This window comes from Pseudopodoces humilis, chromosome 9 (assembly GCF_049639895.1).
Source record: "Pseudopodoces humilis isolate 2021_Gansu_Grassland_sample_001 chromosome 9, ASM4963989v1, whole genome shotgun sequence".
Taxonomy (NCBI): Eukaryota; Metazoa; Chordata; class Aves; order Passeriformes; family Paridae; genus Pseudopodoces; species Pseudopodoces humilis.
Genome location: NC_142208.1, coordinates 32148435 through 32279823, shown reverse-complemented (window position 1 = coordinate 32279823; position 131389 = coordinate 32148435). Strand labels below are relative to the sequence as shown.

Genomic DNA, 131389 nt, shown 5'->3' with positions numbered 1-131389 from the left:
TCACTTTTGTCCAAGTGAAAATAAAGGCTGGAGCATTTGCAGGGTTAATTGTAAAATTCCTTTCAGGAAAACATCTGTGAATGTCTCTTTCATCCAAGAGTGGCAGTCAGACATCCTCAGACAGATCCAGGGGGAGGAAGGAAGCAAGGAGGGGCAGAAGCTGACTGCAGAGGATCAGAATTATCCAGAAAATAGGGTGGAAGTGCCACTGGGACATGTGTTCCCATTTCCAGGGGCAGACCCTGCTCACTCCACCAGCAGCCTCATGCTTTGGATCGTGGTCACAGCCACAGCTTCTGCCTCAAATCCCATCTGGGATGGATGGGCTCACCACAAGAGCAGGTGACAAAGCAGAATGGCAAAAACTGAAGTGGGGGCATTTTCCAGGGCATTGCACAGCAAGCAAACATTCCTGCCATTTGAAACCTTGATTATTGTGCTAACTTTCAAAAAGAAACAAACCCACCTAAGGTCTGCTCTTCCCACTGCTCAGTCCTACCCACCTGTTCTGTTCCAGGGTCATCAAGGATCACCAGGAAATCTTCTGAAATTCCTCAGCTGCAGTCAAAATTTTGGAGGAGCCTTCCTAAAATGTCCCAGGAATCTTATAAGGAAGCAAAGACGTGCTGCAAGAGAGAGGCTGCAAGAGAGAGCCTGAAAAGCATCCTTTTTATAATTCCCACAGCCTCGACTCCAGCTTTGCTGAACAGAATCCCATCACCAAACAACACAACTTTCTTCTTCCTTAAAGCTCCAGAGATGGTGAAATTGCTCACCCTCCTCTAGCTGGCAGCAGATTTGGGGACTTGCTGGCTGTGGAGACCCTGCAGCTCCTGGGTTTGGTGGCCAGGCCCCCAGGCTGTCCTGTGCTCCCAGTGAGCCTTGCTGGTGGCCTGGTGAGCCCATGGGGCACAGAGCAGGATCCCCTGTGTCAGTTTTTGGCCAGCTCAGTCCCAGGATGGATGGGGATGGTGACAGAAGGATTTCTGCCTCCTCTCCAATCTGTCATTCAGATCTACTCCACAACTGGCTGCAAGCCACTATTCCCCCAACTGTTGCTGCTTTCTAAGCCCTACAGCTGCTTTGTGCCATCCTAACCACCTCTCTGATTGCTCATTAGAGACCTGCAATACTCTTGGTTTATTCCATTTACACCTGGATTTAACTAACAGTGGTTTTGTGCCCCATCACTTCTTCGTTACGGGGCTGAATCGCTTCCTGAGGACCAAACCATGCAGAGTCTCAGGCACCTTCTCTTCCCATCCATTTCACTTAGGCACCTGATCTCTGTGGAAACTGATGCCAGCTCGGGCTGGGTGAGTCCTGAGCTCGGGTTCTGCACTCAGAATCTTCATTTGCAGCTAACAATGCTGCACGTGGCTGTGTGGGATGCGAGGCAACGCGTGCGTGGCCATCGAGGACCGAAGGGTTAATCAAGGATCAATAATTGCAATGATTGAGGTGACTGCTCTGGAATATTTAATTGGGGCAACAATTAAGGTTCTTTTAGATGTTGCAGATTCAAAGCCTTGAATCCAAGTCAAGTGTTTACCCTTAAGGATTGCACAAATTTCCCCAAATGATGCCTCTTCCTGCCCAAGCTCAGCTCAGCCGCCTGCAGAGCCAGCACAGAAGCAAAGATCACATGAAATTGAAATGTACTTTTTCTCCTCTGCCAGTTCCTCATCACTTTTAAATAATTCCCAGCTAAGGATAAAATTTATAATTTAACTGGCATGATAGCCAGGCATGAAGCGCGTCCCAAGGAAATTTTGGGATTTTATAAAGCATAAAGATCTTCCAGAATTCCTCAGCTGAAGTGCTATTGGGTTTTTTGGCTTTATTTCTCTAAATGATATTCAGAGTTTGGAAGTGAAGAAGAATATTTGCTTCCTGGTAGCCTGAATTCCACCAAGATACAAATCTCTGTCTCTTTGAGAATGATAAAAGAAGTCAGGCAGGGTATTGTATACCATCCTGCATTAAGAAAAACTCGGAGGTTTAAGGCCATCTGTATTTAGATCCAAGGACAGATGAGACATTTAAATTTTAGTAGCACTCAGTTATACACCTGACATAGAGAAATGGCTGCAATCCTTTTTATCAGGCTGGAGAATAGGCATTAAATGACAAAATATTAGTCAGGCCATAGATCCCCGAGATGTATAAGATCTGCAGTGGCTTCATTAAATCTGTTTTTTATCAGAGAGGAGAGAAGGGTCTGCTACAACATTGCCAGCATTTGAGGCATTGGGCTTTTAGAGAATCACCACCAGATACTTCATCCATCTGTCTATTTTCATATTTATTGTTTTACCAATCACTTTATTCATCCATCTGTTCATCTGTGTAAACCCATTTTTTTAAATTTTAATTTTTATTTATGGACTGACCTTAATAAACTCCCCTCAAGTACCGCGTGTTTATCACTGTCACGGATGAAAACGTTATTAATGACAGCAGGGCCGCGCGGGGAGGACGGGCGCCCTTTAAATTCCTTTTCAGCTGACTGGGCTGCAGCCACTCAGCTGGGAGGGGGTGGCTGGATCGATAAGGTCAGAGTTCAGGCTCTGGTCCCATCTCCTCCATCATCCCCATCACCGCCAGCTGACGATGCCTGCAGGTGGAGCGGGGGCACCGCGGCAGCAAAGGCTTTCCCGCCCCGTAGGAAAAGCTGGGATGGTTATTTTGGAATGTGTGCAAGGGGACACGTGGATGTCAAGGCCAGGGAGCAGCCCAGGGTGTTTGGAGGCCGAGGGGTTCAGCTCTTGCAGGGAAATTCCGGCTGAGCGTAAATTAGGGGTGCGCCGGTGTCCTGGGTCATTAAACGCTTTCCACAGCCCGCGAAGGAACGGGAGCTGAGCTGGTTTTCAGCAGTCACCAGGGCTGTACTTTCATTCCAGCCACTCAAAACTTCCTCACAACCAGGGCTGATCACCACCACAGAGGCACCTGCAGCAGCCGGGGCTCTGGCACCACACCTGGTTTGGGCAGCGAGCCACGCGCTCCTCTTCACAGCGCCGTTCAGAAAGTGCTGCTTGTTACCACTAATCGTGCCCATCCCTAATTTCCCCCAGCAATGGGGGAGATAATTACATGAAAGGTGCTGAGAGTGCCTCGAGTGCCTCGAAATTACACACCTATGGATTAAGAGCGTTTCAAATTTATGACAGGCAATAGTCACGAGGTGGCTATAAATGCTTTACGGGTTCACTTGGTTGACATAAAGCCTAACCTTGCCACAAAAATACATTTTTATTCCTCTGGCTTAAAGCAGGTTTGACAAATACTCTCCAGGATAACTCAACCCTCGCGTTTTATCTTTGCTTGGCCCAGGCGCCGGCTCCGACAGAGTTTTGTCATGAAAGATAGAGCTCTGAGGCTGGGGACATTCCCCTCATGGCTTCATCTCACCTCCCAGCTCATTAGAAACCTTGGGCTCCTGCCTGGCATTTTATTTTGACATCAGAGGTGTAAATCAAGTCGTAAACATATTTAAACTAATGTTGTCGAAAATCCGTAATTCTGACAGCGAAATGAGCGGCAAAAAGTGCATATAATATTTGGTGACATGTAATTTTAACTTCATCCCGTCCCTTTGCTTTTGAGACATTGTTACCTGCAGGATAAGGCAATAAAATAAGGATGTACAAGAATGTGTCAAATGTAGGGCTTCCCTAAATTACACTCTCAGGCACAGATTAATACATTTAATACATTCCAGTCATGAGTGAAGTACTTATAGCAGAACAACTGCTCCTTCAGTGATATCATTCACTGGAATGAACTACAGCTAACAGTGACAAGCTGGAAAAATGCCCCCACTTTTCAAACTGTACAAATGGCATTTGGACACAGTAACTCAAAACTGGACACTTCATTTCAAGTTTAAAGCTAGTGGTCCAGTCAAAAGCTATTACTCCATCTTCTTTATTTGTAGTCCATGCTTTTGTGCTCTTTAAGAATCAAATAAATACTGGTGTAATGGTTAGCAACTGCCAGTTCAACGAAAAATACTGCTAAATTCGCCAATAAGTCTTTTTTTCTACACACACAAATTTATGACATAAGAACTGAACCCATTCCTGTTACAATGTCTGGATAGTTTTTTAATGTAGAGGGGGACTCACTTTAGTGATAAGAGTTTAAACCTCAACTCCTTTTTCCTTCTCTCTGGATCATACATCTGGATAGAGAAGAGCCTGAGACAAACACTGCCTGTGTGCCAGCTGAGGTGCACTGAGCTGGCCTGTGCTCAGCTCCAGCACAGCTGAGGAAAGAGCTCCCCGTGGCTCTACACTGACTCTTTCCCTTTTGCACCTCCACTGGGATTATTTAAAAGCAATGAGATCGTTTGCACTGAGATTATTTAATTACAGATTTAATTTAAATCTGCCCCCTGTTCCATGTTATTTTAGGAACTGGATGGAGAAGGGAAGGAGACTGAGGAGGGTAAAAGCCCACTAGAGCCTTCTCCTTTTCAGTTCTTTATCATCCTCTTTGGTCCACTGTTGACTCTTCCCACCCTGCCCCACCACTGGCTGATGACAATTAGATCCCAGTTTGTGATCAGCACCAGTGTCCTGTTTCTGTGCAAGGGGAGGGAGCAGCACTTCCCTGGGACCGAGGAGGGCTCTGCACAGAAACCAGAGCTTGCCCAGGCACTGGGGCTGCTCCTTTCCATTCACTGTAGCACCATGTGCAGCAGATTTTTCGTTTTTGGTTGATGTACCTATGCAAAACAAGCAATCCTCTGCAGGGATCAGGGGCATCACACATCCAGAGAAATCTCTGCTGCGTCCCCACACAGCCCCTGCACCAGGGGTCATGGGGGGCTGGTGAATTAATGCTTATTCCAGACTATGGCTGTGATAAAAAAATGCATTATTAGGTGCTACATCACACCTAGAAAAGCACTTATAGACTTGGGGGTTACACAGGAACTGTGCTAAACTTCTGCATTTAGCTAACGTGAGACCTAAGTGGGGACAGTGTGATGAAGGGATAAATATTCCAAGTGCCACTGGGATGGTTCCAAGCTCCCCAGCCAGCTTTCTTTACAGTGTGTGGCAGTAAATGCTACATTAGAACAAGAGATGAACAATGGATTTGTCTCTTAAAAGAGAAAAACTCACACCCTGGCACTTTCTCAGAAAAGTACACAAAGGTGCTGCCCCAGACTCATGAGATTACTTTCAACTTGAAGGGAGACGAGGAACTAAACCACAAGTTGCTCTGGATTTTGTGAGTCTTCTCCAGCTTCCCCAGGTAGTAATTACAGGCCTGCTCTGTTTTGTCACAGATGTTTGCAGCCAGAGCCCTCAAAAACGTGGGGCTGTTCTCATGGCATTTTTCCTCCAGTGCAGGCTCTGTGGTGTCCCATCACTCAAGAAAAACTGTCTAGAAACAGAAATTATTTTCATTTCTAAGAAATGTCTTACATTGTCTTTTATTCAGTTTCTTAAAGATGGTGAAGAAGGATTTTATGTTCCAAGTAATTTCATTTAGTGTCATAATTACATCTTGATTAATTGTATCCACACTTAAAATTAGGAGGGGTTTTGGTTTTATTTTTCTGATCTGCAGTGTAGATTTTAAAGATTTTATATGACCACAAGTAATGTGAACTGGGAAGAACTGTGATAACCTGCAAACAAAGCACCTTTTGAGACTGAGAGGGGTAAGTGACAGGTGTGACATGGGCAGGATTGTCCCTGGGATCTCTCCAGTGACTTTTTGAGGACACAAAGGCTCTGGCAGTTCTCTCATGCTTGAGAAAAGCATGCTGCTGTTACACACACCTCACTTTGCCACTGCTGGCACCAAAACCACCATGCCTGCTATTATTTCCTTCTAGGAGAGAAGCTCACCAATTTTCCTTAAAAAATAATCTAGACCCTGGTTTGCATTAGTTCACGCCCAGTCCTAACCCAGCTTGGAAACACCTTGGAGCAAAATTCTTTAATTTTTTGGCTTTTACCCACCTGATGGTGGTTTATATGCATCCTGTACCACAGCTAGGGATCCTGGATCAATACAAGTAGGAATGAAAAATAACACTGTGTTCTAAGCTGCTGTGACTAATTCCTTGTATTAGAAATATCAAAAAACAATTCAATCCATATTGCAGGATTTTATCTGAGGCCAAGTACTAATTCAAAATTTTACCTGCTTTTCCATGGAATAATAGCAAAATGTATCCCCAAATCTGGTTTTGATTCATTAAACCCTGTTGACAAAATGATTTGTTTTGAGAATTAAATGAAAGCCTTTTCAGAAGAACTCTCCTCAAATGGAAACAAGGAAATCAGCCCTCAAATGTGTCACCCTTGGAAAAACCAACAGGACATTGGGAGACCTGGTTCTCCTGCTGCAGTGCCTGTGCAGAACACGGAGCACAGAGTAAACTGACAAAATAATTGGATTATACATGCACAATTCAGACTTTCAGTTACTGGGTGCTTTCTTGCTCCTGGTTTCCACAGAAAAGTCAGGTTTTTGTTCCTTAAGTCCTTGTGCTGCTTATTTACATATGAAAAGGTAAGTTTATAAAAGAGCTTTCCTATTTTACTACACCTAATAGTTAATAATTTAAATCTGTAGCCATTATCATCATATAGATTGACACAAATGGCATATGGATCATTCTGGGGATGAGGGTTAGTTTCTTTTAAGAGAGAATTGTTTTAGTTTTTGCAGGAAATTAATCAGGGGAATGGGCTTTGTGGAGCATGGAGCAAATCTAATCTGTTCTTTGTTCAAATTTGCCTTGCTCCAATTCCTAGCAATTGTAGACAACATGCTCTTTTGTTCAGGAGCCACTTGTTACATGCATAATTAGAGACTGCAGTAGCTGTGTTTAAAGAAAAACTGTTTTCCAATGTAATGTGTGATCTTGATAATAGTATTTTCATCAAAGGTAGCAATTACATTCATTAAGCTGGGACTGGCAAGGCAGCAAGGAAATTAAGTGGAAGGTGAATAAAAAGCTCCCCGTTTCTTTTTAAAATCTCTGCCTCTTTATAAGTTGAAATGCACCACGTTGAGCTGGAAACTGGAAAATACATACTGAATATAAGGGGGGAAAAGAAAGAAAGAATGAAAGGAAAAAATAAAGTCCTCCTTAACCTTTCTAAATAATGATCCAGAAGATATCCTAGGGACACCTACTATAGATGCACTTTTCAAATTAAAGGGCTTTATTCTACATTAATTTCTTATGCAAGTTTTAAACGAGCTCAACATATGATTCAGGTCTTTAAAGGCTCCAGGGCTCTCTAGGATTAATTCACTGTTCTTTTCACACATGAATTAATTGTTTTGTGTTCTCAAAAACAGCAAACAGCACATAAATCAACCAGTTTGCAAAAAGGCACAAGGCTGGTGCCTTTTGCAAATCACTGAAGTTTACTCTTTACACTCCATTATTATAATATGCAACTTTTAAAGGAAAAGCTGGAAAAGTAGGACATATGTTCTTAATTCTAAGTGGATTTCTTGAATGCATAACTCATTTCAGCAGTCTGATTCCTTGAAAGACCAAAGTTGTGGGGCACTGAAAAGCAGTTCTTCCTGCACGCTAATTGTATTTTTCCCAATTAATAAATCAATTACATGTCACTAATATATTTGCAAACCTTCCCACATAAAAAGAGCTAGTTGTGATGGGTTTATTTTACACTCTTTTTGCCTTAAGCTTTGGAAGAGTGAAATTTTCAGATGGAAAAAGGTGAAAATCTAAAGATGCGAGCGTGGAGCCCTGCGAGGGCCGTGCCCAGCCCGTGGGCTCCCCCAGACACTCCTGCTGAGCGCACACACACAGCAAGCTCATTTTTAACCTCCAAAATCCAATCCTGAGTTTATTCCAGGCACTGTGGGGCTATCCAGTTTTTATCCCAGGTTATTTATCCCAGGCTAAGTGGGAGAAGTGTCTGTCCCCTCATAGCATTGCCCTGTGTTGACAGTAAGGGCAGGGCACTGAGGCACGATTTTGCAGGAAAATCCCCCAATTCAGGGTCTCAGCCAGCAAACCAAAGCAGGTGACACCTGCAGCAAGGTCAAGTTTAATTTGCCAGCACTCAGGACAGGTAGTGAGGAGGGTGGGGGCAGGAGCTGTGCTCCCTCCTCAGCAGGGATGTCCCAGCCCACTCCCAGCTCAAGGTAAGGGAGAAAACCACAGCCAGAACCCAGCTGCCCATGACTCCAAAAATAACTGTTTCTCCTTCTGCCCTTCCCAGAAATAGAATCTGAAACCACAGCATCTTGGCCAAATTGGAATTTGCATAGTTCTGCGAAGCATTTCCTTCAGTTAGGAATGATTTAATTATTCTTCACTTCCTCTTCTAGAAATCATTCCTGGATAATGAGGTTAGCATAGAGCAGATATGTTTCAGTCAAGGGATAGATGTAATTTAGTGCCAGAAGGCTTTTACAGTTGAAAAAAAAAAGAAGAAAAAAAAAAGATTTTTGGACACTTCTAAATAGAAGCAGCAGGATAAAGAAGGTTTGCTATTAAATTAGAACAGTCTGAGACACCAGACCATCGGGTGCTTTAACCCAGTGCTGTGTCAGCCCCTGAAGAATCAGAGCACAAGCAGCACGCCCCTGCAGCCCAGATTCTTACACAAGGGTAACAAGGCACATTTTAAATAATTATTAAATAATGGCAAGCTGCATTACTGCCAGAGAATTGTTTATCTCTGCAAATTGGATTGCTGAAGTCAAGGCACAGTAGAGCTAAAATTCTTCCAGCATTAAATGGAAGATTCGTTGCTGCACCTTCCTTTGGTCCTTGGAAACTGAATCCTCCGTGGCACTAAAATGTGTTTCATGACAAATATCCTGCTGAATCCAGCTTTTATTATTCAAGCAACAGTCAAAATATGACCTGCCTTATCAATCAAATGTTGGCACTGCTGCAATTAAACCCAGAAAATTATTTTCCTTCTGAAGCCTGGTTGGACAGACATTGAGAGAACCAACTCTATCTTCAGCAGCTCCATTGACCAAACAAGTTCTCTGAAGCTTTTCACTATTTAACTATGCTTCCAGAACCTTAACTTTTACTTGTTAATTATTCCTGGATTATTTTTATGTCAGTTTAGCATATTTCTTCTACAGAAAACCAAGAAGTATCCAGAGAAGCTAATGTCAAATATGTAATTATCATGTCTTTGGTTATGAGCTAAACAAAAGCAGAAAACCTCAGCAAAACAGTATTAAATTAAACTTGCTCTGCTTATACTGAAAAAAAATGCATTTAATTTGCATATTTACAATGCAAATTAGGGAACAGAAGAATTTTACAGGGTGTCCTTGAAAACAATTCGGCCAAAAACATCCAAGACAATTGAAGCAAACTCAATGTGATGAGAAGGCGGATCAGAAAATGATCCTGTCATTGCTTGAGACTTGGCTGAATATTCCTGACTGAAGGCATCAAACAGCCCCTCTTTATCCTCACTAAAAAAGTCACTAAAAACTTGTTTTTAGTTTGTCTAAGTCCTTCAATGTTAGCAGCTCTACAGTTACTGAGAGAGAATAGTTTCAGAAAGATGTAAATCCAAATGATCTCGAAAGACAAAATATATAAAAATGCTATTACTGTCTAGTGAGACTGCACATATTTTTGATTTATATTTCTAAATATTTCACCAGAAAAAAAATGTTACAGCATACAATGCATGTTCCTATGAACATTAAACAAGCTATTAGGAAACACACTGGTTATTTCTAGTTACCGTGAATACATTCTGGGGGCTGAGGAAAAGCATTTCTTCAGCTTTTTGTGTATCCAGCACCAGCTCAGGGAAGTCAGACAGCTGCTTTCAAAGCAGACTGGGCTTCCAAGTGAGCTTAGCTTGGTAGAAGAACTTGAAATGTGTCTCTCACCAGAAGATTTTCAAGTGGAAATGCAATAACATGTTAATTAGAAAAGTCTTTACACAGCAAAAGGCTCCTAAAGAACAATAACTCTGTAGTTCATGTAAGCCTTTTCTAACACAATCTTTACATGGGGAAAAGAAAATATGAAAGAAAGAACAACAGCATAGAAAAGATGATATAAAACGTTGTATTTGAGTATTTCCCAAGTAGTGATGAAACCCTTCAGTGGAAATCTGCTTTGATCACCAACCAGAACAGAACTAGAGACACCTGACATTGACAGTGTCATTCTCCCCTGGTAGAAAACCTGCAAGATCTGGTATCAATTTTAAATGACAGATTATTAGAGAACCATGAACTGATACACAAGATTAGCATATGATCAAGTCAAAAATTAAATTCAGGCACTTTTTAATACATTCTCAATATATGTCTTTTCTTCAGGAAAGCTCATATGCAACATTTGATACTGAAGTTGTTGTTCCAGAACAGACTGGATGGACTAAGAGCATAAAAAGGTAAAAAACACTTAAAAATACATATTGAGTACATAAAGCAGCTTAAAAGCTCAGAAAGCCTCATACTGAGGCTTTGAGCATTGCCCACACCAGCTCTGCAGCCTGTGCCCACAGTGCCCAACGCAGAATTGCCATTTATGACCTCCCACAAATGCCTGTCCCAAACCAGAACAAGGGCTGGGGAGCACAGGCAACTCTGAACAGCTCCTGGACAACAGCACAGCACTTCTCATTCCTAACCAAACATCTGAGCTCAGAGCAGCAATGGAATCAGGCTTGAGGGGAGGAAATAATGCAAGGCTGGATGGGGCTTGGAGCAGCCAGGGACAGGGGAAGGTGTCCCTATCCATGGCAGGGGTGGCACTGGATGGGCTTTAAGGTCCCTTCCATCCCAAACCATCCTGTGACTCTCTAAGTTAACTCTCCACAGAATCAGTATCCAGAGTAGGCAATGATCCCCACACAGGTACCTGTCCTCTTAAAACAACAAGGAAAGTTACTCAGGGGTTGTAATTGATTTGCGCACATATTCCTCCACAGAATTTTGTATACAAATACAATACATGATTTATTTCTTTCAAAACTCTGTACAAAATACAGCATAAATAACAAAGACGTTAAATATTTACAGCTGTAACATTAGTTAAAGGCTTGACCTTTCTTTATTGAGAAAAAAGGCTCGTCAGCTCCTGTTGAATAGCTGATGAGGATGTTCAGGTTGTTTCCTGGACTCAGGCATCCCATATCAGACTGTGAGGAATCACATTCATCTCATTTTCTCCTGGTTATTTTTTCAAATTGATACCTGACACGATTCTACACAAAGAGAGAGTCTTTTTACATAATCCTGGATATCCAGCCCTTAACAGTCCTTCAAAGAGCTCTGCACTTTCCTCCACAAAGGGTTTGCTTCTGGCACTGTATTGAATCAGTTAAGTATTGCCAGTCCTCAGCCTCACACAAAACTGCAGATGCCAAGCTGAGAGTGTCTCAAACCAGGAGATCATAAAACCAAAACTAAACCCTGTTTTCTGTGGACACTCACGTGAGCAAAGCAGATTAAAACTCAGCAGCCAAGGACACGGTGATCAGTATTAACTCAAGCATTTTGCAGTGTGGTTATGATTATTTTAGATTCACAAATAGACTGTGTTGAGCGGAATAACTGTAGTTAAATGTTGTGGTCTGTAGTTTTAATTCTAATCTAAATTTCCCCAGCTGCTTTAATTCAGCTGAAAGAAAGCCTGCAAGCAAATCTGAAATGTATTAATAATGATAATAATTAATAATAATATTGCTAGAAGAAAACTTCAGAAACCATCTAGTCTACCTTCCTACTCTTGTATTTTTGAAAATCTCAAAGCTCTTGCTCAAACTGATATGGGAGGGGCTTTTTTACTGGCATAAGGATAATCACCACAATAATTCTTTGCCCATTAACAGGCAAAGCGTGTATACAGAGGGATTAATTCACTAAAGCAGTTACTTCCCTTTGAAGTCAGAGAACTTTTTAATAGTGCTTTTCATCCTTGCTTGTTTCTTTGTCTAAGGCACTGCTTGTTTTACAAATCCCACTTGTTAAGTGTCACTTGCCCTGGTTTTGCTAGGAAATCCTCTGGGAGTCTCAGCCTATAACATTCTAAGCTCCACTCAGAGTGAATCATCAGTGAAAGGCAAGCTTTAAAAATGAGATTCTTCCAAGTCAGCCAAAACCAGAAAACCAATCCTTCCCTCCCCAAAACACTTGAAACAGATTGCCAATTACAGCAATTAGGATGATTTTTCATATATTAAGCTTCCTGTCTCTTGATTATTAGTTAATTAGCTCTCCAGCACTGAAGAGGTTTCTGCTGTAAATAAAATGTCTAATTTTAGAGTAAACAGAGACAAATAAAAAAAACCAAATACTTCCCAACCCCCTGCCCCTTTTTTCTCTCTTAAAAAAGGAAAATACTGTGCTAGAGAACCACTAAGTTCCAGAAGCAAGGAATTCTAGGCTTTAACAGTTGTAACAGTTTAACAGTACCTCCCTTTAAAGTTTGTGAAATGCATTGAATGTGGAAAGGCCACTGTGAGGTAGTATCACACACTCCCATTATCCAGCTTCTATCTGTCCTTTTGCAGAACTACTAGAGCTTTTTTAACCCCATTTCAGAAAGATTTCAACTCAACCTTTTATGAAAGGAGAACTATAAATAGGCTCTTAGATTAAAACCCTTAACAGCTGAGAAGGGAGGTGGATATTATCCGCCTTTCAGGAGTACAAATTGGGGCTGCAAGGGCTTAATTACAAAGATATCCTTAAGAACACACTGAAGGCTGCTATAAAAATGACTCCAATTACAGCAGCTCCACAGACATCACTCCACCTGGGAGAGAGGAAACCACCACTTCCCTCTCTTTGCACCCCATGCTAATGCAGGCAGCACATCCCAACTGCAGCTCCACGCCACACATCAGCTCTGCTGCACGTGGAGAGTTCCCTTCTCCCAGGTGGATTATCAGGAATGCCAGGGATTTGGATTCCTTTGTTTTTAACTTCGAAGTCTCCAAGTGGAGATGAACTGCTGGCATGACCTAAGGGAGCTAAATCCACTGCTGGGAAGTCTCTCAGGCAGAAAGAAGTTTGGATTTGAATGTGGAATTCATGGTTTCACATGAATTACTCACTCTCCTGAAATGGGGAATTCGTGGTTTTCCCTATGAATTCACTGTGATGATGTATTCTTATTTATGATGTCATCAATGCCTTCTGCAATTATAAATAAATTCACAATCAGTGTTCAGGGAAATAATTTTCATATACCGTCAAGAAAGTCCTTATGGTTTCAGTACTCCTGTGCTAAGAATTTTGCAATTGTGCTCAACTGGATATTTGAAGTTCCTTCATATATCGTACCTAAAATCAGAAGAAAATAAAAAAAAACCAAAAGAACACAGTGAATTTATGAAGAGAGACCAAAATATCATCCTAAAGTCCAGTTAGAACCCTTACAATTATGAAATGAAGCTTTACTGTGTGAGTGCTAGCACACCACTGTAATTAGTTATATAGTATTATAAGCGTTCATATTTTATTGCCTGTAACAATTAAAGCACTTTTCTGGCTGGCACCACATAATGCAAAGACATTTTCCTGAAAAGCAATTCCTAAATAGCCAACAAAAATGAGGAAGTTCAAAATGCTATTATAAATGAAAACCAAAGGAGAATATTGTTAAAAATATCAAACTGTTGTGTCCAAGGATTATCCTGATAAACAAGAAATCCTTGAAAAGAAAACTCCATATGGATTCAGATCTTAAAGACAATTGAGGTATTTTCAATTATTTTATTTCTTTTTACAGAAATTTTCTTAACAGAATGGGACACAGCATTTGTGTCTGCATTTTGTTGGTATCTAATGAAATATTTTAACTAGCCTTGCATGTACATACATTTATACCTAAAGTTTTATATCTGAGCCTTTGAATTAGTGTTGATACAAGTCTCAGGCAAAAAACATCCTGAGAAAAAAAGCCAGCCCTTCTCCCTCAAACTTTAACAGCACTAAAGCTCCAAGAGATACTTGGTAAGAAAGTGTCACTCACCTATCTTGCAGTCACGGTAGTACTTCTCTATTGGGTAATTTTTGGTGAATCCAACACCTCCCATCCATTCAATGCATTTACTGGTTGTCAGTGTTGCAACCTACGGAGAGAGTTTCAGAGTTACAGCATTCAACTTCATGGCAATGGTGGTGAAACTTAAACTTTGTACCTAATTATTAGCAAAACAGGGAATAAAGCAGTGACTAGAACAAGAAGAAAGAAGGATGCGTGTTTTGGTATTCACCTTCAGCAAGCCATTTTAGAATAAAAACAACAAATCAGAGGACATCAGGAGTTTACTAATTGTTACAGCAACAGTTTCTATGCTGCCCTGTACAAAAGTCCAGCAGTGGTATCCAACACAGCAATTACAAAGAGGGAGAAGTCATCTAGTTTTGAGTCATTTTAAGACTCACAGATGTGACCAGCAGAGCTGAAATGGTCACAAATGAACTCTTTACAGTGCCATTTCTCATGCCACAATAAGATTTCTGAGAAAATTAAATCTTTCTAGATAAGTGAAAATATTAATTCACTTTCCTCTTTTAGTGTTGCTGGTTGGTTTTAAAAATTTTATTTAGGGGCATGAGCAGCTTATTCATTGGTGACTTACTTTAGATTCTGTGCGTTGGACTGAGAAACACAGAATGTTTGGGCTGGAGGGGATCTTAAAACTCATCTCATTCCAACCCTGCTGCAATGGGCAGGGACACCCTCCCCTAGCCCAGGTTGCTCCAAGCCCCATCTGACTTGGCCTTGAACACCTCTAAGGATGTGGCATACGAGATAAAAGTACATGCAGAGATTTCACAGCAAAGATGAATTAGGAGTTACAGAGTGGGTAACAGAAGCAGCTTCAGCAGCTTCAGCAGTGGAATGAAGAAGTGAGGGAGCTGCAGGTACCTCAGCAGTGAAGTATTTGGCCATGCTGGCCTCCTTGATGGCCGGCCTGCCTGTCTCTGCCAGCCGTGCCGCGTTGTAGGTCAGCAGCCTGGCCGCCTCCAGCTGCGTGGCCACCTGGGCAATCTGGTGCTGCATCCCCTGCAACAGCACCACAGCACTCAGACAGAGCCACAGCCCCACTGGAGCAACCAGCAACAGCCACTCTGCTCACCACGGAACGGACCTGCACTCTAAAATAAAAATGTGAAATCCAGGTGGGAAGTAATTCCCTGTTCCTTCTGTGTTTATCGCCAGAGGCTGGGAAAACTCCTGGGACACTCAAGTGCTTCCAGGAACTGCAGTCCCATTTTCCCCTTTTCTGTCCTTGGATTCAGGAGCCCTGGGGTTCCTTTTGCCTGACTGGCTGGAGAGAGGGTTACCTATTCAAACCCAGGAATATAAAGGAAAATTTTATCTCCATCTTAGCATCCTCCTCAGGATTACAAAGGCATGAGGAAGTCAGAGCTGCGTTTGCATTTGCAGCTGTTCACTGAGACAAAATCAGGTTTGACTCCCTAATGAGCTTAACCAAGGAAGACTTGTAAACAAATATTTCTTGAATAAAGTGGAGAACTAGCAAGGTGACAACTCCTTTCTTTGTCCCAGAGGCACAAGACAAGATTAAGAAGCAGCTTAAAGGTACAGAGGACACAACTGAGGAATGGATTCAAGGGGAAGGAAAGAGGTGATGGAGCTCATATCTGAATGGTATTACAGAAGAATGGGTTTATTTAAGAACACCCAAATATTATGATCATTGAAAATGAACATTTAGTAGTCTAAAACACAATGAAATCTTTCATCTTATTAGAACATTAACACCATTCCCTCAGATCTGCAGAAATATATAGGCAGGTCAAAAATACCAAAATGATTTGGCAATTATAAATTCCATTTCCCATTCAAAAGACGTAGTTCCAATCATTTCCTAGGTATCTATGAGTGCTTCCTAAAATTTGCATAAATTATGAGTAGTGCTAATGTTCCTTCTCTTCAGCTGAGATGTAGGTTTCTTTTAACAAGAAAATTACTATAGTAATTACAATTATGTAGCTCCCTTATTAAACTATACATCATTTTTGCAACAAAGAGTCCTTTTTGCTGTAAGAAACAGATATTATAATGAAAACTAAATGTCTTTGTACAACACAGGAAATCTAATAATTCAATCAGTTTTCCTCATCTTTTTATCATTTCTAGTGTCTCCAGAAAAAGCCCTTCCCCTACACCTCATGAAAGGGTATAAAAACCTGAGCACATTCAGTATAATGTGATATTAAAACCAGAAGGGAGTTCCATGTGGATTATTTTCAAAGATGAGTTATCAAGCAAAAGGACTATGTTAATATTTTTCATTTTTCAGTTATTTGTGTGGCACTTGCATAGGCACACAGCACTGAATTGATGGATCTTAAGTGGCAGATGAACGTTCATCCAGAATTTTTTTTTTAAATTCTTCTCAAATATTGAGGAAGAAAGACAAGACATGAAGTGGAACGTGAATTATGCAAATCATAATACTAATTTTACTCTTTTTTTGTGGTCACTATTCTTTCCTGGAGGAAACATCCCATGTGCCCATTAACAAGTACCTGGAAATCAAACACGCTTTTCCCAAACTGGACTCTCTCCTTTGTGTAGGGAACTGTACGGTCAAAACACCCCTGGGCCAGTCCCAACATCTGCGAGGAAAAATAAGGATATGGTCAGAAAAAATGGATTCTTTGAATGCACCTAATGGAGATGATAATAATTGGTCATTTTCTGGTCAGGCAGATTGATATCCAAGAGAAAAGTTGTTTTCTTCCTACCTAGATATTGCTAAAACTTCTATAGAGAATTCTAGGAGCCAGAATTTTACAGCTATCTGACAAACTGAGGTGAGTTATAATAAAGAAAAGTTTGAGGAAAAAAAAATCTATTACATGCCCATTTTTTACCATAGGCAAGTATTTGTGAATACACTACCACTCATTTTTTGAGCAAAACTTATGGGTCAACTGCAATTGCAAAAATATTAAGTAGTTTTCTTTTGGAAAATTCATAATTGCATAAGAAAATGACCGTAAACTGAAGATCTATAGATCTACATTACCCTATTAAAGGAAAAATAATCTGAATTATTAATCAAAACTATTTTCATAATCAAAATAATTTCTCATTTTCTAGAGGACACCAGACTGCCAGAATTAGCAATTTATTTCAGAAGTTAGAAACTTAGTGGAGTGGAAGCAGAGATAACAGTTCTTGCACTATCTTCCAACTCTGCAGAACAATTGTACAAGAATTTAGATCAATTTTGTCTTTCCACAAAGGCACAAGCAGTAGAATGTCACATCAGGCAGCTGAGAAAAACTGCCTTTAATGATGTAGAACAGCAAAAAACTGATACATAGGAAAACAATAAAAGAAAATATTGCAGTCTGCTGCTAATCAGCCCCATTACCAGATTTGTCATCTCCTTATAGAAATTATAAGGACGAAGCACATCAACTTCAGCACCTGTAATAATATTGCAGCTGCCTTGCACTAAAACCATCTGAAACTGTTTTCAAAGCCACAATTACATTTTATAAGATCTTCATTATCTTTTAAAACGATTACTGCTGCAAAACTAAACTCAATACCACAGGGCTTTAGAGCTGCTGTTCTTGTCAAGTCCATTTCTCTTAATTTGAAGGTGCCAAGAAAGCAGTAACTAAGATATAACAACTACCTGACCTTAACTTTTAATTAAGGTGTAACTTGGAGTAATTAAGAGTAAAATCCAGACCATGTATTTTACTGCCAGAGCCTTTATATTATTTATATCTCTGGGAACAATGGGGCCCACAGCCCTTTTTAAATGCCATATCAGACCAAGTTTAATCAGAGGTAATCTTTAGAAATGACTGAAAAGCCAGCCCAATTATCAGCACAGTGTACTGCCATGTGGAAAATCTCAGCTTCATGAAGATCATTTCTTCTGCTCTGTATGCAAACCAAGGCAAAAGATAAAGAAGACTGGTAGTACAGAAATACGGCACAATAAACAAAGAAAAGATGACTTTCAAAAGTAAATTAAAAATATAAAAACTTTTCACAAGTTATTTTATTCTGCAGCTGAACCTGATTTCCACTGAGATCAGCAGCATTCTGACATCCAAACTGACTACAGCAAAATATAATATTTTGAAATAATTTCAAGGTCAGTAAATATTTTCCCTTAAGATGCCATACAGTGCAATTTTCAAACACAACAATGAACTGGATCTGCTAGAGAAAACATTAATTTTAAAAATAAGTTGATTTTTAAAAATAAGTTGTTGGGAAAACATCAGTTAACACTAGGTTACATTTGCACGCCCCATACAATCCCAGCTGGAAGCATTAATATTATACATTTCAGTGTGTTCACTGAATTTCCAAAGTTAGTTTTCTTTGTAAAATAAATTTTCATAGTGGAAAACAAGAATGTGGACATGATTCAGTATCAAAAAGTTAACGACCAAAGATGAGCTAATTGCCATTTAATGTTTTTTTAAGTCTGTTACTTATGTCACTCCAGGAGAATTTTCCCACTGGCAGATGTTCCCATCTTCACCGTGACTTTGCTACAGGAACAGTGACATCTAGTGGCAATTGAGCTTTTAATAAAGTATTTTCTAAACTGCTTTAAATATTCCACAAATTTCAGTCCAAACTCAAATTATATCCTGGCTGTGCTCAGTAATAAAGCAAATCACCCACCTGGGCAGCAATCCCTATCCTGCCAGTATTGAGCATTCCAATGGCGTATTTATAGCCTTGTCCAACTTGTCCCAGGATATTGCTCTCAGGAACCTAAAAAATAAAACCACCCAATTATTCCTGCTCTATTCTGCTTTGCAAGTACTGAAAGGGTTCACAAGTTTTATCAATTGCTCCTCAAAAGTGAAGGCATTAGACATAAACCACAATTTGATTCCTAGGATAACTGAATAGAGCATTCCCAGATTCACATGGCTATAAACTGACAATTGAGAAAAACATCAAAATTTAAGAAATCCAACCCCTCTCTAGACTTGTGTGGGAGGAAAACGTTAAAATATGCCCAACAATCAGTGTGTCTAAGGGAAAAAAATAGGGAATTTAGTTAATATTCCTTCCTTATGTGTAATCAGGTTGCAGTTGTGCACAAATTATGCTTCAATAGCTGAACTTACAATACCTTCACGTTGTCAAAGGTGACTGGGCAGGTGGAAGATGCTCGGATTCCCAGCTTGTCCTCCTTTTTCCCCACGTGAAGCCCCTCTGTGTTGCGATCCACTATGAAGCATGTAATTCCTCTGTATCCCTGGGGGGAATTAAAAACAAACAAAAACTGGTTTTCATACTAATATCCCTCAAAATCTACAGATTAGGGACAAACCTGATACTTGCCTATTCAGCTGTGCCATTTTTTCCTGGACATACTTTACTATAGAATACTTTCTAGTTTTCCATTTTGCCTTTTAGCAGCAGGAACTTGCCAGCTAACTCAGAAAGGTTGGAAAAATCTAGTCCTGTTACTCAGAACACCACCAGTGCTCTGCTCTCCATCTAAGCAACCATGACCCTGACATTTTTATTTGCCCTGGTTGGAGGAATTTATTAAATTGCTCACCAAGTTCTCAAGTTTTGTTGGGAAATATTTTTAAAGGTTTGCAGTCAGCTAGGAGAAGGTGCACAGAGTATTAACCTCTACCATCAGATTATTAATATAAAATCCAGTTTCATGTATCAGCAACTGTCACTGAAATGCAAGAATTCTGTAGCAACTTACTAAGGATGGGTCTGTATTTGCCATGACAAAGAAAACTCCTGCATCTTCTGCTAAGCTAATCCACGTCTTTGAGCCATTGATAATGTAGTAGTCTCCTTTCTTTTCAGCTCGAGTCTTCAAGGAAAAAGCATCACTGCCAGACCCAGCCTCCGAAAGACAGAAACTCCCTAGCTGTCAAGGGAAGGGAAAAAGCCAATATAATTTTCACAAATATAAATAAATCCTACAAGGAAAATACTTATAATCCAGCACAAGTCTCTTAAATTCAAACATTTTAACCTATTGCATTAAAGTAACTGAGCTTCAGCTGTGGAGATTAAGAATAGAAACACTGTGTAATTACACATCTCTCAAAGTCAACTGCTTTACAGTTCTTTTCCACAGTAAATTAAATTTTAATGAAACTAATAAGTGCCCTTCCACTTTTACCTCTCAGCTACTGATGACAGGATGTATCTATATCACCACAGATCTCAGCTCTAACCAGAAAGTTCAACACATATTTTCCAGAGCTGCAGACACACATTAGTCACTGAAAAAAAAATCCCTCTAACATTACTGAAAAAAAATATAGTTTTAATAGTTAAGTAAGACTTTGACTCACTGTGTCTTTAGATACCCTGGGCAGGTAAGTCCTCTTTTGTTCTTCTGTTCCATAGGTGGTAAACAACTTATTTGTTAGAGTGTTTTGGAGTTCACACACAAGAGCCACAGCTGGATCAACTTTGGCCAATTCTTCCACTGCCAATATGATTGAAAAAAATGAAGCTCCAGTTCCTCCATATTCTTCCCCAAGCTCAATACTCATCAGCTGAAATGGAAAAGGTGCAAATATATAAATTTGCTGGTCCTGATAGCTGGAAAGGCTAAAACTGAATCAAGGAATGAACACCAGCATGTTGGCAATGTAAGTCCTCAAGGCACAGAGGACTCCTGATTCTCTCCTCCATCAGCACCTGAAGTCATGACCTTTCCAGCATCCAATTATGCTTATCCAACTAAAAAAAAAAAGTGAGGGAGGGAAGACAAGGAACTAAAAGATAAGGTGAAGTATGTGGTATGGGGGAGATGGAAAAAAAATTACAGTAAAAGATGAATAGTGATAATGTTGTAAAGAAAGTTGTCATGTGATCGACAACTCCAAAATTTTTAATGATTCATTAGGTCATTTGAATTATATCCCTCAATCTTTTCATCTAAAAATATGAACAAGGCACAGATAGAGATTCATAAAATGATATTACTTTCCAAATAAAAGATTAGGTAAAAGAGTGCAGACCCCTTGCTCAAACAATCCCTGTACAACGGAGTCTTCCATTTTTGCATTCTCGTCCATTTTTTGCACAAAAGGCGCAACTCGTTCCTGGGCAAATTTGGTCACTGTAATGAAGAGAAGAAAGAAAATGTGTAAATATTCCAACAGTCTCCTTGGGGATCAGTATAACAGGAATGTGGTGTTTATGACAGGTTGTGCACGTGTTCTGGCTCTCCCAGAAAAGTAAGCAGCCCAAGTAATGCGAGGTGTAAAGCACAACTCCCCAAAAAAATCTCAATATTTGACTAGAAATAATTAAAACAAAATTTTAAGCGAAAATATCCCTTCTACTTAAAACATTTCTGAATTTTAACAACAGAGATAATAGCTACCCATGTCTTTGAGCATGGCCTCCTCTTCGGTGAATGTTTGAAGTGGAGCACAGACAAGACCATCACTGGCTATGTTTGGCTTAAGTTCTGATTTGGAAGATCTAAAAACACAGGGAGAAACCCTCCAAGGAGCCAAGTGTGTTGGCATGTGTCTTCTCAGCTGTTAGCAACAAACACAGAACATGCAAACAGTTAGATCTGTATGCAGACAGCAACATACAACTTCATATCATATACAGTGCTTTTATTTAGTAAACGATGAGGAGATAAAACTTGCATCTAATGTTCAGCTTGAAAGCTTTGGAGAAAATATAACCTCCCCCTCCCCTGTGTCCTAAAAGAAACGTCTTTTAATTACTTCCAGTTTTCTTTCTGGAAGTTTACTAACACAAGGTAATCCTATAAAGTATAAACAACCTTTTTTTTTAGTCAATTCTAATGTTTGCAGCACTCTCTGCAACTCTGCTGACAGTATTTATTTTTATAATGATTTTTTGTTGATAGTGTAACTAATAATTAATGTGTCTTATTTGGTTGATTTATTTTAAAAGCATGGGAAGGAACAAAGTGATTTATGCTTATGCTCCCCATTTATCCACAATATACAACAATGATTTCAAGAAGCACTGGCTATCCAATCAAAAGAGCAGAGGCTGAGCATTTTACTATGGGGAACAGTATTAAGCATATGTGGCAAAAGTCACAAAAATAAACAGAACAGTGGCTTTTGGGAAGAAGCTATACACAATGATTATCAGGACATACATAATGTGACAGCTTTGTCTCCCAGGGACCTAAAATCTTTTGTGTTCAAAGACTTAATTATCTCCTAGCAGGGTTTAGAAAGGTAAGTTTGGTATGAAGGCAAATATGCTTTCCAAACACAGAATAATTTCTTAGTTTTTTAAAGGAAGCTGACATAAAGGATCTGGCTCAAAAAGTAATGGGCCAGCAGTAGCTAAAATGTATTCCTGAAAAGCAGCAGTTTGACTCAAAATCAGCAGGACAGAACAATGGTTCTGCTCTCACAGCTCCCCAAATCCAGCCCACTCTGGGGCTGATGTCCACAGATCTGATCTTCGCTACAGATTTCTGTCACTTTTGCTATGCCAGTCTCAAGTGTGGAGACACAAATATCTCACCATGACAACTGCTGACAGAAACCCCCAGGAGAGATACAGCTGTGCCATAAAGTATATGAAAACACATGTCTGCCGACACACATTTTTGGCAGCATTCACTCTTAACCCCAGAGTGAGGAACAGACTGGCTGTTCCCTAAGCAGGCGCCTGTTTAGCTCCCAGAACACAGGGCAATTCCACAACACACATTGTGATGGCAGCATTCCTCAAAAAACAGCAGAAACTCTGGGGTCAGGAAGTAAAAATTCCTTTGATCCTTCTAATAATTCCCCCTCTTTCATGTTGGCTTTCAACACTTGTCATCTCCCTGGCTGAAGAACTGATGTAAAACACATCGATGAACTCTTGGAGACAACAAGCAAAAGTCTACTGTGATAAGGAAACTCTGATTTTGGCACAAACAGCTGTGTATAAAATAAAAACCAACAACAACAAACAGCCAGAAGTGGTAACAGAGAAGATAAATATTGCTGTGAACATTCAGTGTTTATTCACATTCAATACCCCTGGTGACATAAAACAACTACTGGTGAGCTGGGCTAAATTCTGAATTTTTTTGGATGGTCAGCAATAGCTTCAACACTTTCAAATGATGATGGAGTTAATGGAGTCACTATGGTTCTTCACAGAATAAAGAAAACATTGTTTGAATAGAGATTAAACCCCAGGCAACCATGTTCTGGAAGCAGTCAGCCAGGAATGGATTATTTGCAGAACACGTAGCCATGCTGGGATCACCTGACACCCAGGTGTGCAAACATCCACCTGCGCAAGTCTGTCCTTGGCAAGGTGTGGGAAGGAAAAACCTAAGTATAATCATGCACATTTCTATTTAACTCCATGCTGCTTTCTGAGCAGTGACAGGGCTACAAACCACACAGGCTTCCTGCTCCTTCCACTACTTCATTTCTGAGTACAAAGAAAAGAGGTTTTCCTCCATGGTGGCATAAATAAGGTGAATCAATGGGAATATAAAGCATAAAATCATAGAGTAGTCTGGGTTGGAAGAGACCTTAAAGCCCATCTAGTGCCACCCCCTGCCATGGGCAGGGACACCTTCCACTATCCCAGGCTGCTCCAAACCCCATCCAGCCTGGCCTTGGACACTTCCAGGGATGGGGTGGTCAGAGATTGAGTCCCTGGGAAATCTGTGCCAGGGCCTCCCCACCCTCACAGCAATCTGGGATTACCCCTCCTGAAATCATCCCAGGCTTTCCCTCCTTCCCATCACTTTCCCTGAGAGTGGCAGGGAAAAGTATTCTACCCCAGCAGAGGAAACAAAGGTTCAGACATTGATCAACCATGCTTTGGCACATATTTGTTTGAGACATGGCTGAAACAGTGCTGCAGGAGCAAAGGAATATTCCTAAAAAGGTCCTTGGAAAGTTTTAGAACCAGTGGGATGCATCCAAAGGATGGGATTAAAGCTGGTAACAGCCACACGAAGAGTAGCAACTCATAGGGGAATAATAGCCCAGTGTAGAAATTGTTTTAGCTCAACATTTAGATTTAAAAACTAAATAAATAATCAATGTCACTACAATATTGTGGACTTTTTTTTTTCTTAGAGGCCATGTAGTATCACTAATTTCAAGCAGTTATTTAAAGAGAATGTGCATTACTTAAATCCTTGGATGCTGCTTCCCTGCTTTTTTTTCCTGCTTTTCCTCTGTAGGTAGTGATTTATGCTCCTACCTGATTTGGACTGCTTGCCCTACTCAAAACTTGTTTTTGAGATTTGGTTGCTGATAACATTGATTTTTCTGTTTATCTCAATTCTTACTTCCACCTCATCTCTTTAAAAGATCGGTTCTCTTGGCTTCCTCCTGTTTGTTTTACAATCTTAAACAAGGTTTTAATGCTGTACCTGGCAGGAGCATTAAGATACAAACAGAAAAAAAAAAAACCAAACCCAAAGCAATGTTTTCCTCAGCTCACTTTGCTTGCCTTGGTGAATTCTGTACGTATATGGATGTATACTCCAGTATACATCCCAGCTGGTTTCCACACAGCTCTTATTTCCCAGCAGAGCAGCTTCCCAATGGGAAGCTTGCTTTCATTTCTGGGGTTGCTTTTCTTTATTTCAATTTATTTCCAGAACCACAACACACCCATGAGCTGCATGAGAAGGTCCCGTGCACAGCCAAGGCACGTGTGGCAAAAACACGGGGTCTCTGCATGTCTTGATCACACCTCCAGTGCCACAAGCGTGTCGAGAAAAACAAAGAATATTCCGAATTTAAAGGGACTCACAGGATCCTCCAGTGCAGCTCCTGGCCCCAACAATCCCACCTGGGCATCCCTGGAAGTGTTACCCGAACTCCCGGAGCTCCGACAGCCTCGGGGCCGTGCCCATTCCCTGGGGAGCCTGGGCAGTGCCAGCCCCCTGTGGGCTGAGATCAGCTTTGATCAGCTTTGATCGGCTTTGATCAGCTTTGATCAGCTTTGATCGGCTTTGCCTGATACAGAACTGAAGGAGACCTCAAAGCGCCTCTGTTGCCAGGACGGTGCTGCCTCCCCGCAACCATTTCTAAGACTCGCAAGAACTTTTCTTAGTACGGACTTGCCCAACACCGCCCCTCCACACACACATTCACAGGGCAGAAAGAGAAAAGGACTTTCCCCCATCACCCCCCAGGGCCTCGCAGAGCTGCCCCTGCAGCCCGACAGCTCGCGGCCCCACCGCTGGCACCCGCACCCGACACCAGCAGGCTCGGGAGCGCAGCAGAACTCGGTGTAGCTCTGCCGTGCCCCCATTCACCCCGTCCCGCCCTGAAGCGTCACCTTCGCACAGCCCCTGAGCCAAGCTCCCGCTGCCGCCGCCATTTTAGTGCCCGCCCCGTGACGTCAGGACCACCGCCCACGTGACGTCAGAATCTCCGTCCAGGTGACGTCAGAGACAACACCCCCCCCTCCAGCGCTCCCGCCGGCGCACGCGGGTCTCGCGAGACTGCGATGGGCGGGGCCGGGCCGGGCTAGGCCGGGGGGGAGGCACAACAAATATGGCGGCGGCGGGAGGCGGGAGCGGCGCGGGGCGGCGGCGGTGAGTGCTGCCTGTCCTCCCCTTCCCTTTTCTCTTCTCCCCTTCCGTCTGTTTCCCTCTCCCTTTCGCTCCTTCCCTCTCCTTCTGGGGCTTCCATGTGCCGTGACGGAGCCGGGCGGCGGGGGCGCGGGGCAGCGCTTGGGGAGGGCCGCGCTGCCCCGCCGGCAGCGGGGCCGGGTCAGCGGCGCAGCACCGAGGCTGCTCCCGTGATATGAAGCCGGGGGACCCAGACATCAGAGGAAACACAGAAATTACAGAATCACAGAAGTCACAGAATTAGTGAAGTCGCAGGATCACTGTAATCATAGAATCACAGAGTGGGTGAGGTTGGAAGGAATCAATCCGGTCCCACCTCCCTGCTCAGGCAGGGCCGCCTCAGAACATATGGCACAGGTTCTGGGGTATCTCCAGTGAGAGAGAGACTCCTTCTCTGGGCAGTCTGTTCCAGCGCTGTCACCCGCAGTGTAAAGAAGTTCTTCCTCATGTTCAGGTGGAACTTGTGCAACAGTCCCTGCCCGTTGCTCTGGTGCCCTGCCTGTTGCTGGGCCCCGGAGCAGAGCCCGGACCCTGCTCTGCCCCTCCCGGCACCCAGGGCTGAGGGCCCATCTCAGCTGAGGCTCCTCTCGAGGCTGAACAGCTCCCTCAGCCTTTCCTGGGCACCGAGATGCACCAGTCCCTTCAGCATCTTTGCTGCCCTTCACTGGATGCTCTCCAGAAGCTCCGTGTCTCTTGTCCCGAGGAGCCCAGAATGGGACCCGCGGGTTGCTCGGAGGTTTCCCGTGGCCGTGTCGCTTCCCACTCTGCCGTGGGCCGGAGGAGGAGGTGTGGGATCCACCGGGGTTGTTTGGGGCTCATGGCAGATCACGGGTGGCCACCGACGCTGTGCTTCACTCCCCATTCCCACCGTCAAACCTCCTTCAGGAGCACCGGGAAGGGCTTGGATGGAGTTTGGAATCCTTCCTGCTTTAATTTATTTGCTACGGAAAAGATGGAACAGAGAACATCCCCCTTTTTTCCCCTGGATTCCTTAAAAGAAGGTGGGATGCATACAAATGCTCAGTTATATGCATACATGTCCTTATGGATATTTTGTTTTCTTATAATTACTGCAGGATTAGTTCTGACTGTGTGTGTCAAACTGCTGGCTGTACTCTATGAACTGCTTTCTTTAGCAGCATTATTTAGGCAGAAAAATTCATTCTGGCACATTCTTTGACAGCAAACTTAGCTCACCTCAGTGCTGTGACCACTGTTCAGTCCAGCAGTTGTGCCTGGGTAGAAAATGAGTAACCGGTGCTCTGCTCCTGATTGTGTGAAGCTGGAGAAGGTGTGGTTGTGTCAGCAGAGCTCGGGTAACACCCGGTGTGATCAGCCCATCCCTGGTGTGTGAAACACGAGCTGGGCTGCTCAGTTTCTGATAATTGCATTTTCTGGTTTGCAGGAGTGACACAGCAAAGGATCAGATGTGCATTGTTCTCCCCTGAGAAGGAGCACTGCTGGCTGTATAGCTCTAAAAAATACCACATAAAATCACAGAAGTGTTTGAGCACACAAATGGGAGCTCTGGGTCATGTTTAAATTGTGGTGGCATCCCTACACTGGTGTAAAGAAAAGGATGAGTTTTTTCATGATAGATCAATGAGGTAGAGAAAGGAAGTTTTATGCAGTTGATCCCTAACCTGTTTATGAAATTTTATGTAATTTTCTTTCAAAATTAAATGCTTTTTTAAAAGCAATCATTGCAATCAAGTAAGTCTGAGAGAATTGGGATTGTTCAGCCTGGAGCAGGGAAGGCTTTGAGGTGACCTAATTGTGGCCTTTCAGTACATGAAAGGACACAAAAGAAGGAGAGGGAGAGAGACTATTTACAAGAGCCTGGAGTGACAGGACAAGAGGAAATTGCTTTAAACTCAGAGAGCAGGGTTAGATGGGACATTGGGAAGGAATTCCTCCCTGTGAGGGTGAGGAGGCCCTGGCAGAGGGTGCCCAGAGCAGCTGTGGCTGCCCCTGGATCCCTGGAAATGTCCAAGCCCAGGCTGGATGGGGCTTGGAGCAGCCTGGGACAGGGGAAAGTGGCCCTGCCCAAGGCAGGGGGTGGCACTGGATGGGATTTAAGGTCCCTTCCAATCCAAACTATTCTGTGATTCTATGAAATAAGTTTTAGTGCCTTACCCAAAGGCACACACAGATTCCCTGATAACACAAACCTTTGATGTTGTTTCAAATGGTTTAATTTCAAATTGTTATTCCTTATTATAATTCATGGAAAGTTAGTGTGGTCAGGACTCTGTGTTACATTGTCCTGTTTTTCTCTTCATATCTTCAATATTAGAGATATCTTTAATATTATAATTCATATCTCGATGTCTTTGTTTTATTGCAGAAGACACCAACAAATGGAACACAAATTAACTTAAGCCTACAGGAGGCTGGAAGAGGGTAGGTAGGTAGATACATAAAGATGTGTTCCAAACTAACTGCATGGTGATAATTAATGCTGGGAGTTGAGCACACTCAGGTAAGCTGTGAAAGAACATCCTCATCTGGATGCCAAAAATGAACAAACATCTGTAAGTAGCTTTGGATATGCAGGAGAAGGTATTTAAATGTGGTCTGTAACTCAGAAATTGAGTTTCTGTAGGTCGCCTAAGTACCTATTAAAAATAAAGAATATTCTTATTGAAATGGTAGCATTGTAGATTATTTCTGATTATAATCTGCAGAAATAATGTGGCAGACTTGTCTCCTGTCAAATGTATCCCAAGCTCTGTCTTCCCAAATTTATAGAGTTTTGTTATTTATACTCCCCAAAACAAGCCTGACCACTGTTTTCTGAGGAATATTTTAATCATTTCAGTGCAAAATAATGGATGGGATTAAGACTTTTACTCAGGATAGGAAAGTAAAATTTTGGGAGAACTCCCCACTGTGAAACAGTCTAAGGCTTCTTTCTAGCTTTGCTAATCACCAACATTCATTTGTTTCCCAACATTGCAGTTCCCATAATTGACTGACCCAAATCTGGGGTTTTTTGGAGCCAGATGTTTATTGGGAAACGGTCAATGAGTCAGAAGTGCCCTTCATGTGACATCCAGGAAACAGAGGATGCAGTCTTTGAAAAACTTTTACTGGAAGTGTGATTGTTTTAATAGAATTTAGAGCAGCAGAGTGTTAGAGCCCTGTCTTTCAAACACAAATATTTTTCAGGTTCTTTCTTATAACTCATGAGGGTTGGGAAGAGTAATGAACTCACGTTTCTTTTTTATTCCTTCTAGGGAAAGTGGAGAAGCTGTGCTCTGCTTTATATCTGATGTGTTGGGGTACATTTTGGAGCATGTTTGCTACTTAGCAGGGAACTAAAATTCAGGTATTATCCTTTTTTTTTTTTAAGGCAGGCTGATTTTTATTATTATGTATTTTTCTATTTTAAAATTTTATATACTGTTTTATTATTATGATATTGACCTGTTGCTGAAAACGATTTCCTCATAAATTGTATTCAGTGATCTTTAATGAGTTAAAAAACCAAAAACCAACCTTTGACTCATGCTGTGTGATAAAATTCTTCACTTAGAAAAATCCAAATGAAAACCTGAATTTGTGTTAATTAATGCAGCCAAATTAAATGACACTTGTTTTCTGAAAACATTTTCCCTTCTAGGCACTAGAGGTTTTAAATGAAAGATTCAATATGGGGGAAAAGAAGGCAGAACCGTTGGATTTTGTGAAGGATTTTCAGGAATATCTGACCCAGCAGACTCACCATGTCAATATGATTTCTGGATCAGTTACTGGTGACAAGGAAGTAGAGACTCTCCAGGGAGGTGAGCTGATTCCGATACCGTAAATTTGATTATTTTGAGAGTGACTTCAGTGTTCACAGTCCAGGTAATGCTGCAGCTGTTTGGAAGCATTTCTGCTAGTCTTTTTCAGGTCACAAAGGATGTGTATGTACTTTTGTTTTAATCAGGGTATGTTTTTATAATCCTCTATATTTAAAGACCAAGGGCAGAGAGAAGCAAAAGCTGTTTGGTAATTGCTCACAGTGTGATAGATGGTGTCCCACAGATTGTTCATTAAAATCTGTGTTGCATTGTTCACAGCTGGGACAGAAGGTGATCAGAATGGTCTGGATCATCCTTCTGTCGAAGTTTCACTGGATGAAAACTCAGGAATGTTGGTGGATGGGTTTGAAAGGACTTTTGATGGAAAGTTAAAGTGTCGATACTGCAACTACGCCAGCAAAGGAACAGCACGGCTCATAGAGCACATCAGGATTCACACAGGTATGGGATGTTCTGCTCTGCCTGGCTGGGAGGCCTTGGGCTGTTTACTCAGTGTTGGGATTTGCATGTCAGGAGTTGGCAAGCTCAAGCAGTGTGAGAGTTCTTAACAATAACTGGATATTGGTGGGATTTTATAGCCCGTTTTTGTAAAGGTGTGCCATGTACCTATTTAAATTTAATGGAAATCCCTACTGACATTTATTATTATAAGTAAGTGTATGAGAGTAAAGGTAAGCATGAAGCTTCAATGTAAATTCAAGGGCTCTAAAAATGTATTTTAGTTTTTCTGTGCTGGTGAGAAAAGTGACAAATGTACATGTTTTTACACAGAGATTTATAGGGCCTTTTCTTCCTCTGTCATTTAGCCGTGAAAATATTCTTGTTCTGCACAGCATTCTAGATGTGGAAGTAGAAAGCATAGTAATAAGAATAAAGTTGCTGGTAGAACACTCAAATGTGAGGACATACCGTCAAGTAAGTGACTGTTAGCAGTAGTAAACAGAAAAATTATCAGCTGTGGCTTGTTAAGGAACATTTTCCAGTGTTGGATGTATAAACCTGAAAAGCAAAACTCATAAAGGTTAGAATATCCTAAACTGTTCTGACAGTTCCAACTTCATGGCAAATGAGAGAAAACAAAAAAAAAAATAGGTGCTTGTGAAGTCTGTCAAGTGTATCACACCAATACAGAAGACTTCAGGGTGTTAAGCACAGCAGAAAAAAATTGTGTCCTGCAAAGAATGAAAGTTTTTACAGGTTTTTCAGTCTGGACTGTCCCAAAACTTCCAAGTGTCTCTTCCAGTGATTTTGGGTAGGTGGTGTTTTGGGACTCACCTGTTGTAACTGGGATGTAATTGTAGCTCTCCTCAGGTACAGTTAGTCAGATTCTCACCTTGCTGGGAGCCATTCCTTCTACACAGCAGCTCCCTGTCTGGATTTTGGGGAAGGTGGCGCTCCTTGCACTGGCCCTGCAGTGTTGGTTTGTTTCAACAGGGCATAATGGGGTAGGAAATGGCAACCAGCCAGAAATCAGAGAGTTCTGAGGTTCAGATTCTAAAGACCTGGTAAAATCTTCTCTTGTGTCTTCCATAACAAGAAAAGTTATGGTTTAGTTTTCCTGGTTTCGTTGGTTTTTTCATTCAAGAAAAGAAGATCCAAGGCCTGAGTGTTGTTTTGCTTGGAAGGCTGGCAGAGGGCCAGGTGATGGACTGCTTGTTCTGTGAAGGCTGGGATGAGTCAGCATTGAAATAGGGCAGTGGCAGCTGACTCATAGCCTCAGAGCAGTGTAAATGAACAGGTACAGCATCCTGGACATCTGCCAAAGGAATTGTGACCCAGGCACGAGCATCCAATCATCATCATCATCATCATTATTATTGTTGTTATTATTATTATTATATGTAGTCTACTGCAGGATTGATTTCATGCTGAGTCTGACAGTAGGTAACACAGCTCACCAGCTGTGTTGTGCTACATGTGATGCAAAACTTTTATCTCTGTGTAATGAGTTTAGAATGAGATCACATTGACAAGTTCTCTGTGAATGCAGGGAGTTTGTCAATCTTCTCATACCGTTTTACCAAGTCTCCAGATCTTTACCCATCCTTGTGTGTATATCTATGAGTACAGGGAGGTGCTCATGGAGAAATCGTGGTTTTACTTGGTGCAAAGAAGGTACTTAGTGGTAGCACAAAAATTGATTTCTTTCCTCTTGGAGAGCCAGTGACGTTGGAGGAATAAAATAAATCTATTTGGTATCCCAGACTGTGATTCCAAACTGTGGAGTGCTCATCAGTCACATGACAGGGATTAGAAACTGAGCTGACACTCTAGATAGGAAGGGTAAGATGATCTTCCATTTCAGCACCTGAGCACACATCAGATCCTTTAGGCACTTCTGACATTGCAGACCTGTGTCTGTAGCTCATGGAAGATCAGTCTTTCAACAGAAAATCAGAAGTCCTGAAGTGCTGTGTTGCAAATGTGTTGGCCTGTTATTACGTTACAAAGTTTTCTGAGTATTTTTAAAGAAGTTAATATGAGTATCTATAAATTTCATTTAATAGAAGAGCAAAGTTCTACATGTGCAAAGGAGATGATGGTCTCGCTGATCATCAGCCCGTTCCCCATCTGGAAGAGCACACAGCTCTCCAGGGAATACCTGGCTTTTGTTTTCCTTTAGAACTCTTCAGCCACAAGATCCTTTTTCAAAGCTCAGTTCTTGAGTGGCTGCCTGTGTGCGTGGGTTATTCAGATGGTAGTTCCAGGATGTTTGGGAGTGGGGATGTTTGGGAGGTCCCAGAAGATCCCCTCCCTCAGTGTTGAAACAGAGTTACCATGAGGAATAGCAACATTTTGGTGGTACAGACATTCCCCTGTTCCCCTGTGCACTGCTTGGATGAGGGGGAGGTTGGATCCGGTTCAGGGCACCGCACAAACATCACTGCATTCAGTCCTTGGCATTGTTGCTGCAATTCCCAGGCAGGTTGTGCGTTGTGCCGATTCCACTCAGGATTTTTCCATGTGCTGATGGTCCCTTGGGTGAGGCAGAGCTGTCCCAGTGTTCTCCACTCTCCCAGGATACGCAGCTGAGCTCGAGGCTGGCTGAAGTTTGACGAGCAGCTCACAAAGAGCCCCTCTGTGCTCCACAAGAAGCCTTTTCCAGGCATCCCGAGGTGCTGTGGGCTAATCTGTTCTGATTTTCTAGGGGAGAAACCGCACAGGTGCCACCTGTGTCCCTTTGCCTCAGCCTACGAGCGTCACCTGGAGGCTCACATGCGGTCCCACACCGGGGAGAAGCCCTACAAGTGTGAGCTGTGCTCCTTCCGCTGCAGCGACCGCAGCAACCTGTCCCACCACCGCCGCCGCAAGCACAAGATGGTGCCCATCAAGGGGACGAGGTCTTCCCTGAGCAGCAAGAAGATGTGGGGGGTTCTGCAGAAGAAGACCAGCAATTTGGGGTACAGCAGAAGAGCATTAATTAATCTGAGTCCGCCTTCCATGGTGGTACAGAAACCAGACTACCTTAATGATTTCACCCATGAAATCCCCAATATCCAGACTGAGGCGTACGAGAGCATGACAAAAACGACTCAGAGCGGTGGCTTGCCAAGGGATCCACAGGACCTCATGGTGGATAATCCTTTAAACCAGCTCTCCACGTTAGCAGGACAGTTGTCCAGCTTGCCACCCGAAAACCAAACTCCAGGCTCTCCTGACGTTGTTTCCTGTCAAGACGAAAAGCCTTTCATGATACAGCAGCCTGCTGCACCTGCAGTAGTTTCAGCTGTATCAGCAAATATTCCTCAGAATTCCTCTCCGACCAGCCCTGATTCCCGGCCCACACACAATCAAAGGAACTACAGTCCCGTGGCGGGGCCCAGCAGTGACCGCAGTGCCCACACCAGCACGCCCAGTATCAGCAACAGCCAGCCAAGTACCCCGGCTCCAGCCCTGCCGGTGCAGGACCCTCAGCTGCTGCACCACTGCCCACACTGTGACATGTACTTTGCGGACAATATCCTTTACACCATCCACATGGGATGCCACGGATTTGAAAATCCTTTCCAGTGTAACATTTGTGGGTGTAAGTGTAAAAACAAGTACGACTTTGCTTGCCACTTTGCAAGAGGCCAACATAATCAACATTGACTGAGAACACGCTTTCGTTTAGTTTTTTAACATATTACAGTCTATTTTTCATACTTGCTGATGGAAAGCTTGCACATTCCCATAAGGAATCTTCACATTAATCGGTTCGACAGAGGAGGCAAATTGATTTCTGTGTTCTTGTAAAACTTGCCAGGGAAGTTTTGTATCTGACTCAGTTGCTGTTTTATATGTAGCCTTTCAAGAAAAGCCAAGAGTGCTATAAGAGTTGGAATGCATTTACATGCTGTGGTTGCTAAATTTAAGTTGCTTGCACTTAATCCCAATAAACATTCTGCAAGTGGAGAAGCAGAGCGTGTGTCCTGATCCATAGGATGTCATTCCCAGATCATTTAGTTGGCAAGACAAGATATATTATCCATAAAATACGAAAGGTCAATGCAATGACACATTGTGTAGAGATAGGACAAGGAGGAATGGCTTCATGGTGACAGAGGGCAAGGTTAGATAGGACATTGGGCAGGAATTGTTCCCTGTGAGGGTGGGCAGGCCCTGGCACAGGTGCCCAGAGAAGCTGGGGCTGCCCCTGGATCCCTGGCAGTGCCCAAGGCCAGGCTGGACATTGGGGCTTGGAAGCACCCTGGGACAGTGGAAGGTATCCCTCCTTTAAGATCCTTTCCAACCCCAACCATTCTGTGACTTTGGAGAAATCCTTAAAAACCTGGCTACTCAAACAAACAGACGCAATTTTCACATACAAATTCATTTTGATGTAAAAGTTGCTTTAATCTGATGAAGGTTAATAATAGGTTTTTGTGTAGTATAGTCTAAACTCTTGATGCTAGGACTTACAATTTAACTATTAGCACAAAACTAGAAGATAACAGGTTATTGTGAATAAAACTAAGGTAGGGAAAAAAAAAGCTAAAAGCCTGTCATTCATGAATTATAGAAACAAAAAAAGTAAGATACCTTATTTTACCTACACTCTACAAAATTTTACATTGTTTTTCAGAGGAGGCAATTTTTAGAGACATAATGTAGAGCCTGTAGAACTAATATATATTCTGTGAGATTTCTAACTGCCTTAAACCGAGCTGTACAGATATTTAAAATTTGCACAATTTGACTTCTGTCCTGCTGATAGAAGTTCTGATAGAAACAAACAAGAAGTTTACAAATTAAAACTCCTTTGTTCAGTTTTATGTTGGGCCAGGCTTCAGCTGCGAGGTTGCCTGTATTTTTGAGAGTTGTATAATCCAGTTTATTGGTACCTCTTGCTTTTTCTGGGCTCCAGGCAGGATGCAAAGGAAAACTGGCTGACTACACTGAAGTTGTGTTTAGGAATTGTAGATGCAAATGGTAACTGAAGTTGTTTATTTTGTTTCATAATGTACACTCATCTTTAGAAGCCCTCAGGCTAAAGGACAGGCACTTTAACATAAACCTGAATAAAACATCTAATTAAAATTAATAATAACTTTATGTGCTAGATAAGAATTTGAGACATTAAAAATAAAGGAAGAACTGTTACTTTTCCCATATTTAGACATGCACTTTTACCTTGGTTTGTCCTACTTAAGACAAATTAAAGCTTCCCTTATATATTCTCCTTTTCCTATTAACATACCATGTTTTCTTAAAAGCAAGGATATTTGATTAATGTTCCACAAGTCAGAGGTTGGACTCTGAATAGCAAATGTTTGGTTTATTCAAATTTATATTGTTATGGGAACTAAAACTTCCTGAAACCAATGGAAAAACGGTGGTCAAGATGAGCTCAATGGAGGAAAGCCACCTGTGTAAGAATTTTAGCTGTAGAAGTAATTTTGACTTTAATTAAACAGAAATTTGATTACCAGACATGTTTCTGTCTACCTGACTGACCTACTGTTGAATTTCTGTGCTTGAGAGACAGGGTTCTTGGCTGTGCAGACTTATAGTAATGAGGTTGAAAATCTGCCAATGAAGTGGTTCCAGTGTAGTGAAGATGAACAATAACACTGCCACTCTTAAAATTTGTTTAGTTTTCAGGCCTGGTTCAGAATTCATTTTGCTGGATTTGTAAGACAGAATGTTTCCATTTTACATTGTGACACTCTATAATTCCAAAATATTTCATTGTTGCTTTATACGTTTTAGATTTATAAGTAAAACTGCAAGTCTGTGTGTGTAAACATCCTTTATTTTAAGGAGTAGAAGCTGATTGAACTGGAATCCAGTTAGAAGTTACTGCTCCTGGACAGGTTTTGGAATCAAATTTTTTTCCAGTCAGAGGGCAGAAGCTGCAGCTCTCTTTGGATTGCACATTGAACAATTCTACAATTTAAATTTGGCTCAAATATAATGTTAGAATAAGAGACATTCCTCTTGAAGACTTTACGATTAGAAATGTATGGAAGTGGTTTTCCTTGCCTTTTTGATAGATGATGCCATCTCCTATGATGACTCCTGAACCACCATGGCCTTGAGCAAAACTAAAGATAGGTTACTAATGGAGGAGTTGGGAGCAGGAGGAAGCCTGTGAGATCTCATGGAAAAGGGACCCTTGTTCAGGAGGGGATCCTGATGTGGGGAAATGTATGTTCTTAATAACAGAACTCAGTATGAAAAAATCTATCCCCAAGCCTTGCAAATTGTTGTTTGGAAGGATTTTCCTGCTGCTGCCTGGATACCATTGGTTCTGCTCATGAGGAAGTAAGGGAAAGATTAATTGGGATATCTGTGAACGGTTGAGGAATGAAAAACCTCTTTTCCCTGTTTCCTTGGGCAAACTCCTCAGTGCAGAGGTTGTTCTTGGGCAGCAGCAGCTTTGGTGCTCATCCCTTTGCTCTGCAGCAGATCCCTGGGGTGGATCCCTGTGTCCTTCCCAGGACTAGGATTGTTCCCTGATCACACCCTGTGCTCAGTAGTGCCAAACAATGCCCTGACATCATTGTCCCCTTCTATCAACTGAGGAGCTTTGGAAGGTGTATTTTCCTATTTTTCATGATTTATACATACTATTGACTATAATTGAAAGACCAGAGTTGGTACTGGCAAATTCTTTCCAAGTATGATCCCAGAGTCAGTGAGAGAGACTTGTCCAGGATTCTGGGATTGAGCCCTTAGTTAAAAGAACTTTTCATATTGAGTACTCCATGTGCTACACTGCAATTACTTGGTTTGTTTTTCTTTGTTTTTGTTTGTTTGGTTTGGTTTTTTTTTAACCCAAATCCTTATATTCTAAGGTAATAGGTGATTAGCATTTTAACTGTTATTAATGGAAGTTTGGGAAGGAGATGGAATTTTTCCATAGCTCGGTTCTGTTAAGTTCTGTAGTTGCAAAACATGAACTTTGTGGGTTTTTTTTTTTTTATTGTCATAGCTTATTTTATAGTTTTGTGGACATTTCTAACATGCACTATTTATAGGACTCAATACACATTTACTGTTTTGAGACTGAATATTCCAATGGATATTTGAATATTTGAACATCTTCATTATCTCAGTTAATACTTAAACTGTGAGGGAGGCAATAGAAAAAATAGTTGTTTTTTCACAGACACATTTTTAGATGAAGAGGATTTAGATATAAAGTGTTGATTGGCATTTCAATATAAAACTCAGTGCTGGGAGACACTTTCCAGCAGTGTTTTCCAACTAAATAATCTGTTACTGTTTGTTTTGTTCCAGAATGTTTTGGGGGTTTATTTTTGTTTCTTTTTGACAAAGGGAATGTAATTTAGAAGTCTTCACTGGCAAGTTTTCTACTAATTTTAAGCATCTTTGAAAATCTAGAGCAAATGGATGTTCTGCTGCAGGAAATCTCTCTCCTGCTAAAGCATTTTTCATTGAGCAATCTTTGTGTATGTTCTTCTAAGTACCTACTTTGTTAATAATATCTATTTCACTGTAAAGAGCAGACTTTATGCAAAAATGAAACCTGTTAAGAGTTGTAAAATAAATTTTAATGTTAGTGAACGTTTTTGAGATGACAAGGTTAATTCTGAAATAACTCCATCTCGTGTAGTTCATGTTGTGAAGCTTTGCTTTTGTAAGATATGAATAAAATAACACTTTCTAATTAGGTCTCATGTCAATTCTTAATTGCATGTCCTTCCATAGGTGGAGCTGGTGATTTCCCAAGTGCTTGTCCTGGGTTAACTCTCTGATTCTGTGAAATTTAAATCTCAGGATGGTTTGCTCTTGGCTTTATCTCCACAGCCCAAAACAGCTTGGTGAGACTTGATTAAACTGTTTCTCTTCCATATCCTGGGGAGAAGAGGCATAGGAGCTCCAGAGGAGGGAGATGTACCTCAGATCTCTCAGCAGCAGTGCTTAGAGTACTGCATTTGAAATACTTTGGACTCCTAAACACCCAACATTCTCTATGTCATTATTTTAAAATATATTTATTTACTAGACTGGTTGCCTCATGTTGGAATGAAGAAATAACACTTGTATCAGGGTCAGAATGTTGGGTTTTCAAACTCTTTCCTTGCCTCAAGTCTTCCAAAAATCCTGCTTTCAGTTTGTTGAGTTCCTCTGCCAAGCTCTTCATCTCACTTGGGAGAATGTTTTTACCTAAAAGAAAATTGAAGCTGAACTTTTGACTTCATGCTTACAGAAAAAATCACAGAACCACAGAATATCCTGAGTTGGAAGGGACCCACAAGGATCCAGTCCAGCTCCTGGCCCTGCCCAGACACCCCAACAATCCCACCTGGGCATCCCTGGGAGTGTTATCCAAACTCCTGGAGCTCTGGCAGCCTCGGGGCCTTGCCCATTCTCTGGGGAGCCTGGGCAGTGCCAGCCCCCTCTGGGGAGAACCTTTCCTGAAATCCAACCTAAACCCCCTGACACAGCTCCAGCTGTCCCCTCCTGTCCCTGGTCACAGAGAGAAGCCTGAACACAGGCACAGAGCTGAGCTCTACAGTTAAGCACACTGAGTTCCTCCTCATATAAATCATAGGACAGTGCAGACTGCAAAACCCCTGTCCTTACTGACGTGTCCCAAAACAGTATTAAAATCCCCTAAAATGCTGCTTTGTACTAAATGGGTTTATTAAACCTGTACTTAATACAGTTAATAAATATACTGGTTTTTAAATCTACAAACTTCTACAAATAACACTGATCAGAGTTGTGAAGGTGTTGCTGGGAGAGGATTCCTGAACAGTTTACCCCGAGGGAATTTCAGGGACTGTTTCCCACTGCCAGTTAGCACCTAGGATAGGTAGGAGAGGTACCTTTGGCATCCTGCATTGCCTGAGAGATGATTCTCCTGCACGCCTGGTCAGCCTGATGGACAGCACTGGCTGCACAGATGGCTCGAGCTGCTTCCTGGCCAGGGCCACCAGGAAGGAAGAAAACAAGCAAACACTTTGAATTTATTTGACTTTTGAAGTGCTATTTGAAAACAACCCATTAGCAGCACCTCAGTCAGCACCCAAAGCTATGCCCTGAAGCCCAGCAGTGCTACCTTTTGCTCCGTGTCCTCCTCGTTTGGCCTCTCCGGATTTTCCAAAGCAGTGGTCAGCAAGTTCATGATCTGCTCACTAAGAAAACAAACAAAGAGTAAACCATGGCAATCAAACAGATACACTTTTTTCTTTTCTAATGATGCCACAGAAAACAAAACAAGTTTTCAGTTAAATTTTTTAGGCTGTCAGCGAAATAATCTGCAATGAAAAACAGTTACAACTCAAATGATTTCCAGCCTTAGCATTTCAGACAATTTACACAGATTTTCAGTGACAGGATAGGAATGCTGTGAGTTTTAACTTTGCAGAGGATGGTGGCTGTGAGCCCCCTGGATTCTGTGTAACTGCCTGGCTTCCAAAAATCACCACTGGAATATTTTTTACAGATTGTGTAGATACAATAAGAAGCTTCTACCACTGAAAATAGCACTTAGGGAAAACTCTAGGATCAATCCAGTAACGTACTTGTCCTCTGAGATGCAATCAGAACTACTCAGAATGAGGCTGTGCTTCTCCCAAGTGTTTTTCCTGAGATCTGGCATTTCTGTTTTCCTTGCCATTAATTGTATTGTCTGCTCAGGCACAGGATCACTTCTGAGGCGATTCCTCTGCAGGCAGCATTCCAGAGGACACTCTAAAAATAACTGGCAGAAGCCCAGGGAATCTAAAAAGAACAGAACCAGACAGTTTTATCTTTAAACAGTTCAAGTAACAATTTCTGAGAGCAACATGCAGGAGACAGGCTCTGCATGAATGAGGAGCTTCTGCACTGGTTCTGAGCCTGACATGAAAACAAATCTAGACAGGGAACATAATTTTATCTTCAGACAAGTAATGTCTGAGATCAGCACAGAGAATCATGGAATGGTTTGGGTTGGAAGGGACCTTAAAGCCCATCTCATTCCACCCTCTGCCATGGGCAGGGACACCTTCCCCTGTCCCAGGCTGCTCCAAGCCCTGTCCAACCTGGCCTCGGACACTTCCAGTGAGCCAGGGGCTACCCACCCTTACAGCCAGGAATTCCTTCCCAATATCCCATCCAGCCCTGCCCTCTGGCACTGGGAAGACATTTCCCTTGCCCTGTCATTCCATGCCCTTGTCCAAAGTCCCTCTCCAGCTCTGAGAGCCTCCTTACGAACTGGAAGGTGCTTCAAGGCTGCTCCAGGAAGGGGTCTACAGGACCCACCAATTTACAATAGGACAGTAACAAAGTTACATTGATTGCTACTCTATTACAGGTATCCAGCAATCAGAATAACCAACGTTCCAAGAGAGCACTTGAAAGACGGCAGCTGAAGTGCACTGAATTTCCTACAAACACCCTCATGCCGAAGATCAAGGAATAATTACATTTGCGGGCCAGCTGGTACACCTCGTAGCGCATGCTCTGGTAATAGAAGTTGTCATCCAGCAGGAGGAGAAGCGGCCGGGAGGCGGCTCCGGCGTCACCCTCCGCGGCGGGCAGCAGCCCCTCCCGGCGGCAGCAGCCCAGGAAGCGCTCCCAGCCCGGCTGCGCGGGGCCGGGCAGCGGCGCCCCGGTGAGCAGCGCCCGCAGGAATCCCTCCAGGCACTGCAGCAGCTCGCGGCGGCTCTGCTTCCAACCGGGCAGCTGTGGCGAGAGAAAGGCGAGCGATCACGGCCCCGCATCGCCGCTGCTGAGCGCTCCCGCCCTCCCCGGGCCCCGCCGTGAGGGGACCCGGCCCGGCCGCGTCCCGTTGCCCGGCAACTGCGGTCGCACGCAGTGACGTAAAAGGCGCGCCCGACCGGCCAATGAGCGCAGCCGCACTGACCAATGGGGACGGCTCTGGCGGGCCCGCCCCCGGCGCGCGCGGCCGGAAGGCCTCCGGCGGGATGAGCTCGTCGTATTCAAACAGAGCGCAGGCCCAGCCCCGGCGCTGCGGCAGCCGGCGGCTCAGGGCGCGGGCCAGGGTGGACTTGCCGGCGGCGGGCAGCCCGCACAGCAGGCACAGCCCCACCCGGGCGCCGCCGCCGCTGATCCCCCTCTGGTGCTGCTGCTCCGCCGCCAGCGCTGCCGCTCCCGCCGCTTCCGCCGGCGCTGTGCGCATGCGCCGGGCTCGCGCCGCGGGGCGCCCCCTGGCGGGCTCGGCGCAGCGACAGAGGCAGGAGCGGGCCCTTGTACCCGGGTCTGGTTTGAGGCATTTTTTACTCAGTTCTGGTTTGAGGCATTTTTTACCCAATTCTGGTGTCTCAGTCAGCTCGAGAATTCTCTTTAGTGACCCCCGGAGCGTCAAAGGCTGAGCCATCCCCGCGTGCCCAGCGACGCCTCTTGTAGTGATCACAAAACAAAGATGCAACCAAGCATGCTGCCCCTGAGGATTTATTTGAAATTGCAATGTAATAAATAAAATCAATGCCATATTATACTCGAGGACTAAATGATAACGATATTTAAAAACAAAAGTCTGAGATCCTGAGGGATTAAGGAAGAAGATGCTTCTTTGGAAGACTTTTTGCCAGCAATCTCTTTTGGGTTCTTTTGTCCAGCTCCTCCGTGATGTGGCCATCTGACAGGTTGTAAATACTTTCTCAATGAGGCAATCCTCCAATTTATTATTCACTGTTTTCCCAGTCTGTTCTCCCAAATCTGCCTGAATGCAGCCTGTGTGTCCCCATGGACGGGTGGATCCATATCCACAGCTCTGTTCCTGGCAGAGTTGGTCTCTGCACTGCAGCTGCTTCTCCGTCCTGCTGGAGACTTTTCCCTGGATTTCCTGGATCCATCTCCTACATCGAGGCATTTGATGGAGGCCTATTTGGACAAACTATGTCACTCCATACATCTTTTAAAGCAGTGCTGGTTTCTAACTGTCCCATTTAGAATGACAAAAGTTTATCTGTTGCTTTTGTAGTAGAATCAATTTCTAGGAAAAATGCCAAGCTGCAAAACCCAGTAAACACTGAACCACTGTGGAGCTGCAGAGGTATTTCCCAAAAGCCCGTATTTTCTGTAACAACAGGGTTCTTTCAGACTCAGGGACATGACCTACAGAGTTGCTGGTGTCCCCAGTTGAGGTTACTTCTATAAACTACCTGAAATGGAAGCTGACACGGCCAGTGCGGTGTGAGAGGTGGGCTCTGGGGCACAGCTTTGGTAGGGCTGATGGCAGGCAGGTGTCAGAGCAGGGCCCAGGGACTGTCCCCAGACCTGGCTCTGCAGGCCCTCAGAGCTCCTGGCAGCATCCTGAGGAGAGGACAGCCCAGGAGGAAAAGTGCAGATCTCCCATCTTTGAATTGTCTGTGGATAACTGAATTCACTTCTCTGTGGCCTGAGCACGAGGCAGCAGCATGGACAAGTCCTGTTCTCTGACACTCACAGGTTCAAACCTGTGCAAGTTGAACTTCAGGTTCTGATTTATAAAACAAAAAATGAGGTAGAGGAGGCACAAACACAGCCAGCAGCAAGGAGAAAAACATTGGGGTATCACCAAATCTGTGTTCAGCGCCTCTTGGCACCCAGTCCTTCCAGGAGGGACATGCTTTCCAAAGGTATTTTGGCTGCACAAGGACAGCACTGGAGCATTGAAATCCTTTAATTTGTTTTTCAGGCCAGTTACTTGTGAGAATTGATTGAGGGTTCCCAAGAAACATTTCAGACAACTGGTCTAGGTGGGACTGGGGGTCGTTGAGGTCCTGAGGAAGCTGCAGGAAGCTGGGTTTGGACTGGCTGCCTGAAGGGTGGAGAACACATTATGTTTAATGTTTCATGGCTTGAGACACCTGACATTCCTAAACCGGTTCTTTACCATTTCTAAACAGTTTCCAGCATTTACACCTAACTTCCTCTCCCTTGCTTAATTTACCTGTGTTTATGCCAACATTTTTCCTTCAAGCCTTTAATCTATTACAGCTCATGATGCTGCATGAAAAATCCCCTTAAGCAGGACACAAGACATCAATAACTTCACTTACAGCAACATAAACGTGGGAAAGATGAAGTGAAGAAGGTTTTAAATACTACAAACCTTGTACCAGGAAAATGCAATATGGTAAAAATATTGCGACTCGATGCAGCAGGCTGGAAAAAACATTGCAGAAAATCAGGTTAGCAGAAAACACAAAGTGTAGATAATTATTCAGTATTAAACTAACATCATTTTAGAACTAGTTCTCATTTGCTGGGACTTTCTTCATATTCTCTTGCAACATTTTGTTTTGATATTTTTTATTCAGTTTTATCAGAACTAGACCCACAGCCTGGCTAAGCAGCATCTCCAGTGTTTGGCCTAAGAAATAATACAGGTGGTTTCAATGTATCAAAAAGTCACAAAATCATGATGGACTGACTGTGTTGGAGGAAAAGCACTGTGCAGTTTGGATTACCCAACATGAAATAATCTAAGTCTGCATCCATTTTACCTGATTATTTCCCGTTTCATGACTTGCTCTGTTGCCTTGCTTTGGTTCCTGCCCACTGTTACTCCTGAAACAGAAAGCACATCATCAGGAAATCCTTCAGGGATGTAGCATTTTCCAAGGACAAAGCTACAACTCAGAGGTCTCGATTCTGCTTTGAGTCCATCCTGTTCTGGACTTGAGAAGCAATTTCAATATGCTTTGCCCCTGCATCCATAAAATATAATTATCAACAAAAATTAGGAAAGTGCAGTGGATTTGGGAGAAAATGCTTGAGAACAGACAACTGGAGTGTCTGGATTGCACTTCCAAGGAGCAGGGGATGGAGCTGTTAAACTCCCCAGCCCTGCTTTTAGCAGGGCAGTATGATATTTTAGGAGGTGTGGAATTTTTTGTGTAGATAAAGCATCCACGTGCCTCGCTGCACTGACGTGGAGCACACTCTCATGTTGGAATGGCACCTGTAAGAAGGGAAATACCTGTGCTGTCCTCTGCTTTTCCTGCAAAGTTTTCTCCTTATTGCATCACGTTTAAACACTGCTACTGCAGTGAGGATGGCTACAGGCAGCACAAGGAAGAAGAAAATCAGGAGCCCATCCCGGAGTGATGTATCTAGGGAAAAAGAATTGGAATAATGGAATTTAAAACATTAAAGATTTTTTTTTTGTTTTAAAAAATACAGCCTTCAAATTGTTGTAGAATCAAATTAATAACTTCACTGAAATTTATGACATGTTACAATCACAAAAGTAGGATTTGGCCTTATGGTATTACAAGTTCTCTCTGCCTTACTCACCCTATGTATATACAACATTTTTCCTTTTCCATAATTTTTTTCAATAATTCTAAAGCAGACAAACTCATTTTGTATTTGCTTACCACAACTGCTCTGCATGTTTGCTTCCCCTTCCTAAACTTTTAATAAATACAAAACATGTTTTCCCTTTCCCAAAGTACAAATTTAGTAAAATTCAATAGAGTTCCACAGAAAGTAACACAGATTTTCCTCAGAAAGCTATGGGTTATGAACTTAGACAAATCTTAGACAATCTCTTAGACATAAAGATTTTGTGTGTAAAGGCCAGGAAAAGCTACTTCAATATCAAATAATAATTTTTGTTCAAGTTAGTCCGTGATTTGTGTCTCATGCAATAGAAAAACAGTTAAAAGAAGCTGTCCTTAGTATTTTCTCAGTCCCTGGGGCAGACTGAGGGCCAGTTTCAGTGTCCTACCTGTGTGAGCTGGACCACTGTCAACACTGCCACCGTAGCCAGACTGGTTACAGAATGGAGGGGCCCATCCTGGATTGCAGTGGCAATTCCCGTTGTTGTTACACACCTACAGCCCAAACAAGAGGGAGTCATGAGTCAGGCAGGGACAGTTCCCATTGTTGTCACACCCCTTCAGCCCAAACACAGGGATTAGTCAGACAACACCTCCCTGAGAGTGGCCATGCAAACCTTTGGTGTGGATTTGGGGTTCCAGGCATGGAATTGCATGTGGAAACAAGAAATACTGTATAGTAATGCATAGAAATACATGAAATATTAACTGGGAATAAGCTTTGCCCCTCCATAAAATCCCAAAGCACTGAGGGATTCTGGTGCTCCGTGGTAATTCTCTCTACGTTAACATTTGTGTTATTTGCCTGCAATAAATCCCAGTCCAGAAACCTTCTTAGTTTTACAACCTTTGGACTCTGTTTTGATTTTTCAGAGAGACATACATAAATTAGGAATTACCAGACTGTCATCCTCAAAGGAATATTTTCCTTTTACAATTCACCAGCTCAGTAATAAAAAAATTCCTTTGGGAAATTCAGACAAAATACCTCTCAGTGTTAGTGCTAAGGGGTTTGTAGTGTTCTGGCAACAGGTAAAATAAGTGGATTTAACTTTTAATACAGATCAGGAAAAAGCAAAGCCACCTGCTTGGTTACTGCTTAAATCCAGGGAATTTGCACTGTCTAGAAACAGAGCACAAAGCACCATCTACTCACCCCATTATTATTACACTTCTGCTTTACATCACAGCTGTAGCCCAGATATCTTGCATCAACACATTCAAAACCTACACAGGCCTGGAACAAGTGATTAGTGTCTTGAAAACACAAAACTTTAAAAATCCCATCCTTTTATAAATATAAATGTAAATACAATAAGTGTAAATATAATATAAGTGTATATGTTTAAAAGTCTGCAGCTTTCACTTACATGTTACAAAAAAGGACTGATAAAACATTCAGAATGCCAGAATTTTTAACTTTATTTGTCTCAGGTTTGCTTAACTCTGTGGATGCACTTTGATGGAGTAATTTGGATGACTGAAAATATAGCACCCCAGCTTTTGAAGAGCTAATTAATTGTTTGTATGTATTGAATTCCAAAGATTTTTATTGTGTTATGGAATATGAACAAAAGAGACAGGTAATGTTTTTGGAAGTTCAGAACTTTCCACCTGGAATATATTCTGCCATGCTGCTGTGATTCCTCTTACCTTGTTCTCTCCACAGGCTGTCCCATCATGAACTTGAGCAGGATCAGGGATATCTGATCCTAAGTCAAAGTCAGAGGACCAGCATAAAACCCCGGACGCGTTATTGACAACGCTCCAGGCTGGAAGGTTTTGAAGGCTGACAGATGTGCACTGGAGCTTCCCACACAGACTGTGCCTGTATGGGATGAAGGACACTCAGAGACAAGGTGAACAGCATCAGTGCAAATCCATTCCAGCTTTTAAGCTTGCATTTAAAAAAAATATTCTTTTAAATCTCTCACTTTAAGGCTTTGTAACAAATATATATTTTTTTACATTGAAGATTTTAGGGTTAGCTTTGATTTGGTGGTGACTTACTGGACAGGGCATTTCTTGTACACTCCACCTTTCATTCCACAGTTTCCAAACCTATCTCCTTTAATATTTGCTTTTTCAAAGCATATATCAGGTGCTTTTCGTGCCCCTGTACAAAAAAATAAAAAAATACTGAATCTCAGTAAGGTGTCTGAAAAATACCAGGAAGAAAAATTGGAAATGTCTATCAGGAGCCTACAAATTAAATGTTAACCATACCTTTCCCATAGATAGATTCACACTGTGAATCAAAGCTCTGGCACACCCCATAGTAGCAATAAGCCTTGCTGTTGCTGCATGGGTGACCATTCATGATGTAAACATCATCTGGGCAGTAGGCAGTGCTTCCATTGCAGTACTCAGGGAGATCACAGACATCTTGTTTTGCTCTGCACTCTGCTCCTGCCACTCTGAACTAGCACCAGAGAGGGAGAACGCTTTTAATATTGCAACAGAGAAAGGGCTAGAGTGAAACAAAGACAGCTGGGAACGTTTAGTGATTTTAAGGAAGACAAATTCTCTTCTTACATACTCTCTTACCGGTGAATGTCATTGGAAAATATGTCAAGAGGAGCAGGATGGCTCTTTTCAGACATTAAAAAATCTCAGTGAATAGTAGCAATTTAGTTTAATAAAGCACTGCCTACCTTGCAGTTTTTGCAGCACAGTCCTTGGGCACATTGTGAGCCAGGTGTGAGTTTGCAGGTTGCAGCATCACAGCAGGGGTTGGAACATTCCTGAGAACATTGAAAGGGGACACCTTTATTTATTTCTGTATTTATTTATGTATTTATTTATTTCTATATAAAAATTATATATATAAAATATATAAATATATATATATAAATATATATTATTGTGGTAGTTTGGCACCACACAACCTCCACAATTATATATATTTTATATATTTATACATATTAATATATTTCTATATTAATAATACTATATAATATATACTATATAATATATACTATATAATATATACTATATAATATATAATATGATTTATATAATATATAATATCATTTATATAGATTATATTATATTATATATTTAATATATTATTATTTAATCTTTATAACTATTTATTTTTATTTATTCCTAGCCAGGAAAGTCTTCATCAGTCCACGTGGATGAACAAGCCAAACTTTAAATAACTATATGTGTCAGATTCTCACATTCTCCTGCTTTAAAAAGAACCAGCAGACCCTGTTGCTGTGTTTTATTTGTACAAGTCAGCAGAAAACACCTGTTTTGATGTGTTGTGGCACAGGGATGCCAACAGAACCAGGATTTGCTGGCAGCATTTTGATTTGCTGATACTTTTTTTGAGACACTTTTACCTTCTGAAGAATGAGAATTACCTTCTGTCCATCCTGTTATTGGAGGGACATTTTGACAGTGCAAATGTGACTCTTAAAAGTCATTTTGTATAGGCAAAGTTTAAGGGTTACAGTTAACAAACCTGTACAGTCTCTGTCATGGAACAGAAATATCCACAATGCTAAAACCAGCACAAAACCCAGTGGTGTTCCCACACACTCTGCTCTGAATTTCACTTCTTTCTCAGCAGTGCCTCAATGTTCTGTGAAGTCCAATAGCCCTTAACTGAGTCCACATCAAAATCAAAGCATGATTTTAAACTTCTACTAAAATTTATTTTGATAATCCTTGCAAAAATGCAAAATTACAAGGCAAACTCCTCAGACAGTAATGTAATTAGGCCATTATATCATTAGAATAATGATAAAATATAATAATGATAAAATATAATAATGATATAATATTCAACAAGTATCCAGCTCAATTTCATGCATTACCTGTGGTTTGCCACAGTCACATTCTTCATTGTTATCGACCACATTATTACCACAGACAGGTTCTTTGTACACATTACTCGTTTTGGGAGGATTTCTAAGGCAGTTTCCTCCTCCATTCAGAATAAAGGCCTCAAAATCATCAGCGCTACAGGTGCTGAAATTCCTGGATCCACTGGAAAGGATAATACTTTATTATTATAAATATTTTGCTTAGAGGAAAACATACAACTCCAACTCTTAAAATATTGTTGTTCCATAATAAATATTGTATGTCATAATGCTAGGAGAGCATGAAACAGTTAATTTTTATTTTACTTTGCATTAAAGTGAAGTACTAGAAGTTTAAAATACTATAGTAGTAATATATTATTAATTAAATAATTCCTATTATAATTGGAATGCTTTTAGAAGCCACAGACCATCAGATTATCTATTCTGGTGTCCTGTATGAAATGGACATTAGAAATTCTATACTGAGTCCCAAAATGTTTGATTAAAAAATATTCTCAGGAAAACATTCATCTTAACTTGGAGTCCCTAAGAACTGAGGAATGCACCTTCCCTTCCTAGAGTGGTTTTGTCCAGTGTACAGTTACCCTGATTTATTAATACAGCTGGGGATAAATAAAATATTATGATCTTTTTCTCTTAAGGGGAAGGCAAAGAACAAATGAGCTGAAGGAAATATAAACCAATAAGTTGGGGTTTTTTTTTTAATTATCTGTTAAACAATTTGTTGCATATTTGCACAAACCCAAATGTAAAGCATTCTCAAGAGGGTGAAAAAAACTCAGCAACACACTATTATTAAAAAAAATAATTAAGTCCAAATAGGACTTATTAGGGATGTTACAAATAAAGAAAGATTGGGTCAGAAAGCAGATAAAATTTCATATAAATTAAAATTATGTCAAATCCTAAGTCAGTGAATCCACCTCTGCGATTACATTTTTCAAACAACTCCCCATCCACTAAAGTTCTTCTAGATTCACAGGAGTTTCACAGCTTGCAAGGCATAGTGACTGCAAACAAAAGAAATTATTAAAGTAAATTAACTGGAAATCGTACTTATCTGTGCTGTGCATGATATAGGATGCAGGACACCTCTTATCATCATGTTTCATCCCAAGATTGTGCCCCAGTTCATGTGCAACTACTGTGGCGTGACGTAACATTTTGTTATGATTCAGCTAATAAAGAGAATCAAGTTCAAAAAAGTGAAACTAATGAAAATACTGATTCACTCTCACCACAAAGCTCTCAGGACTGGGAAGGCAGAATACCAAATTGTATTGTAAGGTGAAAGCAGCAAGGACTGACAATTTATTACTTTATTTTCAGGTAGGGCCAGATTCTGCCACTCCTTCCCTGTGGATCATATTCTAGATAATAAATTGGCAGCTGCTCTGGATCACCCCTGCACGTTTTATTCTGTGTGATTCTATTCTACTCTAACACTGTTAGACACTGATTTCAAAGGAGTCTTCAAAAACAAATGTACTGTGAAAGAACAGAATCTGCTTCTGAGATTGTCCACAATGTTGTGGCATCCATACTTTAAGGACAGGAACCTCTGGAATTACTGGTTCTGCCCCAAAGGTGGAGAAAAAGATAGTTTTGTACTAATTATTTAAAATTTTTTGCCTGTTTACAGCCCTATTGTGAGGAATTCTAGACACTCGAGACTACAGTGCATTATGTTCACTTTCTATTTATTTAAAGCGTAAAAAAACCCACCATTATTTTGTAGCTGCATTCCCATCCCAAAACCTCTGTGGTTATGAACTTTAATGGTATAAGGATTAGATTATGCAATACTGAGTTTGATGAATCAAAAAAAATTACCAAAAGAATTTGCTGAAGATTAAATGAGCCAAGTGGGCTGGAATTTGACAAAGAAATTGGGAAGTACTTAAAAAAAAAAAAAGGTGTAAAATATACCCAAGTCCTTACAAAAGAAACCCCATGAATGAAATCAGCCAACTCCAAGACCAGGGTGATTTGACCAAGTAGGTGAAGGACCAATTTCTTCCACACCCAAATTTTGATGTACTTACAGTGCTGATTGACCCTCCCTGGACATGTGAGCACACAGTACCCACAAAAGCCATTCCAATGGATCCACTGAAAGAGTTTCTCCCTCTGCAACAAAAACAGTTTGGAGGTGGTGGTAAAGATGGGTTGGAAGTTCATGATTTCTACTAAAAGACACTGACAAGTTGGAAAGAAATATTGCAAGGCAAAATTTGGTCTTCCTGAAGTCAAGAAGGAATTTATCACCACAGCAGGGTTTCATTCTAATTAATAATGAATATCTGAATAAGAGCTTGAAAATAATGATCAGTCACCTAAATCTGCTGTGTCAGTGCACTCAATTACAGAATGGCTAAGGTGGGAAGGGACCTCTGGAGGTCACCTTGTCCCTGGAGTTGATGAACTCTTAAGAATCCATTACAGTTTCTTGTCTTTTTTCCAGGTTAAACCATTTTGGAAGTGCAGAGAATTTTACTCTAGGTATATCTTAATTAATATACAAGCCCCAAATCATATACATTAACACTGGCAGCGTGGGTGGTTTTCCCACTGAATGCAAACTTACATTATGAGGTGACCAACGTCATTTCTTGAGCGCTTCAGAAGATCTTTCTGTCTCCAAGAAACAAACCTACTCAGCACATCTCCAGCTGAACCATCCATTACAGATATGTGGTTGGCATCTGTCCAAATCTCTAATCCAACCAAAACAATCTGGATGTTTAATGCTCTATACATCTGAAAAAAAAATTATAATTAATGTCCCTCAACTGTTCTGATGGAATTCTGAAAGATGACTTCATTACTATTGAGTAAACAATAAGCTGAACATAGTGATCGAGTCATAATTGCAGTTTCTTTGAAACTCAATACATGATATTTGTAATTATAAATGAAATATAAAGTATTTATAAATTGTAAACTGAAGAAAAAATATTTAGAATATAAAATGAAGTATAACTGAAAACAATCTACTTTGTGAAAGTACCTAAGCATATATTTTGGAAAGAAAGCTGCTCTTCTGAACACTATGATAAAATAGAAACTACGGAATCCAGGCAATTTATCTGACCTACCCCATCAACATAATTAATCAGCTCCACTGTTTCCTTTTGCACTGCAGCAGGATCAGAATTCTTCATCAAAAACTGTAAAATACCATAACAATGTCAGAGGATAAAAATTAGTAAAACAATAAAATGTATTTAGTATTGGATGATATAATTACCCTGTTGTGATCCACAACCACAAATAATTCTACATAACTTTTCTGGGGCAGGACAGCTCGCTTCTCCTGCAAATGAGAAAGCACAGGAAGTTAAGATAACGAGTTTGCAATGTTGCATTTTGTAATGTGGCCTCAATTTGTGTTAGATTACCACAGAAACCTCTCTGTGCCAGTAATTCACACCAGGTCAGACACTGGGATGCACGAGCTGAAAGGCAGCTTGTGCATTTCATGTCCTACCCACGGCTGTCCTGGGCAGCCTCTGCTCGTCCACTACAGGGTTGCTTCAAGCTACGTGAGATCCCCATTGTGCTGATCTTCTGTTCCAGGATTTCCTCAGCAGGGCTCCCACCAGCTCGGTGTCCAGAAAATGAAGGCCACAAGGAAATGTCCTGCCAGGTCAATCCCAGCTGCAGTGATGCTGTGCCAGAGCAGGAGCCCTGCAGATGCCTTGGACTGCAGCTCAAGGGAGAAACAGAAATGTATTTACCCTGAGGAGCCTGTCCCTGCTGGAGGTGCTGTTTGATGAAAATGTGTATTTCACAGACTGCTTCTCATGCTCCAGGCTGCCATTCAGCACCCCACAGTGGAAGGGGATACCCTGCACATCTTCCAGTTCGTAAAGCACATGTTCAAATGTGCTGGATGTGTTGAGGGGCTCCATTCCGTACCATCTGCCTCCAATGTAGAGAATTCCCCTAACAATCATAATAGAATGAAACATTATTTCATCATTTTTCCCTCGTGGTTATGACTAGATTAATGAATAACAGCTGGATGCTTAGACACTATGTTGAAATAAATTATTATTTTAAATTATATTAATAGGGGGGTAAGTTCAAGTGCCCAATAAAAGACAAACCAGAATTTATTTAAAATACTCAACAAGTGTGGATTTATTGAATTTAGACAAGAAAGTAAAAACAGAAAGTGAAGCCAAATTGTTAGTAAATGAGTCTGGATTGTGGGAACAGAGCTGATGCAAAGGGTCCCTTTCAGCCTTTATCTCTATTCATTTAAAGGACTGCCAGGATATGTCCTGATGTACTGTTAGTGACATCTCTCTGTGAAACTTCACCTGAAAGGTACATGAATGAATTTTATCCCATTTGTGATTTTATTGTATTTGAAACACAAAATATCAGTTCCAATTTGAACAAAATTATTTTCATGGAAATGGTTTGTCTTTTGAAATGTGTCCATTCATAAGACAAAGTTGTTTGCAGGAGTGTTTTAAGTTCAACAAAAGCTTCATCAAGGTAAGATTTTTTTCTACAAAAGTGTCTCTGGTCACGACATTCACATCAAGTACGAGAAGCCCAGGTTCTGCCTGTATTTATTAGTTTCTCTCATATTTTTCTCATATCTTTTTTTTCTGTGAAAGAATTTTGGAAAGGGGGAAATAAGCAGGAGTTGAGGGAAACTATAACACCTATAATGAGTTTCAGCTTCATCAAAAGGTGAAATATAAAAAAAAAATAGGAAGAGGAAATACCTAAGGCCATCACATGTGCTAAGAGCAAGTGTGGAGTCAGCAATTCCTTCAACAGTGCCATGATAATAACAGTGTGTCTGAAATGCAACAAACCCACATGATTAGTGACACAACAAGGTGGTTGCCTTCAACTGCAAACTTATTTTCTAACTAACCATATTATTTGCATGACATCAGGGCTGGCTGTTAGAAATTTACAGAGATCCCTGCTTGGAAAGTAATCCTGATCTTCTTGGAGGAGAATATCCCTTGATATGAGTACAGCCAGCTTTTTAGTTTAACCCATCACCATCTTTTATAAAAGTATTTTAATCTACATTGCTCATCCTGTTCTTAGAGTCCACTCAAAGGCTGCTCTGAGATCTTTCAATTAAGTCTCACTGAGCTCACGTGCAGTTTAGAGCTGAAATTAAATTTAGAAGTATTTCTAAGGCTTGTTTGATACCAGATTTAAAACTATACAGCTTTGATGCTACCATTGCACCTTAAACTGCACATTATGCAAAGGTGGCTCAAATTCAAGCTTGGCATAATCTCCTGGCAAATCCTTTCCCACCTTGGGGAACAGGGGTGCTGCATCCCACAAACAGCCCACTCCCTCATGCACCTCATGTTTAGATCACTGGTAACTGTTAAACAGAAATGCTCCACTGAGAAAACTCACAAAAATCTTATTCCCAGCAAATACATTTTTTCTTGGCTTCTCTGGTTTTTCAGAGAAAATTCTGACACAAAGACTAAGTTTATTTATTATGCACAATACCTCATTTTTGGATAGTGTTGCCTGCAGTTTCCCATTTTCCCCATATGTGTACAGCTTAAAGTCATCACTGAGAAGCTTTCTGGAAACAAAAATAAACTACTGCTCACTTAATGGTCTAGAAACAAGAAACAAGTCAAGAGTCCTGGTAAGTGCTACATTCTGTTAGCAGCACACTCAATGCTAAATTATTATTAAAATCCAAGCACATGAAACAAAATATTTTAAAATGAGCTGGAAAATATTTGGAAAATATTTTAGAAAATACTTTTAACTTATTTGGAAAATAAGTTATTTTGAAACTTATTGTTATTTGTTTTAACTAAAATATTCATAGAGAGGAATCTAAGCAGACTCAGTTGCATAAAGACCTGGCCTATTACAGGCTCAGGAATGAGGAACAAGAGAAACAGAAAAATTTCTTCAAATTCAACACAGCTAAAACTCCTCTGCCCTGCTTATAAACTAATGTTGAACTGAATTCTAATTTTCCATAAGGATTTTCTGAAATGTTCTATCTTGCACTGCTAATAAAAAAAATAATCAAAATAAATTTCTTCACAGCTAGAAAAACTATTCCCTTCTATTTGCAAGGTATTACCATAACAGAGATGCTATATTTAACATTATTTAATAGAGTTGTTTTGTAGTTGCTACAATCTGCCATTTAAATGGTTTCTTCTGAATTTTTTTCAGTATAAAAATGCTGGTCTGTATGCAACTAACCCCCTGAAACAAGACAACTCCTTAGAACACTCTATCACATACTTATTTTTCTTCAGCTTTAGGAGGTATGTTCCATTTCTGGTTTTAACTGAGTAAGAAAGATTGTCATCTGAATGCTCCTGAAAACAGAACAAAAGATGTCACTTAATTAGGTGATTTTTCTATTCGCTTTTGTTAATTCCATGTTTTGCTTGACATGAGAGGCCCAACTACTGTGTATGTTTTAAGTAAAAAAACAGAGATTCCTAACCCTCTTCCTTTCATATTTCAAACTCTCAGCAGCAAACTGAACATGCTTTCCTAGGTAAAGTTTAAATTCAATGAATCTATATTTTCATTTAAACAGGAGGGCACAGCCCATGAGTGCACTCTTTGCTAAGTACCACATCATATTTGTGACACTCCTTGTGTAAATCAGACGAATGACTCCCAGTCTTTTATCCCCTAATTGGTTTGCACAAAGATGACTAATGCTGTTTCATTAACAGTTACTTCAGTAAATTAACTCTTTATCTGGCACAAAGGTAAGTTACCTCAGAACTGAAGAATTAAGGCTCAGCTTTCTCTTTTACCTGATCTTTTAACCTGTGCCACTCTGTGGGACCATTTTTATCCTTTGGGTGCTACATGGCTGAAATCCTCTGGTTATTATCCAAAGACCAGAACACGGACAGCATGGATGTTAGCTCAAGCTCAACATCTAATCCAACTCAGAAGAAATGAAAGCATTCTGTTTTACAAGGTCATTAACAGGATTAGAAGTTTGGAAGGCACTCAGAGTACAATCACAGAGTTTTTGGGAAAAAAATTTACTTAAAACTATTTGAAAACACTAAGAATCAGAAGAGAGAGTGTGAGGCACATTTCATTACTAAAATCTATATATACCATCCAGTGTATGTGTGTGTAATGTAGGATAGTGTTTGAAAAATAGCAACAATCAGAAGAAAAGAAAATTAGATAGAACAACAAACCTCATGAGAAAATGGGGGATGTTTCTCTCTGCCTGTCAGACTTCGAGGAATGATTATTTCTAATGTAGAAAGTCCGGACTTGTGTTCAGAGGATACAGCTGAAAATAAAGTTTGAAATTGGTAAAGAATCAGAAAGGATAGGGCATTATGTTGGCACCTCCACAGTGGTGATAGACAAAAGCCTCCTCTGATCCAGCCAGAAACGGAGAAATACTTCAGGAATGATTAAACAGACTTTAAAACAAGTTACTTCATATTAAAGCTGGGGTCTTCTAGAGCACACAAATTAAAACTACCAAAGCATTGAAATAAAATCTTAATTCTCTCATATTCTGGATTATTAACTTTGTGACTTTGTCACTTTTTCTTCCATGACTGACACTTTTAACCCGATGTACCACAGAAAACTGGTGCAACTGGCCTTCTCCTTTCTCCATTGTCCTGAATAAGGAATACTTTTAGTTGTCCTCTGGATGCAATTTGTCCTCCTCCTATGTGGAAGAAAATGTGGCTCACCAGGCTGCCTCCTGCCATTGCCTAATCTTGCATTTTGTTTGTTCTAGCAAGTCAGATCTTTGCAAAAGGTTTGTAGCCTTTTACATGATATCAGAATTATCTCCAGAACAACATGCTAATGCAGGAAGCTAAAGATAAGAAGCCTGCCAAGTATCTGGTTTCAGGTAAATGGTTTTAGAAAGACAAAAACAATCTCTAGTGACTTCTTAAAAAATTGTGTGAAGTTGAATTAATCTACCTTTTTCTCATCTGCTCATCATCTGCTTTGATCAACAAAGACACAACCATTGCTTTTAAACAGAATCAACAATAACATGAGTTTTAACAATGGAAGTGGTTCCTTCCTTATTAAATTGTTCTTTCATAAAGAAACAAAGAGATTTCTTCACATTTGTAGTAGCAGAAAGTCACCCTCAGCCTCCCACATTCCTGTGAAATTAATTTATAATTGCAAAAAAGTCACACAGCCAGCCATTCAAAGTGAGGAGGGTTCTCCAGTGTAATGATGATCTCTACCTGTTAGATAGCATCAGGATTTTTAAAAGCTAGGTGCAGGTAGGTTTAACAGTACAGGCTGCAATTGCAATCAAAATATGGAAGCTGATATTAGCAAACCAGTCTGAAAAGAATATCAGCGCTTGATATTGTGATTTTGCTCTTAATCTTCAATAATTTTATCTAAATCACAAAATCCATTCTCTTCCATGAGTCAAGTGTATGTTGAACTAACCATGGAGATGCTCTTTTAACAATTCAAACTTTGACACCTGAAAGCAGGAAACCATCTTTTATGCATGTCATAAAAATACCACTTTCTAAGAAACATTTCAGGTGTTAAATCTAAAATGTGATGCCAAATCATAAATTGAGATGAGTTAATGAAAAATTACAATGAAATCGTAGGAATTTCCCTCACATTAATGAAGAAGAAATGTTTTTCTACAGTCTCTACTATTGATGAGAGTGACAGCAACTGCAGTTGTCACAACCAGTGTCCTGCACAGAAAATATGTATTTATATACCTACAACATCCAGGTGGGAAAAAAAACCACAAAGAACTCAACTATGAAAAGTTTCAAGCTGTAATCTTCCCCAAGATTTTCTCAATGAGCAGGGCTGCACAGGGAGAGCTGTGCATCATTACAATCAGGGTCCAAGCAGACTTGGAGAAACTTTCTAAATATGTAAAAAAAGAAAGCTTACCTTTTATCCAGAAAGGGTTTCCAGTAAATATTAGTCCAAAAGTGAAGAAAAATAGGCTGTGCATTAACATGACTTCCCAGAGAAACTACTCCAGCATCCGAGCTGGCTCTGGCTGCTCTGCAGGGAACCAGAAGAACGAGAACCGTCTGCTCCAAAGGTAAACAACAGAAAAAGCTCTCCAATACTGCATCTCTGCTGAGGAAATGGGAAGTAAAATTTAATCCACTAGGCTTGCGAGAAAACTGGTCAGACAGCCTAATGCAAATAAAAAGCAGCACATTCTTAAATGCTGATTGGAGAAAGAGCGTGTCCCGTGTTGGGGTCAAACTGGTTTGTTCTAAAGGACTTTCATCCCACAGTGAGATCATATGAGATTAGAAATATAAAATATTGCTACTGAAAAATACAGTGTTTAGGATGTTTATCCTGGCTACTGCCAGCTCAATAAAAAACTAGCGTGAATCAATTAATTCTTAGAAGTTTCAGCTTCTTGTCTTCCATTTTTTCATCTTTATTTTAAAATATAATGCATATGAACACATGAAAATCCCCAAAACACCGGTTCTACCCAGTCCCTTCTATGTTAAACACAATTATCCTCACCAAAATAATTTTGTGCAGATCATTGTTCTTCCAGGATGAGAGTAATCTTCCACACAACCACGTTGTCACCAAAAGCAGAAAATAAACGCTGCTAAAACTGGATGAGTTTGCAATGCATTTCAGAAGTATCAAGCGTATTTAGAAACACAAAAATGAGACTGAAACAACACACTCAAACATTTACATTAATTAATTTTAATTAATTCCTTGATTAAAGGAGTGAAAATTCAGTTTTCCTTTGCTGGTAAGTCTAATAAAACAATGCCTTAAGTGACAGAAAGCAGAATGCTGGCTGTATTTGCAGTATTATTTGTCAAAGCCCGTTCAGGTCCATTTCCCGAGAGTCACAGACGGAAAACACCCTGAACATTCCTGTACTGAGCACTGGGTGGAAGCAGAACTTGATACCCTCATTCCCGGGTGTGTGTCTGCCACAGCCTCAGGAGCAGCATTCCCCAACTCCTGAAGGTGAGATCCTACTGAAAATTAAATGAACCCCATATTTTATTTATGGCCTCTTTTATTCATAGCCTCTCTCCTGTGCCATGCACTATCAGGACACAACTCGGGAGAACCCCGCTGCTCCAGGTTTTGACATAATAGCAAGTTTCACAGAATCCAAGAATCATTTCAGTTGGAAAAGCCCTTTGAGATGTTGAGTCCAACAGGGGAGCCTGTTCAGTGCTGGATCCCCACACTGTGGGGGAAGAACCTTCTCCTAAGCTCTACCCTAGACCCTGGCACAGCTTCTGGGCCAGTCTCTTCTCCCAAGCAAGCAGTGACAGGACAAGAGGACATCCTCCTAAGCTGCACCACACGTTTAGGGTGAATATTACGAGGAAATTCTTATCGGAAGTGATTAAATATTGGAATGGGCTGCCCAGGGAGGTGGGGGGGGGGTGGTCAGAGGTGTTTAAGAAACGACTGGACGTAGCGCTCGGTGCCAAGGTACGGTTTGCACGGCGCTGTTGGGTCATGTATTGGACTACTATTGTAATCTCAAAGGTGTTTTCCACACTTAACTCCGGGTCTCTGCGCCCTCCGCCACCTCCGGCTCTGGGTGTCTCTCCCCGGGCTCTCGGAGTCGCTCCCCGGGCTCTGGGTATCTCTCCCCGGGCTCTGGGAGTCGCTCCCCTGGCTCTGGGTATCTCTCCCCGGGCTCTGGGAGTCGCTCCCCGGGCTCTGGGTATCTCTCCCCGGGCTCTGGGAGTCGCTCCCCGGGCTCTGGGAGTCGCTCCCCGGGCTCTGGGAGTCGCTCCCCGGGCTCTGGGAGTCGCTCCCCGGGCTCTGGGTACCACTCCCCCGGCTCTGGGAGTCTCTCCCCGGGCTCTGGGAGTCGCTCCCCGGGCTCTGGGAGTCGCTCCCCGGGCTCTGGGAGTCTCTCCCCGGGCTCTGGGTATCTCTCCCCGGGCTCTGGGAGTCTCTCCCCGGGCTCTGGGTGTCTCTCCCCGGGCTCCGGGAGTCGCTCCCCGGGCTCCGGGAGTCGCTCCCCGGGCTCCGGGAGTCGCTCCCCGGCCTCTGGGTAGCTCTCCCCAGGCCGTGGGCGCCTCTGCCGCCCCCGGCTCTCCCTCGGGCAGTTCCCGCCGCTGCCCAGGGCGCACGCGCGGGGCCCTCGCGCCGGCGCGTCCCGGCCGCGGCGGCCGCTGAGGGTCGGGCGGTGCCGCTCCCCCGGCCGGGTATCCCCGCCGGGCGCTCCCCGCGGCTCCGCCATGTCCAGCGGCTGCGCGGCGGCGGAGGAGGAGGAGGAGGAAGGAGGCCGAGAGCCGCGCTGTGTGTCGGCGCGGTGCTCCTGGCCCTGTGCGCCGCCGGGCGGCCTGGCCCGGGCGCTGTGCCTGCGGCGGGGTGCGGGGGACAGCGAGCCCGGGTGAGGGCGGCGGGCGGCGAGAGGGAACGCCGGGCTGGGCCGGGCGGGAGCGGGGCTGGAAGGACAACACGTGTCGCTTCCCCCCCGCAGCAGCGAGGCCGTGGTGGCGGAGCGGCGGGCGGGCGGCGAGGAGCCCTGCGAGCTGCGGCTGCAGTGCCGGCCCGGCGCCGAGATGGTGTCCGTGGGGATCGTGAGCCAGGCCCGGAACATGGAGGTGTACGTGGGTGAGGAGTACTGCGGCACCGGCCGGGGACAGAGCCGCGGCGCCCGCCCGGCCCTGGGGTGAGTGGTGGGTACGGGCGGGGTTGGGTCCCGCACACGCTCGGGCAGCCTTGTGCTCTGTGTGTGCCTCTGAGGTGTTCCTGTGGTTAGAGACCTGAGGTCTGTAACAAGGCTGAGGGAATTGAGGTTGTTCAGCCTGGTGTAGAGGAGGCGCCTGGGGAGACCCTGGAGCCATTTCCATTGCCTGAAAGGGTTTCGAGAGAGCTGGAGAGGGACTTTGGACAAGGGCTGGGGAGAGATAGGACTGGGGGGAATGGCTTCTCGCTGACAGAGGGCAGGGTTAGGTGGGATTAGGAAGAAATTCCTCCCTGTGAGGGTGGGAAGGCTCTGGCACAGGTTCCCAGAGAAACTGTGGCTGCCCTTGGATCCCTGGAAGTGTCCAAGGCCAAGTTGGACAGGGTTTGGAGCAGCCCGGGGCAGTGGAAGGTGTCCCAGCCCATGGCAGGGGGTGGGTGACTTTTAAGGTTCCTTCCAACCCAACGCATGCTTGGGTTCTATGGAAGATCTGATGTCTCTTTGATAAGTAGTCATCTCACACTTCAAAGCACAAGAGAGAAGATTTTAAAAAGATGGTTTTATTTTCACTTTTAATACTTCCTTCCATGCTTTGCCGGGGGAAATAAAGCAATATTTCTGTTTTGTTTTGAAGTCATTACATGGCACATCTGCTGCTTAATTAGCTAAACAGAAACCAGTCGACTCAGAGCCTCAGGGAGGATGTGTGAATAATGTACTGAACCTCAAAAACTTCTCTGATGCACAGTGCATGCACACATACAAGTAATTTTTTACATAAATATTTGATAAGATTCATTACAAGTTGCATATAAGCATTAAAACTGCTCTTAGAAAATAAAATCTGCTAAAAACAAGAAACTGAAACTGCTGTTGGAAACCATAAATCTGCATTAGAAATGTGTTCCAGTCAGTCTTGTTTCTTATCTAAATATGTACCAGTATAGTGTATTTCTACAACAGAAAATAAGTTGTTTGTATATTTATGTCACAGCTTATTTATTTTATTTTTCTAGTGAAACTGATGAGGCTACTTTATACCACAAGTACCTTAAGTTTGAATGCCCTGCAGCCTCCTGTAGAATTAAGGTAAGGAGTTGAACAGCATTGCTTTATTGTTCTTTTACATTTTTAATAATTTAATTGACTAAATTGCATTGCTCTTAGTAAAATTATTGGTTTTATACACTTCATCTGTTCACATAATCACGTAAAAATCTGTTGGCTGGTAGTTTTTCTTGGCAGAGTGCTCCTTTTAAAATGGTATCTCTGTTTTCTTTCCATGAAGACTTTATATAATATAGATAATTTAGTCTTACAGAAAAGAAACATAAACCAGATAAACTGCAGATCTGTGATTAGAACTGTCAGCTCCGGGGTTAAATAAACCTGTGAAAATTGTGTGGCCACAACTCTTAAATGCTTAGAAAATCTTTATTTATCTTTGGGGCACTCAGGTACTGTTCCAGTCAGAATTTTATGGGAAATAATAACAAGGAGAAATTGGCTTAATTTCCCTGGAAAAAGAGTTCATCATGGTTTTTCCCAAGACTCAAAGAACAATGCATTGTCCCCTATGTACAAAGAAAACACAAATTGTTTCTTTCCCTAACTAAAGTATTTTTTTTCCTTCTTGCGATAGCTGCTCTCCTTTGGTGAGAAACACAGAGTACTCATCAGTAAAATAATTCTAGAAGTGAAAGCAGTGTCTGCAAAACTAGCAACTGATTTTCCTTCACTAGGATCAAGCATAGATCTAGACAGAGTGCAAAGTATAATGGAATCCATGGGATCTAAGTTGTCTCCAGGTGCTCAGCAGCTCATGGACATGGTCCGGTGTCAGCAGAAAGTAAGTCACTTTTCCACAAACACAAACTGGCACTTTACCAGTTAAGAATGTTCTAAAAAGATGTTTGGGGTTTTTTAATCTGCACTTTCTGCCATTTTCATCCTGATTTACCTGTTGCCACTTGAATGAGTGCAGATTGTGTACTCCAGGATTATTATTATTATTATATGCATTGTTATAATTTTAAGCTTCACTGCCATCCTGTTCTCCTTTTGCCTGTTTCCACTGTCAGTGCTAGACAAGGAGGATGGGCATTTTCTCTAGAATGTTTGGGGTGTAGATAGATGGGCTGGTTTGTCTCTTTAATGGTCATTATAACCATGTCACCTTCAACTAAAAGGAATGTGCTCTCAGAGAAAATTTACTTTAGATCCTAATCCTGCAAGGTGGGCTGTATCATCAGACTCCTGAAACCATCTGATGTTAATCATTCAGTTTTGGAGACACAGCATGGTAAAAATGAAGTCAGTAAAGTTCTTTTCTTACTTAGACACTGACAAGATAATTAACACTTCATACTTTAAAGGAATGTAGTTCAAAGCTACTTTTCAAATCTTTACTAGTAGAATGCTGGGTTATAAAGTATCTGTGGTTACTGCTGTCTAATTTCCAGTCTATTTGAATACTCAAATGGGTTTTTCTCCCCATCAGAACAATTTCCCTCTTGGAGACAAACTGAGTTGGATCTTGGGGAACAATTCCAACTTTGGGAGTGACCGTGCAATAGATGGATTGCGCAGTGCAGCTCTTCAGTCATCACTGAGTCCATCAGCCACTGAACCTTTGCCTGTTAAAAATCATTTAACAAGTGAAGCAGTGTATAAAGATCTAAAAATAACTCGTGATCTGAACTCAGAGGTACCTGAAAGAGGGAATACTTTGGATTCTGAAAGACTTCCTACCCAGCAAAATGCAGTTGACCTCAGGAATGATTTGAAAGTCGGGGGATCTTTGCAGGTGCAGCAACAAGCAGGTGAAACTCCAAACGTGGCCAACCCACAGGTGCTTCTTCCTTTTCTTCAAAACTTGTGCACTCAGGTGAATCACCTTCGGCTCAAGGATGGAGAGAGGCACCTCGGGAAGAGTTCAGTGGCTAAAGAGGAAGGTGTTCAGAGTGCTGGGTGAGTTAAATCTGGTGAATCTCTCAAAGTAGTGTTGACTGCTCATTGACAAGTTTAAACAAAATCCATAATATAAGCATTTTCTTCTCATTAGCAGCACTAGTGAGTCTTAGAGTATGTGGTTTTAAAGGCTGTGTGGTGATGAGCATTACAATTTTTCAGATGAGCTGCTTGAATGTAGGAATTTTTCAGAAGAAAGCACGTTTCTTCATACACATTTAGCTTGTCTTTCTCATCTACTGTATTTTCATTATGATAACTTCTAGCCCTAAATTCCTACGTCATCCCTTTTACACACAATGTGGCACAATCTTTCTGCTGTACTTGGTGTGTATCATCCCATTGATTTTCCTGTTCCTCCTCACTTGTTGGCATTTACAGTGCAGGTGTCACAGTTACACAGTTTGGTACCTCATGAACAATACTGGAACTCCTGAGATGTAGGAATCAGGATTTAATGGAGACTGAATATCTCAGCTCCAGTATTTTTAAAGAATGCAGATGTAAACCCATAAAGTTGTGTAGTTTGGATAACTTTTGAATAATTTTTGGTGACAAGGACAGTCTGCCGTGCTGACAGAATATAAATGTGTATATTGTTGACTTGTGTGGATTTTGTTTTATGTAACTAAGCTCTCTAATGCATAATTGAGCCTTTGAAAAAAACAAGGTTGAAAGAAGATGATTATATACAATAGCATGTTTATGAAAAAAAAATAGAGATTTAATGTGTGGCAGGGAGGGTATTTTTCTTGTGCTAAAAATCTAATGTCATCCAAAGTTCATTGCCTAATCAATGAAATTTTACATTTAAAAGATGTTCAGGTGCCCAGATCTCTGTATTGCCCCTTGTCATTAAGAAATAGGGTATTCTTATTCTTATATTTGCTCTTCTTACAGAGTGGAACAACAGCCTATTTGCTCCTATTTGGAAAAGATAATTTCAAAAAACCTGGATCTGATGGAGAAGAAACTAATGGACTATATTGACTGCCAAATCCAGGCTCTTCAGACACACATAGACAATAAAATGTTTCTCTTGATGGACTTGGTTCAGAACTCAAAGCCAAACAAAATTTCCCAAGCACACTATGATTCTAATGAGGGGTTTTCTAATGGAGAGAGGTAGAAGGATTCAGAAGCAGGGTTTCAATGTGAACACTTTAAGAGTAATTACACTTTACAAAGCTTAGTATTTATGCAGTTAAAGCTATAAAGAACCTCAGTGTTGTTAACTTGCATTTTGTTACTGTAATTCTATCCACTGTTGTACACACTTGCTAGTTTTATGAAAGATCTTAAGAATATGTGCTTTTTCCTAAGTATGAGAGTTTTGTATGCCCTTTGTGGCTTATTTATTTAAAGAACATTGCTAGAAGCTGTATGAACAGTTCCCCAGTTCCAGTTTGAATAATGGACTACTCTAAATAAACTGAGTTACTGCTTATCTTTTTACCTACATGTAATCAGTTCACTTTTTTGGGTTGTATTAATTTTCATTGTGAAATGTATTATCAGTATTACAGAATGTAGTTTGTTTGTGCTTTTGTTGAAGATATTTATTGTTCCAGCTCTGAGAGGAAGGTTGGATTGTCATTTCCTGATTTGAGCAGTTTAAGGAGCTGTGTTTAGAGAGCTTGGGAAACCTGAACTCAGACTGGGTTCTTTGGAGGGTTTGTTGGCTGTACAGGCACCTGAATTAGGAATCCAGGCTCCTTAAGAGATACCTAAAACAAGCCTCTGATACCTTTTTCCTTCCTAAACTACCCAAGTGTGCAGGAACAAGTGAAATGAATGCTTACTCAGCAGTCTTTGTCCAGGTTTCATTATCCTAAGAAGTGCAAGTACTTCACTGATGGTTCCTCTCAAGTGGATGTTGTTCCCAGACTGGATGTGCTGGGGTAGCTCCAGAAGTCCAGAGGAGTTTTCCTTACTGCAGCACACTTCCTTTAACCTGTTGGGGTCAGTTTTGCTGTAGGAGGTAGGAATGTGACTCCAAATCCCTCTTCTGTGGAAGGCTGAGTTTCAAATTCCATTCTATTTGTTGCTCTTGGATTCTGGGGTGCACCATTTAAATTGGAGGGTGTAGGGACTTGATGGTAAACCCCTCAGTTGGGATGCACAAACATTTTTGGCAGAAGCTATTGTTGGGGAAGCAAGTGTTGACTCAAAAGCAGCATAAGCATGTACGAGCCAGTGTCCTTATTTACTCTGCCTGATATTTTCTCCTCCAGGAAAACTCATGTTTTTTGAAGACTGTCAGATCCTGATGGTAGTAAACCCACAGAAGTAGATTTGGAAGAGAGGATAATCTACTTTGAAAAGACTTCTTGCAGTTGTCCCTGATCTTAACTCCTACCAGTTTTGTTTTTTTTTTAAAGACAAAAGGATCTTGTACTTCATACAGAGATTAAAACCACTACTGCCAGAGTGTAGAAGTTGTATTGTTGCAGGTTTGGTGTTTTTTCAGTTTCTACTTCAGTGAGGGATTCTGTGTAGAGAGAAAAGTGTTTAAAGTTTAGAATAGTATATGATTTAACTGGGAATTAAATAAACTTTTTTTCAGATATTTTCATTTGACATGACCCACACAGAGTGCAAATCCCGAATATGTAGTACTGAAGAGTTGTAAGAATTGATAATAAAACAATCCTGCAGAACATCATGATGTTCAGTTCTTTGGTATTGCTGCAGCCAGGTTTCTGCCAAGCAGTGCTGTCACCATGAGAGAGATTTGAGACATTTGATAAAGCAAAGCTGGGCAAAAAAAAAAGCAACTTGGGGTTCTGGTGGTTTTCTATCTGCTCCTCAGTAAAACTCATTCTGTTTTATAATACTGTGTGTTCTGTTTGCACTTGAATCCTTTTCACATTACACATATGTCCACTTCCACATGTATGGATGCAAAATCTTTTACTATTCAAATCAATGGGAATGTACCTAAAATGTTGCTAGAGTTTAGAAAGTTCAATTATTAAAAGAAAAATGTTCTGAGCACTATTAAGAGCAAGATTAATTCTAAATATTTCCTAGATGTGATACCTGAAAGCAAGTGGCCCAATTGCTTTTCTCAGGTGGAGCTTTGGGCTCCATTAAAGTGAGAGCAACAAGCACGGTGGGAGTAGCAATTCAAGCTTTTAAAAACAGCTTTTCCATATTTTGTAGTTTCTGTTTGCTCTGTACCTGACCACTGTAGATCAGACTGCAAATGGCACCAAAGCTGAGCTGTGTTACAAACATCTCTGCAGCTCTAATTTAAAGGCTTGGTTTCTGCTCCCAGGACTTTATAGAGACACCACTATAAATAAATAAAGACACTTTATTCCTGTTCTGGCCAGTGCATGCAGTGGGAGGATTTAACCTGGCCTAGAGTGAGTCAGCTGTGTTTATTATCTGGAGTACCAACACTAAAACTGAGTGAAGCACATGCATACATACATTTATTTCTTATTTTTTCCCTCTTCTTACCTGAGTGCTCAGCAGCCCTGAGATGTCTTTTCAGGCGGATGGGACCCACTCCAGTGTTTTCCATGCGTATGGAGAGATGGCTCTTTCCTGCCGGGAGATGCAGCCTGGAGAATGGCTTGGGAACAGCCCTGGGGAGATGGATTAGGGTGTGTTGGTGGGTGAGAAACTCAGCATGACCCAAAAGTGTGCATGTGCAGCCTTGAAAATGAGTGGGTGTGGGCTGCCTCAAAAGAAGGGAGATGAGGGAGGTGGTTCTTCCCCTCTGCGCTCGTGGGACCCCAGCTGGAATGCTGCATCCGGCTCTGGGACCCCAACATGAGAAGGATGTGCTGGAGTGAGTCCAGAGGAGGCCATGGAGATGTTCCCAGGGCTGGAGCCCCTCTGCTCCAGGAAGGAGAAACCAACAGGAGCTTGGTTTCTGCCACCTTCATTTTGACATCTCTCCCTTTAGGTTACCCTGAGCAAACAATTCCCTGTCCTTGCTGAGGATTCCTCAGGTTGTGAAATGCAACTGTTGTAAAAGAGTTGTCATGAATATATTGCTGAAACACCCAGGGATAAGCAAAGCCAGGTTCATGTTTGTCACAGATTAAAAGAAGATTGCACTGCAACCACTTTGCAGACAGAACTTTCTTAGTTCTGAAAGAATCCACGCTAGGAACTACAGAAGGAAAAAGGAATCTGCCTTTCCTACCTGAGGCAAGGGAACAAGCACAGTCCTGAAATCCTGAATTCCTTTCAGCACAGCTTTAACAAAATACCTGTTCCACTATATTCACCCTGCTTTGTCTCATGAGGACCAAAGCTCTGAACTCCAGAGTATTTCTCAGTGCAGCAGTGAGTCCCCAGCCTTTGAAGCTCCTGGGGTTGTGGCTGTGCCAGTGCCCCAGGTGTGCTGGTACCTGGCCTTGGGTCAGGCTGGGAGCAGCCAGGGCTCCAACACAGGCAGCACAAACCCCTCAGCTGTGCAAACAGGGCTTCTTCCAGCTCTCCTAGAAAAGCCAAGACCTTCTTGAACCACAGCCAAGTGCTTTTTTTTCATAGTATTATTATTTTTTTTGACAAAACCATTTTCTTTTGTAAGCAAACGGATATATAATGCATTTGTAATGCCACTGTATTTATTGTATGTATGTATGCTAATCTATTAGTACTATTAATACTCTATTAATGTATTTCTAATCTCAGACCTATGCCTTCTTTAAAACATCTCTCTCTGATTTTTAACTCGCTTTAAGGATTTTGAATGCAACTTTCTCTTCACACTGAAACACTTACACGGCCTTTGAGTGTGGAGACATTGGATACATGCTTAAAGATATTGCACAGCATTTGAATTCCCTTTGGTTTCTGGAAATGCTAAATTTGCATTTACTCTGTGTAGCCTTTTATTTCTTAAACCCACACACATACTTGCAAGGAATTTTCAAATGTTAACATCCCTTTTTGTGACTGGCTGTGAAGCTGCAGTGAGTGTGGGAGCTGGCATGTGGATCCCTGCCAATCAATGCTGTGTGTCCATCAGAACCAAATGCCCTTTAAATCATTATCTGTGAGAAGCAGAGCACAGGGTTATCAGTGTGGTGGAGTTTTGTATGAACTGAGCATGATTAGAACTGAAGGAACACCGAGAGGGAAACAAAGTCTTGATGAAAAAAAACAGGCAGTTGATCCAAATATTATTTGTCACTGAGAGTATTTACTGAAATTTAGGCTTTTACAAATCTGCTGAATAGATCTGAAAGGTCTGAAATGAAAGAACCCAAGTTCAGTTAAGATTAAGTACCTTCAGATTTACACCCACTAGTATATTTTTAGAAATCAGCAGCAGATCTTGGAACACAATGAACGGGTCTAGAGGCAGTCAACATAACGTCATGGTCAGAGGCATCATTCCTATGAGATAATGATAATAACTCTGTCACTTGCGCTTCTCCTGGCTCTTCTAGGGCCTGGGTAGCCAGGGAAATGAGGTCCTCTGTTCCCTGGGAAGCGCTGGGGAGGATAGAAAGGCCTGTTCCTTGGGAAAGGTCGGGGAGGAGGAAGAGGGAGCCTGTCCCTTGGGAAGGGTTGGAAAGCAGAAGGTCGTGTGTTGCACCCTGATGCTTTGCACCGTAGGCAAACTCTGGGGTGTACAGGACCTCTGTAATGGAACTGGACAAGCCTCTGCCATGGTGAAAGGTGATTCCCACAGCTTGGGTCCTTCACACACCTGAAAAAGGAAATAAAACCATCAACCCCACATATAAATTGTCATGTAATGATTGTGACATGCTCACTAAGCCCATTTGTCTCCTTGGCTGCAGGAAGCTTTCTTCCAAAAATGTCCAGCTGTGATGTTAATCTGAACTCCTGAGCACAAATGCCACTACATGGAATTTGAATTGTTGTTGTTGTCTGTTGGTGTAATGTGCATCACAACACATACAGATATCATAAGTGTAAAGCACCTCGTGGGATTTTGTTAATATCTATTAAATCACATTATAAATTGTAAAGTGATGAGTTAATGGAATTTTACTGCACACTCTGCTATGCTTCATGCTTAATTAAAACAAACTAAGGGATATCCCAACCCTGAAAGAAAGATTTAGCTTTTTGGAAGCTTAGAGCTGTCTGTGAAGGATTCCCCTGGACAGCCAAGACAACACCAGCATCCCAGCCCCTCTGACATGTCTTTGAAGCCCTGCCAGCATCATCTGGTGCCATAAACCAGTGACTCCAGCAAGAGTGGCTCCAGGGACATCTGGATCAACAGACATGCACTAAGAATGCTGCAGTAACAGTGAAGTTTTCCAAAATTTTAGTGTGATTAGTAGTTGGTCGTACAGGTATGACTGAATAGTCAAATCAAGTTGTGCCTGAGCATTTGAAGGGTGTAAGAAAATGGTGTGAAATCGTGTTTGGGGTATCCCAGCTTGGCTCTGGGGTATCTGACATGCATGAATAAATATTTACCCTTCCAGTGTTACTCTTGGCATCCCAGGTCTCCTTGGCTGGCACACTCTATTTAGGTAAGACATCAGCATCAGCCTCACGGATGGAGGCAGGGGAACAACATCTGCTGCAGAGGAAGGAACTGGATGTTAATAAACCAGAGGTAAACACAGAGCAAAATGCAGCACACATTAAATACTGGCTTTGCAAATTTAAATGTGGGCCTGGAATAGCAGCTGAGTGGAGAGGAAATGGATTTCTCTCCCTTTGGTGATGTTCCCTTAAAAGCTCATTTCTCCTTCCTACAACTAACAGCTCACCCCAAGGTAACTCCTTGGTGTTGTTCTCTCCTGGCAGAGGGTGAATTTTCCAGGATCATGAGATGTCTCTGCCTGTGAGCCCTCCAGAGCACAGGGCAGGCTATGGGAGGCCATTTCAGATGTTTTTTAACCATGGATGATGCAGACCTGGGCCAGCTCATCCCCTTGGCACTCAGCACTGAGGAGGGTTCTGCTGCCAGCCCTGTACAAGCAGCCTGTGATCCCTGTTTGAGCCATGGCATTACCAATCTCTCTGCCTGCATCCAGCCTCTCCCACTTGCCCTGCACTCAGTGAAATGCCAGCCCTTCCCAGCTCACATCTCTTACCCAGAGTATCTTACCCTTAGGAAGAGAAGCCATTAAAAAGAAGAAAGAATCAAATACTTTACCTGAGCCTGTAGTTGCTGCATCTGTCTTTGGATGGGTTTCTCATGAAAAAAAATAAAAAATAAAAAAAAAAGGTTAAAAAGTGACCTGATAAAACTATGTGCTTTGATGCCATCAGTTAATGAACATTGTAATGAGCAGAACACATTAGCAGAAGGAAATATTATTAGCAATAGTTCTGAGGAATAGAATTGTCATGGACAAAGGTTTCATACTAAGGAAAGTGTGGAGGCTTGAGTAGTACAAGTGACATATTACTGGCATTAATGGTAGCAAGATTTAATTCTGTTTATCCCTCTGTGTGGGGTGATAATCCCCCAGGCTCAAATGTCTGCTTTGCAGCTGAAGTTCAGTTTCTTGTATGTTTTACCAAAGCAGCCAAGTGCCTTTTATCAAAGTGTAGCTGATATGGCCAGACTCTCAAAGAAACCCTTGGTCTGCTCTCTAAGCAACTGAGGCAGAACGTTATTGATTAGCGAGCAGAACTTGCAATTCAATTTTTTCAAAAGATAAAGCCCACTGTGTGAGACTAAGGTTCAAATCAAATACCACTGAATATATCAACAGGATTCCCACTGGCTCAACTTCCAGTGGGGATGTGACTTTGAAAGCACAGGGGGACTGACTTTATAGGAGTGAGGTGATCTAGAAGAAATCTGAATTTATGTTGGTATAGTGTGTCTGCCCCAGTGAATTCCAATTCTTTAGAACTTTCAGCAGAGCAGGTATTCCTCCTACATCAACACCAACGATTCAGGTCCCTTGATTTGTATAGAAGCCAGAAGAATTACCCCCAAAGTACAATATTAATTTCATGAGATGATGCATGCAGTGGAGACAGGGAGCCTTGCCAGCACAGCATCAGATCCCAGCTTTGGTAGAGCATTAAGGGTATAAACCAGGGTAAATCTGCATCACTTACTACTGTCAATGGCTGTTGTTGTTTCAGGAGTTGGAGCAGGTGAGCTTGTCACTGTGAGAAGAGAAAAGATGAAGTTAAACGTTGTCCATGTTCTAAAGACACACATGACTCACATGAAATACAGTTCACCACAGCTGAAGAAATGAGCAGAAATAAATACCTGGGTTTTCAGCTGTTGTGGGCTTGGTCGTGACTGTCAAAGAGAAAGCAAAACCACACTTCATTATCTGTTCCATTATTGTGTGGGCAAAGCCAGGGCTGTCAGGGGGGAGTGGTGCAGGATTTTACTCAAGCTGATGCTTGATCCTGAAATTCTGACCAATATCCTAAAGTCATACACACCTGCTGCTCCAGGTGTTGTGTCTTCTGCAGGGGCTGTTCAGAGACACAAGAGAAAACAGAACTGCAGGTTAAAAACTGTTCTCTCAGCACTGGGCAGGTGAGAGATACCCAGACCTCAGGGGACTTGCAGGTCTCTCTTGAGGGCTGGACAATGGTGCTGCTGCCCAGGGCAAAGTTCCAGAGTGGGAGCAGCCCCAGTGGCAGGAAAACACATCCCTGTGCTGCCTCTGCCAGGCTCTGACAGCTCTGGGAGCCTGGGGCTGTTTGCTGAGCTCCAGTTTGGGGCTGGATGGAGTTTCTGACACGCAGGGCTGTGGCTGCTTTGGTGGGCACTGGATGTGTGCACTCCCATGGCAAATACAGCCCAGGGTGTGCAGGGACTGGGATGCAGCCCTGGGAAGTGCAGGAAGGCTGATTTTCTGGGAATGGGACAATCAAGTGCAAGTGTGAGTTTATACTGATGTCGTGTGTCTGTCCCTTCCTGAGTGCTTTCATCAGAGCCAGCTCTCCTCCTTTGCCTTTTGCTCCTTTATTGGCTGGAAGCCAAAGGAAAGGCAATTGGGATTATCTCCAGCTCCAATCCCTGAGATTATATCATTATGGAGACAGGGAGGCAGATAATACATGACCAGAGCATGTTTAGACAACTAAACATGTAAACCAGAGCAACACTGTATTATTTATTATTTACATGTGGTAGTGTCTGCTGGAGCAGCAGTGGGTGCTGCTGCTGCTGGGAGAAAGAAAAGATGAATTTAAATATTGTCTGCATGTTAAATGTATATTTTTAGCTCTGACACCCGTAGCATGTAGGCCACAGTTAGTCTTTATTGCTTACCAGGGGTAATGTCTGCTGGTGCAGGACTAGGAGAGGCTGCTGCTGTGAGAAAGAAAAGGTGAAATTAAATTTTATGTGCATGTTAAATGTATATATTTTTCCCCCAAGACTGATAGCGTGTATACCCCAGTAATGCCATTTTACTTACAAGTGGTTACATCTGCAGCTTCAGCAGAAGGAGAAACTTTTGCTGTGAAAAAGATTAAATTAAATATCATGTTCATTTTAAATGTATATTTATTTTCACCAGGACCCATAGAATATGAGTCAGAGTAATGCTGTATTACTTAATACAGAAAGAAAAGGTGAAATTAAATATTGCTTGCATTTTTAACTATGTGCTTTTCCTGTGAGACCTACAACATTTCCTGTTTATAGGAAATTAGGGCTGATATATAACAGTGATAGAGCCAAACTTTTCTGGGATACCTTGCAATTTAAAGGCTATGGCTTGGGTTTGTTTTTTCCCATCCTTTAAACACTGCCTGGTTCAGCCTGTCCCCCCATCCTTGCTGACTCCCTCACATAACAGAGGCTTGGCACAGCACCGCTTCCCCAGAACAGTGGCAGAGCTATTTCCTCAGCCCAGGCTCGTTTCTGAGAGCTGGCCACTCACAGAACACTCCACACATTTATCTCCCTTTCACAGGGAAAGGCTTTCAGAGATCTGAAGTCCCAAATTAGTTTTATGGGCCTGGAGTGTATTTTTCTTTCAGAGAGAGAACTCGGAGACGGCGCCAGCAGCATAATTGGAGTCCCTGCTGGTTTGTGGCCATCATCCACGTGCACACACCTGTCTCACCCCTTGAGAGGTACCAGGTTTTCATTTTGGGAGCTTCTGCTGTCACCTGGCAGCTGGTTGAGACCAACTAATGCACATCCATCCCTGGTGAGGGCTGTGTTTCCTGGGACTCCTCGTCCTTAGTTCCTTTTTGCTGGCCATGATCAAAGCTCCTTCCACCCCAGCACCGTGCCAAGCATTTACTTCTGCAGAAGTTCTGGCTGTGCAGAACTGGCAGCAGCAACGTGCTTGGCTCCTTCCCCAAGATCTAATTCTAAACAAGACTGCCAAATATGAGATAATTGAGAGAAATGCTAATTAACCTGTTAATCCAGGTGCTGAGTGTTCATCGGGGATGGTGAAAAGTGTTAAATAGAAAGTTTAGCACTATTTTAAGGCTGCATTGGCTGTCTAAATCCAGGTGGGGATAGTGAGAAAGAGGCAGATTAAAAATGCTCTATTTGGATCCAGGCCTTGAATTGCAGGCAGAAAGAAATTTGTTGTTATTCAGCTGATATTAAAAATGGTTTTATGGGAGGGAGGCAGCTTTCCCATAAAAGTTTTAAAATCAATTAATTATTTAATTAATCTAAAATATGATCTGCAATCTAAAAATTTCAGGGGGACTTTATCAGCAAATAAAGAACTGATTAAGTAATAGCCTCAAGAATCTTTAATGTCTTCTTGTGGGCTGACTACAGACAGATGAACAGCCACTTCTCACTTTCAGCAAATCAATAAAAGAAAATAATCAATAGCTCTAGCTCTCCAAAGAAAATTCTTTGTTAAGTGTAGGATATAATCAAAGGAATCAGTGAGCACTGAATATTCCTGAGACTTTAACACAGTTCACCTTCGTTACGTACAAATTGAAGTAATAAAGTTAGTAGAGCTGGAAAGGAGCATTTTTTCCCTTTAACCATTGAACAGCATCCCTGTTACACACAGTGTGGAGAAGATGAAATTGTCTGAACAAGGAAGGCAAGCAGCAAAATCTGACCAGAACTCTGCAAAAGAATCTTCTAAGAAGGAAAATTTTTGTTTCTATCATTTTGAAAGTGGAATGACTGTCAGGAAAAAGGCAGAAAAAGAGCAACTGGTATTTCTTCACTGTGTGGTGAAATTGTGGTTAGAATATTTTTTAATACCTAAAAATTGTTTCATAAATTCATTAAAGCATTAATTCATTAAAAGGTTGCAAAGTGTACTGCGGAATGGATGCCAGAGTAAGAGTTTCCAGAAAAGAGCATGGGAAAAGGAGGGTGTGGGCACACACTGCAGCACCATCAGCTGTACCTGGCTCTTTCTCAGCTTCCTTCGCTGTAGGCTGTGGTGCTGGAGTTGTTGCTGGCTCAGAGCTGTTTGTGGCCGGGGCAGAAGTGCTCAGATTGTCTGCTTCTGTGACAGAATAATCTCCTGAAGCTTTGAGGGAAAAAAAGCAGGAGGAACAATGAATAATATTGGCCAACATGAACAGGAACCACAACTAAATTTTGGTTAAACTGTTTGGATTTGTCATGTTGCTAGAAAAATACAAAGTCTTTATCACCTCATAACACCACAATAAATCAATATTTAGTAGTTGGATTTTTAAGCTTCTTAGCTTAGAGAACAAAGCAATATGTTCATAGCCCTCCTTATTAAACTTCTTTGCAATATTTTTGCACACAGTCTGGCTGTCCCTTAGCTCACTTAGGCTCCAAATTGATTTTGCAACTCAGACTTTGCCTATGTAAGCTGTGCTTAGGATTCCTGGTGTAGTTACTGCCTCGGGCTCCTCATTCACTGAAGTGGATGCAAAGGAGGAACAGAGGTTTTGAAGGGACTGTGAAAGTGGTGAGAAAATACACCAGTCAGTGATAGAAAATGGAGCTGATGATTGCTGATATGCTTTTGATTATATCCTCGAAGGAAAAGAGACTTGGATTGTAGCCTCTAAAATCTGGTTATTAGAGACAAAATACTCAGGTGAAGTTGTACTTTGTTAATATGAATATAAGCTGGACTTTTCTTCAGTGAGACAATGAGCTAGCAGTTGAGGTTTATTCATTTACTTTAATCCTATCAAAGTAACCTATTTGGAACAAACTCAAGCACTTTTGATTAGACTTTATGGCATTGTGTCTGTACCTTACCCTCAGCCAGTGTGGAAAGGATTTCTTTAGCTGAGGTTGTCGCATCCACAAGTGCAGCAGATGACAAGTCTGATCCTGAGGAAGAAATTGGAAACAAGAGGGAAAGAGCACTCAGGTAAGGCTGAAATCAACTCTTGATGACTTCAAACCATGCCCCATGAGCTGCACTGAGAGGTGCTGATTGTGCAGCACATTTTGGCTTCTCACTGAAGTCCCCTCCTAACCACGTTAAAAACCATGTTTTTCTGACATGCTGCATGTTGTGCAAATGCCCTTTTCCTGTCTGTGGAGCAGTTTCTGATGTCCTGCTTTCCTCTGTGGAGGTGGTGGAAGGGAAGGAGGCTGAAAGGGTGAGAAACTAAATGGTTGCAAGCAGCAATTAAAAGCTTAAGAGTGATTTCAAGAGCTTGTGACTTGATTTAGGTCTCAAGTTTAATAAAAAAACTGATATAGTGGGTGGTGTCCCTGCCCATGGGAGAGGGTTGGATCCAGGTGATCTTTAGGGTCCCTTCCAACCCAAACCATTCCATGATTATCAGTCTGATGAATAACTGGAGAGGCTCATCCCCCAGCTGAGGGAAATGAGTGAAAATGCCTGTCTGTGGTCTTAAAAGTTTCCAGAGCTTTTATGAATTTTGAACTCACAGAATAACAATGATCTGGACAGTTTTTCTTTGCAAATTTTTTTTTTAAATGTATTCTTTATAGCTACAACTCAGAGGTATAAATCAGTAAGTGTGTGTATCCCTGCTGTGTCCTGACAGGTATTTTGTATTTTTCAAGTGAAGATGTTGTAAGGGGATTGTTCCTTCACAAAAGAGGAGCTAAGGAAAACTACATTGTCTGCTATGAATATTTACAGATTTACATGGCCACATCATAATTTAGCTGAAACTCCCAAATAAACAGAGTATTTATTTTGAAAAGCACATGTGAAATGGCTCTTCTTACCTTCATCAGCTGTGGTTGGGATTTCAGGAGTCGATGTGGTAGTTTTCTCTGTGGCAGTAGCAGCTGCAGAAGTCACATCTGGGGCCAGTTGGGGAAATACAAAACAGAGAGAGTTTGGCATCAATTAGGAGTGAACATGTCTTGATAAATAAATTTGGGCTTTATGGGGCAATGAGTCATTGCAAAGCCTGCTGTTTTTGATTGCAAAAAAATTACTTTCACCTCCTTTAATATTTACTAACAAAGGCGGTGGGTTTGTTTTGTTCCTCACTGCCTTGTTTCGCTCCTAGAGGTGCAATAATCATTTGGAAAGGTGAAAACGAGCCATTGTAAGGGAGATTAAAGTGTGAGATTTGTCTTGTGCTTTGGGAGTGACATCCAGCCCCCTTCCCTCACCTTCCTTGAGGGTTTCCACGGTCTCTGGAGCAGGAGATGTCTCAGTCTGTGCTGGGGTTGGGCTGGGAGCAGGAGAGGAACCTGCAGAGACATTGCAAGGGTCTGTGACATCATTCACATTTTGGGTTTCGTGGGACAGAAAGATCCCTGGACTTTAATTTCTGTTCATGTGGCTCAGCACAACCTCTTCCAGCATTGTCAGTGAGTTTGGGACACTTGGGTTTCTCCCACCTCCTTTAAATAAATCGCATCTGTTGCTCAAAATTTCCACACGTGACATTTGCAGCTTGTTTTTCACCCTGGCCTTTGCCAGCAGAAATCAGGGGCTCTGTGCTAGTTGTCACAGTTGCTGCTATGTTAAAACCTTAAGAATAAATGGTTTTGGGAGCTAGCTTTTCATTTCTGTGTTACATATAATAAAATATAGAGAATCTATGATTCTATAGGGTAGAAAAAAACTGCATTTTAACACCTGCTCTTCTGTGACTGGGTATTATGAAGAGCATAATTAACACCTAGAAATCCCAAGAAACACGAGTCTGTACTTTAAGGTTTCCAGGATGTTATGATTATTTCAGAAAAAAAATGGAATCAGAAACTTAGACGTGGAGTGTAAAGACTTGCTTCATGTTTTCACTAATTATTAGTAGGTAAGTGGCAAATACAGTTTGTATTAGCAATGCAAAGAAATAATGAAAATATAAAGAAGTAATGTTGCAGTGGATAGAATAAATAGTAATTTGGAGCAATAATTTGTAATTCAGAGCATGTGCTTTTGTAGAAAACTATTGCAAAGATCATCATTACATGATGTAATCATGTGATTTTTTTGAGTTAAAAATTAGATTCTGAGCACTGGGGAGACTGCAAAGAGCTAATTTTGGGAGTCCTGTCCCAAAAGCTCAGCCTTACCTGTTGGTGCAACTGTGGAGTGCATTGCATCTGTGAACAGCAAAAAACAGACATTTACCTTATTGGGCAGTTTTTTATATTATATATTTATGACAAGAATTATTTTTGTTTCCACTCACACATGCCTGCTTCACAACTGGATGGGCCTCTATTTCCTCCTTACTCTTTGCCTTTTGTATCTTGGGGGTTGGCTATAATCAGATGTTGACTAAAGCTGTCCTGAACTACCTGCTTTTCACTGTTTTCATACTCAGGGCTCACTGTCCAATCTTGTCATTTTTTGCAAGGCATCCTTTTGCTCCTCAGTCACTCAGACTTAAACAGCAGAAGACCCCCCACCTCCACTTTTCAGCCCTGGCCTGATTTCCAAGCTCTACCCTGATGTTTTGTGCATTAAAGGAACAGGATAGTACAATTTTTCTTCTAATTATTTTTATTTTTACCTGAGCAGATGACACCAACATCCTCATTGAGTCCACAGTTGTGCTTGCCCCAGCCGGCGTGCCGGCAGTCCCAAAGGTGGGATTCAGTTCCTCTACACTGCACATCATCCAACTGGATAATTTTTCCACTGAGGCCAAAGTAAGACAGTCCCAGGACAGAGACAGCTTGGCCACAGTTAAGTTGTCTGCACACAACGTTGGCACTGTTCATACTGAAATAATCATCACAGACCGAGCCCCATTTTCCATCATGATAAACTTCAACCCTCCCGGCGCATCGGTCCCCTCCAGATTCCAGTCTCAGCTGTGGTTGTGGTGGAACTAAAGCAAAAGTTGACAGGTGAATCTCAATTTGCTTATTTATAGCTAAATCTCTGATGTCTAAATTTGAATCCCCACGGCTCTGCTGTGTGCAGGACCTGATCTACCCTGGTAGGGTATGGCTGGCTGTGCTGCTGAGGCACAGCTCACCCACAGCTGGCTCGGGGAGCTCTGCACCTCTGCCAGGTGCCTTCACACTCAGGAGCACGTCTCTTACCTTTGGGCTGAAATTTTTCTTTAATCCAATTGGAAAATTTGTCCCATAGTGAATCTGAGTCTCCATCTGGCTGGTTCCACCAGGCTCCGCTTGCTGTGGCAGAGAATAAAACGTATTGACCCTGAAGTAATACATCATACTCTTGTTTTGTAAATAATCCAAACAGCCAGCCCTTAATCTACACTCTGTGAAATCATCTCTTTTTGTAAGGGATTGGCAAGACTTTTTTTCATGGTGATAAATAAAGCTCAAATGATCTCATTCAAGATTATAAATTTGAAGGAACACGTCATGCAGAGCATATTTCCACCTGGGTCTGGCAGACTTCTCTGTGTTTCTTTCCCCTCTTTCTCTACATTTTAAAAAGTACAGCATAGAATAATTTTAATTAAAACTAGAATATCAGAAGAAGAACATTTAGAAAACAACTTCCACAAGCTGTTTCCCTCATGGAAAAGAAACAAAAGGATATTCTTCAGTCTTCTTCAGTCTATAACCTTCATAGGTTATATTTTGAAATATAGGATCTTAATATAATATTACATATATTGTACATATTGTATTAGGTATTTTGAAATACAAATATTTTGAAATACAAATATTTTGAAATACATTTTTTTTTAAATACATATATTTTGAGATACATATATTTTGAAATACAACCTTTGGATTTGGACTGAATCTTTGAAGTAGAAGACAAACCATCAATTCTACGTTACAAAACTCATCAGCAGCACTCAAGGACAACCTTTGCTGCCACTTCCCATCAAGCCAGCCTGTATTAGTAAATAATTCTGTAACATTTCCCTGCAAGAATGAAGAGATTTTCAAGGCAGTACCTGGTTCAGACAGGAGAGTGGTGCTCAGCAGAAGCAGCCAGGTGAGACGCACGTGAAGGTCCATGGTTGTTGGGGGTGGTCTGTCCCAGCCCAGCACAGCTGCAGAATTTATACCAAATGGGTTCTGGTCTGCATCAAAGGTGGGTGCTGTGCAACCTGATCCCTCTCCCTCAACTTCCAGATCGATGCCAAGGAAGTGATTTAGTGAGGATTTTCCTTTCACAGGGTACATCCAGACACCCAGATGAGGAGATCACGGAGCTGTTCCGGACTGGCCACCGAGATCTTCCCAAACACTCCCCGGGCACCTTTGTGGCCCTGTGTTGATGGTGTGGCTGTTCCAGGAAGCAGTGATTTACTTTTGGAGATTAGGCTGTTTGGTAAGGATTCTCATGCCACCCATTAAGACAGTTTCAAATTTACAACCATATCAACCAGATTAAATTGGCGTGGGGATTGTGCCAGAAGATTAGCATCCTAAAAGTGTCAGGCAAGCCTCAAACAAATTCTCTTTGTTTGCCAAAATTACTCCTGTAAGAAGCAGTTTTTCTTATTTTCCTGACTTCTTTTTAACCTGGGAGGTCTCTCCAGCGTGTTTCAGATGTGCAGTTCTCTCTGTCTGATTTGCAGCCCCCAGAGCAATAAAAGAGCTTCGAGTCTTGTCCCTGGCATGAAGTGATGGTGTCAACACCACCGTGGCCTCTGATATCCTAAAGGATTCCTCCAGTCTGCCTCATTTTGTCCTGTCAGGGAGAGGGGACTCAGCTACAGAGAGTAAAAAAACAAAGCTGAATTTTCTTAGCTGAATTAAAAATGAACATAAATATTTTCTTTTCATGAATGCTTTTCTTACTTTCATGGCACAGTGCAGCTCTACTTGGAGCCCTGATATGAGGATAGAAGGTGACATGGAAGGAACATGGCTGAACACAAAACTCTAGTTATTAAGAAGCATCAAGATCTGCTTTTTCAGCATTCCTCAGTCTCCTTTACAAAACAGGTCCCAAGGAAGTCATGCAGAGGGTAAATCCTATGCCAGGAATCAGCAGGGATAACAGGGCTGACCTTTGTGGTTTTGGAAGAGCAAAGCCGTTCCTCAGAACACTTTAAAGATATCTATCAAAATCTGCTCCTGGGAAACAAACAGGGTTTGTAGTGAAATAATTTTGGGTTGGAGGTTCGGCGTAAATCTTTCTTCACAGAGTGAAGTTTTGCTGCACTGGCAGATCTCCCCTCCCTGGAAATAACTTTATTTAGTGTCATAATTTCTCTAAGAGGCTAAAATGAGAGGGGAAAGGCGGAGCTGTTCTGGTGGCTGCTGCCGCTGGAGGGCAGAGGGGCCCCGTCCTTGGGAAGAGAACACGGGGCTGGGAAAAGATGCTCCAACATCTCAGGGCTGCTGTGGCGCCCATAAAGACACTCCACCTGTGCAAATCCCTTAAAAGTACACGTATTTGTAAAGAATTTCACTAAAGTGTTTTTGAAGGAGCAAACTAGGGCTGATTGCCTTTCTTCTGTGCCTGTTTATTTCTATTTCTATTTCTCATTGCCTGGGGAAAAAGAGAAGTCACTGATGTGCGTGAACTCACAGCTTTATCCCATGCTACAGCAATGTATTTGTCACTGCTTTCAACATCATACTGCACTCCTGAAAGGTGTTCTTATGCCATAAATCCTGGCTTTTGCTGAGCCCACAGCATTCCCAACATTCTGGGGAGAGCCATTTCCAGTGTCTCGCCACAGTGGAGGTGTTCCCAGTGCCAAACTCAATTCTGCACCAGCCCCTTCCCCAGTCCTGTCCCCTTCCCTGGACACACTCCAGCCCCTCAATGTCCTTCTTATCCTGGGGACCCAAAGCTGATCCCAAGGCGCCCCTAGCACAGGGGGTGCTCACTGCCCTGGTCCTGCTGGCCACACCTATGCTGGAACAGGCCATGATTTCTCTCTGACAGCTTTTCCACTAAAGTCCAATCAGTTCTGAAGTGAAAGGTGTTTTTGAGGAATGATTAGAGGAGAGGCAAATCCCAGCTGAAGTAAATCACATCCTCAATAACATAACCATTGCCTGTATTTATAGTGAATTTATTGTAAAGTGAAAGCTTTGTGTATGAAGCCGCTGTCTTTGGGCAAAGCTGAGTGTGGAGTGCTGGGTCCAGCTTCCCAGTTCCAGAGGAGAATTCCCTTGGGATAAGGATGTCACATCCAGCCTCTGGAAGCCCCAGTGAGGGAAAATCTTTGTCAGAGGTGAAGGCTGTGCCGAAGTTGGGGGGTGCCTGTGACCTTGGCCCCACACATGGCAGGAGAGGTCATCTCATCCTGTTCCCCAGCTTTGTGTCAACACACCTTGCTTGCCTTGGAACCTGCTGCATTCCTGCAGCTTTTCCTGCTTTCCACTTTCATGTGAACAATGGTCTTAGTGGAGAGCTTTTCTCAGCTTCCAGCAAATCCCTTTGACCTCAGCAGTGCCATGGGCAGGGTCACACAGAGTGCCACCAGCGCCCTTTGAGCATTTGTCATCACAAACACGGGAGTGGCCTTGGGGTGCCAGGGACTGAGCTGTCACTCCTGTTGCCTTTAAATTTAACTTAAATTTTGGTGGTAAAGGCAGTGAGGCACATGAAGTGTGCAGTGTAACTCACTCCCAGATGAACAGATAAAACTGTAGGCTGCCAAAGTTAAAGTGATTTATTCCCAGCTGAATAGCGGTTATGAAATTAGTTGTAATTAAATAAATTACCTGTGTTAGACAAATGATAGTGGGTATTTATTGATATACTTACAATGAAGTATTTAAATTAATAGAGCAAAATCAAAGTTCAACTCACTGAGAGAAGGGTGACCAAGACATGAGGTTAATCAAGCCAAAGCAGCACAGTGTCACCATGATTTCCTTAAAACTACATTTTCTTTCCTCCTTGCATTTTGATATCACTTAAGGGCCTTTGAGCTTCATAAGGAAGTGCAAAAATTCTCTTAGGATTTTTTTGTGTGAGGTAAATCCAGGTAACAGATAATATTAAAAATGCTGTTCTATGTAACACCTTTCCTTTTAAGACTTGAAACTTTTAACAATCTGATCCAGTGCAGAAGTTTTTCACACACAAAAGGCCACATCCTTTCAGTCCTGTGGCAAATCAGATTTATACTTAAGTTTCATATATTAAATCTCCTTAAATATTAAAAATCTATGGTTAGTCTCATGAAAACTCAGGTAAATCAGAATTACTGCTTTCATTGTGGTCAAAACACACTGTATTTTAAGTTTTTCCTCAGGCATAAACTACTGAAGAAACTAAATAAGGTGCAAATCAGTCATAATTTAAAGATCAACTTTTTATGGTAGGGATTTTTTTTTCAAGATAGAAATGTTTGAATAAATACAAAATGAAAATGCCAGGTATTTCAGTTCCCATAGAAGCTGTCAGAGGAGGAAATAAACAAAACATACATTTTAGCAATTACAGTTTCTATAAAATTAACTTTATTTTTAGAAGAGGTTCTTCACCCAGAGGGTGGTTGGACACTGGAACAGCACCAAACCTACCAGAGGTTAAGAAGTGCCTGGACAACATTTTAAGTCGGGTGGTTTAATTGTAGGTTGTCCTGTGAGGAGCAGGGAGCTGGACTCAAACATCATGGATTATTTCCAAATCAAAAACATTCTACGATTCTACAATAACACTTCACCTTTTTTGTAAAACCTCTTTTGTTTCACAAAGTGTCCAGCAACTGGATAATTAATTATGAGCTGACTGTCCTTGCTAGCAACTTGAAAAATCAGTGGAGAACAAGACTTTGGGCTTTTTTTACCATCAGGCAGGCATTAAAAAAGTTAAGGTTAAATTTGGGTAAGGATCCAGAAAGGCCAGAAGGTCGTGGCATGTCCTTCAGAGGCATCTGACACAAGCTCTGGCTCCTTTTTCTTGCTTTCTGTCCCTAAGCTGCAAAGGAGTCATGACTCTAAACCTTTACCTTTGGTTTATCCTGGTTATCTCACTCAAATAAATGATCCTCAGTTGTTCAATAAAAGCTTTGTCAGGGTGAGATATGTGGGATTAGGACCTTAAGTTCAGGAAAAGTCTCCTGTATGAAAGTTTGTTGGTTCTGTGAGGGCAGAAGGAGGGATTGATTTTCTTGTTCCTCCCAAGCCTTGGTAGTAAGCAAATAAAGTTGGGTAAAAGAGGTTACAGGTGCCTAAAAAAGTGTGGTAGTAATATAAAAGGACAAACTCTGAGTGACACTGCTTAAAATGCTCTAAAAGGTTTTGAATCTTAGTTGGATGGAAGTTTGCCATGTCAAATATGGATTAAAAATAAAGAAAAAAGAGGGAAACACTGCATGGGACAGAGATTTGGTGACAATGTGGGTATTAAGAGAGGCATAATGCTGTTGAGAAATGTGTTTTATAGTTCAGGGGAGCACTTTGCAATCTGACAAAATTAAAAATTCACTGTGGCTCCTCTTGAGCAAGCAAAGGTTTTGCCTTGTAGACGAGCAAATGGCACCACAGTGACTGTCACACTTCTGTCCATAGCAGCCCTTGTGAGAACTTGTGAGAACTCCCACAGGTATTTCTCCTTCCCCCTGCACTGCACATTATCCATGACAATTCTTCTCGGGCTGTGAGCAAAAATCACATCTCCTGAAGGTGATGCACCATGTCCACAGACCTGCTGGTTCCAGACAGCTGCTGCATCACTTTTATCCCAGAAATCATCACAAAATTTCCCTCAGGCTCTTTTGCAAAATATTTCAGCCTGCCCTTAGCAGTGGTTCTACCCATTTACCACCCCCACTGACATTTATTTGAAAGACAAAAGAGATTTTCCCTGAATCTGGACATTTCATGGAAAGACAGAATCAGAGATTTATGCAGGTTGGTTTATGCTGCTTGAAGCAGGTTGTTCTGGGTCGTGTCTATAAGAGCATTGAACACTTCCAGTGTTTTGCTCTGTGCAAATTCAGTTCTGAAACATCAGAGCATGATACTAAATGCAATTACACAAATGTAAGAATGCCTCTTCCTTCAGATCCTGTGCCAGGTGTGGATGAAAAAATCAGTCACTTCTAGGTGGAGTTTGAGTCAGTGCAGTAACAACCACATCTAGCAAGGAAATGGTGCTGGAGATACTGTTGGAACAATAGGAAGCAGATTAATACACCTTTTTTCAGGACTATTACACAGGTCTACAGCAGAAGTCAAACAGTCTTGAAATGCATTTGTTTATGACTACACGGGAAAATATGAATTTTTAAAGTGTTAGCAGTAACAAGGTTGTATAAATGAAACAAAGTGGTCACTAAAATGAAAATCCAAGGTAAATCAAAGTAGAACCAAAGGATTTGATTTGATAGGGTTTGATACTACAGAGGAAATGTTGCTGGAAGGCAAGAAACTGAAAGAGCAGTAATAGCCAATGTAATTTCATAGAGTGGAGATATTTTTAACTTCTTAGAGGTTCTAGTAAATTTTTTTGCAGGAGTTCCTTTCTAATAGTTTAATTTTTTGGAGTGCCTTAATAATTGTTTGAAGCCCTTCTCTTCTGTGGGACCAGTGGTTAACCCTCCCCTTGGACATCCCACGGCAGCCACTGCCCCAAGAGGAACCAGGGAGAAAACATTACCAGGGCAATGGACTGCCTTATCTGCAGTAAACAAAACGCTATTTTTTTCCCCCAAAATGCAGTGCCAGGAACCCCTCAAGGCTGTCCAAATCCCAGCCTGTGTTTCAAACAGTTAATCTCCAGCTCGGTTTTTGTCCCCCCAGCTGTCACACTGCTGCCTTTGGGCAGCACCTCATGTGATGCCAGGATGAATCCTTGCGGTGCTGGCAGGGAGCAGCCCTCTTGTCTTCCCCAACAATGCATTCCTCAGCGAAATCCAGCGGACTTGTGAAACAAAGAGGGTTTGTCTCACGCTGGCAAAGCTCAGCTCAAGTGTTTACTCTTCATGCTCAGAGTGCTGCTTTCAAACCAGCGCTGCCCAAACCTTGAGGGGAAACTGAAGCAGGAGGTTCTGGCCACCCTTCTGCAGCTGGGGCTGCACCTTTGGGATTCTGAATTTGGGATATCAAGATCCAGAATTTGGGGCAGAAGGCCTGGCTTTGCCAAACAGAATGATGGAATCGCTGAGGTTGGAAAAGACATGCCTTTGCATGGAGGCATGGAGCCCTCACGTGAACACAACTTGATTTTCATCGTATCTCGTGCAGCAAAGCCCTGCTTGAATCCAGGCTTGGCAATAGAAGATGGTAACTAATGCCAAATGCTTCTAAAACATCTCAACATCACTAGTCAGACACCAGGAGGAAAGAGAGAATCTGAAACTATGGTTCCTCAAAACCGAGAAAAACGCAGGGAAAAAAGGTGACAGTCATTCAGGCTCTTTAGAACAGCAGCAGTAATTAATGGCTATATTACACCCTGTGACTAATCCACTTATTACAGAAAAAAAAAAAAAAAAGGAAATTTTGGTTGGATGAGTACCAGGTGATTCAGGGCAAAAGAGGTGCTCCAAGTGTTATTCTAGGAAATGGAAACAAATCACTCCAGTGACACAGCTGGGTCACTGATCAGCTTCCTCAGACAAGAGAGGTTTCATTAAAATAGGCTTCTTGTGTCATGAGTCTGAGGGAGAAGGTCTCCTAATATTCACAAGCTGCTGTGTGAATTTTAGTGTCTCCTTAGCTTTTGCCATCTAGATAAAAACAGACAAAACATTTAAAAATATGATAGGGAGATCCTAGTGTAATCCTGTTAAAAAAGCTTGGCTGTGACTTGGTGAGTCTGATGGAGTTAACTAAGAAAATAAAATTATCAGCTGAGTGAAATGATCTTCAGAGTATATTTCTTTAGTTATATAATTGGAATTTGGTGCAAACAGTGGGGCTTGGGCATGAAAGGACCCCTGAGCCAGAACTGGGAGCAGAAGGTTGTGCTCAGCTGCTGAATTCAGCTTGTTGTCAGTGGAGATCTGTGGGATTCCATGGGGAAAGCATGGGGAGAAAGTAATGAAAACAAGAAAAATGGTGTTTCTTACCCATACCCTGCAAACCCTAATTAGCTTCTTGAAATCTCAATCCACATGAGGATTTTTTATTAATAACTGGAAAATGAATCTGCTTGCTGGCTGTGAGATGCAGAAACAAAACAATGTTTATTTATACCCATTTATAAATATTTTTGTGGTGGGTTCCTGGGAAGGAGGACCACAGAGTTGAATTATCTGCTTCATACTCCAAAATTAGAATAGGAGGATAAACAGGACAGGAAATCCAGCATACGAACAAGCAAACAAGGACTTTGTTTCTGAGCTTTGCTTCAACCTCAGTTCTGGCCAAATAGGTGATTTGATAGCACTGGGAACAGCATAAAGTCAGGAGTCCATAGACCCCATGGAAATATTTGCTAAAAAATTTATGTGTATTTTAAATCAAATTGCTTTTGATCCCTTCTTTTCCCATTAAAGAAACCTTCAGGGGAGTTTCTCAGGGATGTGCAGTTTTGTCAGAGTTCTGAGCACTTTCAGCTGTTTGCTTGTTCCCCCCTCCCAGTGGGATGGGGGAGAGAATTGGGGAAAAATAAAAAGAAATTAAATGAAATTAAATTTAAAAATAAAATAAAATAAAATAAAATAAAATAAAATAAAATAAAATAAAATAAAATAAAATAAAATTTCTTGAGCCCCCCAGCCTCCTCACTGGCACAGCAGCACAAGGAGCTGGCTGAGTGTGAGAATTGCTCAGAACCATCAGTTCCCAACATTATTCTTATCCTAAATCCAAACAGGGCACTGTACCAGCTGCTAGGAAGACAATCAATTATCCCATCCAGAAGCAGTGCAGTTGTGTAATTCAGTCCTTGGGTTGACACTTCTAAGGGATTTTCTCATGGTGCTACAAGCAAAATATTTATTATTGGTGCTGAGATGATCAGTTGAGTGCATACTGCTGAGAGAACAAGCACGTGGGATGTGTCGTGACAGACACACCAGGAGGAGCTGAAATAACCCAATACGAAAGTCAGACAGTTTTTCAAAGGATAAAGCTGCCAAGTGATGGTTGGTGTGTCTTTCTGAGGGCAGAGGAGGTGGCAAAAATAAGCAGCCCTCAGAAATCTCATTTAAAAAAAGCAAAGGAAGTGTCCTTCACCTGCTCCTGGCCCTTGACACCCTCGTGTTTGCAGGCACCAGCCTCCCCTGTGAGACTGGCATAACATTGATCCCCTACAAACCAAACAGAAAACCAAAACAAAAGGCCAAATAAACAATTTTAGCTTACACTTTGCCTTTAATTCTTTGTATTTTTTACCTAGGACATGAAAGGCAAAAAATCCCAGGTCTTCCTTTTCATGTTTTCATGCACCAGTGATAAATGTTTACGTGGCATTTGGCTGTTTGCATTTCCAGCATATTTCAGTCTGATTTATGAATGTGCACAAGACATTCTGAAATGCTGGCTAAGTCCTGAGAAGCCAAACTCCTCACAGCCACAAAGCATACAACCAAGGAGGGGAAAAAAAATTAAATAGTTTTGTGATCAGCAGCCAAAAGTAATAAAAATTGAACAAACTTTTTCCTTCTGGAAAACAGATATGAAATGTCTTTCACCTCTTGACTGACATTTGGGTGAGAGCTGAAGAGTCTCCTGGCTGAGATTCAGTCTCCTGCATGACATTTGTGTTTTTGCCTGGTTTAGGATGTATATTAATGGGAAGGCTACCAAATGATATAACAAGCCTTTAAAATAGATTGTGCTCCTCAGCCTTAAAGATTGCAAACAAAACGTCTTTAACAGCTCAGTTGTATTTTGAATTTGGATTTATTCGATCTAGAGAAGTTAAAACTTCATGGAAAAGATGTTAATCAATGCTCAAAATAACTAGAATATTATATAGCCACAAATGCAGTTGGTGTGGTAAGATAAATTTTTACATTTCCTTTCCAGAGATCATCCATTCTCTCCAAATTAAATCTTCCTTCCTTTCAGTAAACCTTGAAATATTTCTTGATGCCTCACTCACATTTTTCAGCTCACAAAATCTTGAGGCATTAGATAAATGGTTTTAGAATGATGTGAGAGGAGAATTAAAGAGGAGGAAAATGATAAAATAATTGTGCCAAACAGCTTGTGGCATGAGAGCTGAAATTCTTAATCCTTTAAGAGGTGTTAGGATTACAACGCTGTTCTAAGGCATTGCAGCAGAATTTATTGTAGATAAAGATATCACAGCTTCCCACAAATGACACATGTGAGGCTGTAACCAGTGAGGCTTTTTGGTGGCCCAAAACATGTAAGGTTTGCCCTGCATTCAAAGAAAAAACAACTGCCAGGAGGGTAACAGCACCAACCACTGGTGTGAGGGAATTGTCAGCAGCAGGGGCAAGATACTTCAATATTTATACTAAGATAAATTTTATATTAAGACATTTAGAAGTTCCCTGTGTAATGTTTCAGGAGCAGGGGCTCAGACCATCACTTGGAATTTTTACTCAAACAGACTACACTCTTCAACACAGTAAAACATTTGTATTTTAAGCACAGAGACATTAATTTGAGAGTCAAAATAGATTTATTGCTTTGTAAACATTCCTTCTTTCGATTATAAATTATACTGCTCACAGAACAGATTAATTTTAGCTTGGAAATCTCTGCATTTTATAAATAAGCACAGACCCATTATTGTTTCAATAAGAAATATAGCACTAGAAGCAATACTCAAAATAATTAGAATATTGTATAGCCACAATTCTGGTTGCTAGAGGAGCCCAGCCCTATGAGTGAAAGTTTTTGGGATTTGAACTCAGCATATTGAAGATCAAGGCACAAAGATCTCCAGTATTAAAGGGATGGCTCCCAGATCAAAGTCAGAAATAAGCAAATTCACAGATTCATTGCTTTCAACTATTAGGACAAGATTCATATTAGCAGGGGTGACAACTCAACTAAGTAAACTTCATAAGCAGAAAACAACTGAGGGAATGAAATATTTCTCAGGAAAGCTGGGGATTTGCTCCCAGATGGCTGTCATGGAATCATGGGATTATTTAGGTTAGAAAAGACCTTTAAGGTTATCGAGTCCTGCCATTAAACTAGCACAGATAAGTCCACCAACAAGAAATATCCCCAAGTGCCATCAAATTCACAATCAGACTGGAGCTAATTAGCACAATTCAAGGAGTTATAGCACTAAAAGGGATTACAGGAAGCTCTCCTTTGGGACAGCCAGAGAAGTTACACCTTTAAAAAATAATATTGAAAAGGGTGAAAGCAGAAGCTTGCAAAGTGTTGATCCTTTTCAGGGCAAAGTTGTCAAAAGCAGATTTCAGTGACAGGCGACAGAGCTGTGGCTTTTCTTGAGGCCCGTTGGTCATCCTAGAGCAAACATGAGAGAAATTTACTCGTCTTTTCCCGTGTTCCCCCTCGGAGCATCCCCTTCTCGGAGCTGAAGGGGCCCAACCACCACATCCACTGGTTCCTCAGCAGAGCTGGTGTCTCTCTTGGCCCTGGAGCTGCAGCCCTGGTAGCAGCGGGAGGAGCGGTCCCCGAGCCTGCAGACCAGCATCTGGCACTTGAGGTACACGGACGGGTGGCGGCTCATGAACTCAAAGGCATTGAATTTGAACCGAGCAAAGTGGCTGGAAGGGGAGAAGTATGTGGCATAGGAAGAATCTCTGGGACACCTAGAAAGGAGCAAAAAAAAGGGAATTAGTCTTCATGGATGCACATGTGCACATTCTTGCAAAATTAAATTCAAATTATTTGATTTATTCTTATGAGTTCCTGCAAAATTCAGATTAAAACTGAATTATATCATAGTCAGGTACTTGGAAAGCAGTGAGATAAAAATGTAACTTTCACAGCATAGTATGGACTTCAAAAATATAGACTTTTCGAAGTACTGTGAAGCAGCTGGAGTATTGGCAACTCTTCTTTTTCCAAGAGAAAGACACTGTAGGTGGTGAAGAGGGAACAACAGACTGTTAGTGATGTCAGTGTTATACAAGGCATAAAAAATTAGTCTAATGCTTGACTAGTTTTACTAAAATATTTAACTCCTAGGATGACAATTCCAACTGCCAGTTTTCACTGTCTCATCTACTTTTCTCCCACTGCTTTGAATTTTGCTCACAGGACAAGGACGGAGTAAGTGAAATGAAATGATAGTGAGGTGTAAATACAATTTCTCACTTCCAGGCCCATACTGTAAAAATAAAATAAGTCAAAGACCACTTTTCACAGCCATTGACAGTGAGTTCTAACCCCATTCAGACTGGCTGCATTATTTAAAGCAATAAATAATTTAAATACATAAATACATAAATACATAAATAAATAAATAAATAAAATAAATAATATATTATATTATATGATGATAAGATATATTATATGATATGATATATATGATGTTATATAATATGATATGATATAATATGATATAATATAATATAATATAATATAATATAATATAATATAATATAATATAAATCAATATAAATTAATATAAATTAATATAAATCGATATAGATTAATATAAATTAATATAAATTAATACAAATTAATACAAATTAATATAATTGATGTAAATTAATATTAATTAATATTAATAAATAATATAAATAATAAATAATTTGGTGTGCTACTTCTAACAACTTGAAGAAAGCTCTTACCCATTCCTGACTAAGTAATAGGCCTGTGTGTTAAAATCACGAGGGTCAGGGGATGCCACACACGTGTCCACGACCACCTTCAGGTTTGGGTCCGAGCTGTGGAGACAAGCCTGGAGGTACAGGTTTTGGTTGAGGTCGATGTAGTAGGGAGAGCTGCGCACTTCCTGCAGGAACGCCGGGGAATCGTAGAAGGTGATGTTCATGTCGTATCTTCCAAACTGGTACTCGTTCACATCCACAGTGTCCTCAGCAGCGTACATCACCTGCTGCCAGCTCTTCCTCAGCATTTTGCAGCTGACATGCAAGTTGATGTTCTTTTTCCTCCTGATGATGTATCCGGAAGATGCAACCCTGATGGTGTTGGAGTAGTTGATTGTGTCGTTGTTCTCCTGTTTAGCGATGCAATTTAAAATGGGGAATTGCGCTTTTGTCATGTTTCATGTAAGTTTTGCTAAGCTTAGATAGGCAACGGGGTGCCCAAAGCAGGGGGTGTACCTCTTGTACGGTCCCACAGCCGCTGTAGGGAATGTTGAACACAACCTCCCGTGCCGTGACAGTCGGTCTGCAGCGGTTGTCGCTCAGGGTGACACTCCGTGCTGAGTAGCCCTGGGACTGGAGGTAGCGTCTGCTGACCACCACGTGCATGTAGTCTGGCAAGCACTGAATGGCTGGTAGAAGAGGAAGGTCCAATTTATTTGTGATTTTAGGAATTTGGTAATGATGAGAGGCAGTTTTTTTTTTTAATTTAGAAATCAGGCAGTTCCCGCCCCAACCCACTGTATTTCACGCATATCATTCATTTTCCAGAAATATCTTTACATTTACAGAGGTGTTTATTTTGCAATTAAAAGCAATAAATAGGCTTGTCTGTTGAGAAGCATTGGCCAGGAACTTACTGGTGTTGTGACCTGCTGGAATGGAGGAGTAGTGAGCCTGAAACCCTCTGAAGGAGTATCTGGAGTCGCTGTGGAAGCAAACACTCATCATGTTTGAAGAGGACACGTATGTGGGAAAGGAACCAGAACAGAATCTCCCAAGAAGAGGGGAAGAGTGGACAGGTCCATCATAGACTTCAATGTAGTCATGCTGGCACGTCCCGCTTTGCATCCTGGTAGAAAAACATCAGCACCTTGTCAAATCCATTTCAGAAACTCTGATTTCACTGCCTAACATGTGATGAAGTCTTTCAGCATTTGAACTTTTCTCAGCACAAATTTAATTTGGCTTTTATGCAGCTTTGGCAAAAAACGGTGAGTAAAAAATGCAACAGCAATCCAGATTTTGATCTGGTCTTCCAGCTGTGGATGTTATTGGAAGTATCTTTAAAATTGGGAAGGTTGCCTGTTTCAGGTAAGATTTCAGACTCCTCAAGTTTTGATATTTGCCTAGGGAATCAATGTTTTACTTACACAATGTCTCTAAATGTGAGCGTCACACGGAAATTGTTCCGTACTTGAATTTCCCATACACAGTCAGCGTCGTTCGGATAATTTCCAGGATAGTTGGGACTCTGCAGCACCCCAGAGGAATCTGAGACTGAGCCACCACAAAAATAAGGTGCTGCAGAAAGAAATGGGAAAGAAATTTACTCACAGGAACCTCTGCACAAGTGTAGTTGAGCTGTGTCTCATGCACAGCTATTGCAGAGCAGGTGCCCTGCTGACTGCAGGGGATAGTCTATAGGAGCTGAATCAAAACTAATATTTGTTTTTGCTTTAGGTTTGCTTTCATGTTAGATTTAGAATTCCCTCAGAGGTGGATTTCCAGCTATGGTGTCAGACTACCCTCTTCAGGCTGGGCTGGTAACACCTGGATGCTTTCTGCCCCTTTTTAGAGTTGAGGTCAATTCTGGGAGGTGCCATGACAGCTGATATGGAAGTACCCTCCTCAACAGCCTCTCATCAATTACTCTGCTGCTTCTCCTTATTCCTCTAAGGTCTTTGGAAGGTAAATAAGTTGCAAGTTTTCTAGAAAACTGTAATTTTTTGGTCGCAGACTGAAATAAGCACTTCAGGCTGCTGAGAAAAGTCGTAAGTACAAACATAGCTGCAAAAAGCTTTAGTGTTCCTGCCAGCATGAATGACATAATTCCTGTTAAGCACACAGATAGTCCTAAAAGTGTCTTTGTAGGAAGGTGAGCACAAGCTCTGAACATAAATCCTACAAGACATGACCTTTAAAGATGAAAATCCATTTTATATTCTGCTTGAAAAAGGTCACTCACACGTGCAGTGATATTGTCATAGAGACAAAAGACAAATTTAGAGAAATGTGCAGCAGGGAGACAGACAGACCACAAATTAGCAATGTGAGAAGAGCCACAGAAGAGCATTAACTGGTGGAGGTGTTGAGGTGGCCACTGGAGCTGTGGGTGTGAAGGAAGGAGACACAAGTGTGAGAAGTGCAGTTCATGAGAAAAGTACTGGGGCCTGGACACGGCCTCGCCTCGAGTGTTAAAACAGGGATCACAGGGAGGCAGGGAGGTGGAAACAGGAGGCCGGGAACAGAGGGGCAGGAGCTCCACAGGAGACGCAGCTGCCTCCACTGCAAATGATCATATTCCCATTTCTTCTGATTATGTCCCAAAACCCACAGTATGTCTAGGTAACAACTCTGGTACTACCCACGCAGGAATTGAAGGGGTGAAGGCAGAATGATCCCTGAGGATGTTGTCCCTGGTTGCAGTGGGAGACAATCCCTCTGCAATGGCTTAAACCAGCAATTGCTTAAACCAGCAATGGCTGCAGAGTTGCTGGACTCAAAGCCCAGCTGCCCCATTTGCCAGCTCTTCCCCATGCTCTGTTTACTTCCTCTCTTTAGTTGGTGCTGGCCTAACTGCAGAGGCCCAGGGCTGGGAGAGTCCCTGCAGTGCAAGCAGGTCTGGCAAGGGAAATCAGGAGCACAAAGGGTTCCAGGGAGTGAGAGTGGACAGGGTTACCTGGGCTGCTGCTCTGTGCTGTGGTAGCCGTTGTTGTTGTGGTGGTCACCAGCGCTGGGCTGGACACCTCGGTTGTGGCGGGAGCTGGTGCTGTGGTGTTTGTTTCCAGAAGGGTGGATGTCTCTGTTAGGGAGGTGATGAGTTCAATGGTCATGGCCATGGAAAGCAGAGCTGGAGGCCAAATGGCAGGAGAGAGGGTGGAGCTCTTTCCTTCCTTTCCCCCATCCTGGCACCAGCCTGACCTGTCCCCAGTCCTGCCCCATCCTTTGTAAAGAGCAATCCCTCAGTCCAGAGCTTTGGCCCATCAGTGGATGGCAACAGTAGGAATTGTGGAGTGCCAACTCTTCCGTCCATGAGCAAAAATGAGGTTTCTGCATGGCATTGGCTTCAGTCCCAGGCAGCAGAAGACACCAGCCTTGTTTCTGCCCTGGCTCAACCCAGAACCCTCTCAGAGTGATATGCAAAGGGCTCGTGTTCTCTGCTGCCCACCCACCTGCACAGATGACGCTGGCATCCTCCACGTGCCTGCAGTTGTGCCTGCCCCAGCCGTTGTGCCGGCACATCTGGAGGGAGGGCTCGTCCCCGCGGCACTGCACGTTGTCCAGGAAGATGCGGCCGGAGCCCAGGCCAAAGTGAGCGTTTTGTGGGGCGTCTACGGGCCGGCCACAGCCCAGCTGCCGGCACACCACCTGGGCATCCTGCAGGTCCCACTGGTCGTCACACACCGTCCCCCAGGTGCTGCCGTCGTACAGCTCCACGCGGCCCTCACAGCCGTTCCTGCCGCCCGCCAGCCGCACGCTGCCTCCTGACACATGGCACAAGGCATTGGTTTGAGTCCCTCCAACCCAGCATCCACAGTCCCCACCACCTCCCCTACTGTTTTGCAGATTTTGACTGTGATCTGGGGTGGTGCAGAACTAAGGGGATCAGGGGAGGGCAGTGACTGAGAAAAGATCATTGGAATACAGATGGCAGATGTGACCTCCTCTGGCCCTTGCTGCTGGTGTCCTGATTGAGCTTCCTGGGGAAAGACATGCTCAGCATCTTGGGTCATGTGTCCAAAAAGTCCTTTGCTACCCTTGCAGGTGGCCCATTCACTGAGGGGGACACTCAAGCACACAGCAGATGTCATAAGCACAGGGGACCAGCAGCCTTGCACTGATCAGCCCTGTGAGACTCCCTTGTTCTCTTCTTGTGACAGGCTGGGGCCTTGCTATAAAATTAGGTGGAGCTAGACTTACCTGTTGTGAGTTGAACCTGAGCAGGAGGTGTTGGCTGCACCACTGCAAAGAAGAAGATGGAGTGAACAATAGGGCAGTGAATGTAACAGGCTTGGGGCAAGGTGTGAACATGGAGGTGGACATGGTCATGAACATGGACAAGAAAAACCAGGCTGGAGGATTGAATGGAGAAGACAATGTGGAGCTCTGTCCCACCTTTCCCTCCATCCAGACACGAGCCTGATGTATCCCCCAGTCCGGCCCTAAGGGTAGGACCCTGCAATCCATTCATCTGCTCAGAGCCAACTTGCTGCTCTGCCCCAGCTGTATTGAGGGAGAACAGCTGCCCACCCACCTGCACAGATGACGCTGGCATCCTCCACGTGCCTGCAGTTGTGCATGCCCCAGCCATTGTGCCGGCACATCTGGAGGGAGGGCTCATCCCCGCGGCACTGCACGTCGTCCAGGAAGATGCGGCCGGAGCCCAGGCCAAAGTGAGCGTTTTGTGGGGCGTCCACGGGCCGGCCACAGCCCAGCTGCCGGCACACCACCTGGGCATCCTGCAGGTCCCACTGGTCGTCACACACCGTCCCCCAGGAGCTGCCGTCGTACAGCTCCACGCGGCCCTCGCAGCCGTTCCTGCCGCCCGCCAGCCGCACGCTGCCTCCTGACACATGGCACAAGGCACAGGGACGAGCTCGCACCAACCCCGCGCTCTGCTGTGCCCACGTGGGCCACTGCAACAGGGAGCCTGCATGGCTGCTGCAAGGCCAGGCATGGGGGGCTGGAGTTACCTGTGGAATGTGGACTCGCACTGGTGGGCGATGAAGCTGTGGATGCAAGGAAGAATTTGGTGTCAATGACAAAGCTTCCAAAGAGATTCAGCAGATGTCCTGCAGGTGAGAGTACCCATTTTCTAGGATTCCCTGTCCTGTGATGCCTACAGCAACCTGCAGAGCTCTCTCACTCATCTGAAATGATCATCCTGACTTTGCTGTTTCATATGCGACCCCCATTCACACAGAGACCTTGCCTGAATTTCAAAATATTTAAGACAGCAGCTTTCTTTCCCCCAGGAACATTCCCAGTACACCAGAGCGTGTCTAGGAAATAGTTCTGGTACTACACAAGCAGGACCTGAGGCAGTTAAGGCAGAATGAACTTGTTGCTCCCGGTTGCAGTGGGAGACAATCCCACTGCAAAAAGTGTCCTCAAACCAGCAATGGCTGCAGAGTTGCTGGACTCAAAGCCCAGCTGCCCCATTTGCCAGCTCTTCCCCATGCTCTGTTTGCTTCCTCGCTTTAGTTGGTGCTGGCCTAACTGCAGAGGCCCAGGGCTGGGAGAGTCCCTGCAGTGCAAGCAGGTCTGGCAAGGGAAATCAGGAGCACAAAGGGTTCCAGGGAGTGAGAGTGGACAGGGTTACCTGGGCTGCTGCTCTGTGCTGTGGTAGCCGTTGTTGTTGTGGTGGTCACCAGCGCTGGGCTGGACACCTCGGTTGTGGCGGGAGCTGGTGCTGTGGTGTTTGTTTCCAGAAGGGTGGATGTCTCTGTTAGGGAGGTGATGAGTTCAATGGTCATGGCCATGGAAAGCAGAGCTGGAGGCCAAATGGCAGGAGAGAGGGTGGAGCTCTTTCCTTCCTTTCCCCCATCCTGGCACCAGCCTGACCTGTCCCCAGTCCTGCCCCATCCTTTGTAAAGAGCAATCCCTCAGTCCAGAGCTTTGGCCCATCAGTGGATGGCAACAGTAGGAATTGTGGAGTGCCAACTCTTCCGTCCATGAGCAAAAATGAGGTTTCTGCATGGCATTGGCTTCAGTCCCAGGCAGCAGAAGACACCAGCCTTGTTTCTGCCCTGGCTCAACCCAGAACCCTCTCAGAGTGATATGCAAAGGGCTCGTGTTCTCTGCTGCCCACCCACCTGCACAGATGACGCTGGCATCCTCCACGTGCCTGCAGTTGTGCCTGCCCCAGCCGTTGTGCCGGCACATCTGGAGGGAGGGCTCATCCCCGCGGCACTGCACGTCGTCCAGGAAGATGCGGCCGGAGCCCAGGCCAAAGTGAGCGTTTTGTGGGGCGTCCACGGGCCGGCCACAGCCCAGCTGCTGGCACACCACCTGGGCATCCTGCAGGTCCCACTGGTCGTCACACACCGTCCCCCAGGAGCTGCCGTCGTACAGCTCCACGCGGCCCTCGCAGCCGTTCCTGCCGCCCACCAGCCGCACGCTGCCTCCTGACACATGGCACAAGGAACAACATCAGCTCTCCAACACCTCAGCATCCACAGTCCCCACCAACTCCCCTACTATTTCAGAGATTTTCCCACAGTGACTGTGACCTGGGATGGTGCAGACCCCGAGGACTAGGAGGGGACAGTGGCTGAAGAAAGACCCTGGGTCTGGAGATGGCACACGCACCCTGTCCAGGGATCTGCTGGGGCCTGCTGGACCTGCCAGGGGACAGAGGTGCTCAAGACCCATGTCCAGAAAGGCCCTGTGCTACCCTTGCATATGGCCCATTGACTGAGGGGGACACTCACGCACACTGGATATGTCAGGGGCAGAGGGGAACAGCAGCCTTGTGCCAACAAGAATCAACCCTGTTGGACTCCCCTCTTCTCTTATCGCGCCAGTCTGAGCTGGCTTTAAAAGCACGCTTAAGTTGGCTGAGCTGGACTTACCTGTTGTAAGAGGCCACTGAGCAGGAGGGGTTGGCTGGGTGGCTGCAACAAAGAACGGGGAGTGAACAAATGGGTAGCAAATGCATCAGGATTGTAACAATCGATTGACATGGACATGGACATGGACATGGACATGGACATGGACATGGACATGGACATGGAAATGGACATGAATATCCAGGCAGTAGGAGTAAATAGGGAATTGAGCACAGAGTTCTGTCCAGCCTTTCCTCCATCCAGACATCAGTTTGGTGTGCTCCCAGTCCTGCTCCATCTTTCCCTCTCTACAATCTCTCCATCTGCATTTTGCCACCTCATAACTCAGCCTCATTTCTGCCAAGAGAAGTCAGCATGCCTGCTTTCAGTGGAGGAACCCAAAACCCTTCTGATGGTCTCTGCTGCCCACCCACCTGCACAGATGACGCTGGCATCCTCCACGTGCCTGCAGTTGTGCATGCCCCAGCCATTGTGCCGGCACATCTGGAGGGAGGGCTCATCCCCGCGGCACTGCACGTCGTCCAGGAAGATGCGGCCGGAGCCCAGGCCAAAGCGAGCATTTCTTGGGGCGTCTAAGGGCCGGCCACAGCCCAGCTGCCGGCACACCACCTGGGCATCCTGCAGGTCCCACTGGTCGTCACACACCGTCCCCCAGGAGCTGCCGTCGTACAGCTCCACGCGGCCTTCACAGCCGTTCCTGCCGCCCGCCAGCCGCACGCTGCCTCCTGACACATGGCACAAGGCACAGGGACGAGCTCGCACCAACCCCGCGCTCTGCTGTGCCCACGTGGGCCACTGCAACAGGGAGCCTGCATGGCTGCTGCAAGGCCAGGCATGGGGGGCTGGAGTTACCTGTGGAATGTGGACTCGCACTGGTGGGCGATGAAGCTGTGGATGCAAGGAAGAATTTGGTGTCAATGACAAAGCTTCCAAAGAGATTCAGCAGATGTCCTGCAGGTGAGAGTACCCATTTTCTAGGATTCCCTGTCCTGTGATGCCTACAGCAACCTGCAGAGCTCTCTCACTCATCTGAAATGATCATCCTGACTTTGCTGTTTCATATGCGACCCCCATTCACACAGAGACCTCGCCTGAATTTCAAAATATTTAAGACAGCAGCTTTCTTTCCCCCAGGCACATTCCCAGTACACCAGAGCATGTCTAGGAAATAGTTCTGGTACTACACAAGCAGGACCTGAGGCAGTTAAGGCAGAATGAACTTGTTGCTCCCGGTTGCAGTGGGAGACAATCCCACTGCAAAAAGTGTCCTCAAACCAGTAATGGCTGCAGAGTTGCTGGACTCAAAGCCCAGCTGCCCCATTTGCCAGCTCTTCCCCATGCTCTGTTTGCTTCCTCGCTTTAGTTGGTGCTGGCCTAACTGCAGAGGCCCAGGGCTGGGAGAGTCCCTGCAGTGCAAGCAGGTCTGGCAAGGGAAATCAGGAGCACAAAGGGTTCCAGGGAGTGAGAGTGGACAGGGTTACCTGGGCTGCTGCTCTGTGCTGTGGTAGCCGTTGTTGTTATGGTGGTCACCAGCGCTGGGCTGGACACCTCAGTTGTGGCGGGAGCTGGTGCTGTGGTGTTTGTTTCCAGAAGGGTGGATGTCTCTGTTAGGGAGGTGATGAGTTCAATGGTCATGGCCATGGAAAGCAGAGCTGGAGGCCAAATGGCAGGAGAGAGGGTGGAGCTCTTTCCTTCCTTTCCCCCATCCTGGCACCAGCCTGACCTGTCCCCAGTCCTGCCCCATCCTTCGTAAAGAGCAATCCCTCAGTCCAGAGCTTTGGCCCATCAGTGGATGGCAACAGTAGGAATTGTGGAGTGCCAACTCTTCCGTCCATGAGCAAAAATGAGGTTTCTGCATGGCATTGGCTTCAGTCCCAGGCAGCAGAAGACACCAGCCTTGTCTCTGCCCAGAGGACAGACCCAGAACCCTCTCAGAGTGATATGCAAAGGGCTCGTGTTCTCTGCTGCCCACCCACCTGCACAGATGACGCTGGCATCCTCCACGTGCCTGCAGTTGTGCCTGCCCCAGCCGTTGTGCCGGCACATCTGGAGGGAGGGCTCGTCCCCGCGGCACTGCACGTTGTCCAGGAAGATGCGGCCGGAGCCCAGGCCAAAGTGAGCGTTTTGTGGGGCGTCCATGGGCTGGCCACAGCCCAGCTGCTGGCACACCACCTGGGCATCCTGCAGGTCCCACTGGTCGTCACACACCGTCCCCCAGGAGCTGCCGTCGTACAGCTCCACGCGGCCCTCGCAGCCGTTCCTGCCGCCCACCAGCCGCACGCTGCCTCCTGACACACGGCACAAGGAACAACATCAGCTCTCCAACACCTCAGCATCCACAGCCCCCTCACACCTCCCCAAGCCCCCTCACACCTCCCCAAGTGTTTCAGAGATTTTGCCACAGAAACTTTGATTTGAAGTGGTGCAATCCTAAGGAGAGCAAGGAAGGGGAGTGAGAGAAGAAATAGCCCAGGTGTGTGGAAGGCTGATGCATAATGTGCAAGGATCTTCCTGGGAATTTGATGAGAACAGCCTGGGGACCCTGGGAGCAGCTTGGGGAAGGGGAGTATTTGCCAGAAAGCCATTTTTGCACAGTGATCATGGGTACGTGGCATGATGGGTCCCACTCATACACCTTGCAGATGTTTGAGACTAGGGGCCCTGAGAGGGTATCCACAAGGGACTGGCCACCTCTGCTTGATGGTTGCAAAGCAGCAGCCGTGACCTGGCATCAGGACAGATACCTGTGTCTTGGGCTGGCCTGGGAAGTGCATGGGCTTGAAGGAAGGGATTGCCCCCATCTACTTGGTACTTGCTGCCCCACAGCCAGGAGCCATGGAGGGTCTGGCATAGCGGGGCTTGGACGGGGCAGCACAGCAGCTGCCATTCTGCTGAGGCTCAGATTGTCCCTGGCAGAAGCCCTCAAATGACAAGACCCTTTGCTGTGGGCAGAAGGGACCAGCAACTCAGCCCAGCAGGCCTAGTCTGTTCTCCTCTTGTGCCAGGGTGGGGCTCACTGTAAAACTGGAAATATGCAGGGTGGGAAGGAATTACCTGTTGTGTATGGCCATTGAGCAGGAGGCGTTGAATCAGCAGCTGCAAGGAAAAAGAGGGAGTGAATCAAAGAATACTAAAGGCAGCAGGCTTGTGACAGTGGATGGAGTCAGACATGGACATGGATATGGAAATGTTAGGCTCAAGGAATAAAGGGAGGAAAGGTCATGGCAGTCCTACCATAGACCTAAACAGACACCAGCCTGACATGTCCCCAGTACTGCCCATGCTATGATCCCACAAACATCTTTGCACCCCCATGGAGGACCTACACCTGTGAGATTGGAGAGCCTGTTCTGCCCTCTCTGTGCAAAAGTGGGGATTTTGCATAACACGAATTTCAGCACCAGGCAGCAACAGACCCCAGGATTTCCTCTCTCTCCTGGCTCTGCATGGCTGCTTCCCACGGAGGACACCAAAACCAGCCAGTGTGAGCTGCTGGAGAGCTGATGGTCTCTGCTGCCCACCCACCTGCACAGATGACGCTGGCATCCTCCATGTGCCCACAGTTGTGCACACCCCAGCCGTTGTGCTGGCACATCTGGAGGGAGGGCTCCTCCCCGCGGCACTGCACGTCGTCCAGGAAGATGCGGCCGGAGCCCAGGCCAAAGCGAGCATTTCTTGGGGCGTCTACGGGCCGGCCACAGCCCAGCTGCCGGCACACCACCTGGGCATCCTGCAGGTCCCACTGGTCATCACACACCGTCCCCCAGGAGCTGCCGTCGTACAGCTCCACACGGCCTTCACAGCTGTTCCTGCCGCCCACCAGCCGCACGCTGCCTCCTGACACACGGCACAAGGACAGGCTACCATACACTCTGCAGCCATAGCCACCAACTTCCCAACTGCTTTGCAGATTTTGACACAGTGACCATGAGCTGGACTAGGGCAGAGCCTAAAGGGATCGGAAAGGATTGTAACTGGGCATACACTCCAGGCATGCAGACAAGAGTCTAGCTCTATCCAGGGACCTGTTGGTGTCCTGTTGGAGCTGCCTGGCTGCTGAAGTCATTGAGGCACTTCCAGAAAAAGCCTTTGCAACCCTTGGGAGTGAACCAACCCTGATGTGGACAATTTGAGCACTCTGGAGTTGTCATGGGCCAAGGCCATCAGCAGCCTTGCACTGAGCAGCATCAGCGCTGCTTTAGTCCCCTCTTCTCATCTTGTGTCAGGCTGGGCCTCAGTAAAATTTGGGCAAAAGCTGCGTGAGCAGGACCTACCTGATGTGAGTGGCCATGGAGTAGGAGTGGTTGGATTGGCGGCTGCAAAGAAGAAGAAGAAGAAGGAATGAAGAAAAGCGTAGTGAAGCTTGTGGCAGTATATGGACTTGGATGTGGACATGGTCATGAACATGGACATGAAAATTCAGGACTAAAGTGGGAAGAGAGCTTGAGTCCTGCCTTTCCCCCCCACTCTGACACTAGCCAGACCTGTCCCCAGTCCTGCCCCATCCTCCCCAAAGAACAATTCCACCCTTCTGCTCTTTGCCCACTCATTTAGCTGCAAAAGCAGGAAGTGTGGAAAAGGCAGTGTGCCCTCTCAGTGTCAAAATGTGTCATTTGCATCTCAGAGGACTCAGCCCCCGGCGGCAGAAGACCTGAGCTTTACCTCAACTGTGGCCTGTCGAGGGGAGCTCAGCTCAGCTGGTCCCAGAGGACAGACCCAGAACCCTCTCAGAGTGATATGCAAAGGGCTCGTGTTCTCTGCTGCCCACCCACCTGCACAGATGACGCTGGCATCCTCCACGTGCCTGCAGTTGTGCCTGCCCCAGCCGTTGTGCCGGCACATCTGGAGGGAGGGCTCGTCCCCGCGGCACTGCACGTTGTCCAGGAAGATGCGGCCGGAGCCCAGGCCAAAGTGAGCGTTTTGTGGGGCGTCCATGGGCTGGCCACAGCCCAGCTGCTGGCACACCACCTGGGCATCCTGCAGGTCCCACTGGTCGTCACACACCGTCCCCCAGGAGCTGCCGTCGTACAGCTCCACGCGGCCCTCGCAGCCGTTCCTGCCGCCCACCAGCCGCACGCTGCTTCCTGACACACGGCACAAGGAACAACATCAGCTCTCCAACACCTCAGCATCCACAGCCCCCTCACACCTCCCCAAGCCCCCTCACACCTCCCCAAGTGTTTCAGAGATTTTGCCACAGAAACTTTGATTTGAAGTGGTGCAATCCTAAGGAGAGCAAGGAAGGGGAGTGAGAGAACAAATAGCCCAGGTGTGTGGAAGGCTGATGCATAATGTGCAAGGATCTTCCTGGGAATTTGATGAGAACAGCCTGGGGACCCTGGGAGCAGCTTGGGGAAGGGGAGTATTTGCCAGAAAGCCATTTTTGCACAGTGATCATGGGTACGTGGCATGATGGGTCCCACTCATACACCTTGCAGATGTTTGAGACTAGGGGCCCTGAGAGAGTATCCACAAGGGACTGGCCACCTCTGCTTGATGGTTGCAAAGCAGCAGCCGTGACCTGGCATCAGGACAGATACCTGTGTCTTGGGCTGGCCTGGGAAGTGCATGGGCTTGAAGGAAGGGATTGCCCCCATCTACTTGGTACTTGCTGCCCCACAGCCAGGAGCCATGGAGGGTCTGGCATAGCGGGGCTTGGACGGGGCAGCACAGCAGCTGCCATTCTGCTGAGGCTCAGATTGTCCCTGGCAGAAGCCCTCAAATGACAAGACCCTTTGCTGTGGGCAGAAGGGACCAGCAACTCAGCCCAGCAGGCCTGGTCTGTTCTCCTCTTGTGCCAGGGTGGGGCTCACTGTAAAACTGGAAATATGCAGGGTGGGAAGGAATTACCTGTTGTGTATGGCCATTGAGCAGGAGGGGTTGAGTCGGCAGCTGCAAGGAAAAAGAGGGAGTGAATGAAAGAATACTAAAGGCAGCAGGCTTGTAGCAGAGGATGCACTCGTGGTGTGGTACATTTTTATATTTTGTTATGAAAATGGTTTGTCCTTATGTTCCCCCATGCTCCCCTGAAGTTGGTTTGTCCCTAGGTTATACCCTCCTCTAGGCTGCCCATCATTGTGTGCCCAACCCCTTAATTCTGAACCTTCTCTGCCTGTCACCACAACCCTGCCTTTTGCTCCCCATCCGTCATTGTAAACCCTGCCCCTTGTTCTGAATCTTTCCCTGTCCATCCCTTAATCCTTGAGGCCCTATTAGTCTGTGTGGCCTGCCTGCTCCACCCCCTTTTTCTTATTGGCCCGTGAGAAGTAATCCACTCCCTTTACTCCTCCCTTCTGCATTCCCATTGGCTGTTTGTTTGTACCCTCCCACTGGATTTTTACTGTGCTTAATCCCGTGCACAGCAGTGGTCAGGGTTCTTTGGTCCCTGACCCCTTCAGTGAATAAATCCTTCCCAGGAACCCAAACCAAGAGCCTCTTCCTCATCCTTTGCTTCCCCCTTCTGCCAAGAACTGAGGGTGTCGTAGATCATCAGATCTTAGGTTCAGCTTCTCTGTCTTCAGGCAGGAGCTGCTGCCCACTCCCAGCGTGGTGTGTTGGAACTAAATCTACCCAGGACAATGCACCGTTTCAGACTTGGGCATGGGCATGGACAGGAGCATGGATATGGAAATGCTAGGCTCAAAGAATAGAGGGAGGAAAGTACATGGCAGTCCTACCATAGACCTAAACAGACACCAGCCTGACATGTCCCCAGTACAGCCCATGCCATGATCCCACAAACCTCTTTGCACCCCCATGGAGGACCTACACCTGTGAGATTGGAGAGCCTGTTCTGCCCTCTCTGTGCAAAAGTGGGGATTTTGCATAACACGAATTTCAGCACCAGGCAGCAACAGACCCCAGGATTTCCTCTCTCTCCTGGCTCTGCATGGCTGCTTCCCATGGAGAACATCAGAACCAGCCAGTGTGAGCTGCTGGAGAGCTGATGGTCTCTGCTGCCCACCCACCTGCACAGATGACGCTGGCATCCTCCACGTGCCTGCAGTTGTGCATGCCCCAGCCGTTGTGCTGGCACATCTGGAGGGAGGGCTCGTCCCCGCGGCACTGCACGTCGTCCAGGAAGATGCGGCCGGAGCCCAGGCCAAAGTGTGCAGTGTCCAGCGCAGCCACGGGCCGGCCACAGCCCAGCTGCCGGCACACCACCTGGGCATCCTGCAGGTCCCACTGGTCGTCACACACCGTCCCCCAGGAGCTGCCGTCGTACAGCTCCACGCGGCCCTCGCAGCTGTTCCTGCCGCCCACCAGCCGCACGCTGCCTCCTGACACACGGCACAAGGCACAGGGACGAGCTCGCACCAACCCTGCGCTCTGCTGTGCCCATGTGGGCCACTGCAACAGGGAGCCTGCATGGCTGCTGCAAGGCCAGGCATGGGGGGCTGGAGTTACCTGTGGAATGTGGACTGGCACTGGTGGGCGATGAAGCTGTGGATGCAAGGAAGAATTTGGTGTCAATGACAAAGCTTCCAAAGAGATTCAGCAGATGTCCTGCAGGTGAGAGTACCCATTTTCTAGGATCCCCTGTCCTGTGATTCCTACAACATCCTGCAGAGCTCTTTCACTCATCTGAAATGATCATCCTGACTTTGCTGTTTCACTCGCTGATCAGGGAATGAGTGTGGGCAGGGTTATCTAGTGTGCTCCCTTCCTCCCTTGCAATCCGTGCTGTAGTGGTCATCTCTTCTGACGTTGTCTCTGCTGAGGTTGTCTTTGTTGAGGTGCCTGTCTTTGGCATGAGGGTTTTTTCCTCGATCTTTTGCAGTGTCATGGACATCTCTGCTCGGGAGGTAGTTCTTACAATGGCCACAGCATTTGGTATGACAAGCAAGGCTGGATTGTCAATGCTGGTAGAGGGGGTGAAGCTCTGTGCAGTCATTTCTCATAGAGTCACCAGCCCAAAGTGCCCTGAGTCCCTTCCCAGCCTCCCAGCTCTGTGATCCCTCTTCTCTTTGGCACCTCTCAGAAACCCTATTCCTGCTGGCCAGGAGAGACTGTTGTGCTCTCTATGTGCAAACAGGGCTTTTGCTTGGCACACACTCTGCTCACCAGGCAATAGAAAACACTAAGGTTCCTGTTTTGCCCCACATTTACCAAGAGAGGTCAACATGGCTGCCTCCAAGGGAGGGCACCAAAATTCTCCAGTGGGAAATGCCCCAGGGATTACTCAGTTAAAAGTTGAGAAGCACTAAGAAGACCAGTGAGCAAGAGATGACAGGGTTACCTGGTGGGCTCCCCTCTCCTCCCACAGTTGTTTCCTCTGAGGTGGTCATCAATGGTGAGGTTATCATCTTTGTGGATGTGGACATCTCTGCTGAGGTGGACACCTCTGGTGTGGCACTGGATGGTGCTGTGGTGGAAGGATATATTGGGCTGGATGTTCCTGCTAAGGAGCTCATTACTGCAATGACAATGGACATGGGAATGGACATGAAAAGCAGAGCTGGACAATTAATGGGGAAGAGAGCATGGAACTTTGTCCTGTCATTTTGGGAGTCTCCCTGCAGTGCAGTCAGGTCTGGGAAGGAAGTCCAGGGACACTAGAGAGAACAAGGAGTGATAGTGGGCAGGGTTACCTGTTTTGCTCTCCTCTGCTGTGGTGTCTGATCTCACTGTGGTGATCATATCAGGCAGTGGTAGGGCAGTGGATGACATTGACAACTCTGATGAAGTGGACATCTCTCCTGGGGAGGTTATTAGCCTTGTGTTGGTTGTAACCTCTAAGGTTGTCATTGGCACTGTGGTGGCAATCTCCAGTAGGAAGGGTGTCTCTTCTCTGGGGGTTGATGGCACCATGGTGGCTGTCTGCAGTGGGGGTGTCACCTCCCCTGTGTTGGTTGTTAATTCAGTTGTGGCCATCTCCCTCAGGGATGCCTTCTCCTCCAGGAGGACTGTTGATGCTGACACTGATGTCTCTCTCAGAGATGTTGATTGTGTGAATGTTGTCCCTTCTATGGAGGTTGTCTCCAGTTCTGAGGCTGTTGTATCTGTTGGTGTTAGATCAGACTCTTCTGTGAAAAAAGGAGAAAAACACCCCACACGTGAGCACCATGCAATGGGTACATCTGTGTGATGGCTACAGGCCCAGTTCCTCTAGGATGAAGTGAAATCAAGAGCAGTTACTCTGATGGGATAGTCTATCTTGTCTGGGGTCAATGGAGAGAATGAAAGTGGGTAACAACCAATTTAAAATTTCTCTTGGATACTGTATTTCCAGATGGTAAGCAGGGTGTGGCATCTGCTCCCAGCTCTGGGACACCACAGCCCAGGCACAGCCCAAGACTCTACAGCTCCTGTCATGGAGAGGGGAGCTTTGGGGCTACTGGCAGAAGCAGGGCTTGAACTTGTCACCATCATGAATGCCCTTCTGCACAGGATCAGGACATCCCCAGGAACAGCCTGGGTCTTGGGATGGTGCTTGGTGCAAGGGCAGGAGTTGAGCAGGCTGAATAATCTGTTGAGTACATCCAGCCTGTAGAAGGCCCTGGAGCTATGAATGCAAGCAAGAAATAAATGGCATTTAAAAAGGCTCTGAACACATCACACATAGATTAATAGAGGTATTGTAGCAATTTTTACTTTTTTCTCCTAAGTGAAAAACACTGGTGTAGTTAGCACTTCCTTCTAGCATGGATTCAGCTCTCCAGGCTCTTGCTCTCTAAGGAAATGTGGAAAACTGCAGTATAGATATAAAACATCTGAACAATATGTTGTCATCAGCCATGTCTTGGTTCATGATGATCTGTTGTTAATACATGAGAAAATAAGATACAAATAACCCACATTCTCCTAAAAATAATGGAAAAGTAAAATGAACACAGCAAGGTGAAAGCGTACTCAAAATGGATGGATATTTGCAGAGGAAAGAGGCATTAATGGGCCTAAACAAAGGAAGACTTGAAAAACATGGAAACAATCCAAAGTGAATTGTGAGCTATGACAATCTGACCTGTGATTGTGAAATTATTATTGCCCATAATGAATCCATTGAGAGTTCACCTAACCCCATTCATCCATGGTAAACTTTGCCTATCAAACACAGCTTTGCCTCTAATTTTGAATTGTTTCCTTATTGCTACCACCAGGTGATTAGATGGAATAATTTTCTGCGTATCTGCAATGTATATCTGATCTTTGGGGTTTTTAATTGCTTTCCATGGGCGAGCAAGCGCAGTTTGACTATAGTGAGAAAAACATGAGTCCATGCTGGTTCTGCAGGGTCAGCAGAGTGAAAGAACAGGGAAGAAAATGTGGGAGTACCTGAACAGACAACAGAAGCATCTTCATAGTGATCACAGTTGTGGATCCTCCATCCCGTGTGATTGCAGCGCAGCAAGGACACCTCATCTCCGCTGCACCTCACGTTGTCCAGCACGATGGGACCCGAGCCTTGCCCAAAGTAGGCACTTCCTATAGCTGCAATGGCCTTGCCACATCCCAGCTGCCTGCACACAACCTGGGCATCTGCGAGGTCCCAGAAGTCATCACAAACTGTCCCCGACTGTCCTCTGTAATAGATCTCAACACGACCTTCACATGGGTGCCTTCCGTTCACCAGCTGGACATACGGAGCTTTGGGAGAGAGGGCATGAGCACAAAACAGTCAGCAAAATAAGATGGAAGGGACTGGAAGGAGTGACTGTTCCGCTTTCTTCCCCTGTTGTTCCTAGAAGTTGTTGCCCAGCCCAGTATTAAGTGCCTGTGAGGACAGAGGTGACTTATACCTTTTTTATTCCTCTCCTCCAGATCTCAAAATCACGTATATTTTATGCAAGATCCCTGCAGTAAAGTTAGGCAGCAGACTAAGCAAAAATGATTTAAGCAAGAAAATAAATTTTTGAGACAAGTTTAAGGACTTAAGAGTCCACACATCACCAAATCCTATAGCTTATAAGAGTGACTTTAGTGGAAGAATTCCACCAAATGTTCTACAGAATGGATGATGGTCCCAACAGGATTAAAAGATTTCAATATTTCAGTGGCATTCTTACATACCAGCAAAATGTTATTACATTTTGAAATAAAGAAATAACCTATCATGTATACAGCTGATTATTGCAGTCATTCAGGTAAAGCCCATCTGCTTTTCAGTTTTATATGTCTTGTTTAGACATTCTGGTGTGACCAGCATGAAAATCCTGATTTTAGAGATCCATTTTTGGTGAAGAAGTTTATTAAAGTCTTTATTACCAAGTGTAAGCAAGCAAATAAATGTTGTAACTTTGGATTTGCAGTGTTTGCACTCTAGAAATCAAAACATTCAGCTGCACTTGCTATATTTTACTTTGCTGCCAAGTACATATTTACCTTGTTATTAAGTACAAAGTCATCCAAAGCAAAACAAATCTCAAAAGTTCACAGCTCCAGGATTTCTTCACTGCACCTAATTCTTTGCTATAGAGCTAGAAGTACAGTCAAGATGGTGACCAAACTAAATTTGCCCTGATTTGTATGACTTTCAAAGGACAAAGCTATAAAAGTGGTCCTTGACTTATATCTGACTTGTTCCTGCAAATATCTACTTGAACACACACATTTTTGAGCCCTACTCACAGGGTTCTTGAGAAGTGAAACAGCAAACCTGGCAAAAGTCAGAGTGGGATTTGGAAAGTAAAGCCGATCTAAACCAGTTCTATTTGCTTTCATTCAAGGCCTGTCATGACTGTGAGAGCATAACCATCAGCTGGGGATGAAATTGGAGAGGTTGAATCCTGCCTCACACTTCAAAGGTATCAAAAAGACAAAAGCCTGTGATTATACAAATACAACAAATACTCTGCTCTGGGACACAGAGGCAGAGAGCAGAGAGAAGAACTAGAGCAGCCAAAGTGAGATGATTTATGACCAGAAAAGCAGGAGACAGATGAGAGAATTGATGAGGTGAATGGTGGCAATATAAATTATCATTATGAAGCTTAAATAACTCATTAGAAAAGTCATCAGCAATTATTCTAAGATATACACAGAACTGTTAACTCAAAGTCACCCAAACCACTCAGGAGATAGAAAGTAATCATGAAAGGAAAAATTCTATGACTATAAAAAAAATTGAACTAAAAGTTTAATCTCTCATAGTTTTTAGATGTCCATCATTTAAACACAGTGCCAGTGTGAAAACTTCATGTTATATTCTGTAAAATTGTACATAATACCAAGAAGAACCAAATAATACAAGCAATATTAAATATATAGCATATGCGCGCACACATATACTCTGGAATAAATACACATTGAAAATAAGTAAAGAAATAAATCTTTCCATAGTATTTAGATCAGATTTCTGGAACTGGAAGAATCCTTCATGACATAATCACAGACACAATTCTTGCAATGATACAAGGCACTGAGTAGGACCCTGTGGCAGCAAAATGAACTCCACAAAATGGTTCAAATCATTCTTATCATCCACCCTGATGATTAGTTCATAATTGTACTAGAACAAAACTGCTCTTTCATCCAATTTCCCCTTTATTCTATTGCCCAAACCAATACCAGCCTGAATCTAATTTCTGCTCTTGGAATCAACAGAGAGGATTCCAAGCAGTCTATCATTTTTTTTATGTGCCCTGGAACAAGTCTAAGTGTTTTACCTGTTTTTGCCTCCAGAACTGCTGGACCTAGCAAGAGTAGCCATGTTAAAATCATAGTGGTACCCATCTCAGCAGGTGGTGTTGGTAAAAAGGACCTCACAATATATAGCCTCTATTTCTGGAGGGGAGTGGCTCTACAGGTCCCTTTTTCTACAGCAGAACAATAAAACAACCACAGTCCTCTGATCTGGAACAAACATATGTTTGATTTGTTATTTAATATTTTGTAACTTCCTGGGTTTTGCAGAAAGACAATATCTCAAGAGTAACATTTTCCATTGCCTGGAAGGAACTATTTATGCTACCATAGGTTTCACAATCATCTCACTCTACCAAAAAAAAGAGAGCTCCTGTCCAAAGATACCTTTCCATTCTGGCTGATGCATCTCAGCACTTTTCTTTCATGAGGAGGTTCCTGGTCAGGTATTGGGATGTGAGTGGAATCTTGAAACTTAAATGGGTTTATTCCAGCAAAGTAGCAAGAGACCCTTGCCAACTGATGTGGCAGATCTCCTTGGGGAGCCATGAATGTCCTAAAGCTTCAGCAGCCTTTAAATAAAATTAGATCAGACCTGGTGGGCCTATTTAAGAATGACTGGGGGGTCTCTGAAGAACCTTGCAGCCGAAGTCAACAGCTCCAGCCCCAGCTGGACTAAAAATAAATATTTAAATATATTAATTTAAATTATTAAATTTAATATATTAATATACTAATATATTAATATATCAATATATTAATTAATATATTAATTTAAATTGTTATATTAAATTACTTAATATTTAAATATAAAAATAAAAACTAAAAAAACTTTATTTTGGGGCACATTTAAGTTCAAGCCAAAATTCCAGTCAAAATTCACTGACAGACAGGTTGCAGAGAAGTGTCAGAGAATCAGGGTCAACAGATAACTTTTTGTACAAACATTGTGGAAAAAAATCAATGGATTTTAAGCATAGTGAAGGAAACTACATTGCCTGAAACTAATTTTATTCTAAAATTTCATGTGATCCTTTGAACAAAAAAATCAGGGAAAAAAAGTTCTGATTTCTTCAGATTAAGAAAATGTCTTAATATATTCCTTGTTTAATTTTATGTAGTCACAGTGACAGCTGTATCATTCTTTGAAGAATGAATTCAAGGGTTTTCCACAACATGAAAAAATGGTTTATTCTCATTCATCACTCTCTTGCCAGAGTGGTTACTTTCCTCTGTTTCTGTGTTTCTAACAATTTAACAAGAAAATCTGATGATATTCCTAACACTGAAGAGTCAGAATATTGTTGTCCATCTCATCCCTACCTCCACAGCCATCATGTCTTGCATGGAATTATCACCAGTTAAAATTGTTGCCATATACCAATTTATTGCCTTCAGGGACAGTCATCAAGCAGGAAGACCAAAGCCCAGGGGGAAAAGAGAATCATCTAAAACATCTTTCCACAAGGGCCAATATCATTGGAATGGAAGAAGGAAGTGAAAAATAAGAGGCCAAAGATAACTTTGGAAGCCTTGAAAGTGAGCATTCAGAATGGTAAATATGTTTCTTCTTTATCCAAACAAGCACATTTGCACATGAATGAGGATATGTACACAACACCTGGCATTCACTATTCATATTCTGGTTTTGACACCTTGTATTTGACTTGCCAATCAAGCCCTGCAGTCAGTGAAGCAAGAGTGAGTGATGGATCACAGTTCTTCTGCAAACTCTTGTAATAACTGAAAGAGGGTGAGAAGGAAGTGGAACACAAAAGGGATTCCCAGCTGGTTCAAGTGTAAGAAAAAAAGTCTTCAGCTGCCCAGGTAAAAAATGACTGATTGTTTGATTGATTAGTTCTTCATTACCTTCTTCATTAATAAATTATTAATTTTAAATATCTAGATATTTCTAGAGATCTTTATTGCCAAACAATCTCTGCACAATGGAAATAGATAAATAATTTGTTTTAATTAACCTTAGTTAATTAATGCAAATACCATACAGTATTTCAGCCTTCCCACTGGCTAGGTAAATCTCTTGCAGTAACACATTTTTGTTGTCAAGGTCTTCTTGTAGCAGCTTAAGGTATTTCCCAGCACATCACTCTGAATGAAGCCACATTGAGCTTTGAAAACAGTTTTTCTTCTGCTGATAATTGTGAGGGCACTTTGCAAACATACTGGGTTTTTAAAGGTAAGAATGGAAACCACTGAAAGGACAAACAAGATTAATCAGCTTTCACCCATGATTGTAGGAAAGTATCTGCACTGGAATAAGGATAATAATAAAGATATCCACAGACTTCTCCACAAAGGAATGATAGTCTGAATCCAGGCAGGAAGGTTTGTGGCAGAGAAATCACCAGGCACATGACCCTTTCCTCATCATCAAACACAGTTTTCTTGAATCCTGCATTTCTGTAATGCTTGTGGATCAAAGGAGACAAAAGGAAACGAGGAGGAGTCTGAGACATCTATTGCCTGAACAGATGGCAACACTTTCTGCAGCAATATTTAATATGGAAACCAATGAACTTGGTAATTCCACCTTGCATTTTTACCCAGCCTTGGTATTTCTCCACTTGGGAGCCCTGGCACAGACATGCTATGGGAAAACTCAGCTCTGAGCAGCACAGAGATGGGTGAGGATTGGAGACACCAGGATCTAGGCCTGGGATATTTCTGCTTGTCTGGTGAAAATAATATTGAGAGAATAGGAGAAGTGGAAAAAAGTGCCATCAAGCTGTACCCTGCAAGATGGTGTGGTAGCAACACCACAGCAGCAGGGCCACAGCAGGAACAGGGGAAGGAGAACACAGCAGGTCTGGGAAGAGCAGAGGGGAAGGTCCTGCTCTACAGAGTTAGGAAAGGCCAGGTCCAAGAGAGTCCTTGCTGTGCTGAGCAGATGGCTGGATTGCTCTGAGCCTGGACAATCTCTGGTCCAGGGAACAGAAGAAGGCAGGCCAGCCTCCTGAGGTGCCCTGCCCTCCAAAGGTGGCTGGAGAGGGGGGAGGAGGACCCTAAATCCTTGTTCCTCAAGTGTGGGAAAAACCTCTGCAGTGCCAGTCCCTACTTGTGTGATCCCTTCTTCACATCACAGAGAGGTGCTGAGGGGCCTGCCTGGAATCACGAGAAGGCAGCTTGAGGGAACAAATGGTGCAGGCTGTGGGGCTGGTTCCCATCAGAGCTGCCCTTATCCTCCTTGTCAAGTCAGGATGTCACACCAAGAGTACAGTGAGAGCTTCCTCACACGTCACCGCGTTGGCTCACCTCGCACATCTGACCTTGCTCGGTTCCAAATGAACTTACCTCTTTCACAGCTGGCTGGGAAACAGGAAAGTCTCAAGAGGGGCATTTCTCAATCAATACCAGTGACCTTTCCACCTGTATTAAGTAGCTTCTTCCAAACAAATTCTTCCTTTTTTATTGTTTTTTATTTTGTTTTCGCATGGGGATGAGACAGGTCACACTTCCTTATGGGAACTTAACTTACATTCTCTCCCTCCCACCAATTCCAGGTGTAGAAATGTGTGAGAGCAAGAGCAGGAATCATTGCTTGGCAAAGTCACTTTGTCAGAAGCCACACTCCCCAACCCAACAACGTGTTAGCCATGAGTTCACACACACAAGTGGGATGTTTGCAAGTACGCACACAAAAAAGTATTGCTCAAAAAAACATTTTCTTTCCTTCTTTTTTTAATTACACATTTATGTAATGAGATTATATTCATCCTCTGTACAAAATCTTATAAATGGCCTTCATTTACTTAGAGAAATATGAATTTGGGAAGAACCATACTGCCCAAAGTCAGGAACGCTGTACAGCAATAATTCCTCACCTGCAGCCCCTGAGCCTATTTGTTTATGGCACATTATTGAGATTTTTTTTACTGCAAAGAGACGTTTTCTTGTACTACTTCTCAGTGTATCTTATGGTGCAACACAAGTGTTTCATCTGCATATCAGCAAGGGCCAAATAAGTCAGTTCTTGTTTCTCAAGTCACCTATTTCAGTCTTCTCAGACACTCAACGAGTTCAGTGGAAAAGCTTTGAAATGTGCAGCACTGAAGATGCTTTTTTGGGATGAAAGGTCAATCCTTCTTAACACCTGAGGTGTATTTGGACTAGATTTTAAAACCAGATTGCTTTATAAATTCAGTTCATGGTAACATCAGGTGTAATCTTGATTCTTCAGACATGGTCTGAATGGTGGAATAGTCAAGTAAGAGCTGCCCTTCACACTGATTGCAAACCCAAATAATGAAGCAGGTGGCTGGTGAAAGTGTCCTTCCACCTCCATGTCTGGAGCTGCCTCTCACATTTTCTGGTATGGGATGGCCTTCTGCAGTTTCTTCTTCAAAAGAAATCCTCCTGCTGTGAGAACAGCAGCTAGCACCACCAGGGTGGTCACAGCCAGGGGAATGTGGGAGCTGCCAGCAGGCACTGAGCTCAGAGTCTTCCCTTTTGCCCAGATGTCAGAGGCCAGCTCTGTGCATAAAAGAGGCAGAGAGAAACTTACTTTCTTTTCTTTTTTTCTTTTTTTTTTCTCTTTTTTTTCGGAGCTAGTTAATTGCAAAGATAATTAGGCAAAGACAATTTGAGTTAAAAAGCTGTAATCTGTATCTGATGAGAAAACTGCATGCTATTTCACAAGTGGTTCTGTGGCCATGCAAAACAAGAAAAGATTGTGGCAAGGAATTAAAGAGAAACTGAGAGTCAGTAATGGTTACACTCAAAGACCTTAAGACGTTGCTTTCTGGTAGTGGAAACAGCAGCTACAGGATGCTGAGAAACATTTCCAAGAGAACCTAGAGATTGATTATAAATAAATAATAGACATGCAAATCAGGCACACACAGCTTTAGAAATTTAATATTAATACAATTAATATTACTTATATTAATATAATTAATATAAATCCAGCAGGGAGATTCTCCTCCCTCTTCCCACAGAACTGAATCAGTTCCCATTTGATATGTGCAGAACAAAGAATGGATCTAAACTATGATAGAAAGGAAAGCTTGTAAATCTAATAGAACTATTTCATATATATATATATAAAAAAAATTATAATCCTCCATAAGAATTAAAGCAGAATTGTAAATAAACCAGCAAAGACACATATCAGAGCTGGATTTCATGTCTGAACTGAAATGCAAACAGACAGTAACACACAGAGTCTTACGTTAATGAAGATATTTAAACTTACCAATGTTCCTGTTCTCAGCGTGAGCTTCCCGAAGCTGCACTGGTCCAATAACAACATTCACTTGTTTGTGGGAAGAATATGCATTCCTCTTGAGCCTGCTAACACAGCCTTGATAGCAGCGGGAGGAGTAGTCGTGGTACCTGCACACCACCAGCTGACACTGCAGGAAAACTGATGGGAATCGGTTCATGAAGGAGAAAGCGCTAAACCCAAACCGAGCGACATCGCTGCGTGCCGAGGAGAAAAGAGAGTAGGTAGGATCACTAGCACACCTGGAAAGATATAAAATCAACAGATTAGCTGCTAACTCACAGCTTCTCTTGTCTAGAAGCACTATTACATGCTCTCTTTGCAATAAGTTTCAAGGTTAAATATAAAACCAGGAAGTAAAAGAGAAATCAGAAGGCTTTTTTTTAAAAAAAGGGCTTTTAGCAAGAAGAGAAATTACTAAATGTACACAGCGCAGAAATTTCATTGCTTAACAAGTTCTGTGTAAACATGAGTAGCTGAAAAATGGTTAGTGGTTCTGCTGGGTTCTGTGCTTCAGGTGAGAGCCTATTATGCATTTCCAAACAGGATTAACTGTTTGAGAAGAGACCCCTGAAAGTTGTTGCAGAAAGTTCCCCTTTCTCCTCTGGAAGCATAAAACTAATTTTAATACACCTCCTTCATTCTTTTTTTTTTTTTTTTTTTTAATAAAGATTCTCTTTAGTGCTTCAATGTACTTTGGTGTAAAATTAGGCAAAGTGGTTTAGCTTTCTAGTATGTAAGAAAAGACTAAAGAATTCCTCTACTTTTTGAGTAGACAGTTTTGTATTCCAGTTATGATGCTGTAAAATTCATGATGTACCGAAATGTAGAGCCATGGACATCCCTCCTTTTCATACATCTACTTCAGAAACGAAGTCAGACCTCAATGTCCTCACTGCCTCCTTGAGTGAAATCTCAGTGCTTGACTGAATCTTCTGAATGACATTTTTCTGTCATTCTGAATTTTATTCAGGCTTTGCCAAAAAGTTGTTCTTACAAGAACATTTGCCCTGAGAATTACAACCAGTGTACACTGGTCCTAAATCACCTCATTTCACAAATTAAGCTCTTTTAGAACTACATACAGAGACAGTTTTATATTAATTTTTTACAAGGTTCTTACCCACTTTTGGTCAATTCATAGCCCAGTGTTCTAAAATCACTAGAATTAGGCGATGCCACGCATGTGTCCACAAACACCGTCAGATTTTGGTCAGAGCTGTGAAGAGAAGCTTGGAGGAACAAATTCTGATTCATGTCAACATAGTATGGGAAGTCGTGCACTGGCCACTGGAAAGATGAGGAGTTGTAGAAGGTCAGGTTCACGTCATATCTGCCATACTGGGTTTTGTTGACATCGGTGACCTCATCAGCAATGTACATCACTTGAACCCAGGTGTTCTGCAGCATTTTGCAGCTGATGTGCAAGTGGAGGTCCTTTTGCCTCTTGATGACTCTGCCAGGAGCAGGCACTTTTATCACGTTGGAGTAGGTGATCATTTCGTTGTTGCCCTGTTTGACACATTAAATGAGTGTTAAAGTGCCACATGTGGTCATGCTCACTGTAAATACTGAGTATTATGAACTTCTGTATGTGCCAGATCCTAGCAGTCAGAAAGGATGTGTCACACAGAAAAATCCCAAGCAGCCAGGATGGGATTGCTCACTCAACTCTCCCCTCTGTTTTTGTTCTCTAGAACATCATTCCAAAATAGATACAGGGAAGGATATAGGTACCCTGGGAAGGATAAGTAAATATATTTAACCAACTTCAGGCTCCAGAAACACATGCTCCTTTCCTGAGTTTTGCATGCCTGTGGCCTACAACACCCTTTGCAATCCATGACAATTGTCCAAATGTCTGTTAAATTCCCATGCTCTTCCAAATATCTTGACACCAACCTGTCTATGTGTACCACAGTCGCTGTATAAAATATCGAATATAACCTCAGTTGATGTAATTTTTGGTCTACATTTAGAGTCTGCCAGGCTGATGCTCCCCACTGAGTAGCCCTGGGACTGGAGATAGTGTCTGTCTACCACTGCACGCATGTAAGTTGGCAAGCACAGAAGGGCTAGGGGGAAAAAAATATGAATTATTAGTGATTTCAGGTACTTGATAATGCTTCCATATTGCAAGTCTAACAAATGCAATCACTGCTACCATTTAGAGAAGAGAATTCATAAGCCAAACCATTTATTTTTATGCTTGAGACTTAGATATCAGTAAGCAATAGTCACCCAAAGTAGTAGCTTTAAATATTTCATCCTTTGAATATTTCTAGACACACAGCTAGGCCAGCTCTTAATGGGCCTGACCTGGTGTCGGCAGCAGCTCTGCTTTGAATAGCTGGCCTTGGAAACCTCCAAAAGTCCCTTCTAACCAACATTTCTATGACCCTGTGAAAGTTTGTCCAGAAAGGTACAAATATATATATATGAATTATGAAGTGATACAAAGAAATACGAGTTCAGAAAATAACATAGAAAACTTCTAAAGGCAAATAAATGGAATTTTTTTAAGAAGAAAAAGTAGTTATTTTCTGAATGTGAGCGGTCAATAATCAGTCACAAAATTCAAGTAGGAGTATCAGCTATGTGGGATTCCTTCAACAACATTAACAAATACTTATTTAGTAAAGAAAGCATTAAAAAGTTTAACTCTAGTAGCATAAAAAAAAAGTAACAAAAAGTAACAAAGCTCCTGAGCAAAGAAAACATTACTGAGAGAATAGAATTACAAATAGAACAGAAATTTACTGGTGTTCTGGTCTGCTGGAAAGGACTGATACTGAGCCTGAAAACTTCCACTGGAATATCTGGAGTCACTGTAAAACCTGACAGACATGAAGTTTGAAGATGAAGTGTATGTGAGAGGAGAGCTAGAACAAATTCTTCCAAGTGAAGGAGAAGATTTGGGTGGCCCATCATAGATCTCAATATAGTCATTCTGGCATCCACCTTGCAACCTGAGGAAGAAAAGAGAATATATAAAATAATGCATTTGCTAAACCTTGGGGTTAAAATGCTGAACAAACTATATGATAGTATTCTGCACTCACACATCTCCCATGTATATTTATCATTCAATTATAGTATGGGAAATGTGTCCAGGAATTCTGGATGCAGTTGGGATTTGGAATTTTCTTATTGCCCAAGCAGAAAGTGGTTTACTTACTGAATGTTATCAAATGTGAGCGCAATGCGGAAATTGTTTGTTACATGTATTTGCCACAAACAATCTGCTTTATCTGAAGCATTCAAAGAAGGACTCTGAAATGTTCCGGAGGACTCAAAAAGTATATCACCACAAATAACTTCTTGACCTGAAGAAGGAAAGAAAAAAATAAAATAAGGGATAGAAATAATTCATTTAGATTTACTTCTGATCAAATAAAAATATGTTTTATGTACAGAAACCATGCAACACAAGGTTAAATCTCAAAAGAAACATAATGATCATGTTCCTCTCAGGCTACAAGAGTGATGAACTTTTCAGGGAATTACGACCTGTGCTTGCAATTATTAACTTCGTGGTCTTCAGGCACACAGGTATGAAGTAAACTGTGGTGGTCTAAATACCATAAAAGCAGAGAATGAACAAAAGAAAATCTCCTGTGAAATCAGCATGCTCTGAAATCCACCCCCAGCACTAAAATCACCCAAACACAAAAGACCAGTGTGTAGCATATAAAGAGTTAAAACCAGTAAGGATTTTCCCACTGTACTATACTATGCAAATGAAACAGATCCCACTTACAAAACAGTAATTATTACACTTCCAGGGTAATCAGAGAAATGGTAAAAAATATATAAACATATATACCTGGAGCAGTTGTAACAGGGTCCATGCTTGTGGCATCTGTATGGGAAAAAGGGGGCAGGTGAGACACTGGAGGATGAAGGAGCATGGCAAGGTTTTCTACCACCCCCGGGGATGTTGGTGCCACCCTGTCACTTGGGATATGGAGAGCCTGGGGGTCTCAGCAGAATGTTCTCACATGGTGGGATCAAGCAATGACATGATCCCACACTCATCCCAAACATTCATCTAAAGTTCAGTCGACACAGACCAGAAGGAACATCCCCTTGCCAGAGCCTTGGCAATGCTCAAGGAATTTAAGGTTCCAAGGACTCAGTTTCAACTGCAATCTGCTGTGCTTTTCACAGGCTCTACTCTACTTTGGAGAAGATTAAAACCCAGACTATGAGATATTGATTGTTTCTGCAAAAACAGTGACCATAAAACCTAGGAGGGAAGTCAGACCCACCTGTAGGAGTAGAGGTGGAGGGGCTGGGCGTATCTGTAGTTGTGGCAGCTGTAGGGGAGGAAAGAAAAGAGGCAGGTGAGGCCTGTTGGGTGAAGGACCATGATTGGCTTTGTCCCCAGGCTGGGCATGTTGCTGCCACCATGGCATGTGGGCAATGGAGAGCCTGGGGGTGCCAGCAGAACGGTGTCTCATGGTGGGATCAACCAAAAACATAATCCTGCACTCATCCCCAACCCACAGTGAATTCCAGCCAGCAGGGGACACTTTCTGAAAGAGTACTAGAATGGAGGCAGTCAAATCAGTGTTACCTGAGCACACAACACCAGCATCTTCACCGTGGCCACAGTTGTGGACACCCCAGCCATTGTGGCTGCACTGGAAGAGGGACGACTCTGACCCTGTACAGCTCACATTGTCCAGGTAGATGTTGCCACTGCCTTGTCCAAAGGAGGCACTTGATGTTGCAGAAACAGCAGCTCCACACCCCAGCTGCCTGCACACCACCTGGGCATCATTCAGGTCCCAGCCATCATCACAGACGGTGCCTTGGCCCCCAGAGTGTGAAATCTCAACACGACCCTCGCAGCGGTTCTGGCCGTTCACCAGGGTGATGGTGCTGGCATCTGGGAATGAAGGAGGTATAGAACACTTGGGGAGACAGTCTAGCACAAAGGCACCTTCTCTTACCAGGGTGATGTCATTTTCAACCTAGAAATGAAACAACTTAAACTTTTGGGATAATTTTCATAGAGGAAGTAATATAAAAGTGGATTTTTATTGGATGTCTCCAGGACAGTTCTGGAAAAACATACACAAAAGCCCACCCTCACGGGGGTACATACAGCTCTATATGCTTGGTAAATCAGCATAATTGACAAAACAGCACCAATCAGGAGCACAAGTGGTGATGCAGATTCCCCCAGTCCAAGACCCTTCAAAGTCCTCTCTGCCTCAGATGGGACTGTACTTTGTTGATGAAAATGCATCTGAAGAGCTGTTTTTTGGCCTTGGTCACCAGGAAGAACCAAGATAGCATAGGGATTCTGGAATGAGTTTTGAATTCCTGTCTAGGAAATGCAGCATCTAGGTTACAATCAGAAGCTACAAAGCTACAAATATTTGTGTAAAGTATACAGAGAATATATAAAGGAAAAAAGGTAAAAACCAAAAGGGCATCAGGGCCTTGGAATCACTCTATGAGTTTCAGGCCACCACAATTCCCAGTCTCAGCTGGGTTGACCTGCTTTTCCTGACTTCTCCTCTCCTATGAAGGAAACCAAACCCCAAACTCTGAGGCACTAATTGTTTCTGCATAAAGCAGTGGCGAGAAATCGCAGGAGAAATTCAGACCCACTGTAGGAGTGGGGAAGGGGGTGCTGGGAGAGGTGGTGCCTGTGCTTATGGCAGCTGTAGGGGAGGAAAGAAAAGAGGCAGGTGAGGCCTGTTGGGTGAAGGACCATGATTGGCTTTGTCCCCAGGCTGGGCATGTTGCTGCCACCATGGCACGTGGGCAATGGAGAGCCTGGGGGTGCCAGCAGAACGGTGTCTCATGGTGGGATCAACCAAAAACATAATCCTGCACTCATCCCCAACCCACAGTGAATTCCAGCCAGCAGGGGACACTTTCTGAAAGAGTACTAGAATGGAGGCAGTCAAATCAGTGTTACCTGAGCACACAACACCAGCATCTTCACCGTGGCCACAGTTGTGGCTGCCCCAGCCATTGTGGCTGCACTGGAAGAGGGACGACTCTGACCCTGTACAGCTCACATCGTCCAGGTAGATGTTGCCACTGCCTTGTCCAAAGGAGGCACTTGATGTTGCAGAAACAGCAGCTCCACACCCCAGCTGCCTGCACACCACCTGGGCATCATTCAGGTCCCAGCCATCATCACAGACGGTGCCTTGACCCCCAGAGTGTGAAATCTCGACACGACCCTCGCAGCGGTTCTGGCCGTTCACCAGGGTGATGGTGGCATCTGGGAAAGAAGGAGATATAGAAAACTTGGGAAGAGCATCTTGGACCAAAGGCACCTTCTCTTGCTACAACCTGCACATCATTCTGTGTCTTTCAGGCCACCACAATTCCCCGTCTTGGCTGGGTTAAAATGCATTTCCTGGTTTCTTCGCTCCAAACAAGGAAACCAAACCCCAAACTCTGAGGCAGTAGTTGTTTCTGCAAAAAGTGGTGGCCAGAAATCCCAGGAGAAATTCAGACCCACTGTAGGAGTAGGGAGGGTGGTTCTGGAAATGTTTGTACTTATATTGTGGCTGCTGTTGGGGAGGAAAGAAAAGAGGCAGGTGAGGCCTGTTGGGTGAAGGACCATGATTGGCTTTGTCCCCAGGCTGGGCATGTTGCTGCCACCATGGCACATGGGCAATGGAGAGCCTGGGGGTGCCAGCAGAACGGTGTCTCATGGTGGGATCAACCAAAAACATAATCCTGCAATCATCCCCAACCCACAGTGAATTACAACTAGGACCACATTCCGAAAGAATCATAGTACACATTCAGTCAAATCAGTGTTACCTGAGCACACAACACCAGCATCTTCACTGTGGCCACAGTTGTGGACACCCCAGCCATTGTGGCTGCACTGGAAGAGGGACAACTCTGACCCCGTACAGCTCACATCGTCCAGGATGATGCTGCCACTGCCTTGTCCAAAGGAGGCACTTGATGTTGCAGAAACAGCAGGGCCACACCCCAGCTGCCTGCACACCACCTGGGCATCATTCAGGTCCCAGCCATCGTCACAGACAGTGCCTTGACCCTCAGAGTGTGAAATCTCGACACGACCCTCACAGCGGTTCTGGCCGTTCACCAGGGTGATGGTGGCATCTGGGAAAGAAGGAGGTATAGAAAACTTGGGAAGAGCATCTTGGACCAAAGGCACCTTCTCTTGCCACAACCTTCACATCATTCTGTGTCTTTCAGGCCAGCACAATTCCCAGTATGGGAATTAAGCTGATGTTAAACTGCTTTTCCTGACTTCTCCTCTCCTATGAAGGAAACCAAAGCCCAAACTCTGAGGCACTAATTGTTTCTGCATAAAGTGGTGGCCAGAAATCCCTGGAGAACTTCAAATCCACTGTAGAGCAGGGAAGGGAGTGCTGGGAGAGTTTATGCTTGTGTTGTGGCCACTGTAGGGGAGGAAAGGAAAGAGGCAGGTGAGGCCTGTTGGGTGAAGGACCATGATTGGCTTTGTCCCCAGGCTGGGCATGTTGCTGCCACCATGGCATGTGGGCAATGGAGAGCCTGGGGGTGCCAGCAGAACGGTGTCTCATGGTGGGATCAACCAAAAACATAATCCTGCACTCATCCCCAACCCACAGTGAATTCCAGCCAGCAGGGGACACTTTCTGAAAGAGTACTAGAATGGAGGCAGTCAAATCAGTGTTACCTGAGCACACAACACCAGCATCTTCACCGTGGCCACAGTTGTGGCTGCCCCAGCCATTGTGGCTGCACTGGAAGAGGGACGACTCTGACCCTGTACAGCTCACATTGTCCAGGTAGATGTTGCCACTGCCTTGTCCAAAGGAGGCACTTGATGTTGCAGAAACAGCAGCTCCACACCCCAGCTGCCTGCACACCACCTGGGCATCATTCAGGTCCCAGTCATCGTCACAGACGGTGCCTTGACCCCCAGAGTGTGAAATCTCGACACGACCCTCACAGCGGTTCTGGCCGTTCACCAGGGTGATGGTGGCATCTGGGAAAGAAGGAGGTATAGAAAACCTTGGAAGAGCATCTTGGACCAAAGGCATCTTTTCTTACCAGGGCTTTGGAATCAGTCTAGGAATTTCGGGCCACCACAACTCCCAGTCTTGGCTGGGTTAACCTGTATTTCCCAGGGAAAGGACTAAACACAAACCTCTGCCCCACTAACTATTCAGTCAAGAGGAGTCACCGGAAAAACATGGACAAACATTCAGACTCACCTGGAGGAATGGACAACTTTAACCTGGGTGGCTCCTCAGTTGTGTCATCTATGTGGAAGAAAGAAGTTACAGGTGAGCTGTTGGTGGGTGAAGGAGCACAGCCAGGTTATTCCCACGACTGGGGATGTTGATGCCACCCTGTAATCTGGGAGATGGAGATCTTGGGGGTATCAGCATGGTGATTTTTCATTGTGGGATCAACCAAAAACATAATCCCACACTCATTCCCAGCAGACATCCAATTCCAGCCTACAGAAACCACAAGCAGGTGCCTTTCTTTGCCATGGCCTTGGCAATGATGTGTGAATTTCAAGTTACCATGACCCCCAGTCTCACATGCATTCAGCTGTGCTTTTCCCAGACTCTCCTCTCCCTTTTAGAAGACTAAACCCCAAACTCCATGTCACTAATTGTTTCTGCAAGAAGCAATGTCCAGAAAACCCAGGAGAAATTCAGACTCACTTGGAGGAGCAGAGAAGGTTAATCTGGGTTGAGTGATATCATTTGCAGGGGAGGAAGAGATAGAAGCACTAAGACCCTGCTGGAAAAAGGAGGATGGCCAGGTTTCTTCCAGCACTGGGGATATTGGTTCCACACTGTCCTGGGGATCTCAGCAGGATGATATATTTATCCCTGCTATTTAACTCATTGCCAAAACACACCTAATTCCAGCCAACAAACACTACAAGCAGGCACCTTCCTTGGTCGGGGACTTGGCATCGTTCTACAAGTTTCAGACCACCAGGAGTGCCAGTCTTGGCAGCTGGTACAGTTATGATGTACTTTTCCTGGCCTCTACTGCCCCGTGGAGAAAACCAAACCTCAAACTCCACAGAAATTACTGGCTTCTCAAAAGCACTGGCCAAAAATTGTGGGCAGATTCAGACCCACCTGGAGGAGCAGATGACATTAACCTGGGTGTATCAGTGCTGGTGGCATCTGTAAAGAAGGAACAGAGAGAAGCAGGTGAGTCCCTGGTGGGTGAAGGAGCATGATCAGGTTTCTCCCAGAGCTGGGGATTCTGGTGTCACATGGGAGATGGAGAGCAATGTCTCAATCTCAAGGGTGCTCTTCTGTGGAAGGAGCAAGAAAACCAAGAATTTTGGGACACATCTTCCAATCTTGTGGATTTTCATTCACTGGCAACTTTCAAGGTCATATATAGCTCTGAGCATCTTCTGCTTTAAACTGTCTCTGCTTCTTTTTGGAGATGTAAACCAGAAGTTTATTAAAGTTGCCTTGTAACCCATATCATTCTCTGATTCTGTGACTCCATGAGTCTATCTCTTTAGGATTATTGTTGCACACTTCTGCTTTCAGTGACTGAATTTACAATACATCTGATCAACAAATTCAGATGAGGTACGTTTTCCCTAGAGAGCTGCATCTTCTGGGATGCAGGTCTAAGCTCTGGTCTCTGCAAAATAAGAGATAATTAGTAATGTCATATTCCACAAGGGCATGGCATCCTCACAAAATTATCTTTTCAGTTAATAAAAGGATGTAAACAGAGACAACTGAGGGCCAATCTGCCAATTAGAAAACCTATTTTTCATACATGAATGTTTGGATTAATGTTTGATCAGACTAAAGAGAATAATTTGGATTTTTGACCAATATTTGAAATTTTTAGTGGCAATTCTTAATGTGTATTTGCTAGGAATGGACAGAATTTTCTGGGAGGCAAATAAACCAAGCACTGAAGTGTTACTGTTAACCTAATAAAGTGGAATACTCTAGAGTTTACAGGAAGAGGTGTCTGGGCATGAGTAATACAGAATATTTGTGGAACTCCCTTAAATCTGTGCTTCTAATTTGACATACCACAGTACTTTCGGTTGTTTACATACACAGGTTTATTTGTAAAATTAAATGAGTAGTAAAAAATCTCAAAACAAGAACAAATAAAATTTGCAAAAAATGTATTCATTATTTTAATGCAAAAAAAATCAGTGACATGCTTAGTCAGGTCAATGATCTGACACAACATTCTAAAAGTGCTGTGTCTTTCTCAAGCCTTTTTTATCTGAGTAGGACACACAAAATTCTTGGTAATTCCCAGACATACAGAAAGTGACTTTATACTGTGAAACAGATATCAGACCCTTTTGGTTTCTTTGTTCTATGATTTAATTGTTTTAAATGTCACTTATTCTGATTTCCTTGGATTACTTTTCATTTCTCTATTTTCTGTTTTTATAATTCAAGCATTTTTAACTGTCTTTTTGAAAGCAGTGGGGAAAATTAGCAATGCACACTGTATCACCAATATTCCCAGGGATATAATGGGTGTTGTTTTCTTATTTATAGCTACAAAAAACAGTGAACAAAGAGGTGTCTGAGTCAGAAGAAATTCCTACCAGGAGCATAAGACTTCAGATATCTTCTGTGAAAGAAGAGTGAGAGTCATACCTCTTTTGTTCATTTGTTGGGTTTTTGTTGATTTAGCTTTTTTTAAATACTGATAGTGTTTAGAATGTCCTTGGCAATACTAAATATTGGTTTCTGAGGAAACCAAATGCTGTTTTGTATTTGCATGCATGCAGACTGGGTTGTTACAGTCTCCAGGTTTTTATTCCACATGCCTGAAAGTCCCAAATTAGTAAAATGCACCCACCTGGGATTTCCTGACACTACAACACAACAATTGTGTCTTTCTGTTGCACTCCCATTAAATTATATAAAGCTAAATAAGTATTGGGTGGTTCCATGTGCATTTGCAAGGTGGAATTTGAAGTATTATAAAGCAAATATGAATTACAGCCAAAGAAACTATAATCCCTTATAATTCCATGCTGAAACCCACAGATTTATAGGAGCAAAGTCTCTCAGTCTTTCATGTCAGAATTCTTTTTAAAGTTGGTTCAAACTTAGCTACAAGACACCACTGCAAAACAACGGTAATTTCATCACACTAAATTCAGTTCAACAAAAATAATACTTAATTGTGATATCAATTGGTTCATAATTTTAATCAGGCAACCTGATGTTATCTAATTTCCATCTGTCTTCTAATCTTTGCAAAGTGTTGATTAAACTGGCCTGTGAGTACCATGTATAAACCCAGTACACTGAAGTAAGACACCCTTTTTCCTACCTTTTTGGGAAGAAAAGTTTTTGTGTAGATTAGGTGAGATGGCATCCAGGAGTGCTGCATTTAAGAGGAATAAGCACAGCAAGTTCCTGGTTGCACCCATCTTGTCAAGAGATCCCGGTAAAACCGAGCATTAGAATTTATACTCTGCACTGGTGAAAGGCTGGGGGTCCCAAGGTCAGCCTGGCCCATGCTGTGTCTGATTTATTATGCTGTATTTTTTATGATTATCTGATCTTTACAGGAGGATTACATAGGAGTGGTAAAATTTTAGTTTCCTAGATAATTTGTGTTACTAGGAAGAAAAGTAACTCTATGCCAGCCAAGACCATAATATAGCTTTACTTTAAATTATCTTAACTGCATGTGCAGAGTTACCTTTGGAACCAGACTGGTGAATAAATGTGTTTCTTTGCCTCAGACATCCCAGTTTTATTTATTTATTGCTCATAGGGAATTGCTTGATTACATAGACTGTAACGTATTGCAGGATGAGGCAGCAAATTCATAGCAGGTTTTCTCATAAAATCTTCAGCAGAGAGTCCTGGTCTCGTAAATATTTATATTTTAGTTCTCCATTTGAAACTGTAGGTTTGTTTCCCTGCTGTTTGTAGACAAAAATCATGTCATAAATGGGATTAAGTAAGGAATCAAAAGCAAATTCATGCCAATTTTTTGTAACATACCCTAAGTGGACCTCACCTTCAGGCCTCTGTAGAGCTTGTTCTGCTTTAACAATGTCTCCCCTCAATCTACAGCTGTGGTCCTCAGTTGCATCTGCCAGCAGCACCCCCTTCAATCCCTTGAATCACACAGGTTATATAAAAAAGACAAGAATTATGGGTTGAAATCTGAAGTCCTGTTGAGCTGGTTTCCTTGGCTGGTCTGTGTGAAGTCTTAATGGAGCTGTAGATGACTTGGGGGCACGACACGCACAGACCTGTCTGCTGGGGTCATTATATTTCATTTCTACTGCTTCTGCTCACCTGATGAGGAGAAATCGAGGTCAGACAGAAACAGACCAGTTGTTGGTCTAATATTCTTTTCATTACAGCCCATCCAGGTTGTATCTCTCTGTTCACTTTAGCTACAAGACCAGCTGCAGTCAAACTGGAATAGTTGGACATGCTGTATTCCTGCTGGTGTATTCCAACCTTCCTTCTGTAGAAAAGCATAGCTTGGGTCCTAAACAAGGGGAGTAAAGAATGATCTTCCTGAAAAGGTTCACAGTGCTCAAATGGAGGAAAGAAGGACAAAAGGCCAGAGTCCAGAAACAGAATCTGAAGCTGTTAAAGCCGTTACTGAGAAGAGCAAACAAACTGGAGGACAATGGTAAATACAACTGATTGTACTCACATGTTAATAAAGAAATGGAAGCCTGAACATTGCTATTCACAGCTCTACTGCTCCTGACTGTCTGACAAGAGTGAAAACAATACCATGAGCTCAGTGGAGTGATCATACACTGTCATTGGTGGGGGGTTATGAGGTCAATCCTGCTTCAAGATTCTTGAAAAATGAGCCAGACTTGTCTCAGTGGTGCCTGGTGGCAGGTTGAGAAGCAGTGGGCATGAATTGAAGTACAGTAAACTCTACTTAACAGAAGGAAAGAGAATTCCACTGTGAGACTGGAGAAGCAGTGGAATAGGTTGCCCAGCAATTTTGTAGATTCCTCAATTCTTTAAGATGTTCACAACAACTGGGCACAGTCCTGAGCAGCTTGTTTTCTTTGACCTTTCTTTGACCAAGGGGATGGAGTTTAGGATCTCCAGATTGTCCAGCCATAGTTGCTTTGAGACACTGTGAACAGAAAATTTATGGATGATATCAAGCAGTTTCAACAACAGAGGAGGTTAAATTTATCCACAATAATGAAATCTGCCAGCAAGGTTCATGAACACATGAACACATCAGGCTACTTCTTGGTTCTCAGCAGTTTCATTGGTGCATTTCTGGCACTTCTAGTAAGTGTTTTTTAACTTATATGAGGATCTATGCCTTAGTAACAGGCACCTTTGATTTGTAGAGGCTAAAATTCCAATGTACTCTACAAAACGTGCCTCAGATTATCTCTCTTATCTATTGCACACACTGAGATCAGAGCAGCAGGAAGTTTTATGCAAAACAAAGTACCATAAAAGTCTGCAACGTGAGTTATGAGACTATTCCTGCTAGCAGATCAGCAACCTATTGCTGTTCTCACATCAGGAATAAATGAAACTTTTGCCCTGTGAGATAAAATGCATGGGATCAAATTTGTCTTACTGTAATCAAAAGTCTTGAGATACAGGAAACCTTAAGCTATTTGTCTAAGAATATTAGCCTCAATGAATAATCTGTTTTTTTCAGAGGTCAGCTTCTTGCTGGAACAAGTGTTTATTAGATTATACTGTTGTAGTTGGATTAAAAACCAAATGTTTTCTATGCAATTTCAATAAAAAATGCAGTTTCAAACTGTTGAATTTTTCAATCACAGTTGTAATTTTTAGAGGCTCTTAGAGCTGTTAAACACTACAGAAAGCTCTGCTATGTTTATTGATCAATCATTTTCTTTCAGTTTAACAAAGGAATAAGAAGACTTACAGTAACACTCTGTGCTGTAGCTCTGTGGACTGGTTTTCTGTCATACACTTCTTGCAGGAGGGAGCTTGAACAAAATTAGTCTCTCTGTATCTGCCCAGGAATGCTCTGCAGGACTTAATTTCCTATATCTGTCTCTATTAATTTGTGTTGTACCAGATGGGCCATACCCTGCTAGAAGAGTACCCAGCACTCAGACTTTTTGTCTGCTTTGCTTCGTCCCCACAAAAGGAAAAATGTTCAGTTTTAAGTCTATGAAAGTGGTAAAAATGAATATCAGACATCTTATGAAAAGCCATGTGCAGGTGAAATCAATCTGTGCACCACCTGTGCCTGTGTTTGACATTTGGGGTCCTGGGTCTCATGTCCTCAAACCCCTTTGTATGAACAGACCTGCATTTCCCTTGGGACATGACACATGTGTATTTTTGTCACATAACGAATGAATGACTGTCCTCATCAGTCAGAACTGCCTGTGTTTAAAGGGTTTCTGGGACAGAGTGTGAGAATAATCTTGGTGGATGCTTCTTTTTGGGTCGTATCTGCTCCTGCCTTAAGTAACCCTGCAGCTGGATTCTTTCTTACTGCATCATAGCTGATCCTCAAACCTGGCCTTTGACCTCCAGCGCCTTTTTATACTCTTCTATTCAAATCCCCCTTAGTTCTTTGAAGTGTTTTTAGCTTTAGTGTTTATTTAATGCCACTTTCCTTTCTGAGTTTTGCTGAGAGAAAAAGCACCAGATCTGGGGGAGTCTGAGGCAAATGGTTACTGACAGAGAAGGTGGGAACACAGAAAGCAGCTTGGCTCCTGGACTTCCAACTCTCTCCAGTGTTACCATTTGTTCACCTTCTTGCCCTGACCTTGCCTTTAAGCCAGAAGGACCAGCAGGAAGGAAATGATGCTGCCACTTGCCAAAGGGAATGGCTCAAGGAAAGTCAGCTCTTCATGTGCAGAAATGCCTAAATGCAGGAAAAGCCACTGGTGCTCAAAAGAGAGAATCCATCAGAGGTGTTGTGCTGCTGCTGGGTGCTTTATGATGTACTTCTAAACCTAGGGGAAGTACAGAGGAAAGCAATATGCATTTCTATCTGTGAGGAAGATCTTTTCAAAGCAAGAAACAGAAAAGAAATCAGTTATTTAGAAGTTTCACAGTAATTACCTCTCAACACCAATCCATTTATAATGTCTTGCTCAACTTTTATGACATTCTAAAGCTGGTACAAACTGATAAACATCAAAGTCCTTCTCCAGAAAGCTAAAACTGACCTTATATACACCATTTTGTCTAAATGGTTTTACCCATTCTGGCTCTTTTCAAGAATGTGTTTCTATGTCTGCCTTTAGCCAGCCTCATTATTTCTTCCTTTGTTCTCACAGCTTGATAAGAATTATGTGTTTCTGAAGCCTTTCAATAACCCATGAGCTTTGAAAATGTATTTGAAACTAATTCTTTGGCCACAATATTACACCTTTGTCAAGGATTTTTGCTCATCCTATATATCTCCCAGAAATTATCAAAATTAAAAAGAAATTATCTTAAAGCAATTTTCTTTCTGGTTAAACACAGAAAAAACTGAATTAAACTAGTTTTAAAATAATAAACTGTATTTACTTGGAATGTTAGTGGATCAAAAGAAAAAAATATTACTACATTTCTGTGTGTATAGTGTTTAAGGACATTCAAAAGCTAATGGAGTAAGAATTCCTTTTTGTGATGTGACTGTGGTACCATGTGTCACAGTAATTGTGTTTCAAGCCTATTTATGTGCAGAGAAACACCTGTGGTCCTAAGGGAAAGGAAAACCACTTTAAATTTATGTAATATTCTTTATCCTAAAGAAGACAGCTGCACTAAAAGTCTTGATTCCCAAACATGTAAGTCTACATTTCTAGCTGGGAGTGGTTGTGATAATTTTCCCACTCAGCCCAGCTTGTGCAAAGTCTTCCCAGAAATTCCCTGGACAGCAGATGTCTACGTGTGCTGCTCCGTGATTTGTCTTTTCTAAGAATTTTTTCTTTCAAAGCTTAAAAACCAGAAAAAAAAACCAAAAAACCATAATCAAAAATCCAGGTTTACTGGTTTTACATTTTCTCTGATCAAGGCCCTGATAATTTATACCTTTTGTATAAAAAAAGTATGCCTTGATTTATCATTTAAAGTAGATTTTTTTGTTTGTGCCTATCATAAATCTTTAAACTTGCACTCTTCCTTGCACTAATCAAAAATCTACAAGCATCAAGTTTATCTTAAGAATGTGCAGCTTTAATAATTAAAATCTGCACCAAAGCAAAAATTACCAATGATGAAGAGAATTTTTTTCCTATCTGCAGTACAGTACTCAG

At 43.1% G+C, this 131389-nt stretch overlaps 6 protein-coding genes across 10 annotated transcripts; 2 read left to right on the top strand and 4 right to left on the bottom strand.

Moving 5' to 3' along the window:
• Positions 1 to 10058: 10058 nt before the first annotated feature.
• Positions 10059 to 25361, bottom strand: ACADSB (acyl-CoA dehydrogenase short/branched chain). 2 transcript variants are annotated; one of them, XM_005528862.3, is made up of 11 exons: positions 25292 to 25361; positions 21366 to 21525; positions 20998 to 21098; positions 20323 to 20529; positions 19719 to 19889; positions 19125 to 19250; positions 18665 to 18757; positions 16528 to 16617; positions 14897 to 15034; positions 13994 to 14093; positions 10059 to 13302 (listed from the first exon to the last, which is right to left on the bottom strand). In XM_005528862.3, exons 1-11 carry the CDS (start codon positions 25331 to 25333, stop codon positions 13232 to 13234), a joined length of 1299 nt encoding a protein of 432 aa, XP_005528919.2. In that variant the 5' UTR covers positions 25334 to 25361; the 3' UTR covers positions 10059 to 13231. The 2 variants fall into 2 exon arrangements, with proteins under 2 accessions (XP_005528919.2, XP_087916006.1); XM_088059880.1 differs by lacking the exon at positions 25292 to 25361 and adding an exon at positions 24761 to 24893.
• Positions 25362 to 25445: 84 nt separating this feature from the next.
• Positions 25446 to 37514, top strand: IKZF5 (IKAROS family zinc finger 5). 4 transcript variants are annotated; one of them, XM_088059565.1, is made up of 6 exons: positions 25446 to 25550; positions 27934 to 27989; positions 28826 to 28917; positions 29212 to 29374; positions 29654 to 29836; positions 32544 to 37514. In XM_088059565.1, the coding sequence occupies exons 4-6, from the start codon at positions 29242 to 29244 to the stop codon at positions 33485 to 33487; spliced, it is 1260 nt and encodes a 419-aa protein (XP_087915691.1). In that variant the 5' UTR covers positions 25446 to 25550; positions 27934 to 27989; positions 28826 to 28917; positions 29212 to 29241; the 3' UTR covers positions 33488 to 37514. The 4 variants fall into 4 exon arrangements, with proteins under 4 accessions (XP_087915691.1, XP_005528880.1, XP_014113182.1 ...); XM_005528823.3 differs by having other exon boundaries at positions 27934 to 27993; XM_014257707.2 differs by lacking the exon at positions 25446 to 25550 and adding an exon at positions 25862 to 26587.
• Positions 37515 to 37614: 100 nt separating this feature from the next.
• PSTK (phosphoseryl-tRNA kinase) lies at positions 37615 to 40976 on the bottom strand. The gene is made up of 6 exons (XM_005528861.3): positions 40701 to 40976; positions 40261 to 40519; positions 39376 to 39574; positions 38910 to 38985; positions 38677 to 38770; positions 37615 to 38011 (listed from the first exon to the last, which is right to left on the bottom strand). The coding sequence occupies exons 1-6, from the start codon at positions 40974 to 40976 to the stop codon at positions 37824 to 37826; spliced, it is 1092 nt and encodes a 363-aa protein (XP_005528918.2). The 3' UTR covers positions 37615 to 37823.
• A 175-nt stretch (positions 40977 to 41151) lies between these two features.
• Positions 41152 to 57058, bottom strand: LOC102100556 (disintegrin and metalloproteinase domain-containing protein 9-like). Its single transcript, XM_014257695.2, has 22 exons — positions 56892 to 57058; positions 55172 to 55269; positions 54240 to 54316; positions 53475 to 53553; positions 52712 to 52788; positions 51707 to 51914; positions 51217 to 51282; positions 51065 to 51136; positions 50554 to 50726; positions 50012 to 50096; positions 49023 to 49144; positions 47955 to 48126; positions 46782 to 46871; positions 46354 to 46549; positions 46138 to 46243; positions 45781 to 45955; positions 45284 to 45364; positions 44517 to 44622; positions 43764 to 43896; positions 43288 to 43351; positions 42894 to 42946; positions 41152 to 42599 (listed from the first exon to the last, which is right to left on the bottom strand). Exons 1-22 carry the CDS (start codon positions 56959 to 56961, stop codon positions 42521 to 42523), a joined length of 2382 nt encoding a protein of 793 aa, XP_014113170.1. The 5' UTR covers positions 56962 to 57058; the 3' UTR covers positions 41152 to 42520.
• Positions 57059 to 59137: 2079 nt separating this feature from the next.
• Positions 59138 to 65459, top strand: C9H10orf88 (chromosome 9 C10orf88 homolog). Its single transcript, XM_014257736.2, has 6 exons — positions 59138 to 59358; positions 59449 to 59640; positions 60672 to 60744; positions 61298 to 61504; positions 62156 to 62625; positions 63526 to 65459. The coding sequence occupies exons 1-6, from the start codon at positions 59204 to 59206 to the stop codon at positions 63752 to 63754; spliced, it is 1326 nt and encodes a 441-aa protein (XP_014113211.2). The 5' UTR covers positions 59138 to 59203; the 3' UTR covers positions 63755 to 65459.
• Positions 65460 to 88508: 23049 nt separating this feature from the next.
• On the bottom strand, positions 88509 to 126576 carry LOC102106926 (scavenger receptor cysteine-rich domain-containing protein DMBT1-like). The gene is made up of 44 exons (XM_088060060.1): positions 126469 to 126576; positions 124263 to 124310; positions 123372 to 123419; positions 122831 to 123142; positions 121957 to 122268; positions 121094 to 121405; positions 119735 to 120049; positions 119427 to 119474; positions 118982 to 119017; positions 118334 to 118481; positions 117916 to 118124; positions 117058 to 117230; positions 116279 to 116667; positions 115126 to 115397; positions 114235 to 114404; positions 113226 to 113240; positions 109937 to 110048; positions 107607 to 107918; positions 105923 to 106357; positions 105571 to 105747; positions 104739 to 104774; positions 104300 to 104611; positions 103182 to 103223; positions 102104 to 102415; positions 101606 to 101647; positions 100857 to 101168; positions 100386 to 100427; positions 99308 to 99619; positions 98813 to 98935; positions 98184 to 98219; positions 97745 to 98056; positions 97335 to 97376; positions 96576 to 96887; positions 96083 to 96205; positions 95454 to 95489; positions 95015 to 95326; positions 94681 to 94722; positions 93933 to 94244; positions 93440 to 93562; positions 91911 to 92061; positions 91398 to 91609; positions 90997 to 91169; positions 90502 to 90890; positions 88509 to 89514 (listed from the first exon to the last, which is right to left on the bottom strand). Exons 1-44 carry the CDS (start codon positions 126566 to 126568, stop codon positions 89229 to 89231), a joined length of 8337 nt encoding a protein of 2778 aa, XP_087916186.1. The 5' UTR covers positions 126569 to 126576; the 3' UTR covers positions 88509 to 89228.
• Between the last annotated feature and the right edge of the window lie 4813 nt (positions 126577 to 131389).

Bases quoted from the DNA above. Each gene is read 5' to 3' on its own strand.
- ACADSB (XM_005528862.3), bottom strand. From the start codon at position 25,333: ATGGCGGCGGCAGCGGGAGCTTGGCTCAGGGGCTGTGCGAAG. The intron at 21,099-21,365 runs GTAGCTATTATC...TCTTCATTACAG, and splicing joins GGCCATGCTCAAAGACATGG to TGACCAAATTTGCCCAGGAA. The intron at 18,758-19,124 runs GTATTGTAAGTT...TTTATTTTTTAG, and splicing joins TCACCTTTGACAACGTGAAG to GTTCCTGAGAGCAATATCCT.
- IKZF5 (XM_088059565.1), top strand. From the start codon at position 29,242: ATGGGGGAAAAGAAGGCAGAACCGTTGGATTTTGTGAAGGATTTTCAG. The intron at 29,375-29,653 runs GTGAGCTGATTC...CATTGTTCACAG, and splicing joins AGTAGAGACTCTCCAGGGAG to CTGGGACAGAAGGTGATCAG. The intron at 29,837-32,543 runs GTATGGGATGTT...CTGATTTTCTAG, and splicing joins GCACATCAGGATTCACACAG to GGGAGAAACCGCACAGGTGC.
- PSTK (XM_005528861.3), bottom strand. From the start codon at position 40,976: ATGCGCACAGCGCCGGCGGAAGCGGCGGGAGCGGCAGCGCTGGCGGCG. The intron at 40,520-40,700 runs GTCAGTGCGGCT...CTCTCGCCACAG, and splicing joins CGCCAGAGCCGTCCCCATTG to CTGCCCGGTTGGAAGCAGAG. The intron at 38,012-38,676 runs GTACCTCTCCTA...ATTTTCTTTTAG, and splicing joins GGCAATGCAGGATGCCAAAG to GTAAAAACATTCTCCCAAGT.
- LOC102100556 (XM_014257695.2), bottom strand. From the start codon at position 56,961: ATGTTAATGCACAGCCTATTTTTCTTCACTTTTGGACTAATATTTACT. The intron at 54,317-55,171 runs GTTTGTTGTTCT...TTCTGTTTTCAG, and splicing joins ATCCCCCATTTTCTCATGAG to GAGCATTCAGATGACAATCT. The intron at 46,872-47,954 runs GTAATGCATGAA...CAATGTTCTCAG, and splicing joins GTGACTGTGGCAAACCACAG to GAATGTTCCAACCCCTGCTG.
- C9H10orf88 (XM_014257736.2), top strand. From the start codon at position 59,204: ATGTCCAGCGGCTGCGCGGCGGCGGAGGAGGAGGAGGAGGAAGGAGGC. The intron at 61,505-62,155 runs GTAAGTCACTTT...TCTCCCCATCAG, and splicing joins TGGTCCGGTGTCAGCAGAAA to AACAATTTCCCTCTTGGAGA. The intron at 62,626-63,525 runs GTGAGTTAAATC...CTCTTCTTACAG, and splicing joins GAAGGTGTTCAGAGTGCTGG to AGTGGAACAACAGCCTATTT.
- LOC102106926 (XM_088060060.1), bottom strand. From the start codon at position 126,568: ATGGGTGCAACCAGGAACTTGCTGTGCTTATTCCTCTTAAATGCAGCA. The intron at 118,482-118,981 runs GTATATATGTTT...TTCCTTCTTCAG, and splicing joins CCCTGTTACAACTGCTCCAG to GTCAAGAAGTTATTTGTGGT. The intron at 115,398-116,278 runs GTAAGAACCTTG...ATATCTTTCCAG, and splicing joins TATGAATTGACCAAAAGTGG to GTGTGCTAGTGATCCTACCT.